Here is a 144,179-nt window from a genome sequence, read left to right on the forward strand (position 1 = left end):
CAACCCAAATAACAGAACACATACATTTTTTCAATCTCCTCCTGAAACGTCGGAATGCAAGCATACCCAAACAGACAGTTCGCGTTTGTACAAAATTAAATATTTCACTCCATTTTTATAGAAGTAATTAAAAAAATTGATGCGTTGTGTTTTTTGGCTGACCCTGTAAATATAAAAAATAGCAAAACTTATTTACTTTAAAATGATTCCGACAGACGTAAAAACGACATGAAACAATTTCATGTTAGGGCTACAGGCCGGGACAAAATTTTCATATAAAGACAATAGAACGGCTTCATTACGGTCACTGATCCGTGTCGAGGTTGGGATTAGTTAGCAACTTATTTGTGCGTGGTATTGGTGGCGGAGAAACCCGTAAACGACCAGCAACTACGTGAACAACCCTACGACGGCAAGCAGTCCAGAAATCCTCTTCGAATATGCGAAATCACGCAGGGTAATCAGTAGGGTTGGATTAACCGAGAGTTATTTTGCTATCTGATATTCGCATATTATTGTGACGGTTAACCGGATAATAGAGCAGTATAAATAATGCATATGCGCATTAGTGATTTCTATATATTTCGTTGATTGGCGACTGACATCTCCCAGAGCATATAATACCAACTTTTATTCACACTACTTTGCCTATATGTCAGCCATCCGGGGAATGCTGGAGTGAACTTCATTATTACATGCCGCTTTTTTTTGTTATGTCACGTAATTCAAAATAAATATATATATATGTAAAATATACTTATACTGTATAATAAATACTTTTCGACGATTTGTGAAGATGTCGCTGCGATCATGACACTCGCTAATAATACCGACTACTTTTTTCAGTTAATAATAATTTTTCTATTCCGCAAAATATTCAATTTGTGGCCGATTCGAGCATTTTAAAATGTCTTTCCATAATAACTGTGTTCAACGTATCTCGCAATTGCGTCGACTTACGTTTAAATAAAATCACTTCTATTCTAGATAAGAAAATACGTGGTAAGCTGCACGAATAAATCCAGTTTTAATTCTTATTTTTGCAATCTTGCGAATTTATCAAATTTGAGCTATCATTGCAATTCCAATGAGTATAATTTATTTAGTACAATAAATGCAGATATTAATATATCAACATAATCGAGAGAAATGTCGGATGCTGTCTCGTCGGAAAATAACACCGAAAATTGTTTTATTTCACCCGGAACTGAAATCGCAGTAGTATGTTATCTATCATCGTAAATATCTATCGTTAAAAGAGTAAATCGGAAACACACATTTTTGACTGGAAATAAGGCAATAAATGCTAACAAAAATACCACGACTCTTTATGAGCAGGTGATAGATAAAAACAAAACGATATTCTAGGCACTGTTGAATCGCCAAAATTTCGTAAGATTCGTATTCATTGAATTTGCAACAAGGGTAACTTTTTCACGGAATGTAACTTCTTGTCAAATTAAAATTGGCCTAATGCCGATGTTAATACCCCAAATATTCACGCGACGCGGAAGGAAACAATCGGAGATGCTGACAAAATTAGCCTGTAAAATTCGACCGCCTTTATTAGTGACTTTTTCGGAAATTTTAAAAAGAAGTGGTGTTATTACATTTGTTGTTTACATGGAACTTTCCCCAAATATTTAGTGTGCAGGATGGTCTATACCAGTGGTTCTCAACCTTTTATGACTCGTGGCCCCCTTTCAGCACTCATGGCTCCCACTTTAATATTCCAGAGGTATTAATAGGGTTATTTTCATTGATAGATTCCAAATCCCATTATGTTAAAACAATTTGCACAAAAAAAGCGATAACACCCTGCGAAATAACCTTGTTGAGCAGCAAACTAGGATAAACTGTGAGATTTCTTTTAAAGTGAAATATAAATTCAGATTTCAGCCCATCCTTGTGGCCCCCTCCAACTCCTCTGTGGCCCCCTTAGGGGGCCGAGGACCCCCGGTTGAGAACCGCTGGTCTATACTCTATAATGTTTCAGCGAAGTTCAATTTGACAGACTGTATCGTGTCATGTTTTTCATTTACTCACCTAGGGTGATAAGTAGAGTTGGTCAAAAACTGGTGCAGCATTGCTTTGGCTCTGTTAATTTAGTTTAAAGGGTATTCGAATTGGATTTTTTAAGTTGTGGCCTAATTAGTACAAACGTGATTATATTTACAATGACATCTTAAAAAGATGAATTTTTCAAATTAGAAGAAATTTCTGACTAGTTCGTTTTTGGACACGTTTAGTGGCCATAACGATCGTTTCAATATTATGTTGTTGTTGTTCTTTGACACGTTTTTAAAAAATCGCTTTTCTCTTCGAATACTGGACCAATTGCTTTGAAATTTTCAGTGGTTAAAGATTAATTTCTTCGCTAGAAGGCTATGACTTTTATTTATTTCAAAATTTTGCGTGAATTCTATGAAATTTGATATTTCGTCTAAAATTTTGCTGTATTATTTTCTATCCATGGGAACACGGATTTTAGTCAGTGTCATGACTGGCTGTAGGTTTTGATTCTGCAAAATTCTTGCAACTGGAAATTCAGAACTTTTTTGAGGGTACCGGTAGCGTCAAAGGTACCGGTAAAGACTGATTCGCTCTGGTCTAACGTGTCCATATATTTGTGCGTAGCTCTCTTGTTTTCAATATCATCATTTTTTTTGTCATCAAAAATTCACAGACCTCGGCCCAATGTATTACATTTTTTCTGGTTACTTCTCACCGAAATAAAATGTTTAAAATGCATGATTTTGTGTGTTCATGATTTCATTTATATGTATGCTATAACAATATATATGTACAAAGTTCGTCGTACAATAAATCACAAAATCATACAGAACACAATTTTGCAGTTGCAATTCATGGTTCCATCATCTTTGAACACACTAATTTATTTGTTTATTTGAATTCTTAAACTGCACCCAGAACGCATCCCTGTATCTGTATGTTTTTACACCTACGGAACTTTACACATCTTTACCTCACGCGTACACATTGCGTCCAGAAACAGTTGCACCTATGTACGTTTAAACCAAGGCTGCCCAACCCGCTGGAGTGTTTTTTGCGGCCCGCCCTATAAAGTTTGTAATTAGACTTTTTAAATTTTACTATACAGAGGTATCTGTCGTGTCCCTTATTATATTGGAGGCAAATAGACACGTTGTTCGTATGAATGGAATAGTCTTTAATCTTAGCAGCAAAACAGTACCATCACATCAACAACCTACTCGAATCCCATTATTACGCGTCTGCGTCTAGTTACTCTAGTAGACCCAGACATTATTATTACGTCACAATACTAACATACACAACAGTATCTTTCGTGATTTTGGTGTAATTATTCTTCTATCTACGTTCAAATGCCGGTTTTTATTATTACGTATGTGTCGAGTCTTGCCATAAACGTCATTTTTTTTATTTCTCGCAAAACTGTGCACTCTGTTCGACGAACTATAAAGATATTGTGCGATCATTGGGGACAAAGGCTGAGCGAAAATATAGGAATGAACTTGGAGCCTAAGTTTGCAAATTAATTTCATTTTGATTGCTTTCTTTCGTGTCGGCTTTGATCGTCTTTATCGCCAACGTAAAATAAAAAGTCAACAATATCTTGGGTACCGGACCATGGACTCGTTGTCTTTTTATGTTTGTACTTTTGTTCATGTTATGTTCGCGTTAAATAAGATTTTGGAAATGTCGTCACTGCGTATTCGTCAATAATTCTTATGAAATTGACGTAATGGCATTGCTACTAACTAGTCACAAATCAGTCTAATTAGTCACAAATCAGCAGCATCGACTATTCGTTCAGAAATCTTCGTTATGTTACTTCATTAAACACTTGTATTTGTGTTTCAAATTTTACGAAACGGCCCCCTAAAACTTGATATTGACGCGACATTGACGCACATTATGCTCATTTAAACATTAAAGCAGTATCGTAGCTACTGAACATGAATGAATAAAAACACTATAACGCAAATATAACACTCAATTTTGACGTGATGTGTGTGTTTCTTGCGTGGTCGCCAAAAAAACGCAAGTGTGTTGTGTAATGATTGATTCTTTGTTTCGGTCGCCCGTGAGTATTATGTCCACGCCTCGTTTACCAGATATTCGAATAGTAAACTGCTATTCTAATAATTTGCCAGCCCTACCCAGTAACCAGAGAACAATCGGCGCGGCGGTGTGGCTCAACGGGCTAAGCGTTAGGAATACGCTCGCCACCGCACCTCTAATTACTCTGCGTGGGTTCGCAGGTTCGAATCCCATGCAGGGATGGTTATGTGCGAGAGGATTGCTGGACTCCTCACCGTCGTTGGGTGGTTCACGTAACCGCTGGTCGGTTACGGCTTCCTCCACCACCAAGTCCATGCTTCCGAAAACAAACAATATAACTAATCCCATAGCCGAATTGGAATGGTAACCGGGCGAGAGGCCGTGGCACGCCATATGGATAAGCCGTCTTATCGGCTTTCCTCTACCCCGGGATAAATATGTAAATCCTATCCTATCCTAATTATTAATTTGATTGATTTCATGTCAATAAACTCGCCTTTTATGTATTATGTAATTACCTACACCAAAATCAGCACTTATCTGGTATTAATGTTTGGTACAAACGTTTGCGGCCCGCGACCGATTTCGGCACGTGAAAGTGGCCCGCGAGACGAAAAAGGTTGGGCAGGCCTGGTTTAAACCTATGTATATTTTCTCCCATTCCCTGCGACTTGAAACAGTTAATATGACGTCCCGTTCTCTGGTTCCGTTTTATTATAGATTTTTTACATTATGGCAGAAATTAAACTAATTGTTCTAGGCTAGAAACAGAATAAAAACACAAGAAAAAGTACGCAGAGTTATTATTAATATATCAAATATGATTTAATATTGAAGAACAAGAATATCAATCAATATTGAAACTATAAGATTGAACAATGAGCATATATACAATAAGTGGAAACTTGCAAAGATTTGCTCATTATGGCATTGTTCCCTGCATTTTTACGTCGTCCAGCTAAATGGTTCGTTGCATATTAAGAAAACGCGTTGCTCGCTGCCAAAATCCCTTGCTTCAGCCGAGTCGGGTGCGAAATTGGCCGTATTAACTTGACTTGAGGTCTTTAATTCTTCAATACATATTTGATTTTGTGTTTCGAAGTATGGTACGCTGAAACCATACAACTATGAGCATATGCTTATTGGGAATGCATATCTATTAGACAGAAAACGTATCTACAGAACAGAATATGAACCAGTCGCCGAGAGGAGTGCGGTTATTTATGTATTTATTAATTGATATAACATGGGATTTACATATTTATCCAAGGGGAGAGGAAAGCCGAAAAGAAGGCCTAAATATATGGCGAACCACGGCCTCTCTCAATCATAGGTCTGTCCTCCATATGAATCACATGGCTCTGCGAGTTATTCGTTCACCTATTAAAAATACTGATTTCAACTATAAATTACTCTGGGATATCTTGCCATTGAAAACAAAAGCCAGAAATTGGAAGAAAAGCAGGGAATGAAATGTGTGTATTATGTAATGGAAAACCTGAGTTTGTTTCACATATTTTCATGTATTGTAAATTTACAAAAAATATTTATGAAGATTTTGTTTTAGATATATTAAAATTGATTAGAATACATTTTGTTATCAATATGATTCTTGCATATTATTTAATTTTAACGACCCTTTATATAGTCGTATAGATACTGTTGATTTGGATGCAATTATACTTTTGTAATCAATAGTGAGAAATATTTCATGACTGCTATTAACTATGTGAGCTATTTTTCTGCAATGCAAAAATTTCCTTCGTCTGCTATTTACTATGTGAATTAATTTTTCTGTAATGTAAAGTATTTCCATAACTGCTTTTACTATGTGGGCTGTTTTTTCGGTACTCTCGTAGTATGTGTACCAGGTTAGGTTACGATTCTCCTTATTTTTGTTCTATTAAAAGTTCGGGAATTGTCTGTGTTTCACAAGTGAATATCCCCCTACCGATAGAATTTAGTCCATTTACACAACTTGATATGAAGTAGGCGAACAAAATTAGTTACCTTCATATTGGTACACATACTTCTGGAGCACCATTTTTTTTGTAATGTAAAATATTTAATATGTGATCTAATTTTTCTGTAATGCAAAATATTTTCTACAGCTTCTGTATTTTTTATATGTCACTTTTCATTTCATCGATAATACACATTGTTCATTCTTTGTGGAGTTTTTGGTAAATTTACAGATGGAATAAGACCGACATTCAGCTTTTTCTGTTTCACAACTGTAATACAAAAAGGTACTCTTGAAGTATGTAAACCCAGTTGGTAGACACCGGAACCATGTGTACCAGGTTAGGGTCTACTACATACAAACATTCCCAAACTTTTCAAGCCCTTTTTTAGAATTTGTGAAGTCTTGCGCCCCACCTCAAAAATAATTAGCTAACAATAATAAGCTACAAATAACAGTAAAGCGTAAGTATGTTTTATTGGAAAAACATGTGGAAAATACATGGATGGAACGAAATAAATGACAAGTTTTGATATGCAAATATTTACAAGTTTTGATATGTATAATATTAGCCAAGTCCATAAGTCAGTATTTTAAACTAATAGAGAGAGAGAGTTTATTTCGTACGTCACACCATGAACATATATAAATTATAATAATAAAAAAAAACAGATGCTCAGGTGTTCGACTGGGAGACAAAGTTACAACATTTCGGGTCATTTAACAGGTTCGGTGTTAAATTCTTCAATACCTCTCATATACCGTATTCACCATATACATTATTCACAAGAATTTTTGATTTTGAAAGTACTAAATAATCATGTTTTGTCCTAAGATCATCATTTATTCAGCTGATAAGTTGACATGTATTACATATCAACTGCATAAAAATGGGTTAGCGAGGATACCTATTATTTGGAAAATTTGTCTACTAAAAATGAATGTAATAGGACATGGATTTTTTATAAGCAAAGATGGGGATAATTCTATTATTATAGCACTTTAATTATAAACATTTGATAATAGTAATGAAATCATGAGTAGATTTCTTTATACACTATAATTTGAACACATCAAATTATAATAATTGATTATGACTGGCAAGTGATTTGGATGATAGTAACACACAATAATACATAATCAGGATTTGACCCTTCTCCAGCAGATATATATATATATATATATGAAATAAAGTGCTCATGTACATATCTATATTCGGCTACAGAGCACGTAACATAGAATGAATTTTAAGGCGAAATATTGATAATATACTGAAATAGCAATGATACCCAATAGATTATTTTTAAATAAGTATTACCGGTACTAAAAAATAAATAAAGTGCTCATATACATATCGATATTTGGATACAGAGCAAGTATCACAGAATAAAATTTAAGGCAAAAAACTGATAAAATACCAGATGATACTTTTAAATGAAGTATTACTAAAAAATAAATAATGTGGTCATGTACATAGATATTTGGATACAGAGAAAGTGTCATAGAATGGAATTTAGGGCGAAATATGGATGCAGGTATGATAAACAATTTTATAAAAAGTGTTACTAAAAAATAAAATAATAGATTATGGAGTTCCAGCAAGTGTGCTCATAACAAATAAAAAGATAGCAATTCATTTACCACAGTGAATTAAATTCATTACACATTACTACTTGCTATAACACAGCGGGCACATGATACTCATCGTGTTTTAAACTTTTTTAAAGGTTTTGCTCGCTCTCCAGAACTCTCCATTTTTTATTTGTTTGTATTGTCAGATTGTGGACTTTTCAAAATAAACTATCTCTATCTATATCAATGAATACAATATCCCAGGTCCCCACTTGACTGGTTCATATTCTGTTCTGTAGATAAGTTTTCTGCCTAATAGATGTTATGTATTCCCAATAAGCATTACAGTATGCTCATTCGTTCACTCAATGAGTGATTTTAATTACGGTAAACATAAAATAATATATATAATATAAATAAGTTCATATTCCATTTTGCATCCATGATCCAGTATTTATTTTGTTCAATTCCAGTAGTAATCCATACCATAATTAGGTTATTTTAATAAATGCATTGATATAAAACAATAAAAATAAAATTAGTAAATATAAAATACATATCATAAACATATAATTTTCTTTTTAAAATAATGCTTTACATACATAAATTTTTCAATTCCCTCTCAAATGGGTTGTTTTATTTTCGAATATAATAGAATTTCTCATGGTCAAAATTTTATATCTCACTATTGATTACAAAAGTATAATTGCATCCAAATCAACAGTATCTATATGACTATATAAAGGATTGTTAAAATTAAATAATATGCAAGAATCATATTGATAACAAAATGTATTCTAATCAATTTTAATATATCTAAAACAAAATTTTCATAAATATTTTTTGTAAATTTACAATACATGAAAATATGTGAAACAAACTCAGGTTCTCCATTACATAATACACACATTTCATTTCCTGTTATTCTTCCAATTTCTGGCTTTTGTTTTCAATGACAAGATATCCCAGAGTAATTTATAGTTAAAATCAGTATTTTTATTAAGTAAACGAATAGCTCGCAGAGCCATGTGATTAATATGGAGCACAGAGCTATGATTGAGAGAAGCCGTGGTTCGCCATATATTTAGGCCTTCTTTTCGGCTTTCTTCTTCCCTTGGATAAATATGTAAATCCCATGTTATATTAATTAATAAATACATGAATAACCGCACTCCTCTCGGCGACTGGTTCCTATTCTGTTCTGTAGATACGTTTTCTGTCTAATAGATATGCATTCCCAATAAGCATATGCTCATAGTTGTATGGTTTCAGCGTACCATACTTCGAAACCCAAAACCAAATATTTATTGAAGAATTAAAGACCTCAATACGGCCAATTTCGCACCCGACTCGGCTGAAGCAAGGGATTTTGGCAGCGAGCAATGCGTTTTCTTAATATGCAACGAACCATTTAGCTGGACGACGTAAAAAATGCAGGGAACAATGCCATAATGAGCAAATCTTTGCAAGTTTCCACTCATTGTATATATGCTCATTGGATTGAAGCACTACTTTGAATTTGTAAAAGAATTTCTACCAAGTATATTTTTTATCAATATTATGACGCGACAAAGATCACGCGTGGTTTTACGCATCGCGTTAATCGTATTCTTACGTATTGCGTCACAGCTGCGGGCGAGGCTCGACGTGCGAGATTTGGGATTGTCGTATTTTGAATACCCGGTATACTATTATGCGAGCATGTAAGTTGATACTGTAATAAGACAGCAAGCTCTTGTTTCTATTTTTATATTGCTGACATTTGTTTTTGTCTTTAAGGGGATAGAGTAGTCGTCTCACAATGGTAGACTAGTATAGATCGCTCAATTATTTTACTACCGTACTGTACTATGATTTACGAGTCCCAAAATCTGAAAATACAGAAATAATAATTTTTATCCCAAGTTTTAGATACTCTGCAGTCAGACAGTCTTCACTAACTGACTGAAAGTCTGAATGTTGAGATGACACATTAGATTAACTAAAGTCTGGTAATTATATGTTTTTAACTATTTTACGGTATTTGCATGTGTCTGTGTGTGGTGAATGTGTTTAAAACTATGAAATCATAGTCTAATACTGTAATACAAAAAATTGGGGCAATGTAGGGGTCTCGTGTAGTTTCGTACCTAACATACTTCTAGTCTAGTGGGCGTAGCATGACAATTTTTTCATGTGGTAATCCTAACCCCCACCTGACGACACCATCCAAAACTACGACGTCACAGTGACATAATAAAGCCCTTCAAACTATACGAACTGCCATCCAAGACGCACAGACGAGCGCCCAAAATTGAACAGCTATTTCTCTCGTTTTTTATTATCCATTACGTCACTGTGGCGTCGTAATGACGTAATTTTTGAATGATGTAGTCAGGTTGGGGTTAGGATTGATACGTGAAAAAATTGTCATTCCACGCCCACTAGAAGTATGTTAGGTAAGAAACTACATGAGACCCCTTACAAACTATACGTACTGCCATCCAAGACGCGCAAACAAGCACCCGAAATTGAACAGTTATTTCTCGTCGCAACAATTCCAATAGGAGAGAGACTGATAATGTCAGTCAGTTCTTTATCGTCGGCGCCAATGCCATTTCGGGCAATTTTTGGCAAGCTCTATGATGTGATTGTGATGTCGTAGTGACGTGATTTTTGGATGGCATAGTCAGATGGGGATTAGGATTGACATAGCAAAAAATTGCTGAACGGACAGATTTTGATATTGTCAGTACGACACACTATACAGACGAACAACATTGTCTCGTTTCAGAGAAACCCATTTTACTGATGATCAGACACCCCTCCTTTGTGAGACGTCTGGACATTGTTGTTTTGATATTTCGTTCTACAATAAACATTAAATCCATCTGTCTCGATTTTTACATTTCTGCATTTACCTATTGCAGTATTGTATATAACTGTACAGCTTTCCTGCCCAATTCAGTAATAACGATTACAGAAGTAGGCTATGGTTATTTTGGTCCTAAATAATGTTCAGACAATCAAAGAATTACCTGGTTAAGCTAAATATTTTTCCAGATTATTCTCTTTTTGCCTTCACTTTTCTCACAAATTTTCCTGACTGATCTTATCTATCTCAGCATTTAAAAGATTCTTCTTTATTTCCCAGAGGTGTGTTTTTGACAAACAATTTGCACATTTGTTCGCCTACTTCATAGTGAAATCCAGCTCATCGATTAATTGAGAAAGTTATGGTTTCTAATCTTTATGCAGAATTTCCAGAAGTAATAATAATATATTGTTTTACAGATTTAAATATACTTCAACCTTTGAATATTTTATAAATAGAGTAAAACTAATATATTGTAACCATGTTGAGGTGGTTGAGGAGCGAACAGAAGGAGAGAGAACCTGAGGTCTTTCAGGCAAGTATTTACTGTAGATGGAATAATGGAATTTGATATTTATCGAGTTGATCATGAAATTAATGTTTTTTATACAGTGTATATCTTTATAAGGTCTTTTGCTCAGAATAAGGCTCCATAGAAGTGGTCACTGATATCTCACGATATGCGAGGAGGTATTTGAACCGGAGATGTGTAATCTGTGATGACAACACAGTTATGTCTAATGCTTTATTAACGCCATGACAATGTGCCGCCCCTAATAATATTTTGTTCCTGAATATAACAAATTGTTTCTTAATAATGTTTTGTTAAATGTTTAGTAGGCCTATATTATTTTCAATAATAAACTTTACAATATTCCATATTTTTATACAGGATATTGCTGTTGGTCTCAAAAAACTCTACAAGACACGATTACGGCAATTGGAAGAGGCGTATAAATTTCATGATTTTCATTCGCCTGCACTTGACGATGCTGATTTTGAATCAAAGCCTATGGTTTTACTGATTGGTCAATATTCAACTGGAAAAACAACATTTATTAAATATCTTTTGGATCAAGAATTTCCAGGAATGAGAATTGGCCCAGAGCCAACTACTGATTGTTTTATAACAATCATGAAAGGAGATGATTCCAAAGATGGCGGAGTTAATGAAGGAGTTATACCAGGTTTGTGTCATACTTGATTTTCTTGGAATACTTATAAGAAAATTAACTTAAAGCAAAGTCACATGCACTCGCTCATAATATAGGGTTTGACTCCCAAATAAATGAAACCTATTAATTTGAGTAGCAATTTTGTGGGTTTCATTTATTCTTGGGACACCCTGTATATGACATTGATATCTGATAAAGCGACCATTAAAGTTTCAAGATCTTCTGAGACTATAATTCATTATAGTGTGGAATTGTGATTTATCTGAGGCTTCATGGTTCGTATCAATCCACTCGAGAAAATAGCTGCCCCATGAGGTGGTGAATTCCACATTATTTTCCACTTATTTTCAAATATGATGTCATTGCATAGTTTTAGGTTTACATATCTTAAGTAATATCTCAAGTTCTTAACTTCAAAAATGTCATTGTTGAGACTATCCTCTGTCAAACTCTGGAATTTGCAATTTTCTTCATTTTCAGGCAATGCTCTTGTAGTGGATAAAACTAAGCCATTTCGAGCATTAACAGCATTTGGAAACGCTTTTTTATCACGATTGCAATGCTCTCAGTTGGATAATGAAGTTTTAAGCAGTATCACAATTATTGATACACCTGGAATATTATCAGGAGAAAAGCAGCGAGTCAATCGTGGATATGAATTTGATAAGGTAATTCCTATTTGATCTATTTTATATATCTTATTCATAGCAATTTGTTCGAATAAACTTGCACATATATTGGGAGGTTTGAATCTGAATAATTAAGTAATATTCGTAATGACAATGAATAACCATAAGAATTTTTTACGTTGTTCTGAAGACTTTTTCAGTAGTTGCTAATCTTTGCTATATAATGATTGATAAATTCACCATTTAGATAAGTATGTCAATGTAGTTTTAGGATACCTTGGTTTTATAATTCTTCTTCCGAAGAACTTTAATTATAAAAAGAGCATTTGTATGGTAATTATAAACAATAATAAATGAAATAGACTATTTCCTAATCAAAGTTCTGTAACCAATGCAGTAACATTCTTATAGGTATCCTGCAATGTTATTCAATTTAAAAGTGAAAAAAGTACAAGAGAAATGGAATTGTTGTCCCCTATTTCTAATATTTTTTTAGTAGAATGTGAAAAATTAAGAGTGATCTATTGTATTTCCTGTGTACATTTCAAATGGTTGAGAATTCATGTCGAACAAACTTGTTTAGATTTCCTTTATGTGTTGATGATTTATGGGCTTCTGCTAAATTGCTGTTGTTGGGAAGATTCACTTTTCTGTGTAACTAATAGGTCAAGCAATTTCAAATTTAATTGAGCACAGATTTTTAGGAGCCATTAAAAGGATCTTATATTTTTTCTTATGGGGCTGGATATTCCACCCAAAATGTTGCTATTGTCTTTTAAATCAGGGGAACACTTTTTTATACAATATGTGAACACTTTTATGTGGCCCATAATCCTTGTGTTCTTATATTTGAGCATCACTGTCTTGTTTTCAATAGTATTGTCATAATTTTACAGGTCCTTGGTTGGTTTGCTGAAAGAGTTGATCGCATTATTCTACTCTTTGATGCTCATAAATTGGATATATCAGATGAATTTCATCAAGCGATCAATGCTGTGAAATCCTATGACTCGAAGATTCGTGTCGTTCTGAATAAATCTGATCAAGTCAACACACAGCAATTGATGAGAGTGTATGGTGCCTTGATGTGGTCCCTTGGAAAGGTATTGTACCAAAATTTATCTTTTACAATTATACAAACATTGGTCATATGGCCGCAGTAAAAGCAAACTAGTTTATTTCACATTTCATGAATGTACCTGGGTTATTATGGACTATCTGTTAGTTTCAAAGATGTGCTTGTTTATGTTTTGATTTCAGGTAGTGCCTTATGTTCATACATTTGAAGATTTCAAATGTGTGATTTTATCGTGACCTCAAAATGTGGTCAGAAGCTAATTTACTTCTACTGCGAGGGTATGCAATACTAGAAATACTTTCTTATCTTGTGAGGTCCGTCAATTCTCATACTTAGTTGGTAAACAAACTTTGGTATCTTTATCTATTTAAGACATATGACCTCGTGACCATTTGTGTTTTCTGTAGAGTGTTAAAAGTCATAATTGATGGCTCCATACTGTTTTGTGTCTGTTTGTATGAACTGTGATTTCTTACACATTTGTGTGTGGGTATGAATCACATTCTGAGAAGTGTGAGACTCATTTTCTTCATTGTGTAATATGCAATATGATTTATTCTCTTTTGTGTGAACTGGCGAACTGGATTATCACGCCCTGTTTTTGCAACTACTGTTAATTAAATAAAGACGTGTGTAGGTTATGAGACATTTTATACACCATATTAGGAGAACAGTGGTCTCATAGTCAGTAGTGGTATTGTAACACATGGTGGTGTCATTATATTTTTACTATTCTCCACCCAATTTTGAATGTTTATACAGGACCTAACATTTTTCTTCTATACATTAGATTTTATAATCGAAATTCAGTACACCCGTAGTATGTGCACCAAGATGGTGGACACCGGAACGTAGCATGTGTACCGGGTTAGGGTTAGGCCATACTTTCAGGGACAAATACTACGGGAGTCATTCGGCTAGTCCCCAAACTCGTAATAGAACTAAAATAAGGAAAATTGGAATAGAATTATGGCGTAACCCTAACCTGGCACACATACTACGTTCCGGTGTCCGCCATCTTGGTGCACATACTACGGGAGCGCCCAAAATTCAAAAAAGCAGTTTGTAACCATTTTATGGTTATGGTCAATAATTTTATGTAGCAGTCACCTTGAGTAGTTTTATAAAGCCATATTGTGATATATAATAATAAAAATCAAACAAGAATATCATTATCCTTGACTAATAAACCTAATATGCCTTATTGCCACCCATATTATTATATACTGCAAACTAACAATTGTAACTTATATCATCATATACTAAATTGTTGTATCATTAGGTTATAACAACACCTGAAGTTGTCAGAGTATACATTGGATCATTTTGGGACGAACCTCTCAATCATGCGGAAAACAGAGCGTTATTTGAAAAAGAAAAATATGATTTGTTCGAAGATATCCAGAGTTTACCAAGGAATGCTGCACTCAGAAAATTAAATGACCTGATTAAGAGAGCCAGATTAGCAAAGGTAAGGATTGTTTTTTTTTTCATAACGATTTGGTCGTGATCTATCTGTTTTTTTAAGTATTTCAAAATATATACAGTAGATAAGAAGGATGCCTTTGGAATACTATTGATGGGGATGGAATATTAATCTACACTTATACCAGTATAGGGAATCAGCAGTATTTTCGCTTCTTTTGTTGTTTATTGTGAGTAGTACAGGGGTACCCCCCAAAACAAGAACCCTATATTTATTTACGCCTAACTTCTGTTTGTGCATGATTGTATCCAAAAGTTTCAGTTATCTAGAACAGTAGTTATCAACCGCCGTCACCGGTCCGTGGCAACCTTGCTGCCGGTCCGCCAAATATATTCCAATATCAATATATTATAAGCAAATTGCAAAATGAAAAGTATTGACGGCATGTCCATTAATTTTGTGTGTTTTTTTACTCTTATTGATTCGTAGTATTCGTCTAACAACCAAACTTAGTGAAAGGTGTTTTGCCCATTTAAGCCCTGAACGGCTGAATGTTCGTTAAGTCCATGACCTCATAACGACGGCTAACGTCGTAACGGAGGAGTTTGATAGCACATAGTACGGTACCTGATTCAGAAGTTTGCACGTTCTGTAATTTAACAATAGGTCTATAATTTAGCGAGGTTTGATAGTAAAATGAAGGCAAACAAACAACAAAGTATTATCCAGTTCTTTCAAAAGAAACCCAGCGGTGAAAACCTAGTTAGTGGTGTTGACAAGACAGAGGAAGAGACTGCTACTTCATCTTTCCAACATGCCCCGAAACGACCGTGCAGCAATGTTTATATGGTTCACGCAGAAACAAGCAAAAAACGAAAGGGGGACCTTTGACCCCCGGGAAATTCTTCCTATACTTTACCATTGCAAAATTTTCGGGGCTATTTTAAGAGTGCTTTTGCGAGTTGGCGCCCGTAAAATGGGGTGTGTTTCAAACCATCAATATGATTCATCGCATACAAGTACAACAATCTGATTTTTAAAAGTAACGGTAAAGAATTTTAACCTAGTCTATCACAGCTATTTCTACACTAATTTTTTATTACTGCAATTAAATTAAAATTCCTGGGAAGACAGAGTGATCATTGAATTATCTGATTTATATTTAAGTTTCCGAAACACAACTGAAAACTAACGAATAGAGTTGAAAAACGCGAAAATGAGGTAATGTTTATAACCACGCTTGAAAATCTGTCTGAGTGAGAAAAGTGTCTGAGTGGATGCAAGGAGGGAGCATTGTTACGTCACTTTTTGCATCTTGCTGATTGGCCAATGTCACGAAGTAAACGATGCTCGGGGAAAGGTCCATATTAGGCAGTATGATGGAAAGTATTTGAAGCTAGGTTTCACTATTGCTCCCAGCAGTGAAAAAGTACCGCTTTCCACGTGTCTAGTCTGCGCCAAAATTCTTTCAAAGGGCGCAATAAAACCCACAAAGCTAACGAAATCGTGTGGAATTCAATGCTTTACTTCGCTTTGCAGAAACTTCATTAGAAACGTGTTTAACGCGTATGATATCAAAAAGACAGCAGCAAATTTCTCATTAAATTGGATTGTCCGGTCCGCGAACTGAAAAACTTATCTAGAACATAATTATTGCACAAAAGTTATATTCTTCCTAAAATATGTTCCATATGACCCAGGTTCTGTTTTTGGGAGGTCATCGTCACCCTCAATCTATCTAAATCTTTGGTTCTCAAACTTTCTAAGCCCCCTCTCCTATTTAGAATTTGTCAAGTCTCGTGCCCCACCTCAAAAATAACTAGCTAACAAATAATGAAATAACAGATAGTAAGGCGGAAGTATGTTTTATTCAAAAAACATCTTGAAAATACGTTAATGAAACGTAAATAATGAAATAAGTTTTGTAAGTATTCAAAATATGGCGTGCAAGATTAAATCTAACAAAGGTTCTTATTTTTAGTTAGCTTTAGCCCCCCCCCCCAAATTGACTAGAACCCCCCCCCCCCCCCCCCCCCCTTGTGGGGCGTCCCACGTTTTGAGAACCACTGATCTCAAGTGTTGTTTTCAACGTTTTAATTCTACATGACAGGTGAATGCATACATTATCAGCCATCTTCATGATCAGATGCCAAGTGTATTTGGAAAGGAAAAAGCGAAAGCAAAACTAATCAGCGATCTTGATAAAATATTCCAGATTATCTCGGACAAGTACAAGATTCCTCTTGGTATGATACATTTGGTTTTAAATTGTAAATGAGTTATGTAATTCTGAAAAAATGCATTTGTTCATACTGTACAATTTACGGAATGCTGATCAAAAGTTTTAGTATTTTCGAAATTTTCGATTAGTTTTTAATAAAAGTGGTAATGCTAAATGAAACGTTAATTTTTTTCTCCTAAATTTAACTTGGTTATCTTATCTTTATTAATATAAAAGGTATCTTTTCATACTGATGATAATAACATTTTTGAATCAAACAAGACATAATTAAATAAAATTTTTGTTGTACCGTATATGTTTCAGTTAATAATTCAGTATTACCATATGCACGACATGATAATGTGCGCATATAATTGCAATCGATAATTTCTGTATAGGTATTAGGTTAACATTTCCTGCAGAGTCAATGGAATTACACTGCATAAAACTAATTCCTAAAACTAAAAATCGATACAGAACACTCATCCAATCTGGTCGATACATATTCAAAATTCTATAAATAATATTCTACCATAGTAGACGATACATATGCTTGATCGTGTACATCTATTGACAATGTCGTACAACCCATTAATATTTTTAACAGTATGACGTTTTGGTAGTAGTGGGCTAGTGGAAAACTCATTTCCTAATTATTAGATTAAATTAGCTTTAAATATTGCTAAAGCTTTTCTACATTTAGCTCAGATGATATTTTTAATATTTAAAAGCACTACGTGTCTCGCATATATGGAGGTCTCATGTTTGAATAAAAATCCATATCATACAAATTTCTTTTTCTGCTTTTTCTATGCCCTGTCTATCACTCTATTACTTTTTCTATCTCTTTTCAGAACATGGTAATGATTATTCACTTTATTCTTTTGATCTACAAAGGTATCTTTGCATGATGGTGTACGTTTTGATGCGTGTTGTTATTGTCTCCATTTTGTTCCATTTCAATAATAGTCCCAATGTAGTTTATATAAAATATGCTGTGTTTATATTATTATCCTATTGGGCGCTCCCGTAGTATGTGAACCAAGATGGCGGACACCTGAACATAGTACCTATTCAAATGAATTAAAAAGTAACTCGCTAAACATTAAAAACAGTTGTATGCACATACCTACTGGAATTTGAATTTATGTGCAGTTTAAGAAATAAAGAAGTTGATGCAGAAATTGTATGAACGATATTATGATATTGTCGCAGTAAAACCAAATTAGCTTTGTCACATTCCAAGGTTTTGAGAAATTTGTTTGTAATTTTCTGATCTGTACAGCTAAGTCTAAAAATGGACATAAGGCACTATTCAAAATCAAAAACAGCTTTAAAACCCATGCCGAAAGCTCTTATCCATAATGGCAGAAGATCAAAAATGTTCATTTATGAAAATTGTGAATGTGACATAAGTTACTTTAGCTTTACTTCGGTGATATGTTGTTATCTTAGCCTCCTTCATAATTTATATCTGAACCTGCACGTGATTTCTTTAGTACATTATAGACTTTGCGTCTTGAGGTATCAGCGAAAAATCCTGTATCCCAAGATTTCCCCATTTTATCGAGCTAACTAAACTCAGTTATATTGTTGGTAAATTTAACCTATTAATGTTGTTACATATTGTTTATAAATGAAATGCTAAGATTCTCATATACCTTCTTCAAACTTGTTTAACTTTGATTTGAAATTGAAAAAAAATATGTTACTTTTTTATAAGAAAGATCTACTTTTTAGGTTTGATATTACCATCTTACTGCAAGCATTGTTAGTTTACAAATGGAATGTTGTATGTTATGTGTAGTGATATTTAATCATGATATCATTTTATCATAATATTAAAGCCAGTCGGTGAATGATTTCTTTTTTAAATATTAACATAGTGGATCCATCTAAAGGAATAGCTAGAGACAGTAAGTAATGATGTGTGTTTGTGATATGAATGGCATGGGCTTTGTGATGTCATAAGACGGATTCTTGTACATTTGTTCAAATGTTGGTTCATTATTTTTGAGGTATCTGGAATATAAAAATTGGTTCATCTGTGTATCAACATGATAAATCAAGCAGTGACTGGATTTGCAACTTCTATCTGTACAGTCTGACATTCTTTATTCAATACAGTCGAACTGAAGTTAATTTAGATTAGCTAACTGATTCAAATGAATGATTTTATTCATATAATTTATTCAATATTAAACACAGGTGCAAAAATAAAGTAATTCTCAGTAAATGTCCCTAATATTAAAAGTATATGTAAATATATTTAGAATTGGAATATGCCTGGGATTTTTTCTCTCAATATATTTAAATGTGGTCCAATGTTGTCTGTGCAACTTTAAAATTAAATTCAACAAAGCAATTAGTTTTCCTTGTTGCTGTTTAGATCTATTTACTTTATAGCACTTGAATGTGATTGACTCGCGTCACACAACTATTCTGTGACAGTTTATTTACCAGTGAGAACAAATTAAATTGAAATCAAAATAAAACTAGATTGTTTTGTCAAATAAAATTTTTACTGCTCCAGGGTTCTATTTATATTTGGGAGAAAATATCCTAAAAATTTCAAATATGTGGAGTCTAACAAAATATTATCGAAAAGTAATGTGTTGTTAATTACCGTAGATTCACTTATTTCTGTACATCAGTTGGACCTCTTCGTGTGGGTGTCATGAATTTTTTGAACTGGATAGATCTCTGTCATTTCTAAAACATATTATTCAGATATTTAGATTAAACATGCATTACATGTGTTTGCAGTTCACGTGTCATAACTTAAACAGTTTGTTTGTTTTCACATGTGTAAAAACGCAATGACTGTATAAATGTGTAATCTGGAATGGTCAAAACTGAATACATTCTGAATTCAATAGGAAGTATATGTTTTAAATTGAGTCTTGTTCAATGTAGAAGTTCATACTTCATAGTAAATTCATAAATTCATAGAAATTATATATTGTTCTATTTAATAATGTTAATCTCTTTTACAGTGTAGGACATCTAACTTTATATTTTGTCTAACAAAATGTTCTCAAAATATTTAAAATTTCCCTGAAATTAAAAATTCAATATATCGCGTATACTCAATTTTGAATATTTTGAATTTTCAACTTGTTTTGGCATCCACTTGCATGAGCAGCGCCTTTAAATTAGAGAGATAGCAACTTTGTTTGTTGTCGTCATACTTTCATGTTTCTCATAGTATACTACAGAACTATCCACAAACACCCTCTGTCATCTCATGCAATTCTTTTATCTGGAAAATTAGGGGAATATTTCAATGCTTTCATTGTCAGAAGTGATTCACTTTCCTGTGCTTAAGAAATATTAGCGTAGTCTACTTACTTATGTAATGTGTAGCATGCTTGTTGTTACACGATGTGAAAACTTTTTATCAGCTCTTAGATGATTTTTCAACAATCATTGTGATTTCCCTATTTATCAAGTACAATGTGTATAAGTAACACTGCTATATGACTTCTTTTTCTGTCTTATCTTTTCTTCTAATAATTTCTTTCTGCATTTTATATAAAAAAGTTGCTTAAAGTAAATAAAATAAACAACCAAACATCTTGAACTAATTTGTAAAATAAAAACTTGTTAGTGGAAATTCATTGAAAATAAACTATAACATGTGTCTATTCCATTTGTGTATCATTTTTCAACTTTTTTTCAGGTGACTTCCCAAATGTTAATGAAATGAGGGAAAATTTGAAGAAAGCTGATTTTTCAAAGTTCAAGTCTTTGAATGAATCAATGATCAGGAGGGTAAGATTCGATTTTTACTAATTTTTTGATATGACGTATTTATAAGCGCTTCGCTTCACAAGGAACCACTTCACAAGGAACCACTGATAGATAGGGGCAAAATAATCTTTACAATTTGTTTGTTTAAACGCTTATCAATATTCGATCTTATGGAATAGTTCAATTGTTATACAAAATATTGCATAACATTACACAGAGGTAAATATTGAATTGAGGGGAATTATTACATATTTGGACACGGATCAGCTTGCCTTGTTATTCGTTATTGGTTTTGCAAACCATGAAAGCTGTATTTAAAGATTTTATTTTTAAAATATGATATTGAAGATTATTATCTTAATATGACGATATTTCAATTTCAACGTATATGAATCCATGCACAGACGTAATAACACAACCTTTTGTATTAGGAGGTTTAATATCCAATAAGGCTATTTATATTTCATTTGTGGTGCCTATTACACCAGTTGGACACGCATGATAAAAGTCATGGAATCTAAATACCATAAGTTGACTATTATCTAATCTACTTCACTATACTACAGTAATTTATAGCCAAGTGATCCTTCTCTTATAATGGTTAGAATTGTGGTTGCTTTACAATGTAAAATATCCATTGGGAACACTGACCAGCTGTCACCAGCAGAGATAGCAAGTAGCTGTTAAAAATTTATTTATATTTGAATGCATTTGAAATGCTCACGGAAAAGTACATATGGTCACTCATCATGTACATATGGTATTCGTCAAAATTTTCCAACTCAAGGATGTAGGCTACATAACAAATTTTATTATTGAGCATTAATATTTCACATTGGAATTTTTCTATTTCTATATTAGTGCTAACGCATGTCAAAAGAGAAAAATTTAGAACATGAAGTACATTTTAACAAGTGGTTTCTACCAGGTTTTGCACAATTGAAACTCACTCATATTGTTTGCTCCTTGCCATTCGTTCATGTTTTACTCTAAAATATTTTACACAAAAAATGGCACTATAATATTTTTTAGTTAGAGAAATGATTAGCATGATTCATAGCTGATACAAGTGAGGTTTAAATATACAGTAATACATAATGGAGGCAACTAAACAATATGATGATCAGTGTGATAAGTTTTGTTATGTGGATAATTTCTTAATTTTAAGATCAATATAAAAATATTCGATAATATAATAAAATAGCCGGCACTGAATGTAATCAATAAAGTTCCATGTGTCACGTTTTTTTTTCATTTTCCTCGTTTTGTTTGTTATATGTGTTATGGTCATGTTATAGGTAATTATACTATATTCATAATTTAAGTCGTAATGTGTTGATTTTATCTTTTTTCGTCATGTCTGAAATATGGACAGTGTGTGGGTTTAATTTGTATAACTAACTAATATTGTCGTCTTATTATTGACAATTTATTTTTTCAAGGTTGACGATATGCTTGCAAAAGATATTGCTGAGTTAATGAAGTTGATACAAAAAGAAGAAGCAATGGCAAATCAGAAAGTCAAACAAGATGGACCTCAAGTCAAAGGTTTGTGTTATCTTGAGTTAAAGTTCTTGCCAAGGTTCAAGTATATGAACTAGATGCCAGACTGAATACTTATCCTTAAACGCAATACTATATGTTATGCTAATGAGACTCTTGCTTTGTAAAAAACTATTCAAACTTTTCTGTTTTATTCTTATATACGAATTGGGTAATTGGTATTATATGGTAAGTATATGTGCATTCTAATTATGGGATTGTAGTGGCCCTTGCATTGTGAGAAAATGCTTTTCAAACTTATACATTTTCTGGTGGTTTCATTTACAAGCGAACCTTGTTAAATAATATAGTCTTGCTACTTGCTAGTTTACTATAAAATATCCATTATGCAATGCACATTGGCCTGTGATTATGAACAACAATGGCAACATATGCTGTTGTTATAATTAGCATTTAACACTCATTGTTACTAATATATTGATCCTCAAGTTTTTAAGCTTATCTAATCAATTGCTCAATGGATTTGTACACATTCATTCTTACTGGAGGTTTTATAATAATGACTATGATGGGATTTTTGTTCTTGTTTTTTGTTTTTCTGGGGGTAACATTCACTACATATATGCTATCTAGCCATGGACAAGTATGTCTGTGTTTAACTGTGAAAATGCTTGCAAAACTTATTCAAGAATATGGCTGTTATATTTTATTTAATAGGCTTTCCATGAGCAGTTTATCATCCATATATGCCAGGGATGGCGAGCCACTGACCCGCGGGTCACAAAGTGACCCACCGAATTTTATTCGTGACCTGCCAAGGCATGAATAAAATGACAAAAACGCTAAGACATCGGTGATAAAAATTGATAAAACCGGCCTTAAATTAATTTAACAATAACTAAACTATTATATTGTACCGCCACTTGGGCAGTCAGGGTTGTGATCGTTTATATTCAAATTGTTAATTTCCGGTATGGTAATTTTCAAAACTCCTAATCTTGGACGCATGTCTGCACCACTGTGTGCCCTTATTCAGCTTTTGGCTCTGACATCGTTTATGACATAACAATGCAATTGATGTTCATTTCTCGCAACGTCTTGTCTCTTTCAGAAGTGGATCTGCAGACTGTTTTAGGGGTTATACGAGACCTAGATGCTACTTTGCATTTTAATAGTTTCTCGCCTACAATGCCGTTGGGGATACAAAATCTTTCAGACTTGAAAAAAAAACCTAGAAATCTGGAATACCAATGGGGCAGTGCAAAGTTCTTTTAATATGGTCTAAGCTGATAGAGAAATATAACACTGTAATTCCCTCCAAAGTCTTTGGAACCGTAAAATAATTTGTCGCATCATCCTAAACGTAATTCATATACATGTTTTCGTACTCTTCCATAAAAACCGAGTGCCATGAAAAGTCCCTGATACAAGTGCTGTATAAGTAAAGACCTAAACTACACCAACACAAACAGAACCGTTGTATCATGATTTGTTTCAGAAGTTTCTTATAGCTACAAGCATTGATTAAATATCTGTGACCCACTCTCTTCTGTTCCGCGATAAAAATATAATTTTCGACCCATTCAGTGAAAAAGGTTCGCCATCCCTGATATATGCATATATTTTTTTAATTGAGTATGCCAAATTTTCTATTGTTCTTTTTTTAATGTTATTATAAGTGCAATCGTCAGTTAAACCAAAATCGTTTTTTGAAATGAAACAAAAAATATTGAAAATTATCACTAGTTCAGAATTTTCATATTAGCTATCGTTAGACTGCTAGGCATGGTTGAATTTCTTGTATATTTTGTCTCAACGATTTGTTTAAACATATCATTGTGACACTCAATTTCATTTATTAAATTTCACAATCACAACGCTATGGTTGCATGGCAAAAAAACTATTACACTGTTAGATTGTGATTTGGTCGTGACTCATTCTTTTTGATATGTCATAATTTTTCTTGAAATCAAAGAATTTTATATTCATGATTAAAGTATGCTATATTGCAAGTTTAATACACTTATCCATGAACCATTCAAATGAATCAAATTATACTTTGCTGTTTTTGGATTGCAATTTTTACAAAGCTATGACAAAAAATTAGACAAACGTCATTTGTTTACTTTACACCACTCACATGAAATAGTCATCCATGCTATTCATTATTAATTGTGACCAAATAATGGGTTTTCTCCCACATATCATTAGTGATGAACCAGTTTCGAAATTTCAGTTTTAACAATATACCACTGATACGAGCAATTATTGACTGAATGACTCTTTCTTCAGTCTAATTTGTAATTTTTGAATCACGGAATATTTGAATTAAGAATAATTATAAATTCTTACATTTTATCGCTTTTAGATGTAAAATATTGCTGCAATAATCACAAACAACTATTAAAGATCATCTGAATTTGAATATAAAATTTTTATTTTTTTTGACTGATTTTGACTGATTCCTTATACCATATTTCTCAGCTAAAAATTGTATTGTCACTCAGATTGTATCAATGCATGTTCAGGTTATCAAAAAATAAAGATTAAGCATCGAAATCATTCTCTTATATTTTCAAATTTGGCATTTCTTGCGAATGTAAAATTATCGAAAATAAAAAATATTGCAATGCTTCATTCTATAATTTATCCACTATTATATATGGATTATATGTTATATATATAGGGACATCTTTAATAAGTATATATCTCCATTCTTTTAGAAATAAAAAATTTTAACAACATGCTATCTATTAGGTAAGTAATAAAAATATTTTTTTTATATTCTAGGTGGAGCATTTGCAACTTCCAAAGATAATCCATTCAGTGAGAAGTGGGGTGTTGGCGTTAACGCTGGTATTGATGAAGGAACAGAAGGCTGGATTGTTGAACAAGACAAACCTAGATATGATGAAATATTCCATGGTTTAAAACCAATCAACGGAAAAGTGAAAGGAAGTGCTGCAAAACCGGTTTGTGTTTCATTATTTTTCTCTTGAAAAAGGTCTATTGCTGGGATGCAGAAGCGTAGCCAGGATATTTCAAGAGGGGATTCTAAAATTTCTAATTGCCAAGCTAAACTGTAACAGCTAGCGAACTGGAGCGTCTAAAAGTGTTTCAATTTCTTTCAAGCAATGAAATAATTCCTATGTATCATACCGGAAAATGCTTTTTTCACATTTCAAAAGGTGTCCCGCCCCAACAAATGATAACACGATAACAAAATTATGTGCTAAAAAGTGTTTTGAATTTTTGAGAAACATCATAAAAGGGCATTTTCGTATATGTTTCAGGTCATGGAGAAATCCAAACTCAATAATACCATACTAAGCAAAATTTGGAAGTTGGCAGATCACGATAAAGATGGTGCATTAACTGATGAAGAATTTGCTTTGAGTATGCATCTCATACAACTGAAAGTTGATGGGCACGATCTTCCTGACAAATTACCAGAACATTTAATTCCGCCTAGTCAAAGAAGTAAGTCCCAATAAGCCTTCGTGTGAGGTTTCCTTATACAATTTTTGCTGAAATTATCAGTTGTATTCTCTGACAGAATATAATTCCATTTATCAATATTTTGAAATTTGTAATTCAATTTATCATGGTGTTTCATCTTGCATGAATAATGTAAGCGGGGTTCGTGAAATTTGAACATTTTGAGGTAGTGTTGATGGTTCTTGCTCTGGTGATTCCCCAACACTGTGATATAATTCGCGTTTTGTTATTACATTATCGGTGAAACAACAATTTCGAATTCCTGGGACATCAATATTTTAAATTACCTATATATGCCAAATAGGATTGAAATTTTTATACTTTTATTGTTGACTTGAACAATGTTCATTTCATGCATGCTTTTTATCATATTAAATATGGCACCGACTCAAAATGCTTTCACATACATTTTCGAAGTTTTAAACATTTTTGATCACTTCCTACTGTGTGTCACAGTTTTCAAATCTCTATCACTTCATAGGAAAAACTTAATATTGTGATTGGGCAGTAATGAAATAATATTGGGCTTGTTAATTCTTTAGTCTTTGTTAATCCTGTCATAGTATCACTTTTAAAGATTCTGATAAATGCAATATACAGTTTTGGTATCTTTCAAATTTGGCTCGATTTTGATCGTCTATTCTGTTTTGTTTGATTAATAATTTGATCTATTGAAAAACGATGGCCATGATTTACCTTCGAGCTTTTTGATCGGAATCCTTCAAACACCTTGGTGAATGCTAAGCCATCAGACTTGCACTAAGAATGCTTCACACTAATGTGTTTTGAATCACTTCTTTCTAATTGTTTGCTGTTAACATTTTTGCATGGTTTGATTCAGCAACAAATCCATTTTGATCAACTTGTATGAAGAATATGTGATGCTTGCGAACTCTTGAGACAACAGGTACAACGAACATGAAGTCTTGAATATGTTATTGTAGCATAGTTTCTTGCTCAGTAATAGTTTCAAGAAAAAAACAAACAGCTGTGCTGTCTGTTTTTATGGAAGAATAAAGAAATGTATCTATGTTCAGTACTCAGAAAAAAATGTATGGTGATTGGTGAAAATGTATTACAATCTGAATCACTCATAAAATTGCCTTTCATTGCATGCTTCTTTGATGACAATATCGTTCTATATTGAATATTTTGCTATGCCAATCCCTTGGGAGTGTATTGGGCTGATGGTGTTTTGAAACCACATTGTTCCGCTTTTTCTGGGTTTGTCATGATCTTGCTCAGTAATAGTTTCAAGAAAAAAAAAAACAGCTGTGCTGTCTGTTTATATGGAAGAATAAAGAAATGTGACTATGTTCAGTACTGAGAAAAAAAAAGTATGGTGATTGGTGAAAATATATTACAATCTAAATCACTCGTAAAATCGCTTGCCTTTCATTGCACGCTTCTTTGATGACAATATCATTCTATATTGAATATTTTGCTATGCCAATCCTTTGGGAGTGTATTGGGCTGATGACGACTTGAAACCACATTGTTCCGCTTTTTCTTATCGATCCAATAGCAGTCTAACTAGTGGTGATATCTCAGAACTAACAAAATTGATAATTATTCACCCATTCTCTCTATTGATGTTATTATGTTGATTTATAACAATTGTTATTCTGACATCAACGAAAGCAGTGTTCTCCCAAACTTTTTCGTCATGACCCATTTTTTTTTTTGCTCTTCATGAACTAAAATAAAAATGAAGTAGATTTTAATGCAGAAAAATTAAAAATATAAAATAAACTGAGAATACTATTATTGTGCTTGCATATTTTCGAACAGAAGACCGAAATTAGTAGTGTCAAAAAAGATTAATTCGACTCCCAGCGTGCTTTTTCACAACCCATGGGAGATCGAGACCCCCAGTTTGGAGAGTACTAGGCATGTGTGTTGGTATGTTTCCTGATTGCTTTTATACATGCTTTTAGCACTGGCTCATTTTGAATGCACATATTGATATTCACACCTATTGCCAATGCTATCTACTTTCAATCTTATATTAATGATAATATTGGCATTGCAGAACCGAATGGAGAAATATAATTTCAATCAGATCATTAAATTTCATTATCTCTCGTTACGACATCATTGTTCAAATTTTGGATCACCTTGTTATCAGAAGAAACTACACAAAATACAACCATATGGACCTTCAATAATGGCTTGTTACTGGGATGAAAATATGTTCATAGCTGAGAGCTGACGCTTTTATAAAGCCTGAATATTTGGCAAACTTAAATTTTCTTTGGATTTTTTGATGAATGTACTTTTTTGTGCTTCATGCAGATTTATTTGGTTTAAATAGTGTATAAAATAGCAGTGTAATTTGTCTTCACTTAAGACAAAAGCCATCTTCCATATTTCAATCCAATGATGGCAACTGTCCAAGCAAATGCACGTGAACATGTTCTTATTTTTTTATTGAGAATGTTGATCCGGTAGACAAAAATGTAATTATTTTATTTCTTTCTCCATTTTTTTCATTAACTTCAAGTCTAATATCTCTAAATGTATATTATACCTTTATTTTAGCATTTACTTATTATATACTATATTACTGTCGTACTGTTCATAACCAAGTTTGGTGTCTTAACATTAAAATTAAATCGATTCTATCCTATGATCTGTTTATAATATTCAATGACTTTCAGCTTTTATCAAGAACTAAAAAAAATTCAAACTTTGGTGCTGCTTTGTATCTAATTTTCCGATCTCCCATTGGCATATTTTGTATGAAAGCAGTTTTTAAAAAACTTTACAACTCAAAATCTCTTGTCTTGCTTTATTAAAATGATTTTCAGACATTTAAATACTTTCTTCAAAAGTCCGAATCTTTTTCATTCATACTTTTCATGCAGTATATTTTTCTTTTGAGGGGATGATACTGAAACAGTTGTATGAAACAAATTAGTAGCAAAACTGTCACTCTAAACGGTGTCATAAAAATAGAATTAACTAGATTTAAATTGCTAAAAATAACTTTGTAGATAGAGCATGATTTTATCAAATATTTTTATTTTCCCGTTTTTATTGTATACTGCTCAAAAAATGAAACAATTAGTTGTTTATTTTTTGGTAATTTTCTTCCATGACGGCATTAATCTGGGAGATTGAAGATTTGGAAAATCAAAGAAAAACATTCTCGAACAAATTAATATTATTGTATTTGTTCAAGTTTCACCTAATATAAATTCTGAATCATTAACTGGAGTTCATCATATTCAACGATTATATCATCAGTCAAAAAGAATGTTTTTATTCTGAAGATTTTGCTTGTGATATTTTTGGGCAGCTTTCAGCCCATTTTTGGATGATACTACCTTGGTAGGAAGTCAATCATTTGTCATGCATTTTTTAAATTATTTATCGCTCTAATTGCAATTTATTCCACCAGGAACGATTCAAGTTTAATAAAAATATTCTGGATTTACTTTCTCTTGACAGTCCGCGGAAGTCAAAAGACTGCAAATTTTTTCACAACCACATATTTTTATGTGCTGTTCACTTTTGTTTGCCACCTGTCATATTTAAGTTATATGCATGGTGTATAATTAACTCGTGTCTTTTAAAATGTCTCCAGCTCAAGTTGAATTGTCAAATGAATGGTGAACCAGGAATGCCTTTTGTACTTGTTGCTGCTTAAAATGTTTCGTGACTGCTGATGCATGTTATGCTTAGTAAAATAAAGCCGTCCCACGTTTCTGACTCGAATTTTGTGTTTGGGGTATTGTAGTTTGGAAAGGATGCTACTCTGTAAAGTTTTCATCTTTAATTAAATTTGATATTTTAAAAGTCTGCTAGCTTACCCAAGCTAGTGGCCTCAAATCCGTTATAAAACTAGGTATGCAAGCCATTAATTCAATTCGTTTATTACTCCAGACCGCTGTGGTCCATATAAAAACAACACAACAAATAAACATAAGCAAACAAAAATAACGCAATAAATACATAAAATACCTGATATGACAATCAGATTCACAGTAAGTCTCAAAAAAGAGTTATAATATAGCAATTCAAGAGACCAAAAGTGAGGTATAGAATCTAAGGTAGCCCGTGACAATCTGTAAAATGTTTTGTCTAATGAGAATATTTTATCAATGTACAGTGCAAAAATCAATATCAAAAAATGAGAAAATTTGAAATAATATTTATGTACAATTCTAAAAACAGTCGGCTGTAATAGAACTGCCGCTGAAAGTTTGTGGTCGTTAACCCACGGAAAGCCAGAAAAAGATGTGGCATCAAATTCTGCCTGATAATAGATCCGCCTTTCGTCATATTTATATAGTTTTATCATTTGAAATGTCATTAAATTTTGTTTACTTGCATATTATTGATAAAAAATGAATTTTCAAATCGGTGTTTCGGTATGGAAAATAGATTTCGATGGAATTCGCTGTAACAAGCAGATACGTTGCCATGGTTACTAGCTCGCGTTGTTTAGCAGTTGTGGTTTTTGTCTCCGCCAGTGCTTTTTGGAAAGGTGATGGCTTTGTTTCTAAAAGCGTAAAACCTGTTCCTGTAGTTATTATATACGTTTCGTTTTTATACTCGTTTGAGAAACGGTTACCGGAACTGATAATCAACATGGTCGTTAAAGACAGAAGATCCAATGTTAAAAAAGATTCTTTGCAACCTTCAGCAGCACCCACGATTCCCAATGATACAAAGGTTTTAAGAAGAATAATTGCAGAAGATCCTGATTGGTCATTAGCAACAGTACCTCTTTTGAAAGATTTAGTGATAAACCATATTGTTGACAATTTTGAAAGTAAGGACTTGTCTAACTGTTTAAATACACTGTTCTGCTGATTGGTAAAAAGCATGTCATATCGTGAGACCACTGTCACACTGCTGGCTCAGATAAGTTTGGGCTATATATCAGATTATTATTTACATGGAAAATAATGTACTCTAATAAAAATAACCTCCATTTAATGTAATTCCTATTAAACATATTCAAAACTGAATTAAAATGATAATAACAACAGCTTTAGCGTATTTATGTATGTTACATTTTTCCAGAAAATCCAATACTGAAAGAACTTCATCCAAAAGATAAAAACAAAGTTCTTGATAAAATTGCACCAAAAATAGATATCATTGTAACAGCTCACTTGGTTGAAGATGAATCCTATTGGAAAAGATGTTGTAAAGCTAAGTAAGTTGCGCCAAAAAAGTTTAAATAATAGATAAATAGAACTCATACCCGTATCAGGTTAGACAAATATTTGAAAATTCCAAGTATTTCGTTTCTCTGGATCTTTTACATGTGAAGTTAGTGTCTTGTTATAACCTGCTCAGCGATTGACAGACCACACTAAATCCTGTGCGGATAGTGATAATGAAGTGAGAGAGTATTGCACACATCCCACCATCATAAGGTGGTTTTACATCCGGTGGCCAGTTACACCTTCCTTCCCCAGTGAAACAACTATCAGGTTAACTATTCCCATACTTGGCATGAAATGGTAATTGGTTGAGAGTCCAATGCCATGCAATTAGGTGCCATTAACTTTCCCCAAGATAGATATGAGAATCCTCTCCTGATTTGATCAAAGTTCAAACATAATTTTGTAGATACCACATATGTGACGTCACCAATTATGGTGGAAGCTGGAAAAGGATGTTTTTTGAAAGATATATGCAAGATGTTGTGGAAAATTTTGTACCAGAGAAAACTAGCGATGATGTAGTTACAAACGCCATTCCCCTATGCTCGAAATATGTCAAAAGATTAGACATCAAACAACTTCTTCCTCCTGTAAAAGAACCAACGAAACCCGGAGTTCAAGAGGAAGAAGCATCAGATATGGGAAGTGATGCAGGAACGGAAAGTCCTGAAATGGACCACTTTGAATTTGGAGAACTTCTGGAGAAACTTCCGAATTTGGAAGAATTCAAAGTAACTTATGGCGTGCGAGATTGTGGAATGAACTTTGAATGGAATCTTTTTCAATTCACACAACGAGATTGTCTTCTAGTTGCAAAAGCACTGCGATCCTGCACATGGTTGAAAAAAATATGTGTTCATAAAAGCAAGGTAGATGACGCAAAAGTGCGAGTTTTAGTTAGCAATCTTCTCGATCATCCTTGCCTCACTAATCTGGATCTTTCACATAATTGCATCGGTGATAAGGGTGCAAGAGGAATCGCAAAACTTATTAACAACAGGTGAATTGCTAATTTGTATATTATCGAGCTTACTTTAATTAGAGTAATATCATTGAAAATTGTTTTAAATATGTTGCAGATGCCCAAACCTCACTTCAATTACCCTTTGTGATAACATCATAAGACAAGAAGGAGCAAAAGCAATTGCATATTCCATCACAAAAAATTCAAAATTGAAGGCTCTCAACCTGAGATTGAACAGGTTAGTGTCAATCACACACTTGCACATAATTTTTTTTTTTTTAATTTCTTATATGGACATATTGCGTGGTACCATCATACACATATTGTTTCCATTGCCACGGTTACGATTATACCTAACCAGATTTAGGTTAAAAAATCAATTCTAAAAGTATTCATTTCATGCATTATAATTGCCATCAAATAGGTTTTGTTTGTCCGCCACTCATTGGATATAGTAAATTCTTCAATAGTTTCTAATCTCCAATTTGAGACACATAATAACAATTTGAGAATGCAAATGTTTTGTTCATCTGTTTGATGAAGAGTAACTAATTTTTTTACAAATTTAGGCTCATTCAGTGTCAATTTAATAATATATATCGGTTATTCCGTTTTGGAAATCCCAGGTTCAATTCATAATGAAAAACCATTCACATTAACAGAATGGGTGATGTTGGTGGTCAGGCCATTGCAAAAGCACTTTTGAACAACAACACATTAGAAGATATCAACTTATCATGTAACGACTTGACTGAACCATCAGCTGCTGTTTTCTCTCAAGTTCTCATATCTAACACTGCATTAACAACAATAAGTCTTTCAGGAAACAGAATTGGGCCAGTAAGTTGAAGTTGTAATGAAACTTATTCCAGCAGATGGGGATTTACTCTAATTGATGTGAGTCTCAACCATTCCACATTCTCTCTGCCAGGCAAAGCTAACATTTTTGACTTTGCCACCAATTACACACATCAGCTTTGCTAAATTTAAAATGGCAGAGATTTTATCGATGCCATATATTGTTTTGGCCCTCACAAATGTAACTTGGACAATTACTGATTAAAAAACAACAACCCTGGTCAAAATATATTTAGAACTGACTTCGTAACAAAATTGAAATTTTAAGGGGACTTTATGGACACCATGTATATTCTAAAATTGAGTCATGTTTAACAGAATCTATCGGTCAGGAATGCAGTTAAGATATTAGGTTTATATTGGCTCAAAATGATGATTTTGCCAAATAAAACAATTTAAATGAATATTCAATTCATTTTGGACATCATTGTCCCTATGTTTCTGAAATATCTTGATGCACGTTTGCTTGTCAAATTATAGGATGGTGGCAAGCAACTTCAAGAAGGCATGGAAGAGAACAGCACAATCACAGAGTTGGATTTGCGATTGACAGAATCTGGTCAGGAAAGTGAGTATTGTATCCAACAAGTTCTCAAAGAGAACCAAGAAAAAGCAAGATTAAAGGAATTAGAGAGAATTCCTTCAGCATCTACAGTCGCCACATAAAGAAACTAGTTTTGTGTTTATTTTATTGTGTTTACATCTGTCTAATATTATTGTACAATTGAATAAATTTTTAACCTGTTATGGTTTGTTAACAATTCACTGTAAGATTAAGGTAGATTTTTTTGCAAGTTCAAATTTTATTTTGCATGTTCAACTGCTAAAATTAGAAGAATTAAAACATAAATGAAATCATGGAACATAGTATCATGCTCAATAACAAACACAGCTACTGGCTTTAGTTTGACAATTCATTCAAACCTGATTTTCTCGCCCTGTTTTATCCTTGCTTGCATTGATCCATTATAAAAATCTTGAGCTGCTAATGGCTTACCATAAACTAATTTTGTTATTCCCACAAATGTATCCTTACATCTTACATAAATTGTTTTGGATTTCTTGTCAAAATGAACATCTCCCGGTATAGTTTTTTCAACCAAGCCTTGAGGAATTTCTTCCATGTCTAGTCTTGTCATTTTTTGTAATTTAACCCCTTTTTCTTGGTAATTCGTCCGTAATACAAAGTCTTTGTTAAATCCAAATGCCTTATACTTCCTATAAATTTCTTCTGCAGTTTGTGCCTCCCACGAAATATTGGAATGTCCAGTAGTTATTTTAGGTGCATATGAGATCTCGCCAGTTTGCTCTTTGGCATTTTCCAAATACAATTCAATATTTCCAAGACATTTGAGTAAGCATTTTGATGCAATATCTTCCAGAGCAATTCCAAGATCTTCTGAAGTCCACTCTTGTTTCACTTTTATTACTTCACTCTGTGCTAATATGCGCCCATGGTCAAATTTGCCAGACTTAATCTCCATGACAGTGATTCCAGCATTTCTATCACCATTCATTATAGTGTGTGCTAATGGTGAAGCACCTCTCCATTTTGGTAATATACTTCCATGTACATTTATCATTCCAAATTTGTAAGACTTGATGACTTTCTTAGGTAATAATTTCCCGAATGATACAACTACACCAATATCGTACTTGCAGTCTCTCGGAAACTCTGGATATGTAAATATAGGGATTTTTTCTTTGTCCGCAAATATTTTAACAGGTAATTTGCTCTGCTTCTCAGGTAAGCAGACAACCCCTAGTTTATCCACAGCTTTACCAGATTCAGCTGACAGTTTTGAGTTATTGTGAAGTGATTTTAGACATGCCTTAGAAAACACATCACTGCCAAAAAACAGCACTGATAATCTTCTGTATCTAATGGGAAATAAATTATGCCATTGTACATTGCTATGATTAAGAATTACTCTTGTTGTCTTTCTCAGCATCTTCTATTTCCCGCTTTTCCATTAGATAAGATGTCAGTTTCTGTTGTTCTTCTAATTCAAGTCTATTTTGTTCTCGTCTTTTTATTCCCTCTTCTTGTCGCAGTTTGTCTTCCAACAAACCTTCTTGCAGTCTCTGAAGTACAATGAAGGATTTATGGAAGGGCTGAATGTGAACTAATTTTTCCAAACGCCAAACCCGCATAATGTTGCTTGGAATTGACAGTGAACCATTTGACCAGGCTTTTTAAAACTCTGTCATTAGGAGTAATGGATAGGCCATCTGGGCAACACAAGGCAAAACAAGTGAACTCTCTCTCTCGATTAGAATATACTCCGCGAACAAAAGATTGGTGCTACTAGTACTAGCACCACAGGGAATGAAGCCTTTTTAAAAAGATTCATTGGATTAACATGTTTGGGATAACTCTTACCAGATAATTTGATAACTTTATCATGCTATTTCATAATCTACCAAAATTAAAAAATTCTGTAAAATAAATAAGTAGTGATACACAGCAGCACAGCTATTTTAACATTGGGACAGGATCAGTTACGTATTAATATATCCGACGAGTGACAGAGTCAAAATTGTACCAAAGTTAACCAGCCCTTATTACATTGATTTCTCTTTCTTATTTCATCACCTCATCGGGGTTCCCAACACTTTTTACACCGCAGAATGAATCTTAGTTTTAACGGACCCCCCTCCTATGTCGTATCAATTTATGTGCCAAACCATCGAGGAAGGATAAGGTTTCACAAACTAACGTTCAATACTGGCAGCAATTCGATAAGATCATGATCTATTTGTATATGCTCCAGAGTTCAGAGAAATAACTCTTTCAAATCATTTTATATTGATGTAGAATATTCAATATTTGGGGATGAATTATTATTAAATATCTTTATCATAAACTGGAAATATTATCCTAAATAGGGAGTATCATACTATCGATTTTATTTTAATAAATCTGAATGTAATAAAATAATTCTAAAATAAATGCCAACAGGCAGGGTGGAAAATTTGGAAAATGTCAGTTAAAACAAGGAGACATAAAAGTCCTACATAGGTAATCCAATCTTGTGACAGGGAATATAAGTGGAAAAATGGACGAAATTCTCTTGATCAAGTTTTAGGCTGGGGAGAATCGTAATAATAGATAAATATAAGTGAAAAAGCATGATGGCTTTATTTTTGTTCAAGTACACAATGTTTCAAACAAAATAGACTGAGGTTATTTTCTCATTTGTGTGAGTATGGGTGAATGTGTACAAGCCTTGTATAAAGCACTTGTTAAAAACCTTTTTCTAGGTTTTGACTATTTTCCGATCTTTCCGTCGCCCTTGTCTGTTCTTGTTTTTCGTGTTCTGTATTTTAGACCAGAGTTCGAAATAAAATTGTATCGCATTGTACGACAAAACAGTGAAATAAATGGCTGCAGAATACACGGGCGTGATAGCAAAATAAGAAACACACAAACAGGTAAAGGGATAAACAAAATACAAACCTCTTTGTTTCTTTTTTGGTCGTAGTGAACGTATCCAATAACTGATGAAGTGAAGGTGATAGAAGCGGCAAGAGTTGATTTGGCAGCGAACGACATGACGATTTACGGCATGATCCGTAGCAGTCAGTGATAATCAGTAAATGAAACGATGCGTAAAGGTATAGGAAAAAAAGAAAAAGGCTCACACGTTTAAGTTTGTCTTTTCAGTATGTATTTTGTCCCGATCAAGCGCGAATTCTTTTGTTGTTGTTCAAACGGAAAATATATTTCCTTTACAGCGATCATCGACGTCTTGCCGTTGCAGGACCAATCTTAGCAGCTATATATACCGTATATACGGTACTTAAGCTTACAATAAAATAACCCCGGTTTAGCCGGGACAGTACCGATTTTGACCATCTGTCCCGTCCGGTAAATTTTAATGTCCGGTCATTCAGAATTGCAGTGATAAATATATATTTTTAATAAGAATACAATTTTTTTTAACGGAGGCTGGCCACTGACTGATTCTAATTGTATATGCCATTATCGTGACTGTTGCTGCCAATCCCTTGACCCCCCCCTTCCTTATCATCATCCTGCTTCAATCCAACTATCAGTGCAGCAGTGGTTAGGATCCGCTAGCATTACAGTTACAGCCTTTCTTATCCTTGTTCGGAGTGAAAACGAAAATATTTTGCGGGCCATTTTCCGGACAGGACTTCTTGGAGATACTCCCAGACCTCTCCATGAAATTGGAAACCAAGCAGAGCAATTTCTTTACTGGCAACCAAAATCGTATCAAAGTAATATAAACGCATTCATTGACATGTTGCCGAAGTTCTATCTAAATGAGTATTGATCGGCCCTGAAAGACACAGACGCAAGTACTAGTTCAAAGTAGAATGTTTCCTGGAAAATGTATCCTGTCTACTCTAGCTAAAATTAAGAAATTATACACTGTTCAGGCTAACTGCTAACCAACACACGGAATATAAGAACAAATCCCAAAGTTTTTGTTTATTACAAAGAGAAATAAAAAATGGTTTGACAAGTCGTCCCTAAGCAGCAGCGCACAAAATACAATCCATTAACCTGTGTTTAGCTCTGGTGAGTCTAATTTCAAAATAATCTTTATTTATATACGCGAATTTGAGAACATGAACAAGAAGGAATTGATTTGGAAGATGAAATGTTGCAAATAATTCAGTATTTTAAATTGTGTGGATGAGTGCACAATACAGAAACAAACCAAATAAATCGCACCGTTTCACTACGAGATACCAATAGTCAGGTGTGATGAATGACCAGTTTTAAATAACATAGTATTTCACAAATCACAACATTGTGACAAAATTAAATAAGTACGGGGCACAATATTCGATTCTGCACACTGTACCCCACCGTCCAACTAAGATCCCATCCCGTCCAACTCCCATCTTTCAACTCAAGCAAAATCGTACAGATATTTTCTCATAAAATAAATTCTCCCAACATATGGGTTTAAATCGATGCCAAGCACTGCATAAATGTTGTGATGCTGTGGCAAGTACCCAGTGATGAAATATCCAACATGAATTCTGCTGCAGTCAATAAAACATTTTGCTGGCGAGATTTAAAGTCACAAACAAACATAAATGAATAAGTCTGTAGAAGCAGGGGAATTGGAATAAGATATTCAATCAGTAAGAATTTTTTCACCAATCAATTCAGAAAAATCATAAAACTTTCCTTGGTTTCTTAATTTTAGGAATGTTGCAGCCCTATAAACACAAGTAGAAAAGCATCAGCGATAAAGTTATTTCAAATTATGAAATTTCCATCAAAACCTCCATATGTATAATGATGCATATAGAGATGTACCAACATTAGTTGACAACCATCTGAAAATACTTATAACTTATAATTAGATTGGTGCTCCCAAACCAGTATTTGCAAATTAGTATATAATTGGTCTTTACAAAACATCTAATGAATAATCATGTTAATATAAACTTTCCAAAGCAAGCTGAATATAACAATTCGTTATTTCGATAACAAACCTAAAAACGCAATCCAAAATAATTTGAATTTAAAGGATGATTTCAGTCAGTCGGATTTTATTCTGCAATGTAGTTGTATCCTGTAATTTTACCCTTCAAGCCAATACAAACATCGTTGATATAGCAAATACTGCTATATTGGTACATCTCTAAGACGAAACCGAATATTGGAATAATTGTAACATAATATTCTAGCAGTGGTGTTTATTATAAAAATAGCAAGGTGGCACACTTATCATGATCATAATTATATTTTCCAGAATTGTAGCTAGGAATGGAGTTTTAGCAAGGTGGAACTTCACGATCTATTTTTCGTATGACAGTTTGAATTTGCAAATAAATTGTGTGATTATTACTGATTTCATGTCATTTTCTCCATAATGAGACAGCTACCTTCCTATATTATCATGAAATGCGATTAATAAATCATTGGTAACGTAAAGTAATATGAAGCCAAATTTGAGACAGTAAAACCAAAGTACTTATGTCACATTTTTCAGGAGACTTTTAGTTATCTCCTCTCATTATGGACCGATTTTTGGGTTCCAAAGTTGAACCTGTTTTGGTTTTGAATTTGGGTATTGCCGTATGTATATTTTTGGTTTTGACTATACAGATTCGAAAATAACAAAAATGTGATTTTCTCAAAACCTTAAATGAGACATAATTTGGTTCTACTGCATGAAATTCGCATCTCCGTGAACAGAATGTTACCGACAATCAGCAAGCTTAATTTGTTCATTTTCATATGGTTCAACCAAAGACTTCTCATACATAGTTCTGGCTGCTTTTTAACAATGTCACTCAGCAATTCTCTCTAAACGGCAGTTTTAGATAAATTTGGGAGAGTGTCGCCCATCGCAATTTGGTCTATATATGTATGATTTGTTAAATTTTACTATTTTGTCAAGCCTTCCTTTTTGGCCTCTGTTTCATATATGAGCAGTCTCCACATCTTTACTACAAAAACTTCAGCTTCATCATCAAGCACCATGGAAACATCTTCGTAAATTCGTTCAGGAGGACTTTTTGACATAATCTTGCTGCATATGAATTCAACCAACGTGGGTTCTTCTTCGCCAATATATTCCACAATTTTTTTAGTTATCCAAGGCTGAATTCTTTTATCCATCAAGTTGGCATCAACTTGTGACCAATCGAGATTAAAATCAAAAAGGTCTTCTTTTTTCGTAGGTATTTTATCTATCAATGCACGTACCAACTTACGCTTGTCTTCCGATGTACGCACTGGATGAACTGCATTTTTCTCCTCATGGGTATACTCAAGCGGAACCAGTTTTCTTTTTCTGGGAACTTCCTCTTCATCATCATCTTGATTGAAAACGTCAGATACTTTGAGTTTTTTGCGTTGATTTCCTCCTGGAAGCTGCATGACTGGCTCGGTTTTAGGAATGTTTTGAGCAATAGGGTAGGCTGTCGGTGACAAGCTTTGCTCATCATATTCCATTTTTATCTCTCCAGAATTTTCTGGGGTATCATTACCATTGTGTGAAATCGCTTCGAAAGTATTGAATGTGCCTTTCTTAAATGAAGTAGCAGGTTCATCCACAACAGGAACAAGATTAGCAGAGACAAGTCGAGGTCCGTTTGAGGATTTTTCTTCAGATTCAGCCTCGCTTTCACTAGAGTTAGATCCGGATTTTTCGTCCCTTTCTGACTCCGAGTCCGAACCAGATGATGAAGAAGAACTCGACGAAGTTCGCTTTTTCACAGAAGATTCTCTCTTCACAGGTGGTGGAGTGTCAGGTTTCAGTAATGGCTGCCATACATTTTCAGTTTCCTTCAAAGCTTTCGCGATTGCCGCTTCTGGGTCTGGATGGTTTTCCTCGACTAATTTTTGTCTGAGAGCATCAATCTCTTCTTGCTCCTTTTTGCGGTCTTTGTTGTCAGCATCATTTTCTCGTTCCCATTCCCTTCTACGTTTCATCATTGCACCACCAGTATAATATTTGGGATCCATTTTCAAGTCATCGTAGTCTGCAAGGAATTCTTGCAAACGTTTTGCCTCTCTCAACATTTCCTTACGAAGTATTAAATCTCGTTCATCTCTTTTCTCATATTCTCGCTTACGTCGGCGTTCGCGAACTTCCCACACTCTTAAACGTTCTTGATAAGCTTGTTCCTTTTCTCGAATTTTACGTTCAAGTCTCCTTCTTTCATAACTTTCATCATCTTCATCGTCATCATCCCGTCTCCTGGGTGACCTTGATCGACTTCTGCGAATACGAGAACTAGATCTGTGATTTGACCTGCTTCGTGACCTTCTTCTTGGTGGTGTACGTGGCCGACTTGATCTCACTGGTGTTCTGCTCCTACGAATCCTTGTAACTGGTGATCTACTGTGGCGAGTTCGAGATGGTTCCCTTCTCCTTTGTGGAGTTCGACTGCGATCCTTTTTTCTAGATCGTTCTCTCTCATCTCGTTCTTTTTCACGATGCCGACTCCGTTCTCTGTCCCGATCGTCATCTCGTTTCTCTTTTTCCTTTTCTAATCTCTTTCTTTTTTCGTCATCCTTCTTTTTTTCCTCTTCTTTTTGTTTTTGTGCTGCACGAAATGATCTTATTTCTTTACTTATGAAGTCTTTTTCACTATCTTCAAGGTCGAGATCCTTCAAATTTTCTTCCACATTATGCGACTCCCGCACCATGGGTTCCTCCATTCTTTGTACAGGGGCAGCGGGTGTAGGTTCTGGTTCATTATGTGTCGTGACAGACGTGTTAAGTTCAGCAGCATATTCTTTCATTAGTAAGTCCAAACCTGCTTTTGATTCGTCTACATTGGGAGGTGGAGCCTCGGATCCATCTTCTGGAGTTTTAATTCCATTATTTTCTTTCCATTTATTGATAATCTCTTGTGTTTTTGCATCTACTTTAACAAGGAGTTTTTTATCACCAAGTTTAAAGTCATGAAGAAGATAAATGGCACGAAGAGCTGATTCTACATCTTTATATTCACAAAATCCAAATGCTTGTAATTTTCCAGATGCTCCTTGAACCCTTTTCCAAGCATATACTGTTCCACATTTCATGAGTATTTGTCGAACCAGCGTGTCTGATGCTCTTTCCGTGATATTACTAACGAAGACAGTGACAGCAGGATTAGTTGTTCCAGAAGGGATAGCTGCAGCATTTGCCCCTGCTGCCGCCTCAACTTTAGCATTCATTCGGGCAGCTGCTTGCTGTTGCACTGCTACAGAGTTTGAAATAATAGCATGTGTTGCGCTGAAAGTTCTAACAATTTGTGGTCTTGGTGGTGCAGCTATCGTATGGATTGATGGGTTAACAACAGGTCTCATGACAACTCCAACGCTGTTTGCAGGTAAAACGGTAACATGGCGAACTGGTGCTACTTGCACCATCATAGGAGGCTGTCGAACAGGTTGAACTACTGAGGTAGCAAAAATTGACCCTGGAACCCCTGGTCGGAACGACATTCTCATTTGTTGTTGGTTCTAGATTGTCTATTGATAGAATGCATAAATAATTGTATACCTGCAAAATGAATAAAATAAAGTTTGGAAATAAGAATTTATGAATGACTACAAATTACATGCAATGAATCAATGCTCAGCGAAATCACGGTCGTGCAACTGTTTATCGCATTGGGCCAAAGCATACAATTATGGCAACGTTGAGGGCCAGACTATCGAACAACTCCTTAGCTTTTAGCAACTTGAAGCTGACTTTGCAACTGTTCATCTGTAAGCTGATACCTAAATTTCATTTTGCGCGACCACTATTTTCAAATTTAATGCTCATAGCGGTATGCACCTTAAAACATGTTGAAATGCCCATAGTGCCGTCACAAATAGAAAAAAGGATTAAAAATTCGCAGGATATGAGGTTCCACAAGTCATACAGAGGCCTGCGTATCTTGCACGTCTCTGCTTCAAATCATGCATAGTGACACTGATCATATATTGGGTTTTTATATTTTGAGCATGGAATCTTTACTATATTATCACATTGTAGAAGTACACTATATCTTATGTTAAACCTTAAGACTTTTTACTGTAGTAGCCTTGTTTAATTTTTTCGCCTTGCATGTTGATTGGTCATATTGACAAAATAATATTTAAATTTTTAACTATTTATGCAAAACATATATAAAAGATTATTAGCTAAAATATCATGGCCTTAAAATGAATTTTATCAAAGCATAATTATATATTTTCATAATAATTTGTAACCTAAAGATTCAACGAAACTCAACATACAAGTTAAAATTGAGACATAAAAAGTTATTCCACTTTCTCATTCTGATATTGTAAATTTTGAAAAATGATAACCCAAATAAACATTTTTGTTTAATTTAGAAATGGATAAGAGAGGAACATGATTATTGCCAGCATTACAAGAAGTACTATACAGAGTAGGGTAATGTGAGGAAACTATCCTGGCTAATTTCAATCCATTGCACCAGGGATATCTAATATGATTGAAATAAAATAAAGATTAGAAAGAAGGTTGTAATAATTTTCTTATTTATGAAATATGGCTATCACATTGCATGATATGTCTGAAAACCAATGTTAACATCAACTCTCTCATAACCGGAGCTATAGAAAATAAAAAAAGCATTTAACTAATTTTAGAATTTCATCATAGATCTGTGGATTGTGTTCTTTTTTATGAATTGAATCAAATGAGATGTGAATGATAGAAAAATCTTGTTGCCATATCTATTAATATGTCTGGAATTGACCAAACACAGACTATATTATGATTACAACTAGGGATGCCACTTTTGGATTTACGAATCAGATCGATTCGAATCGCATCTTTTCCGAATCGATTCAAATCAGATTTATACGATTCAGAAAAAGAGAGCAATTTACCAAAAAAAAAATTGAATTGAACGGAAATGAATGTTTCGTGATTGACTTTTTCACTGATCTGCTGTTATTAGTTTCAAATTCAGCACAACACACTCTTTTACGTACCACTCGAGATGGTGTGTGGCACAATTTCCCCCATACTACAGGTTTAGTTTTCCACTGAATGGCCTAAGTTTTTATTATGCGCAAATTTGAATGGATCGCATACCTGAAAATCCATGACAATTTTTATGAAAATTCTCCACAGGCACACCTGCACTGTGACTAAGTTATGGTATGCCAGATATGATTGGATAAAGAATCAGCTCATGACGTCTAGATAATATTTAATTTTGATTAAAATTTAATTTAAACTTCGTTCTGAGTGAAATATTTTGCGTACATTTGAAGAGAACTTTTACTGAATGAGTTCATTGGCTGGCTATGTTAATTACCAATCATGTTTCTCATCCAAAAAAATATATGTTTATTTGCGTTTGTCAGGCTTCCAATCGCGTGGCGGTAAACGAAATGAGAGGAACATAATATACATTTCTTTTTCCAGCTGTTACATTAAAAGAAATGTAGTATTTTCGTTTAATTTTGTTAGCGCGATACAAGCTGGAATAAAACATTTCAGATTATTTCTAGCAAATGTCATAGCACGTGCCAGATTTCATACCAGACCAAGCATACTGTGCGAATGTCATCTTACTTTAGTTCCAGCGACCATATTTGGTCAAGATACAGCATTGACCAATTATCGCTCGTCAGCACCGCGTCCATTATGCACATTTGAACTTTCTGAATCACGAAATCCAGAAGTGGCAACCCTAATTACAACATGTCATTGAATCACTTTTCTCTTGCATAAATGTTGAAAAAGATTATTCAGAGATGGAAAAACTAAATAGCCCACAGAAATTTACAATTTCAAAAGAACCAACAATAGAATGTCATATTCAATGAAGAAATTTGAATTGTATACAGTGCTTTTTGTTGTGCAGAAAAGTGAACATAAGGTTGTCTTCATTTGTTTATTACAGCCATGACAATTCAAAAAATGTGTTCTCAGTCACAATATAAAATGTCAACTGTCAGACTGTGCGGAATCACATTTGTATGACTGAAATATTATAAATTGTTCCTGAATCCTGAAATTTACTACATTGAATATAACCAATTTATATTCACTTAAATATGTAATTCATTTTTTACATTCTCGTTACTAACATCATAGACACATACGGTCTGACGGTACAAAATATTCCTGTACCACGCTAAACCCGAAACTTGTCGACAATAACTGAATAAACGAAGAGCCAGAGACACCCCACGACACAACTCATTGAATACCCTACAGATCCTCTTTAAAGTAAAATAACACATATGAGAACAAAATACTCACTTTTGCTCTATAATTTCATAAGACATAACACAAAATATGGAATCGCTACCCTAAACACTCTGGAAAACCGCCAAGATAATGGGACTGCACGACAGCTAATCGGAACGCCTCCACATTCAACAGTTCAGAGTCTGGTAGAGGGATATAAAACGCGTCACACGCAGGCCCAGTGTAAAGTTATTTTTACGTCACGGCATTAACAAAATTACACAGAGACAGTGTGCTTTAATCCATGGAAGCAAGCAAATAAAAATGTTATTACGAAAAATGTATAATTGATTATAAATTGTATAAATTTCGTTTTACACGCGTCGAAGCTGACCTTCTTAATATTTTGTATCACTAGATAGCGCCAAACATGGTGTTGGTATTTTATCAGTAATATTATTTCTATAATAAAAAAAATACAAAGGGTCAGTGCTCAGCCTCAGGGTGACTAACCGCAGTACCGATAGGTAGCCTATGCGACTTACATCGAAATCAGTCTGATCATTCGAAATTTCAAAATGCCACCGCGCCTCGCCGATAAGACGTCGAAATCGGCACCTGCTTAGAGCACAGAATTTGCTCTGCGGGAATGACGGAACAAGTTACGGAGGTCAAGCACGATGGAATCGAAGTGCACTCCTTTGATTTAAATGAAACAGCAAAATTATCGCGGGACCATAATATACAGAGGAAATTTAAAAAGGATAGCGTTTGAGCCATAGTCCCTAGTATTCAACTACGTTTGAGCCATATGAAGCTTCTGGAATTGATTGGACGATTTTTTGCGGAGAAACTGATTTCCCTCAAACAACAGAATCACTCCAACAACAAGACTAACAGAAACAAGAGAGCTATGCTCAAATATATGGACACGTAGAGTCACATAATTTTGATGACGTCATAGCGAAAAAAAAAGTAATAGCCTTCTGGAGAAAATTTTTATCTTTAACCACTGAAAATTTCAAAACAATTGGTCCAGTATTCGAAGAGAAAAGCGACTTTTTAAAAACGTGTCAAAGAACAAGAACAACATAATATTGAAACGATAGTTATGTCCACTACGTGTCCAATTAATAAAGCAATCCATATAGCCTACCTATTTCGTTCCAATAATGGTAAATGAATATTTTCAACTATATTTGATCAAGTTATTCTAAATTCTGGATAGAACAAACCAGGTCGCGGCCGATCGGAGTTTTCCACGTTATTTTTATATAATTTGTATAAGTGATGGAAAGATATGGTTGAAATATTTAAAGCTAAACACATGAAAGTGATCCAAGCGCAGTTGTTTTCAAGACAGAAGAATTTTCCATCCATTCAAGCGTCTCGATTCCCATTCTGGAATGAGAAATTTTATTCTGCAAAGAATTCACCACCAAACCAGTTTCATATTTCGTACAGAGTCTTCTTACTTCGCTCCTATATGGAAACCTACAAACTACCGCAACAGCTCCACCGAAAAGACCAGCTTCAGTATTCGAGGTGGCAAAGGTTAGTATTAAACGAAGATAAACAGTTTTGAATAGTGCTTATTTGTCTTCATTAGAGTTTGGCAATGCTTTACGGCGAGTGCCTCAGTCAAAATTCCCTAATCTCGACCGCCTTTTTCATTAAAACATGATTTATGCAGAGTGCAGGTAATTTGTGAGAGCATGTAACTACCAGAAGGGGCATAAATAGGCTTAGCATCCATTTTTACCCTAAAAATCTTTCCCCAAAAATCGCAACAACCAGAAAAGAGAAAACATTTGTTTAATTCTGCAAGTTTTTATTGCAGGAACTAATTTATACAAAATTCCAGGTTGATCTCGACATAATATGCCAATTATTTCTTTGAAGTACAGCAAAAAATCAAAGTGTGATACAATTTGAAACTACTTTTTGTCATATGAACATTCTTACCAAGTTAATAGGTTTTAATAAAAATGTCCACCCTCCCAACCCCCCCCTCTTAATGAATGACGTCAAATTTTCAAAAACAAATGTCTCTCCGAAAAAAGAAATTTCAATGAAGCCAAAAACAGTCAGACATGAAGCAGCAAAACGGTTTGGACACAGGTCTGAAAACTATTTACAGACAATCAACTTGAATGATTCGACGAAGCCCAACTGAGCAAGAATAGTTATCAATTGTGCTCAAAGAACACAATTTATGTCGGTCTTAATCAGAGAAATTTATACAAAGCACAACAAACTACATTTATACAGCGAATCATCTAACATTATGTATCCATGTTCTCCTCTTCTAACAATGCATCTTCCTCTTCTTTAGTCAACTCTCTTTCCCCAGAATCTTCAGCAGTTTCCATAACATCCTCTTCTTCTTCTTTACTCGGTTGTTTCGAGTCTTCTTCCGCTGGTGTCTGGTCTTTGTCTGTTTCTGTTTGATCGCCACCGCTTGTTCGATTTTCAGATGCTTCGTCTGAAATTGACAATTCGGCCAAGTTCTGCTGTGTGTCCGTGTCTAGAATCACATTATGGGTTTGGTCAAACAGGGGAAACCAAAAATTTGATGATGTTTATTGCCCCAGGCTTGAAGTCAAAATATTCCCATTTATTTTCCCAGTATTACTATATAACAGTTGGAAGGATATACGATACAAAACAATAACTATTCAGACCAGCTGAAATTTCTAAAACAAACAAGTTCCTTGCAACCTAAACATAAAAATGATATTACTAATTACCTTCTTCATCTGTCAAAGAACGTTTCGGACTTTCTGCAACACTGTCATTGCCATTATGCTCGAACCTACGTTTCCTTGCATTATTGGCATCTGCCGGTCGTTCTTTTTCGACTTCAGCATCCTGTTTAACATCTAGAAAAATTAAAAAAAACTTTAGAAAAAGCAGAGACGATCAGTATTCAAAATATTTCACGATTCAATATTCAATGAAGCACCTGTTGATTGATTCTTGTTGCCATACTTGTTCTGATGATTAGAATGATTGTCCATTTTAAATGAAGGTGAGAGCTTCTCCATTCCCAGAATCTGAATTAAGCAAAACAAATCAAAATATTTCAGAGATTGGGGGGAAGCGATAACAGATTACTCACAGGAAGTAAGACAATATTTATAATTTTACTTTCCACAACTCTTATTTCTACTTAATACTCAAAATAACCAGGCAATATCGCTCAAGAGCTAGTTTTAAATGAATCTAATTCAAAAATCAACCTACAAAATGAATCTCTCTGAAAGCAATCTGTCTCAAATATTTCTGAGAAACAGTCGTAATTTCTTCTCTGTGTTGCACAGTAAGACAATCGAGAACATCACGCTGAAGAGATGCTTTTTCACATGGATCTGCTACTCCTGGCATACCTGATCAAAAGAATTGTGTTTGTGACCAACAAAAAGTTCTTTGCCAAACAACCAAGCAAGAAGAAAAATTATTACTCCACACCAGTGATTTTTACTAAGTACCATTTAAGATTCATGTGATATGTAAAATGATTGCTTTGTAATTTGTTTTGTTGCTATACAAGTACAACTGCATATTCGTGGATCGAAAATTTTCGGGTTGTTTAAAAAAAGTTGGGAACGACTGCTCTATTCGACAAACATATCTTTGAAAATATAGGAACACAAAACACTTACCTGGTAACAATAAACCACCAGCAAGTACTTCAAAAAATCTCCTACAAGCGTCACCAGGACTCATTTGCTCTTCAGAACTACTGAGACAACTGTATATCAGGACCTCCAATGGCTGTGAGATTAGAATAATAGTCAATTGTAAATTAGTAGAACAGGAAAAATAAAATACATCATTCAGAAGGGTTAAGTATTCATAAATCTGTCAAAATCGAAATCAATGCATCATTCATAACATTCGTTTGTTTCGTGGAGATTTACTCAAAGCAATTTCACACAAATTTGTTCCAACAGTTATGTCAATGAGAAATTTGTACTCAACAAGAATACACTCTCCAGTAAGCAATGGATATAAAATATAATTAATAATTACATAAGTAGTGAAAAATTTGAACATCTCATTTCATCAGCGTTTTAGTCTCATTGTTCAAAACAGTATCTCCAGAAAAGATCGCAATATTTTACAATATAGAATTGAAGTTAAAACAACTAGATTTTAATTTTTTAAAATAGGATTCTGGTATGAAAAATGTATTTAAACACTTCTATGAATTGGTGTATATATGCTTATTTAAAATGCCCATTACCGAGTTAGTCAGGGAAGTCAACACCGCAAGAGAAGGATGTCAAAGAGTCAGTTGCTGTAGATAAACTGTGATATATCAACATCTATTGGTTGTGAAACCTACCCATTCAGCGATGTGACTCCACATTTCATCTCTTCTTTGCAAATCCCTCAGAATTCTTGTTAAGATGACGCAGGACTGAATGGAGCATGCTTTTGCCTGAAATGTAGACCCACATTGTAAAATTTGCCATATCAGTAACCCAGACTCGGCAAAGTCTAGGAGCGAAAAGACGCTGGCATGTCTTTAACAGCAGACAAAATTTTAGAACAAGCTCGCATCCATGTGCTACAATGAGCAGGACAAAGCGCGAGGTTGTCTTTACGTCAAATTGAGAGCTGATACCATGTGCAAAATTTACAAAAGATATAAATTTTTGTACTTCACAACTTAAAATCGGAACCCCGTAAACAAAAAAGAAGCAACATTCAATTATTTTACTACAAACAAACAATCAGTTTATAAAATCTCAAGATAAATCCATCTAATCTGTTTACAGAGCTGGCCAATAATAAGTTGAAAAGTCGTATTTTTGAAATGAAAATTTCACAAACACAAGGAACTTATTTTAAAATACAACTAATCGATAATAATTATGGACACGGTATCAGGTCCTACAAACAGGGCCATAAAAAGTTACCAGCTATCTATGAAGTCGGGGCAAAAAATGCCCGGTGAAAAATTCATATGAACCTGAAACCACTGAGTGTGACGAAGACAGGCGAGGGCTTCCAACATTTTAGCCTTGGGCAGCATTCCCTCAGGATCTGGCTCTGTTTTGGGTTGAAATTGAAACCCAGACGAATAAAAAACAAGACCACAAATATTAGTTCAGTTACTAAGCATAAGTATGTAACAGATTTTAGTCAAGATGATCACTAATCTTCATTGAAGCTGCAAAAAGATCAGAAAAAATGAATTCAGAGCCTACGGTATCAGTAAGTAATTTATCGAACAAAAGGTCTTGCAACCGTTCACCCACAAAATAATAAGTTGCGTAAATTAACTTTTTAATTTCTATACTGTGTAATTCATAAGTTCACTTCAATATATCCAAGTTTGATTCTGAAATTATATTGTGATAGCAATAACATCACTACACTTTGTAGTAATAGTCTGGTAGCAACAACTCGGTAGTATTGAGCTTCGATTATCTTTATAAATTTGAACGCTGCTAACAAATGACCAATTTCACGAAATTAAGCATTCTAGCAGGTTTAACATTAAAATCATACCTTCTGCAGTCGTGGTTTCTTTTTCTTCTTTATTATCATTTTCCTCATCATCTTTTTTGCTTTCTTTTTTCGTTTCTGCTTCCTTTTTAGCAGGTTTTCGAAGAGCCATAGCAGTGAGAGTGACCATAACCTAATAGAGAAAAATTTTCAACTTGATCATCTTACCATTGTTACCAATCTATCTCGCATTACTTTAGATTAATAAACCCCTGAGACTTTCAACCAATGTGGGCCCCACTGTTCTGCAAAAATGTCCAGTTTTGCTCTTTTAATTTTTCACCACATTCATTAATATTCAACAAATGAATGCAAAATAATAAATGATTGCCTTACATTGGAAGAATTAAACAACTCAGTCAATTTCACACAGTCAACTAACACATTTATCGTGGAGCTTTTGAAAGCCTTGGACCATCATACCCAAAGAACCGTTCTGCGGCCCAGTTTGAGAAACCTGCTAGAGCTGTTTTAGAATTACACTTATAATAAATAGTTTGTATGGATTTTCGTCCAAATGAAGATCACGAGCACTTACTCAGGAGTGAAGGTATATCGAAGCAATCTATCATAGATTGATTCACAACAGATTTCACTAAAATCTGACATCTGTAATTAACCGAACATAATCTGTATGTTTAATAGAAATTACCTCAACAGGTGTATCTTCCACACTTTTGATTAAAAATCCGGCTTCTTCCTCCATTTTTATAACGTTTAATTTGAAATCTTCATCAACAGTGAATAATTTTTCTAAGAAGACAAAAAAAAACTGATGCTACGACACTTTATTAATCAACACAAACTATTATAAAATCAATCGTACCATCAATGTGTTCCATGATCCTGTCCAACAATTTAATAGTCGGTATTTCTCCGCAGAGAAGAGCTAGTTCAACATGATCATCTTTGGTGATGAGAAGTCCTTTAGCCAAAGGTCCAATCCTGTTGACTCCACAGAGAACTCTCGGACGAGTGTCAACCTGCTTGGGCGTCTTCTTTGGTCTTTTGAGTCTGAATAGTTTATTGAAAATAAATATGAATGTTGGGTTTTTATATTCAACATTGTTTTAGCTACACTATGAACAAAGGTTTGTAAAAAGCAGCCATTGACTGATACGTAAGAACGATTTTTCCAGCTCACGTTTGTATAAGCAATTAATTGCACTCTAGATGAGGAGATGAGCGAGAGGTTCAAACTCAGGATCTTTGAACCATGGGGTTCTATCATACACAAGTCCAGCGCATAAAGTTACAGAATAATCTATCCCAACTGTGGGACATGTGCTGAAAATGCATGACCAATCCATGACATGTTCGCAATGCCATATTCATACTAATTTCTATTATCGCCTATTTTGTCAATCTACTACAACAGTTAGTCATTTAGAAAATCATTATACAACTGTGTAGCAAACTGTAGATAGGACATTACTGAGTCCCTTAGTACTGCTCAGACTTATTGGATTTTTTTTTTAAAAAGTACCTATCCTTATAATTAGCACTGACTGGCCCGTGGTGCAAAAAATAAAAAAACAAAATTGAATACATTTTAATTTTTGCTCTTTTTTCTTCTTTCTTTTCTTCTCCTTCCTTCTTTTCCTCTTCATCTTTCTTCTCGCTCTCATCTTTTTTCTCTTCTTTATTTTCCACACTAGTTTCTCCCTCTGTTTCTTTCTTTTCCTCGATCGCTTCTTGAGATTCTTTCTTTTCTTCCTCTCCCTCCTTCTTTGTTTCATCTTTTTCCATTTTTTCTGGTTCTTCTTTTTTAGCTGAAATAAACCAGTCATCATGATTAACATAAAATCGAGACTTCAAGACCTTAATTTTACAACCCTAATTTTACAAGCACTCAATCAGAAGTAAAATAGACTCATCTTTAAGCAAAGTTAAGGGTACTCAGTCAGAAGTAAAGTAGACTGATATCTGAGGAAAGTTACAGGTACTCACTCAGTCAGAAGTAAATAGATTCACCTCTGAGCCAAAGTTACAGGTACTCACTCAGAAGTAAACGACACTCATCTCTGAGCATAAAGTTATGCGCACTCACTTAGATGTAAACGATATTCATCTCTGAGCAAAGTTACAGGCACTCACTCTGAAGTAAAGCAGACTCATATCTGAGCAAAGAAATGCCCTACATCTTTTTATATGCATTTTGGAAATATGATGATCTTTGTTAGATCATTGCAATCACGAATTTCATATTTGAATAAGTCATCCGGAAAAATCATATTTTCGAATTGATCAATTAATTAATTATGGTATATTCAATATTTCAAATCCTTGGTTAAAAGAAGGAATTTAAAAAATATTTTTCTTCCAAAAAGAATTTATTTAGGTCAAACAGTGCAATCATAACACCTTCATTCGATTCCTGAAAACTGTAAAAACATAGGATAAAAACATCAATTTAACAACAATATTAAAATTGTCTTACGTTCTTCCTTAGGATGATCTTCGTTGACGAATTTATCTGACAAAAGTTTGAGAGCTTGTTCGACAGTGTTGACAATTCTGTGAAGATTTTTCAATTCTCCCTCTTGTGGATAAATCTCTGCATGTTTCGTCATCATGTGACGATCGTCGGATGTGATAACAGGACGAGTCTAAAATTGATGAAGTATTAGATGGAAAGCGACTCCAAAAAAGATAAAGAAATATAAAATTGAAGTTTACCGTTCAAACTATTGACAGAAAAATTGTGACTTGTGTACTCGTTCGAAGCCAATTATTTGTAATACATAAACTTGAAATTGAAATAAAATTTCGCTTGAAAAGACAAATTTGAGCCGTGGCAGTCAAGATACAGTAAGTTATGAAAACATGAAAAATAAGTAACTTATAATAATCAGTGACAGTCAACTGTTGTGACAAGTTTTCCAGACCTAGGTCAGTGAGTGAATAGTTCCGTGAAAAAGATATAACCAAACCTGTTGAACACGCTCCCATTCTCCAGGCATAGCTTCCATAGGTTGCATGATGGGACGAGGGACTCCGGAACCTCCTCGTTTTCTTTCAGCTTCTTGTTGGTTTCTTATCATTTGACTGATGAACATATCTTCTGGGTGAGCCCTGATTAAACCGAATTTGTTCCATTTTTTAGGATGAAAAATTTAGTGAATACCAGACACGAAAAAGGATATTCAAAAATGATCGCCTTACTTTAAAATGAAAAACACATTTAATTTGGTATGTTGCTTTGGTTTTTTATCCCACACCTAAAACATGTTCGGATCAAATCTACATTTCGTAAACAAGTAAGTGCATGCAAAGTGAACTATATGCTGACAAAGTTTATTCGGTTTGACACCAGGATAGGGTTAGGCCATAATTTCATTTCAATTTTCCTTATTTTAGTTCTATTAAAAAGTTCGGGGATGAACCAAGTGACTTGCGTAGTATTTGTATCTGAAATTAGGGCCTAACCCTGACTTGGTACACATCTACGTTCCGGTGTCCGCCTTCTTAGTTCGCATACTAAAGGAGTACCGAAATTTTTACCTGAAATGCTAATTTTATTGGACAAAAGTAGCAGCAGGCCATCGTATCATTACTTGTACAACCTCTTTTGTATCCATAATCTCTATTTTGGCAAAATGCGCCAGCAGGGTAAAATATTTGTTTCAAAACTTACTTTGTTACTAGACAATATTTCAACATACCAGTCATTTCCTCTGCTCATATCCATCATTCTTTCTTCGATATCTCTTCTACGCCAGAAATCATTTTGTCTGTTTCTCATGAAAGGTGGAGGCATGCCCGGTCTCATATGCATGTGTGGTGGTCCCATGTGATGTGGTGGCCCCATCATGGGTGGCCCATCCCACATTGGTGGCCCTAAAAGATTGAACAGATAATATAACTGATGTGCAGTTGATCACACATAAGCTGAGCAAGTGAAGAAAAATGATAGAATTTTTGTCCTTTGGAAAATAGTAGGTATCGGTGCATTTGGTGGCAGTCATTCTACAGTGCCGTGTTAAGGATGAAAGGCACAAATAAGCGTCAAACAAAAGATATAAGTCACAATTTATGCAAAAATGGAAGAGCTGTAAGCCACGGGTTGCTAAAGATTATATTATGAGTTCTAAATACCGGTTCACAGAAGAACTGGTATGATTAAGGTTGACGATGTCGATGAAACATCAGAGCAAAAAAGTTATGAAAATATTTTTGACACAGACAAAAATCTTACTAAAATCCATCATTCCTGGATGAGGCATTCTCATCAGATGTGGAGGAGGAGGTCCCATTGGTCCATCCCACGAAGGTCCTACTGGTAATGCCATGAGAGGACGAATTTCTCCACCACCGCCACCCCCTCCTAAGAGTGGTCTTGGAGCCTGAGAAAGAATGGTTGAATTTGTAAATTTACAGAATAATTATGAAAATGCTGTTATAAATTTTTGTTCTAAATTATATTCACTCCATCTTTAGGAAAAAAGAATTCAGGACACAAACACATGCGCACATCCCACTTTACCCAGGGTGGGACAAATTGGGGAGGCCATACCAAATTGGAAAAGATTAACAGTGACAGCTTGAACGAAGCCGTGTTAGGAGAGAAGGCATTTAAATATGTCACATAAAAAACTAATGAAACTCGACTCGAGCATTTTTTTTTTAATTATATAAATAACTTGGTACTTACCGGTCCCCAGTTTCCACGCTTATTTCTACGATCTCTGTCACGACCTGAAAATATTTTCAATAAAACATTTGTTCAGTTCGGATTGACTAACAAGAATATATATGTGATAAACAAAAATATTTTGCTGCTTGAATATTTTCGATTGAGGTTTTAGTGCAACCGTCACAAAAATAGTCGAATTAGACATTAATACGCATAGAAACAAAAATGTAACATTCTTAGATATTTATTTTCTAGTTATAATAGTTATTAGCATGTAGAAAAGAGATAAAAAGGACCCAATAACATTTTTTGGAATGAGATTATATTTTTGTTGATTAGAAAATCGTTTTAATGATAACTATCTTTTTTAAATTCTAACACGGGGTGGTGCAAGGTTGTCGGCTTTGTGGGCCACAAATTTATTTTTTCATTGTTCGTGGGCCACAATAGTGCCAAGAATAGGTAAACAGTGCAATACAAAACAAACAATTTTATTGTGCAATCACATAGTTATCGGGCATAGGCATCCCAGGCTAATAGAATTCTCATTTAATTTTTGTTTTTCTATGATGCCTATATTGTTAGCATATATTCCCGACCAAAAAGAGATTTTTCTGATTAATTTGATTACGAAACAACACGAAATGCGATTTATTGATTACTCTCCAAATGTGACGCGAGCCACAGATAATGAAGCAGCAGGCCACATGTGGCCCGCGGCCCTGGGTTTGGACCACCCTGTTCTAACATATATTACTTAATTCTATCATTATGACATAAAAATGCTAAAATTCTTTCTAGTTTACGATAATTGAGTTAATAAGTAACATACCGCCTTTTCTATTTCTATTAGTCATGTTGTTGTCTTTCTTAGGTACGAAAATTTCCTCATCAGGAATATCATCAACGGCTTCTTCTTTTACGTCTCCTATATCACCCTCCTTGTCATCAGGTACTTTCTGAAAGGCAAGTATGTTGCAATATTCGCACTACAGTGTCATTCTTTAAAATTATAACATTCGGAGTAACTTGATACACCATCTGGTACAGCGTGACCCAAAAGATCAGAATCCGGGTCATTTACGAGAGTCAATATTATTTCTGTGCAAAGCGTAATTGGAGGATTTATGGGTTCTATTTTCTGGGTTCTTTTTTCTTTTAGAGAATTTACAGTTTCTTTCAGCAAAAATTGAAATCTCGAAGTGAAATTATATTTTACGCTACATTTCACACAATAGTGACTTTTCAGCTTAGCTCAAGCTTTATAGCTGACATGAGCAAACTACGACGTGCGGGCCAAATCCGGCCCGTTGGGTAATTCAATCTGGCCCACCTGATGCCGCCCAAGCAAAAACCAATTTTGATGTTTCAGCTAAAAAATAGCTCAAGAAATTTGTTGAGATTGCCATTAAATTTGGTTTTGGCAAGACGCTTATTGTTATTTTTGTTTATTATGTATTACATATGTAATATTATTGTTCGCCACTTTTTCTTTTGTAAAACTGTAAATATTGTTCATAAAACTTTTCAAGTCACACTTACATAACCCGCCAGTCAAAGTGGGCAAAATTTTTGGCCCCTGGTCCAGAAACTTTGCCCACCCCTGCTTTATATTAAAAGAGATTGAAAATATTGCAAACTTATAATTTTAGATTGACAACCAAAACATTTATACACATGGCTAACATAACATTTATTTTTGCTTTGATAATTGATAAAACAATTTACTATATTTTTGTTGGGAAGCTCAGAATTGTTGATTTCTCCCATTCTAACAAGATAGTCTGCAAATTTCCAGGCTGCTGTCGTCTGCGCTTCTTTTTTGTTTGCCGCTTTTCCAACACCGACAAAATTGTACTTATCAACTCGAAGCTGTTGAAGAAAACAAAATTCACAATATGATATATATTCAAATTTAAGAATCAAACCATAAAATATACTAATCTAAATTAATATCGGGACTTATATTCAAGCTTAAATAGAGGAATTTTATAATTTAAAGTATTAGAAAATTATGAATCTCAAAAAATATTTTAATGGTTAGGCGACTAACAATTTTGATAGCTAGCTTCCAAGTCCGATTCCAATCAGTCCTCTTTCGACTTAAAGTATAGAAGTCGAGGCCTTGCTTCGCATAAATTTGTGTAACAAAAAAACTACAGCAAGGAAACTTACATCACATCTGAATGAGATATTTGGTCTTTCACCAATCTGTCTGATGTCATAAGTCGGCCTCAGTTTCCGAGCACCAAGCCATGCATACAAGAATGTCTTGATTTCTGAATGCTTTTCCTGTAACAGATAAAATAATATTCAAAAAAATTTATATTTTGTTTCTGAAAAAGTAGATATCATTACCAATCAACAACACTTTGCATTGAATTGGAAAAAAAACGGTAACAAAACTGACAAAATCACGAATCATTTTCTGAACACATCTTGAAAGATATTTTAGGATCAAACTGGCCCTATTCTGAATTTTTCCACTTTTCATGTCGTCAACCTGAATGGAGCTTTGTTTTAGCCACCACAAATATGTAAGTAGCTAATAATTTTCTACTTGTATTTTTGCAATGACTGAAATTTTCCATTTTGGTCCTTGCCAAACCAATTTGCTACACTTGGTGGTAGGATAAATTTAAACCAGGCATCTGTAACTTGCTTGCATTATGCCTAAATCACACCATGTAAAACGAAGAAATGTTTCCAAATGAAATAATCACTAGTAATTTAAATACAGATGAATGCATTTGTTCATAGGGATTTAGTATACCTTGTCGATTACTTCTCCGAACTCTTTCTTGACTTCTTTCACGTCTTTGTCCATTTTATTAATCATTGACGTTCCACTCTTCTTGTTTGCTGGGCTCCATAGTTCTCTGTTTGATCCTGAGGAACCTGATATAGGCAATATTTGAAACTTTCGGAACTTTTTTTATACGACCTATTAGAACTGCAATTTTTGGCAGTGTAATCATTGTGATATGGTGTACAATTCTGAATATGGACATTTTGGCATGTTTCATATATTATCAATTAAATTACTCAAAATCATACATGTACACTTATGAATAATCAAACATGGTCAAGAGACTTTACTTATTATATTAGTCACCTCTTGCATTCCTTGAGTTATTACTATAAATTCCTCTGGGTTGCGGTGTTTGTTGTTGTTGTTGCTGATTTCCAAATCTTCCTCCCCCACCGCCAATATTTCCCCCTCCTCTTCCCCAACTAAAAGCAAAAAAAATTGTATATAAGGTGTCAGTATTAGTATCTTGCAAGAAAACTTAAAAAAAAAATGCTGAATATATGACTGTATCGTGCAATGAAAAAAAAATAGAATACTAGAATTGAATACAGACATTTGTACATGAAGCAAGAGGCCTAGTAATAAACTTTCATTGTCCATTACCTTGCCAAAAAGTGTAATAATTTGTGCAGGCTATGCCAAAGTAGAAAACATAACTCACCGCTGTTCTCGTTGCTCCCCAAAGTTTCTCTAAGAACAAAAAGGAATAAAAATATTACAAATTTAATAAAAGAACAATGCTCAAATATATGAGAATGAAGCACAAATAACTGATGGTCACTGCAATATAATGAAATGAAACAAACTGTACCGAATGTCTTATTAAGTTGTTCCCTGCATCATTAAAAAATCAGCATAATTTAGCGTGAAATATTGTGACCCACAAGACAAAAATGCTGACGAAAATATATCAGTAGCCTTCCATCTGGAATTTATAACAAAAATGTGAAATCAAATGATCCACTAGTCGTAATCGCTAAAAAAATCTACCATATTTCACGAACCCCAAAGCACCAGGTTATAAGACGCATCGTCAATAAATTGCTGGAATTAGTTTTTTTTCTATACTCCATGTACACAAGGCAGACCATGCTATTATAAAACTCAACTGGTATGTTATGTTTTGAGTGTCAACAAAAAGCTTCACCTAAATTTGCTCTCCATTTTTTTAATTGTTTGTATTGCTAAATTATTGCGTGTGACTTGCGCAACTGTAGGGGCCCTGTATATATCTCCCTAATATATCGCAAGTGAATTGTGCAACTGCAAAGGCTCTCGTTATAAGAATGAAAGTTTGCTGAGAAGCATGTGATCAGTCCAATTGTTGATCTGTGATGGACTACAAAAGGCAACTGTCTATGAAAAACTTTTCATTAGTGTTCTTTCCTATGCAACCCAATTAAGGCAAAGAAATTTCTTCTCTTTTTGCATCATGTACTCATTTTAGCTTGATATCCTTTCATTCGTAGGAGATTTTAAGTTGTATTGAGAAATATTATCAAACGGATTGCGGTATGTTAACAAAATATCCAAAGGGTGTGGAACTTGAGAAAAAATGCAAAACTACTGCATTAGGTGAGCTGGCTTATAAGGCGTACAATCGATTATTGAGAGAGAACGTGCGCCAAATGATCCGTATGTGTATCCAGTGTGCATTATTTCATAAACATACCTGTTGTTGCCAGTTATCCTGCCTTGGTGGACCATCATATCCATCCTGAGAATGCCACGCTCTCGGAAACGGTGGAATATCTGGTCCATCTCGAGGACCTTGATTGTTACCACCATAACTTTGGTTTCCACCCCCTCCTCCCATTGGGCTGCGTTGGGTCAACAGGGGTCTAACTGGGCCCCCTCTCTGCCCACCTTGCATGTTGTTATTCATCCCAACATTACCTGAAGATATTAATTATTATGATTATTCACAAGTATATGATATCTATTCTTAGAAATTAAAATTTTGTAATAAGAAAAATCGTCATTTAAATACTTTGCACATTGTTGAATTAGCTAATATTTGCTGTTTTCATTTGTTTTAAATCTCCTTAAAAAATTATAGAATAAGTAGAATAAAAGACTATTTTTTTCAGAAAAAAGTTAGCATATAATTATGAATTATGATACATACAAAAATTACAATTTATACCAAATACAAGGATGATACAGTGAAATATTCATATATGAAGATTTCTCTGTATTTACAGAACACTTCAGAATCGTGTGCAAGGGAACAAAAGCTTATTTTTATGGTCTATTTAAAACGAGAATATGCATAGTAATCATGCACAGAAGAGTCCAGAAGTCTTTGATACAATTATTACAGTAGTTTACCATTTGCATTATTAGGGCTTTGTCCATATCCTCTATTATAATTTCCTTGATTGTTGCCTTGATTGTAATTACCACTGTATGTTTGTTGGTTTCCTTGGTTTCCACCAGCCTGGTAACCAGTTGATTGGTTTTTGTATCCTTGGTTTGCATTGTAACCTCCTTGACTGGGACTTGAATATGATGCTTGCTGTAAAGAAAGAGACAAAAAAATGCGTTAAATAAGAATTCCAAAGTAACTTTAAATGAAAGCTACCTAGTCCTATAAGAATTTTATAAACACAACACGTTTGACAGGTCTATGTTATATGAAAAAATAGCCCAAATGGCATTCGGCAAATTATAATAGTGTGTCGCTAGTAAATATGCTCATTTACGTTTGAGTGAGTGCATGTCTCCCTATCTCAAGCAAATAGTCCCAGAAAAAAAGAAAAAATCGTATTGCCAGTTGAGTGAAACAAGCAAGTAAGAGCTATAACATTAAAAAAAATGTGAGAAATTTTATATTAATTTTGCCACATGTCTTTCCTCAAAGGGAAAAATTCAGTGAAATTTCAAATCAATTACATACAAGAAAATGATGCTATTACTAAAAATTGAACAGTTTATCAATCAAACTACAATTTATAACAAACTCAAAAGTGAAAGTGAAATTGAGCATACATTATACTTTCGTTGTAAAATAGACAAAATTTTGAACATTTGAAATTGAAATAAACTGCAAAACAGAACAAATACTTTTGAATAAGTACGAAGTAGTACGGTGTACAGGTAAGCAATCTGTCACAGTAGACTAACGGTACCGCAGTCCTCACGACTCCGCCTGTCCATCAGATAGCAAAAGGTGACGCTGCTACAAGGCATGAAATTTTCAATTTTGAGGACATCATTGGCCATTGCACAAAAAAAAAAAATAATCCCATAGATTTTTCATAATAAAAGAAGAAAAGAAATACGAACAACAAGAAAAGCATAATAACAAAACGATCACATCCAATAAATAGAATTCTACAATATAAAGCTAGTTTAAATTGAATAAATTGGGCCATTATTAACATACCTGATTATTTCCGTAACCTTGGGCTTGCTGGGTTCCATATCCTTGTTGTTGAGTAGAACTGCCATAACCTTGGCTAGGACTACTAGTGCCATATCCAGCCTGTGTCGTGTTTCCGGCTGGTGATTTATAAGCTTGATTGGCAGTGTAGCCCTGAGTCGATCCATACTGTGTGTCAGTCTGATTAGGAAAATGTATTAAAAGTTATAGAATGGGATTTACAAATTTATCTCGAGGAGAAGAAAGTTAATGAGATGGCATAATCATATGGCGAACCATGACCTTTCATCAGATTACCAGTCTATGTCGGGTATGGGATTAGGTAGTCAGTCGTTCCTTTCAGATGCATGGACTTGATGATGGAGGCCCAAAGCGTTCCAGCAATTACGTGATCAACACTACGATGGCGAGGAGTCCAGCAATCCCAGTGAATATAATTATCCGCATGGGAGTCGAATAAGGATAATCAGAAGTGCGGTGGTGAGTGTATTCCTAACGCTCAGCAGTGCTCGCACGATGCGCAACACCGCCGGTTAAGGATTATAATTTTTTTTCAAAATTCCAGTCAGATGCCTTGTATTAAGCATAGACTTGATTGATACGTTTACGGTCCATACATAGTGGAAACCGATTAGGTTTTCATGAAATATCATCACCAGGTCTAGTTTTACATCTTATACAATACAACACAAATCTTCAATTGGTTCAACATATACAATGACAGAATAATATCTATGAACTGCGTTGTATTGTCTTTCTCATAATTGGGCAATTTTGAAGTTAATGATCTATTTGTTTTACTTTCGTTCAGTTTCATAAATTAAAGTTTTCAATATTAAAACTTCGGGAGATAAGATATGAGATAAGGGGGAAAAAGAAAATGTCTTTTAGTTGGAGTCTTTAATCATCTTCAAGCGGTAAACACTCGAAATTGTGTTGCGTTCACCCCAACAAAAACAACAATTTAGCGAATCAATCCATACGTATATTTTGCGTCCAATAACAAAAAAAATACCGAATATTTCATTGGACTTCTGTAAACTAGTCCAGCTGGTTTTTGTTGTTGATTGGTCAGAGAAGATGTTTGTTGACTTGCTATGCCTGGTTGTTGTTGTTGCTGTTGTTGTTGTTGATAAACACCCCAACCTGTTTTTGCAGTGTCAGTCTAAACAAAAAAACAATACATAAATATAGAAAACATCGAGTAAAATTGTCATCAAAATTTGGAAACTTTGGAATCCTAGTTTTTTTTTAAAACTCCTAATATTTATTACTTCTATTATTCATTACATAGTAAACTACGACGAAAAAAACTTTGAATTCTCAAACATATTTATTAGGTGAATTAAAATTATTTCGAATTATTGAAAAAAAAAAACTGATTTACGTCAAATGTCACTACAATAATAATTCCTGTATAAGGTTATCGCTAATGAAATAAAATAACATACCCTGGTAGCAATTGCTGAAGGAGACTGACGTTGGTTGTATGCCCCCCAACCAGTAGACTGCTGCTGAGTGTCAGTTTTAGCTAAATTAAGAGAAAAATGTTGAATTCTCATTCCAATTTTAGTATCGTTCAGTTAACACAACATTAAATGCACTAACTACTACACAAAGTGCAAACACAAATCAACATAACCAATTGATGGCATCTAACAATCCTTATAAGGAGAAAGGCAGAAACCCGAGCTTGAAATTCAATTTGGAAACATATAATTTGTTAGAACTTGATCATTTTAAAATCATTGGCATAGCTCAACTCTGCTCCATGATAAAAATGATTGATCCAAGTAAAAGTGTGTAAATTTCAAAGATGCGTATAGTATATGCCTTCAATGTATTTATGTCTATTATATATAAATAGCATAAGCATCTATCAAATTACTAAATCAATTTATAAAATTAAAACATTTTTTTACGTTTAGCGGCAAGAGCTTGAGGAGTTTTGAATAGTCCTTGTTGTTGCTGCTGTTGTTGTTGTTGTTGATTAGTTGATCCTGGGAATATTTATTAAAATGCCAGAATTAAGAACACAGCAGAAATCAATGCTACAAATATGATTGGAACAACAGTTTTTGTAAATTGTCTTTTCAATTAAAAGGAATGATCGATCAAACTAAAACAGCAAAGCTATGAATTTTTTTTTCTTTCTATACAGTTGATTCATACAAAACATAATTTACCTGCTGTATTTCCCACATATTGCTGGTAAGCTGAAATTTGCTGTTGGTATTGTTGAATGTACTGAATATAAATAAATCAATAAACATTAATTTTGCACATATCTTTTACACTTAGGTGCAAACTCATAACATTGTATCTCCATAATTACATTCATGATCAGTCAGTGGCCATGCTTATTAGAAAATAGTAAGAATATAGGAATACAGTAGTCTTCAATAAATTTAAAAAAAAAAATTAAAAAAATTTGATTTTTTTTTTCAGAAAACTGGAATGTCCAATGAAATGAACGTATAAAACTATCAAGTCAATAAATTATGGCCACTATTAATTCTGAAATTATATTAAATTAAAAAAGGGAAAAATACATTGAGTATAAAATTGTATTTTCATAGCAGAAAGTTTACACAACCATTTTTCTAAAGTACCTGTCCATATTGTTGCTGACTTGCTGTTTGTGACGATGTTACGGCTTGCTGCTGCTGCTGTTGTTGTTGTTGTGCAGGAGCTGCAGCCGTACCACTTGATGCATTGGGACTACTATACCAAGATTGCTGTGAAAATTTGTCAAAACACTTGTTCATAGATAGTTTTGAATTAGGCTCAGTCACAGTAGAAATACAAAATAGACTGAATGGAAATCCCTTTCTAATAGCATCCTCTACGCACAAGCCCACCAAATAATTCAAAATTTTTCAGATACAGTAAATATGTTTATGTTATTGAGTAATGCGCATATTGCACCAAATTAATAGATAATAAACTATATATTCTATTGCTTATAATAAATAAACCTTGCAAACCTTGGTTACCTGGAAAGCCTGCAAAGCTGCATTAGTGGCAGTTGAAGCACTATAACCAGAAGTTGCATCAGTTCCATAATTGTAACCGTAACCCCCAAAGTTATAAGTACTTTGAGCTGTCGTTGTAGTAGCAGCAGCAGTGGAGCCATATCTGAAATTATTAAAAATTGATTCAAGCAATAAATGGATTCATTTTACCCAGGTTATCGAACAAATTCTTTACTATAAAAAGTGTGGCCTTTTCATAAAGCATTAATGTGAACAAGATATAAGACCCATATATCTTACCCCTGGCCAAGATCAGGAATGTCTACAATATAACGAATATTAAAATGCATATAGAGATATTGGCGCTCCCAAAGTATGTGCACTAAGATGGCGCACAGCCTGAACCCTAACCTGATACACATACTATAGTAAATTCTTGATTTCAATAATAATTCAAGATTATTTTCTTCAGAAATTTGTCATTTAACATCTCATGGTCAGATATAAAAGAGACTTCTTAATATAACTTCTAGTAATGTAAAAAATAGAAAATACCCCAACTGTTATATGTATGTCCATAAACAGAAACAAATAAAGGACAAGAACCAATTTGGAATATATTCAATATTTCATGCTTGAAATATTACTTCACAATGCATTCAGAATAGTAATTTATTCAATTATGGCTATCCATAGTAATCAGGTACATTTTAATTTTACTGGACTACGTAAAAAACATAGGACATCAACTAACGAATCACTCTATCATGTCAGTATGGGAAGGTGTAAGAGTCTGCACCTGATTAAGACTAAATAGTAAAAAAAAAGTCATCTTCCAAATTTTTATATTTTTGACAAAACAATTTTCTTTGAAATCTCACCCAGCATATGAGCTCACACTTGAAGCTGTTGTAGAAGCAGTCGTTGCGGATCCTGATGTTCCATATCCTGAAGCAGCTTGTTGACCATAATGTCCATATCCAGATGTTGCTGGCGTTTGAGTGCTGTAAGATGATGGTTGCGCAGCAGCATATTGACTATAAAATAGCAAGATAAAAAAACGATAAAGTGTTGAAGTTGCACATATTTAAATTGAGGACCATAGTTTGAGGTTCCATTTTAGAATGTATCAAATCTTTTAGTATTCGTACGACATTATGAAAAAATAATTTTGCCATTTGTGAATTGTGTGTTCCACACATCAGTATTTATAGTTTGTATTAGTGATATTTATATCTCCGCAACAATCTTTCATTGTTCTAGAATTTGAACAAATATAAATTAATATGAACTAATTTAATAAAAATGACAAATTTAATTATTATGCTAAATCAGTAAATGCTGATTTTATTGCAAAGATAAAATAAATTTTCAGGATTTCAATCAATCATATTTATTTTAAATTAAAACATTCTTTTTATTATCAGTAGTATACATAGGCTAGGCTGCGTATTTTGTTTCACCTAATATAAATTGGTCAGAAATTCCTATTCCGTATATGTATGTGATGTGAGTGAATTCGCGCGTAAGAAATTCAGAAAACACACACTACATCACTACGGGCACATAGTCGCACGTGACCTGGTGTCATTCAATAGAATATTAAAAATTATTTTAACTACGTCGTATTCTTATTTTACAACTACATAAATAAATAACAAACTTACCCATAGGAGGTCCCATATGCAGCGGCATAATTGTACGACATGGCGACTGATATAGCCCAATGAAACGAAGAGCCGAATCCACTCTTCGCTGAAAAAGCTGATCCAACCCGCGGAAAAAGGACGACAAGCTCGGCGCGGGGCAAGCGGCTCAAACGGAAACGCGTTGCTTAGCCTGGATAGGTGCGTGAGAACTGTTTTATGTGTTTTAAAATGCTGGAACTAATTTACTTTATGAAAAAAAATATTCAAATTGTTAACGACTAAATTTTAATCTTGTAAGTTTAAAATAGAGCAGTTTATCAATGAAAAATACATATTTATCATGACGTCATAAATTTTGGAAAAATGGGAAAGACGCATGCGGCGCAATGGAGCAACAGAAATTTGTTTGATTCGACGTAAATCTTACGCACATGCTCAATCAAGCGTGCGTAACGTAGGACGTGTCGCAGCGCATTTTTAGGATTTCAAGAATTTGCCGAGCGTGTTAGTTAACCGATATGTCTACTGGAAAAAATAAATCACTTCTATTTTTGCAATATCACATATATATATACATATATATTATGCTTACTCAGAGCAAATTTGAAGTTTTTCCAATAACACCATTTCAATTCTAATTTCTATTCTCGTAAATTACAGAATTGGCATTAATTATCAAATATAGTAAAATATCGATACTGTGATATGAATTATGCAGAGCTACAAAACAAGTTCAAAAATGAAGAATTCAGGAATTGTGATCATACTCAGTTATACAAAGAACTGCTCAATGAATTAATTGTTGTTGATCAATCCAAAGAAGAAGACCAATTGATTTTGTTGGATATTCTCAGAATTTTGCGTAACAGCTGCATTGAATGCCAGCAAAATCAGAATATTGTTATGAAGATGAATATGCCTGAAACTGTATCAAAAATGGTATACAATCTCAATCAAAATGATAAATATATTGATAAACTTTATACTTGTGCTTTTCAATTTTTTGGAAATTTTGTAGCTGGAAATTTAGAGACACAAAAGTATTTCTGGAATATTGTATTTCCTGACTTTTTCATCAAATTTTTGTGTGAGAATCAAGAAAGAGAAAATTGTACTGAAATTTGTATTATGATTTTGTATAACTGTCTTTTGAAGAACAAAATTCATCAGGATGATTTATTTTCAAACCCAGAAGGAGAGAGGATTGTTTTAGCCATCTGTAATATGGTATCTCAAACTGAATTATGCAGTTGGGTTTATTTGTGTGTCACGAACATTTTCTTCAATCACCCAATGTTTTTGCCTCTGTTATTTTCAAAATCATCTGACAAAATTCAACTCATCGTTCTACAACTTTACTGTGATTCAAGAGAGGAAGAAAACGATGCAAATATTACTGACTCTAACAGATCTAATATCATGGTGCTCTCTGAACAATTTCTGATAATGTATGAAGTTTTGTGTGAGGGACATTCCTCAAGTAACATTGAATTTTCAGCTGTATTACTTGATACACTATGTTGGGTTACAGCTATATCTGGATCTTGGAATGATGAGATTGATGCTTCAAAGCTAATACATTCACTTATTGACCTATTAAAAGGTTTAAATTTAGTTGATAAAAATGGCAAATCTAATATTACTGATATGCCAGCTACCAAACGTAGCGGTTTAATTCAAATTTGCGATCACGCTATGCCTTTTAAACGAAGTTTAGTTAGATTGTTGGGAAATTTATGTTATCGAAACTCCAAACTTCAGGATGATATTCGAGAATTAGGTGGAATTCAATTGATTCTTGAATGCTGTAATATTGATGATAACAACCCTTTTATGCAACAGTGGGCATTATTTGCGATTCGTAACCTTTGTGAAAATAATGCCGCAAATCAGACAGAAATTGGAAAACTTGAAAAATTAGGTATGGCAGACAGTCCTGTCTTGAGAGATATGGGTATTGCTGCTGTGCAAGATAAGGATGGAAACTTACGCTTGGAACAACAAAAGTGAATTCATTTTTCTGTAACACGCTGACGAATAATGAACGCCATTTAAATTTGAGCACAGGTGGAAATTGAAAAAAAAAATAGTTTTTGAGGATTTTCCATATGGGAATTCTCCACTGACAATAAACGGATGAAATGAATTTTTTACTTAGTTTTCCTTTTTTGGATACGGTATATCTTTGCATTAGCCCATTTGTTTGCCTTTCATTATTCTCAGATTATTTTGCACACTGTGTTCAAATTGATTAAATGATCTTGAAATTCTTTTAACAGAATATCAATCATCTCACGAATAATCATGTAAATAAATATCTGGATAATATCCAAAACTGCTATCTGTACAATACAAAAAACAACATGTCGAATGAATCCGTGCAACAGCTTTTTTCTAAATTTCCTGTAACTGAATTACGGGCCCTTGCAAAAAAGACACGTCATGAAATTGAAACGAAAAAGGAAGATTTGAGACAAATGGTTGGCGAAAGATATCGAGATCTTATAGAAGCTGCAGATACAATTGCAGAAATGAAAAAATGTGCTGTGAATGTGAAGGAATCGGTCTGTAGCGTACAGAAATATAACGCGACGGAACTTAAAGTGGATAAATTAGCATATTCGAAGCCGAAGGAAAATGTTTTCTCGGTGGGCAGGTGGGTTTTGATATGTTAAGCTCTTTTATTCCAGGATGGGTATGGTATTATTATTTCAAAAACTTTCTTTTTTCAATTTTTTTTTGGCATTGTACTTGGCTTCATTTTGTGTTCAATATCTTATCATTAGTTCAGCATCATATGAAATTTTGTAGTTATTTTTTGAGCAACCATTGAACTTTTTCATAATTATTATGTGTCAATTATCAGTTTTGTTTGCATCTCTTAGTTATCTGGAGCTATCTGCTCAAGTCAAGTTATTGATGGAAGTGTCGGAAACAATATGGTCTCGAATTGAAGGTGGAAATATGATTGAAGCAACCCATCTTTATATGCAGGTACACTATATAATACATTCGTTTTTTTTTTTTCAGTCCATTCCTATGACCATATCATCCCGATAAAAAGCTAGGGTTCTAAGATTTGTATATCTAATTTTTTTTTTCAAATTATTTAATATAAAAAGTGTTCTTAGAGAAATGTTATAACGAATTGTTAACATTCAATAAAGCAGAATTTGTTTACTTTAACACATCCTGGGTCAAGTTTTTTTGTACGATAACTGATGATGATTGCTATTTTTTTAACTTGAAGTTATCAGCTGGTAAACTATCATTTTATGATTCCAATTTATGTTTTTCATACCTGCTATAATTTAAAGTTGATGAATTTTGCTTTAGAGTCGACAAGTGTTAAAGAACCTTAGTCTAGATGGTTCAACGACATACTGCCCTATATTACAATGGTTTCCTGTGTTGGGACAACAAGCACAAGCTCTCGATAACTTGCGATCTACGATTCTTACAGAGTGTAGAAGACTTTTAAAAGACAATGCCCTTCACTCTAAGTCTATATCAGAAGCTTTATGTTCTATTATATTGTTAGAAGAATCGGACATTACAAAAGCTTTCAATGAGTTTATGGATGCCAGGTTTTGTGCAATAAATGAAAAATTTTTGTCAAGTGAAGAAGTTGGAACAGCAAAATTATGTAAAGTAGTTACTCTGCTTGCTGCAACATTAAAGCAAGCACATGTTCTTTTCGTAGCACAGGTACAAAATTCACAATCCGCTGAAGAAGGTACTATCAAAAGGAAATCAAAAATATCTATCTCCACTGGTTATGATATCGGTTTAGTTCAACATGCCCTCAAAGAATCATATAAATCTTTCTCTGAAAAATGTACAGACTATGAAAAATCCGGGTCCACATGTGAAGAGAAGTACTGGAGCAAACATCTCCCTGATTCAGTGGCAAGATTGAAATCATTACACATTAGTGAAACAAACTCTGCACTCACACCGGACTTTGTTCAATCAACTTGTTCTCAATGGCTTGAAAAATGTGAGAATTCAATCAAAAATGGAATTCTTGAACTTCTTTCCTATGTCAATACTTTTAAAGCGCTTGCTGTGATGAGGCAATCAATTTGGAATACTATCATTGAAATAAGCGATGTGAAACCAAAAATCTCAAATGAAACTGATGCCTGGAAAGTAGGAATTCTTGATTCTGGGGATTCGAAGCCTACAGAATGGGAAGCTTCGTGTATTTCCACGTTAGGTCGACGCCTTTCTTTATGGGATGAAATATTAAAAAGTCTTTTCTTGGATAAAGTCAAATCTTTGTCACAAAATTCATTTTTTAATTTACTCGAAACCGGTAAACAAAAACTTAATGAAGCACTAGAAAATTTAAAAACAATATCACTAAACTCAGAAACAACAAACGAATTTATATGGCACGAATTGTCCAGCGATATTCTTCCTGACACTGCCTGGAAACAAGTTTCATTACGAAGAGGCAAAGAAGTCAAAGGGAGACTTGCATTGAAAGCATTAACTGTCACTCCACCTTTACATAATTTATGCCAACAACTTGACTCCAGTATGAGGCAGGTTATAGGTGACCTTAGTTCCTACATACCCAACGTTAATATGGAAAATCAACCTGACAGAAATCTAGCATCTGAGAAAAAATCTTCACCAGTTGTCAGCAAGGAGGAAAAAGAAAAAATATGTTCAGATTTTCAACAAGCTTGTGTGGGTTGTCTACGCGGTATGCTAACAGCTTTACATGAACGAAAATCATCTCTTACAGAAAGGTTGTCGTCAGAAATTAGTTCTGTAGATGAAATTTTATTCCTTGCTATGTTTTGTCGAAACTTTTGTGTTTTATGTGATGAATTCCAGACCGGTTGTTCTCTCGGATTAGAATTGAGGGAAGAGAGTACATTGAAACGACAATTGAGCTCTAGCATGAGTCAAAGCACTCTTGCACAATCTGTACAACCAACGATTTCACCTGCATGGGAAGAAATATGCAGCAATATGTCTAAAGAAAGTGACACATTTTTGCAATTATGGTCAGATGCCACAGTATCCAAAGCAATCACAAAATTCAAGTCTTCTGTATTAAATCTAAAACTAGCAATAAATTTTTTCGACACAATGCCTACATGGGACAATGTCACAATTGAAGAGGAAAGTGAAACTGGTTCTAAAGTGAAGTCGGAGATCAAATTGCCTATGGCTGTTTCTTGGCCTGTTCAAGAATTATTATATGATGTTTGTGAAAATATAAGCAGAGTCGGAGGACACTCAATGAGTAGAACAACTTTGCAAAACGTTGCACAGTCTCTGTTATTCGGTGTTTTACATTCTTATGTGGAATTGAAAAAAGTAGTCTTGGAATCTGTTAAAATAGCTGCCAGCAACAGTACAAGTCTATCAGGAAGTCTCCCTTTTACAGTAACGCAATCATGGGCTTTGCAAAGGCTGTATGATCTTCGTACACTCCATGGTTTATTACACATGTCGCAGGTTCGAAAAACAACGAAAGATGATTCGAAAGAACATCTTTACGATGTTCCTAAGGATTCTTATCATGATCTTGTAGACTGGTTGGAAAGTTATATTGATCCCTTTGATCTTGATGTGTTTTCACCGCATTTGATAAAAAATATCCAAAGGAGTATTCAATGTTCTTCTGTTATGCTTGGTTTTATCTCAGCTTCTGATAAATCTGACACCGTTCAATCATCTCATTCGGCAACAAAATCTGGAGGAAATTCACACAATATATTACCACTTACTCCTGACTGTGGAAGGTTAGTAGCATGTATTTTTATTTCAAATTCAGTTGAATGGCTTGAATCCCTAGCGCCAATGGCCAAGTTCTCACAGGATCTTGAACCTAAATTAAACGTTGAGGATATGGGTTCAAATCTCATGATTACTATCTCGCCTAATGTTAAAAAATTGGGCAGGGAATGTCGAGCTGGATTCTAGACTACAACAATAATATTTCTTTGTTATTATCACCTTGATAATATCCATTACAGTTTGCACAAACAATAATTTTGCAGAATTGTTGATTATTTCTGATTGTAATTTTGAATGAATTATGCATTAATATCGCTGACAATATATCTTAAATTATAAATATTTCATTCTCTCAGGTTCTCTTATTTGCCAATCAGCAGTAGAATGAGCAAGTCTGACACCGTAGCATTGCCGGCATCAATAAAGAATCATCTTCCATTGTCAACAGCTTTGAAGCAATTAACTGAGGTTGATAAAAAGATGGAAGGAGGTCGAAAACAATCACTGTATTCAAAATTGGGGGCACTTAGTTCATCTTGGCTTTCAATGGCAACTGCAGACAACTGAGTAATATTTTTAATGTCATCTTTTTTTCAGTCTACAGAATGCTACGCATGATTTGTTTCTTTTCGCTGAAGTTTTTTTCATAAAATATAATTATCTCATTTAATTTCAGATTTTATTGAAAATCAAAGATAATTATATTTTAGCACAAAATATGTCGCATTTTCTATTGTAAAATACTAAAAAACGACATTATGGAAACAAAAGTGGTGGAAATATACAGTATAGTTTCAAATTGCAATGCCTACTTTCATATATGTGCTGAAACTACCCAGCCAAAATATTCATCATACCTCTCCTACAATTTCTTGAGTCTATCATTGTCGACAGTATCCACCCCACCCACTGTAAACAAAAAACTGGGGACTAAGAGAAATCATGATGCATCTGGAACAAATAACGACCCTTTCCATATGCGACATCGACTTAATTATCCATGAGCTATTTTTGGTATATTCGAATTGCAACTGTATTGGTAATAAAAAATCAATATTTAGAGTTTTCCATAAGCTTTTCTGCTTGCCAAACAGATGAATAATAATTGCCCCCAGTTCATGGTAGTAGCCACTTTCTTGCTGTGTGCCCCACTGGCTTGTTACGGTGCTATCATTAGCTGCTAATGCTTGGCTAAGTGATTCTAGTTTTCATGCAATATTCAAAGATATACACTTGTTGATACATATTATATTCCCAAACACGCTATTTTAGGTGATTCTAGCAAAATAAAGTAATTTATCGTATAATGCGGGAGTTATGTATGTGTATGAGGTTTTATAAAGATTTGACCGAAGTCAATCTTGGATGCCGTGGTGTACGAGGTAACTGATCAAGTTACTTTGTTGCATTTGTTATATTTGTGATTGTTTCCACTGATAGATCTGGCTTGATCAGTGATAGGCGCTCGGTGATGATCGTGAGTTGCACCCACGCTCGATGACGACAACAGGAGATTGCTGGGCTCTATTATCCATTCAAGTATACGTTGGTCGGTCACATCTTCTGCCATTGATAGGAAACAGTTACCGTACCTAGTCGCCTGTACTGATAACCGAATGGTAGTCCGCGGTTTGCTGTATGAGAAAGTCGCCTATCCCCAAGATAAATGTGCAAACGCTGGTTCCGATTCGCATGGATAGAAGAGAACGGGCTGAACGCTCGCTAACTTGGTCATATTTGGTATTGAATGAATCGTGATATGTTCTGAGAATGTCATCTGCCATATCTATTTCCAAACCACGCTGAAAAACCGGGAGTGTTCATCATTAAAATTTGTTTGGCTGTACAGCGATGATAATATGGGTACTGTGGATTTCAATACTTTTAGCGCTTTGGGCTAAAACCCCGATTTTTTATAAATATGATTGTTTCCGCGCAAACTTTTTATGCGAAAAAGAAGTGTAATGACGTAACAAGCTTACTTTTTCACGTATATATTACTTGGTTTAGTGTATTTAACTATCTGTTGCTTGGAATAATTCAATTCGATTGTGCAACGTTTCGACAATACACTGTGTGTTAACTGGCCTCTGAGCGAGTCGGGTTGAAGATATTCCACCAAGTACTGTATACTTAGGACACTAACCCTTCCAGGAATGGCATTTGAATACTTATTTCTTCATGCAAGCTACAAACTTTCCCTTTACCAACTGATCAAAGCATACACAAATAACTGAATAAAATAAAATTTATTATCGTGCTCTCATTTTTTGCATCCAAATTTTTAATCAGTTTTCTGATATTGCGTATTGAAGAAATGCAGGGATAAAAAATTTGATAAAACCGTAATGGAAGACTTGGATTCCCCGGAAATAAGACCTAGCCTGAATTTTAAAAATGATTTCACTATAAGCCCTCCCCTCAAAATAATACCTAGTCGATAGCGCGATATTTTTTACCTAGTCGATAGCAAGAAATCTACCCTACACGTTATAAATGATTGGTCATTTTTGAATAGACTACGTTTAGCATTTTTTCTTCCAAATAAAAACGTGTTATTTATAAGTAAATGGATACCGGTTTTCATATTTTGTATATTTAAATAAAAATCTCGTTTTCACCTACTTTGTAATTTTGTTTTTGATGAAGGAAAACAAAAGATATCTCCCCAAAATAAACCCCAGTGTTATTTTTCGAAAGAAGATTGAAATAAGACCCTGTCTTATTTTCGGGGAAACTCGGTAACTATAATACAGAACAATACAAACCAATGTTGTTTGATTTTCTGTGACTTTCAGTTTCGTCTTGTTTTAGGCATATATATATATATATATATATATGTTTGCCATGGATACAATGCAATGAATGTAAGTGATATTTTATTTCGACTGATGGTCGTATAAACGTTGAAATAAATGTTGCTTTATCCTTTACGCCTCCGCGACGACATTCACCAACCATTATGCTATGATTCCGTAAATTTTTCTTTTAGCAGACGCCAATCAGGTCACTAGCTATTCTCCCACTTTTTCTAAGTCCAGCACGGAATTGATCTTTGAAGGTGATTTTGTTTTCTTTCCGGATATGTTCTTCCTCTGTCATACGCGATTTTATTCGGAAAGATGCAACAATCAAAAACCCGTTATTTATGACTTTAAATGTGTATTCATTGCTCTTCAGTTCACATATCTACAAAAATAAAATGCATAAGCCTGAAAATAATTGCTCGGATCTCCTGAAATATGCGCACCAAGATGGCGTACAACCTGAACTCAGGTGGTGTACCAGATGAGGGTTCAGGGTATGCGACATCTTGGTGCGCATACTTCAGTGCCATTAATTTTGATGTTATTTGTTTCCGTTTATCAACATTATGTGTGCTTGTTATGATAAAGCCTGTTTTATTCTGTTTGGGAGAATATGAAATTTAGCACAACCTAGCACTTCCGCCAAATTTTGTTGAATGCCTATATATACATTTTATTCTAGGTATCCAAAGTACAGTTTCGAGACTTCCTGGTTGAAGAAAGTGCTTCATAGCGCAGAATCTTATACCGATTTCAAAATGAACAGCATACTTGTGATAACCGATCGTGTCCAAATTTTGTTAGTTTTTCGTCAAACCAAGGCGCCATTCTACTAGAGATAAAAAACGGTTCCCATCCTGTAGCAAATTCTGCTTCGTATGCAACTCCAAATTGGTGAACAAGTCCGGATGTCGAGGCCCATTTTTCATAATTTGTTTGTACTTGGCATTGTGGACATGTTTCCTGGAATCGAATCAAAATTAACATGGAGCAATAAATTGACATTCAAAATTGTTAGCCTACTTGTATATCAAGGCGTTGGGTGTCTGTGTATATAGAAATGTACTATAATACCTTAATATTTCCATGAAAAAGGGGGAATTATTGGACACGAAATGAACCTATGTGTCCTTTTGCTATTATGTTGTTGTTATGAAAATCGTTTTTCTCTTCAACTACGGAAACAATTGCTTTGAAATTTCAGTGGTTAAAGCCTATCGTCGTCCCCAAAAAGCAAAAATATCTGTAGGCTCTGAGGAATTCGTTTTTCACTTCTGATTTTTGTGATGACGTCATCAAAATTAAAAAATGCGCATCTTGTCGTGGTTTCATGATCACATTTTAGTGATCTGGTGGTCAGAATACCGGTACTGTAAAAGATTTGATGCTATCCGTTTTTGCTTTCGTGTCCATATATTTGAGCATTGTGCTGTTTACATTAAAATTGAGATAATTTTGCTAAAATTACAAAAAATAAACGTAACTATGACTTCAAAGATTCGGCCAGTTACACGGATGGAAATTTTATATGGGCATCATAAACTAGAAGTAATATAAGAATATTCTCGTTCCTTCAATACCTGTAGTAATGGTCTTGCGTCAGATTTTCTCATCGCAGCAATGATACTTTGCTTCGTGCCACCGATTTCAGAATCTTTCTTAACTTCGAATGCAGGTACAACAAATACAGTCTTGTTCACTGATGTATATTCCTGATTGTTCTTAACTGTGTGTGGTTTTGGATGAAGATGATTCTCTTTTGCAAATTCCAAAAAATCCTTTCTTAGATTTTCACTTGGAATCATTTCTATATCAACGGTCAAAACAAAATTTGTCAGCACACCACTTAGAGCAACATTTCTCATAAGATTATGAGGATATCCCAATCCACCGGGCGAGTGCTGACTCTCCAACAGAGATTTCTTGAGAACCATTCGTCGCATAATGTCTTTGCATGAAAGATATACAAAATCACCTGCACTGGACATATTTGCTCTTGTAGATTCGTGTTTTGGATAAACCAGGTGAAAATTTGCCAACTTGCGTAAAACAGGCCAGCACAGCCGAAGTCCATCGATGGCGTCATCAGCAAAAGCAGAATCCGTACCGGGAGCAAATATAGCAATAGACATTGGTCCCGCCCATGTTTCGGTTAGGCCAATGATATGATGAAGTCGATCAACCGTACAATGCGTCACCAGTGTCACATCCTCTGGCTCAATACTGTCCAAGTTAAATCCTTCAGATTTATAGAAGCGATGTATAAGATATTTTCCCGTTGAATCTTTATTATATCCTCTCAAAACACGATAAGGCTTGTTTGTCTTTTCGTTAGGCATGAATCTCTGTATATCCAGATTTTCAAAGTATAATAACGTGAGCTGTATTACACAGAATCCAGCAAACAGCAAGCACGCCACTCTTCGTATTCTCATAGATTATATCGATGTGCTAGCCACCATTTGTAGCACCAATGATTTTGTATCAGGCCACACACGGACATTAATCAACAAATTTATGATTCGAAAAGCCTTGTCAACAGAAAATAGGTCTCACGTAACGTTAACTACTGTAAAGTTAGAAAACAAACATTTTTTACTCTCATGTCACTTTTCCTGTGGCATCTATTTCTACATGGTTTTCATTTTTGTTCTATATATATATATATATATATTGTTGATTTTTGTATCACAGTTCTCGACGTATTTTAAAATGCCGAGAAACGACAGTTGTCATTAAACCAAGCATACTATTCTGCTTCTAACTGCTTTCCTAGACTAGAAATTAACACGGAAGCAGACCTCGTCTTGATTATAAAACGCCACAGTCGACACTTTTCAGTAACGTCATCACCCGGTAAGTCGTTATGGCAGTTGATTCCACAAATTATAGCCTGGGGCTGTAATGATGGGATATATATGGCTTGATACGTTCACGGGGCCATTCACATGTATGAAGATTTTCTTGAATACCTGAGTCACGTAGAAGCAATATAGTGGTGTGAGATTGAATAATATATAGACTACTGCTTACAATTTGATAGCTGGGGTTAAAGCGCCAAGTTATCATTTAGTTAAGTGGCCTACGCTGCATATTATGGCACTGAAGATCGCTATTTGTCGGCACATATACTTATTGTCCTGGCCTTGTCGTCGATTAGGATATTGCGTTCGAGGTCCCGTCCGTCATTTCATTCTTCGGCCAAGATTTTCAATCAAATCTTCGCCATAAATACTTTATATTGGTACCATTACTTGTGAATTTCACCTCGGCCTATAGTTAACAACCAAGTTCTACTACCCCCACGTATACTTAAAATTTTACCTCGCACTGAGTTGCTATAATCCAACTGAAAGCATCGACATTAAACTGAAGCCGAGAAAGGGCATGTCGGCTGTTTATATATCAGGTTATTATATCAAGTAGAACGAAGCCTAAACCCTATTAGCCTAAGTGCCGTGACTAGTTACACCTTTCATCCTTATTTTTTACTATCCCTGAGTAAATGAAGCGTTGTACAAATTAACCCAATTCATGAAAATATACCAAAACAGATAAAAATAATAATAACAACAATGAAAACGGTATACCGGCCAATTCGAAAAGATAGTCAGAATTCAATTCTAGTTAGTAATTAACTCATGCTGAGCAGGCTATACATCCAATTTGCGACGATTGGTGTCCGAAATAATTAGCATGATTTAGGGCGAGTGCGATTGTGGGCTGCAGTTCGCAAAGTGAACTCATCTGTGATTGAGTTACGAGTTGAATCATCTGTCTTCGACACAAGTTGATTCGATTCTGATTTGCAAATACAATTGCGTTTCACCTTGTTTGTAGTATGTGGTATAAAGCCATTTGGTCGCTTTATAGCTACATATTTTGTATTGTAACTTATACGAGAATCTTGACTCTTCAAACACAGTATGTCTTTTGCGTTTAAGCTTTTTTCAGTGGCGCCCAATGGAGAAATCGATATACCATTTGCGCCCGAACTCCTTCGTGTGTGAAGGCCATTGGTACTTGAGGTAGTTGCAGTTTTGTAAATATTGCACTTTCCCGGTGATAATTTTAAATCGGGACCGTTATGGCAGTTATTGCCACAATTATTTTCTGAGCCTGGATTTGCTTTTTTGGTCCATGTCATATCGTCGTCAGCCATTATATGTGTACCTGAGGATTGCTGACTGGAAGGCGAAGGTAAAACTCGTAATGCTTGTGAAGCTGGCGGTCGGGTTACGTATGGTAATAACATCGGCAGTCCCATCCGTAAAATATCAGCAGCCACGAGGTTATTACTGTGAATATCTTTCATAGGTTGAAAACCATTTTTAGTGGTGGGTTGTGTGGTTAGAATATCCTTCGTTGCCACAGTCATTGGGGTTTGCAGAGGTAAAGGCAACGTAGGGATACATGGCTGAAGGATAGCTGAATCATTTGACGCGAAAGTCGGGGGGTGTGAAAAAGACTTTCTAAGGAGATCATGGTTGCGTGTTATAAGGTTTGTAATACCATTTCCTGGCAACACTTTTTGGGATGTATTCTGATGATTCTCAGAGCCAGCGTTGGGTTTACAGTTCTCATATTTTAAAATTCGGCGTCGTTCTTCAACGTTTGGAGTTGGATTTGTGGTGTTGTCACTTTGCTTTACCGCTTTCTCGAATAGTTTATTGTTGCTGTTACGCAAAGTTTTGTAAGAAATATTATTAGAATGAGTAAGCCTCTCCGGTGGTTGAAACCCATTTCTATTCATCAATGATGAGTCGTTGACGACAACTTTGTCTCGCCCAGTGGTAGCCAAAACATTCGCCAGATTTGGTTTTGTTGTGATCAGATTTCCCACGCCGTTCTCCAAAGAATATGCACTAAGTGTTATTCCATTTCTCAGGTTATCGCCTGTGTTATTCAGCATATCTTTCAGAAGATCCGTTTTCCAAGGTGCATATCCGACATCTGCGTTTGGTGCTGACAAATGCGGCATGGAATGCGCGTGTAGTAAATGTCCGTTAGTATAAGGTATACAAATTGACTTGTGTTGAGTATAAATTCCATTTGATGGAAATTGTGCACGATATAATTCGGCCATCCCAGTTCTTTCAAAGAAGGGATGCGACGTCGAAGGTTGATGGGAATGGAACGGATTTGTCAATGATGGTGCCGAGTCTGAAAATTTTGATATAGAATAAAACAGCAATCAATTTTGAAAACCTATAGTTCTTAATTAGTTTAAAACATCATCCTCGCTTAATTAGTCACTTGGCTGGAATCGGAACCGGGCTTCAAATTACTTAGGAAGATAAATCGAACGCAAATTAATTAAGAGGTGTTACATGTGCAGTTTTGGTGAGAATACCGCAAATCATTCTATTCAATATGTCGAAAAAAAGCGACCCACTGGAACAAATCAAACACCTGGTTAGAACGAATATACGATCGATAAATCTCCCGTCGATATAAAATACACAAAATTCACGCGATATAAATATGTTACATTTACCTGGCACCGGGTTCGAGTGAGGTCGTACTTGAAACAATCGACCTAATTCTTGAGGATCATCCATCCTCATACTCATCAATGTATCGGCAAGACTGGAGCTGACTGTGCGGACTTCGGTCAACTAAGAAAGATTGAACAGAATACATCGGAAATTCAAAAAATAAATTGAGCCGTAATTAGTAATTACGTGATCAAGTTTATCCTTTAACGATTTTTAGCAGCATAAACTGGTAATTTTTTGCTTTTATTTACACCGTAAGGCAATATAGGCGTATCGTCCTCTTGTCTATAGACTAATACCCAAAGCTGATACAAAAACAGATGTAATTAAAATGACATTTACAAACGCTTTATTATGAAAGATGATAAATGAGCCAAAACAACAGAACACGAAATGAAACGATAAATGGCATTGGAAGCCTAAACAAATTAATTTATAAATAGTTCTTTGCCAGTAAAAGTACTGATAATGTAAATAGTACAAATACGACAAAAACAAATTAACTAAAATGTATTTCAGGGCAATAACTTACTTTGATAAGCAAACTGGAACAATATTGAGGGTCATGAGGCCACACTTCATTGAGATGGTGCTCAAAAGCTCGAATAACAATATCTTGCGCGTGATCAAGTTTAGTTCTTTCAGTAATGTTGGGTCGATCTGGATCAGGTTAAAAATATAGGTTTTAAATATATTCAATTTTATCATTGTCATGTTTTTAATACTAAACTAATTTTAGATTATGTTGTTGTATTTAGTAGCCGGAGCATTTGCGGGTTTTCTGAGTGGTCGAGAGTTTTATCTCACTTTTGGCTGTATTTGCCTTTTAACCCTTTGATAACATTCGCGACCCTTGACCTCAGAGACATTCTCCCAGTCTCCCTATACTTAACTAATACAAAATTACATTTATTCCTATTTTGTAGAGTTGGTGCTTACAAAATGGTGTTTAAAACCATTAATATTATGGAGTATATTGATACACGTGCCGCTTACAGGTACTGCTAGATAATTTTACCTGGTCTATCGAAGCGTTTTCGGGACTGATATTTTATTATCATAACTAAGTTAAGTTCCTCGGAAGACAATGAAAATTAATTCACGCACAAATTATAGTTGTTACGTCATTGTCGACTTATTGTTAATTGGTGAATGTTACGGAAATAACAAGAAAAGCGATACTCTCCGAAACACCACATAGGACAAGCTAATATCATCCTTTTGAAAATGATCGGTACAATTCATAATACAATTGGAAAATATTCGATGAAACGTAGTATGATGTACGCGACAAGGCATACTTTGTAATATACCTGATGTGAATAATATCACGCTTTGCAGTAAAGCTATTTCTACCGGTGTGAGATCAAGCCCTTCCACGTGTTCTGCTATCGTAAACAGTGAATCGCTGAAGGGTTCAAGTCTTGTTTTGCTTAGCTGCTCCTTTGTGACGTCAACAGTCGGGAATAATGTAACTTGCTTGGTCAATTTTCGATAACTTGTGACACAGCGGAGTGTAATGACTTCCATACAACAGACTTTCAAAATGAGGACTTGATCTTCGGATGAAATCTAATGAAAAAAGTTGTAAAATATGCTATGATAAACCAGCTAAATGTTTGAATTCTTGAGGAATTAATCATAAATCGTACATCTACAGTAAAAGTATCTAGTTTTCCTTTCATTCCGCGTATTCATAAATATGTGGATGCTATTGGGAGATAGCTTATATCTTTGATAATTTACTGAAGCGTTAGTTATATGTCGTCTCTTTGAGATTTATTTGAATCATCAGTCAAACCAGGTTTTAAAATCCCAAATAGTCTCTGTACTCACGTGATTGACAAATAGAGGAATTTTTTTTGCAAAATCGACAACATTTGTTATAGCAGCAGTGAGAGCGGTTGAAAATCGATCAGATACTGACATACCGTTATGAATGCAAAGTGTTGTCTTCTGAAAAAAATACATTTAAAATTGATAGCGCAATCTCAAAGTGAATAGACAATAAAATTGCCAAAGCTGTTGAAACAATAGACCACATTGGAAAAATGCAACTACAATTTTTTTCCTAGTTTTATGACGCACTCACCCTGCACCTCACATAAAATTACAACATTTGCGCAAAATAATGGGGAATTGTATTGATAACACCTTTACAATCACAAATCTGGCGTTGTTTGGCTCAATTAGGTATATTTACTTGTTGAGAATCGTTCGCTCGAAAATAAGCTTGAGTGATATCATGAATAAGTCTTCTTTCTTCATCGGTCGGTCGTTCGATTCTCCATCCACACTGCGCCATCATTTGACTAATCTCTTTATGTCGTCGAAGTTCACGATTCTGTTCAATTAATCTTCGCTTTGCAACTCGCTTGTCTTCATCAAGCACAACTAAATGTAGGAAAAAAGAAAATATGTGAAGCATAAAGAATAAAAATAAACATCATATAGTATGGTCAAGACAGACCGGCCTAAATCTTAAGATTTTAGCCGGAAAAATGGACATTAGTTGTATTATTTAACATTGTGCCAGTGTGTAATTTGCAGCGTTGATGCAATAATAACATTGCATATATTCTTCCTTTCATTCTATGTGATAGGATAGGATTTCCACATTTACTCCGTGGAGAGAGAAGCCGATACGACGTCTCAAGCAAATGGCGAACCACGGCCTCTCGTCCGGTTACCAGTCCATGTGGGGTATGGGATTCGTTAGCCAGTTATTTGTATAAGATGAATTGAATTGGAACAAGTTGAGATTCACATTTAATATAGTCGTGACCAGTCAGATACTACCAGGTTAGGTACCGTAGATCAAGAAAGCAATATGCTCTTAGCCATATGAAACATCTTCTCAGTGGGGCTACAAATCTCTTTCATTTACGAAGTAATTGAATCATTACTTACGATCTTTTGCCATGCCGACTCTGATGCATTTATTGTATCTACATAGTTGACATTGATTTCTTGTTACTTTATTTATTTCACATTGAGATGAATGTTTGCATTGATACGTTCCTTCTAAACTTTTCTGGACAGTTCGACGAAAAAATCCCTGAAAAACAGAAACCGCTTTCATATGCAATATTTTTCTTCTAAATATAATTTCAAATTTTCATTGGGCATACGTTTTTACTTTCAAAAAAGAAGTAAGGATGTTTGACAAAAATTGTGTACTTAGCGAAATTTTTTTAATATTTTTTGTGTCGATATCCATTTCTTTCAACCAAATCGAACTTAAATATAAATGACTTTTATAAAAGTCATTAAAGGGCAGTAGTTAAAAATAGATATTCTTTTTTTAACAAAGTTTTAACGTTACCTTGCATCCTTCGCATGTGATACATTTATAATGATAACCAGTGGCCTTGTCGCCACAAACAACGCATTTTTCATCTCCTTCCAGGTAGCTTGGTATATATCCTGAAATTGTTAAATATTGCAATCAATTGTATTTAATTTTATTACACAATTTAAATAAAAATCGTAGGTTCGCGATAATGTCGAAAACTTAAATATTTAAGTTATTTTTTCAATTTATGATTTGAAATAATTTTTTTCAAATGGCCTTTGAGTTAGATATAGTTAGTAATCATTGCTGAGAAAAACAATAATTCCCATTCACGAACGCTAAATAACTGTAGTAGAAGTATCCTATGAGTAATATCAGTAGAATTCGAATAATACACTCAGCACGGGCCAAACAAGTATGCTAATCATCGTAGTTTTGTCGAGTACCAATCCTACGTATAAATCGGTGACTCACATTCCAGTAAACATGACTTCTTTGGTGTTTTGAAACTATTACGTTGTATGAATCATGAAGTTCGCAAATATTTTGATCAAATTTCACATAAATACCTTTCATAGATTTCTTTTCTTTTTGCAGTTGCTCGTTTGATCTTCGTTTTAAAATTGCTTGAACGATTGCTTGTCTTGTACTCGGAGTAGCCATGTTGTACGTAAGCCATGAAACTGCGCAACATCCGGGGTCGCAGCCTGACGGACCAGCCCAGGCGCGGATTGTATAGTGCGAACGGGCGATTCCTCATTAATCCAAGCTGCGCCCCCGGGATCCGGGTCTCGATCCTAATATCTGGGTCACTTACCGAGGTGATGAATGGAAGAAGTGTGAGTGCGATATTGACTCTTCCTATCGTTCTATCTCTTTTTATTAATGAATTTTTTATTTTCCGCATTCACACATATAAAAAAAAATCAGAAATTTAAAGGCGTTTTTCAGTTAGTGGTTTGAATTATATAACTGAGAGAGTATTTATTTCCACTGTATAGACTGATTCTTAGTTCACTGATTTGGGAGAACAAGAGCAGCAAATTTTTTTTGCAAAGAACGCAATTAACTTTTTTATGAAGTTCCATTAGAACCGAATATTTATTTAAACTACCAGGTATGTTTGAACGCGAAACTTTTGTAGGAAAAATTAATAAGTACTTATTTATGATTAAAAAAAATCAATTCAACAGGTTACTTTTTGTTTACGGGGATTTAGGCGGAACATAATATCTTCTATTGCGACGAAAGATTGCGTAAAATTCATAGGAGGTAATATCAAAGTTAAATTCAATATACAAAGTGGAATTTTTGTTTTCTTAAAAATGTAAATTCCAGTCATTTGGAAAAGAAAACTGAAATATCATCTAAACGTTTCAAATTATATTAAAATCTACCGCCATTGCATAACTTGTTCTAACTTTCAAAACTTGTTAAAACCTTACAGCTGTCTAATTAAAAGAGTGTTGTAAAGTGCGCGTACGCGTATCCTTATGATACCTCCTCTTCAGACGAGACAAAGAAATACGTACGGATACTGAGACCAAAAGCAAACAACAACCGAAGTCCGCGGACTCGACTGACCCAGTGGTACGTTTGGGTCGAACTCAAAAGACCCCTCATTCCATCGGCACAAGTGTCTGTAGCACAGTGTTCCACCTTGTTATCATTTTGTTGGCGCAAGATTTTGTTATTATTGTCTTTGAAATTATTGGTTTGTGGAGTATTTTTTGGTTTTAGAATTCTTTTACTTATATAGAAGAAATTAATCCAAAGTACAATGATAAATTCCACACAGAAAAACATCTTTGCGGCACATTTTCATTAAATATAATTGAAATGTTTATACAAAATGCTTTTTAACTCGTTTAAAATGATTATTCATTGAGTCAGCATAGTTTCATGTCAAGTCCGGGATTTCGAAGTCCTGATCAGAAGCTTGACAACGAAAAATATAATACTTTCGATCAAATATTTTTCCTTCTTCGAACTATGAACTATGGTTGCGTTTTCGAACTGTAAATAGAAGGAGAATGATATGTGAAACAATTTTAACTCTTCAATTACAGGCATGAAATTTTAATTTTTATCGAGTCTGAAACTCAATCAAAAATCAAAATTTCCTCGTGACAAAATAATTTGATGGTATTATATTGCATGGGCCCACAATTACCTGTTACAATTTTCAATTTACTTCAAAGGGAACACTGCTGAGAAACAGATAAAATGTTTTAATTGCTGAATATATAATACTTTATATAATAGAAACGGACAAGAGACTCGTGGTTACTTATCGGGTCGGAGTGTCTATTACATTCGCAACAACCAATTGACCCCATTTTCAGAGTGTTTAAACAAACCGTTTCTTTTATGTTTTATGCTGACAAGTTGGACAAGTAGTAACAGCATATTCAAATTCGTTCTTCTTTTATTACGTATCAATTCTTTTTGATAGCATCATTACACAATCCCTCACTTAATTTATCTAACATTATTTTATTTTCTCTGCAATCCCCTCGCAAAAGAAATACATTCTCGAATAAGATATCTCTCGATTACTCTCTGCGTCAACAAAATCATGCGTCAACAAAATCAAGGTCAACAATGTAAAAGTCCTTTATAAAAGCATATCAGTTTGTTTAATTCTCAACCTATAAACAAAATTAGTGTAATCGCTATCGACGTTATTGGTAAAGAGTGGCGAAGAATCATTCTGGCTCAGACTCGAAGATCCTATGAAAATCTGTGCCGTTACAAATCCGCCATTTTGTTTGCGTGACATTTATCGTCGGACGAATGGACTTTCGCCCGGTTACCAACCCATGCCGGCTATCCGGGTTATTGTTACTGACCATCATTACGGTAACCAGGCAGCTTGAAGGATATATCTATCCTTTCTCGCGTTCTAACTGCATCAAACGGTGGCATCAACATCTTTATGGGTCCATGCATCTGAAACAAACAACTGATTTTGTAATCCCATACCACAGCATGGACTGGGGACCGAGTGAGATACCGGGGTTCGCCATATGATTAGGCCATCTTATTGATTTTCTTCTCGCCCGGGATAAATATGTGAATCATATACTTTCTTGTGAAATAGATTGCTGGTGCTTAGGAATTGCATACGATGACTACTGAGTGTTCATGAGAACTAATCATTCATAACACTCGAATTAAACCTAACCGAATCTTTGTACTTCACTTGTCATCCCCTCTACTTTTGCACATTTGGGTGATATTAATAATTGAAAATTGTGATAAAATATTCATAAAAATATGACTGTTTTAGCATTGGTACCGGCACACGTGAACAATTGTAGATGTTTGATTGTCATTTATCCAAGTGGTGTATTTGATGACAAGTTACAATTAACGCTACACGCATAACCAAAATATACATTCAATAAAAATAAACATATATCTTCTGAAACATGCAATATTACTTGCCCTACATAGATAATTTTAAAAACATCTATAGGTGTGTCAATTACCCAATGGGAACATAGATTAATAAATAACCCAAAGATTTCAGCGGCAGGCACGACCAGACTGAATCTTCGTTTTCAATAGGTAGACGACATTCCAAAGTATAAGAAATGAGGTCAGACCGTTATAGATCTATTTTCAAACAAGAGGTACTACAGAAGCTTTCGTAAAGTTTATCGAATTTTAAGGTAAATTTTATACCGCTGGGTTTCATTAGTGAAGGCACCTGACGAGATGTATAAGAGGCATAATACTATGCTATTTGTATAACATTGAGTATTGGTTCGGTTCAGTGGTGTATTTTTTCATACCGAGCCCGGTTCTGTTCTGGTGGTCAGTAATGTATTAGATCACAGTGTCGTTTAATATAATATTAATACATGTCCTCTGAACTCTATCACAATCCTGCTATTAGTTGTCGAAGCATGGATCAAAATTAACTGCTGACTTATTTTCTGTCTTTTTAAATTTATATATATTTGAATTGTCGCAACTAATTCTGACGGTGTGATTACGGTGCAAAAAATTGTCAGGGGTGTCGATGACCTTTAACGGTCTTGCGAACTGATTTACACAAAATAATGAGTGAATTGCATAATATATATACTTCAATAAAAAAAAAATTCAATATTGTATTATATTGCTTATGAAGATAAAATATCTCTCTCGCTCTCAGTGAAAAAAATTGTCGTTGCGGCACAAGTTAGCATTAACCGTTGATCACCAGCAAAACTATTGTTCTCCGTTCTTATGAAAAAATTCAGGGAGTGATCTCTAGGTAATAGTCTAACTTTTTAAAAATCGCGAAATGCACAACACGTCATCTTATATATATAAATAAACTGCACATTTTACATGGCTAGACGATGTCGAAAAACAACAGATATATACATCTCGTTAGATATTGAAGGTAATGACTGACCCTATAAAACAGCTTTTATTTGGTCCATATGCATTCGGGTCGTGTATGTTTGAATATGTAACTATGTTCACAAATTCTTTATTTGTATTTGTCTTTGAAAATTTGATTCCTAAATTAATCTTACGCAATCCTTCATTTATTCAAGCAGTTTTTCGTAATACTAAACGAACATAATCGCAAACATTTGATATCCAAGTTTCAGAAGTAGAAATCAGTTCTTCAGTTTTGTTTAGTTTGAATTTTACAACAAGTTCGACCAGAATGAAGTGTACATAAAACTTTTTCTATATTTTGTACGTCGTCCTCTAACTCATTGTTCCGAGGAATTCGAACCGTTTCAATACGACATCTGGAATCACGAAGTTTGTAAGACAAAATTCATCTACAACACATACCTGTCTACATAACATTGAAACAGTAGTAGCTCATTGTAATGCAGTGATATTTAGGATAGGATTCAAATATTTATTCCGGGGGGAGGTAGACCGATAAGACGGCTTAATCCTATACCGAACCACGTGTGATAATAGTTTACTTACACCATTATCTTTCCAGTTGCATGGACTTTGATTATGAAGGAATATATAAGTTACCACGGCAACCACCCTGCGAAGATCTACGCCCAAAGTTTCAAGAGCATAGTTCACATACGTGGAATTCGAACCTGTGAACCCACGATGGAAAATTTTCTGCGCGCACCAATCTCATCAAATTTCTGAAACTGATTATTGCGAGACGAGATTGTGTCATATCTGATTAAAAACGACACCGTCTTTTAAAGATCAATAGTAATTCGTAGACGTTTTTGCTGACTGGAAATTGCTTTCAGGTTATCCTATGATATTCACCTCTGAAGAACTCCTGTCAAGTTGACCACCATATACACAGAATTTTATAAAATTCATTTTTATTGATAAATTGCCTAAACTTGAAGATTCGAGCAGTGCAAATAACGAAAAAGGCAACACCTAATTAACTTTAAAATCTATCACCTAAAATGAGTATTATTATATTGATCAAAGCAGAAAGCATATATACAAGACGATTCCATGGAAATAATTTTGCACCGAGTTCAAATTAGGAGATATTCTTATCTATATTCGTCATCAATAAGAAAACATCAAAAAAATCCATCACATTCATTTTTGAAACATTTCTCGCACATTTGTACTCTTTTTTACAAATATTTAAAATTACCCAAAAAACACATTTTGATTACGGTAGTTGTAAAAAATTAATTGCACTCAATGAAAGAAAAAAATCCATCAATTTCAAAAAGTTTTTTTTTTTAAAAGAAAATTTCCCTTTGAACTCCGAAGATTTTACAAGGAAGTAAGATTCAACTCATTATCTTTTGATTTCTCTCCTTTCTCAACTCCATTATTGGTGAACACAACGTCATCTGCCAATTTCTTTGCCATGGATGCTGGTGTTCGTAATAATTTGAATATGAATAGACCTGATAAATGAAAGTATAGAAAATGAAAAGTATAATTTACCAAAAAAAAATAACGCTATAGGTATGTGAGAGTTCCTACTTCCGTTGTATTCTACTCAATGTTGTATTCCTACTTGGAATTCTAATATAGATAGCTGTTTTACTGATAGCGTGTACATGAATCTTTTCATGTCTATTCGTCAATTGCTATCTACTGATATCTCTACCAAGATTATGATTTATCACAATTTTGATATGTTTTCAGAAATTAAAATTGCATATATATGAGTTCTTATGATAGGCAAGCATGAAATAAGGGCTTTCAAAATCGATTAAACAATAACTGTTACTATAATGGAGTAGTAAGACAAATTTGCCTTACCTGAAACGACTGTAGTCAAGAAAAATGCAATTGTTAGACCAAACATTGCATTCAAAGCAGCTTCTGCATCCTGAGTCGTCATGTACGTACCAAGGAAAAATGGAGGAGCGATTTCTGCAAATAATTTTAATCATAATGTTGATCTTGAATAAACTTTTATTAACCTTGCAAACTGCCTGAACGGCTATTACCGATACACAGGGGATTGCAATTTGTGAAAAATTGTCAATTGTTTTAGTCAGCATCATCTCTTATTCAAGTAACATTTTTTATGTCAGCATTTATTCTCGCTAAATCACAAATTCCCCTCGACATATGTTCTGTGCCACGAGGACACATAATTACTTTATTGTTCTCAAAACAACCATGGCACTTGTGAGAAACGAGTTATTACATAATCATGTGTGACAAGATGCTAAGATAAACAAAGAAGTGAATACGTGACTAGGATTCTCTTGATTGAAAAGCGGCCCTATAAAATACTAAAAAACAGAAAACACCATTTAAGTTTTATTATAGGACGATCTGTGACAGATTAAAGATGATTTTTGACATTGCAAATCGCAAAAACATTTTGTGTTCTACATTTACCGACTGGGCCTGACCGACTATGATATATGTATAATTGTGAAGTATATTAAATTCATTTTTTGAAATAAATTTTTCTCTGTGGGATATTATCGCTGACTCAAGGTTTTTTTCCTACGGTGATATCCCAAAATAATGAGTGACAGCATTTGGATGGAGCGGAATAAATGTTGCAGCAACAGCTCAGATATGTTTTTTAATTTAAAAAAAAATACGAATCAAAGCAACATATAATCTTATAATGTTTATGTCCACGGATTGCGTTGGTATTTTGGAGCAGAGATCCTATTTATATTGCCGCAATCGCAGATTAGATTGTTCACTATTAAATTAATGAAGCAACACATTTCGTTTCTGGAGATTTCGAGATGATGAATATTTATGTTTGATATATACACTTTATATGTATATTTATTGCGCCTAATTAAATTGTACTTTCCGGGATTTTATCGCAGATCTTGGGATTTTTATAATGACGATAACGAATTCGCAAGAGCCCAACCATATGTATCAAAACTTAATATAATCAGGCAGTTTATCTCACGTTATCATGTATACAGTTATGTCGAGCACAATTAGATTAAAATTGAAAGACAGTTTGAATTCCCGTAGTTGTCATGGATTGAATATTACGCTACAAGAAAATTTCATTATGGGATATTTTAACGAATGCGCAAACACCTCGACCGCTCAGAAGCCGTTGCAAGGTAATTTGAGATACCGAGTTTACTGCCCGTCTTATCGGAAGGTTGTATGCAAAAACCCATTTTTTCAGGCTTAAAAAACGGGCCTCGTCTTATTTGCTGGGTAGACTTATTCGCCGGAAAATACGGTATCCACAATCACTGTTAAAACTCATTATACACAGAATGAAATACATGGATAAAAATTGAAATGAGAACAAATTATCAGTATCTATACCTTCAGGATTTCCCGGTTCCTCCGTTACAGGGGGTTCTGTCTCTGGTGGATCTGTTTCTGGTTCCTCTGTCTCAGGTGGTGTTTCAGTTTCTGGTGGTTCTGTGACTGTTTGAAAAGTTTGTATAGTTGATTTACACAAAGTCAATACCAAGTCTCACTTTGTTACTTTTTACTAACATGTCATGTTAAAAGTAAAAAAATAGGATAGGATTTCAATATTTTCTTCCGAAGGGAGGGAAGAGGCGGTATGACGGCTTGATCATATGACGAACCACGTCAGGTCAAAAGTCCATTTTGGGTATGGGATTAGTTAGCCAGACTTTTGTTTCAGAAGGTGCAACCAACCAGTGGTTACCTAAACCACCCCACGCTAGTGGGAAGCCCAGAAATCATCTTGCCCAAAATTATTGCCCAGAGGATTTAAATCTGTTAAAACATATGATAGCGAGCATATATTGCAATGACTAGCGTATTCATAACACATGACATAATGCTCCAGCAGCTGAGCTGCCTAATTGTTGAGAAATTGTAAGAGAGTCTTGCATTTTTTTTGAGGGCAGTAAAAGTGAGGATAATGTTTCCTAATTTAGTAACACTTAATTTTATGACAATTTGTTATATACATTTTTTGAAACAATGGATATTAACTTTTCATATTATTGTCTTACATCCCAATTGGAAAGTTAGGCTGAAAAGTTTGTACCGGTATTTATATTTGCATTGGAAAGAAACATCAATATTTCTAAAATCTTCCAAACATCTATACTTTACTGTAGTTAATGTACAATAATCAAATCTTACAACCTGGTGGTTCTGTTGGTTCATCTGTAATTTCAGGAGTGGTTGTTGGTTGTTCAGTAACTGGTTCTGTATCATCATTTCTACACATTTCCAATCCCTCAGCGGGGAATTCATTTCTAGTGAATAATTCTTTTAAGCACGAAGCTGATGCTTTAGGTATTCTTGGTCTGTTGGGGTCAGTAAAATTGACCCAGTGAATTCCAAACCTCTCTTCGTAACCCATCGCCCATTCAAAGTTGTCCATCAAAGACCAAGCTGTGTATCCAATCACATTTACTCCATCGTCAATAATGGCTAGAAGCATAAAATCAGAGATGTCAATTTGCTATCATATTCAATCATTAATACACAGCAAGCAAGTTTGATTTGTTCAATACTAGACTGTTTAAAACTAGATTTTAAAACTAAACACCATAATAGGATATTTTGTACAATTTTGATAAAATAGATTTATCATATGACAAACCACAGTCTCTGCTTTCAAAAGAATTCCATGTCCGGTATACACAGCTAATTTGCCAGTTAATTGCAGCAGATGAATGGAATATGCTTGGAGAAGAAGCTCCAACTGGCAAGAGATTACATGAACCACAATGCAACAGTGAGAAGTCCCATAATCCTTTGCCAAGCTACTCAAACTATGAAGGACGATCATGAGTACAATACCCACCGGATTCCCAACATTTGCATATAGAGCCATGCACTACATTTTTTTATTCACCCCAGTTCAGCCCCAGTTACAAATCTATGTAGATCATACTGTTGAGTCATACTTAGCCTTAATTTGAAACTTAAGCTTCACATGTTTATAATAATGTTTGAAACATTTTCTCAAATCATCGTTACTGATGAAGAAGGTACACATTGATATCAATACATCACTTCCATACACAGATACGAAATTTGTGGAAAATATTTTATCACATAATTTACCTTTCAATACTTCATTGATATATCGTGTGTAAAACTCTTTTCTCCACCAATCATTCAGATCTTCTGAAGATCCTGCTTCTGATAAACCATTTTCTGTGATCAAAATTCGAACATCGCCATAATTTTTCTTGATCCAGTTAAGAAGTCGTCGGAGACCCCACGGTACCTGAAATATTTTTGCTATGTTTATATTCCAGTTCAGTAATATTTGGTCGATAATAAGAAGATTACAAATTTTACTTTAGGATCATAGTTTCTAGAATAATTTGAATTGTTCAATAATGTACCAATTTTGTAATAATGTTTCTTTACTTGCTATTACCATGTTTATCAATCTAATTCAATGCGGTGTGGCACATTGTGCTAAACGTTAGAAATAGACTCCCAATCGCACCTCTGGTTACCTGCGTCCGATTGCAGGTTCGAACCCCATGGGAGATAATTATGTACGAGAGTATTGCTGAACTCCTCGCCACTGTAGGGCGTTCATCTAACTGCTGGCCGGATGCATCTTCCTACACCATCAAGTCCATGCATCTGAAACAAATAACTGACTAACAACTATACTGCTAGACCCGACAAGGACTGGTAACTATACGAGAGACTGTGTTTCGTCATATGATTAAGCTGTCTTAGGGGGTTTCCTGTCCCCTGGGATAAATATGTAAATCCATTTAAAAAAATAATATACATGCAAAATCGATTCTGACATAGCAAATATCGCAAATTGGAGGCAGACTTTAAATGTAACCTCTTTAAATAACCTGTGCACATTTTAACTAACAGGAATGTTCCAGACATGCTACCATCTATAATTACATAATATACTGGCAATTTTATGTCTAACGATATGTTTTTATGATAAATCTCAAATAGGCAACATACCTCCTTAAGCCATTCAGATTGTGCTTGTGGCCAAGTTATATCAGAACTTGTAGAGACTTCCTTATCAGAATCATAGCTAGTCACTGCTAAATCTTGGATAAAATTGTTGAATGACAAAGTTGATGTATAATGATTTAGTCCAAAGAAATCGGATGTTCCAGCGATCCTAGTTTTCTGTTCCTCTGTAAATTCAGGCAACCTTGATGACGCTAGGCCTTGTGCAGCACTCCTAGCAGCAATGAGAGTCTGAAGAAGAAAATAATGCTCAAATACCAAAAATTCCCTTTGTTCATCAAATTCGTTCACCTAATAAGACTCTTGAATCACATAGTATAACTAACCATTCTATTTGATTCGAGAGCCTTGCTACACACTAACACAAATGTATTTCTGTAACATTTCGTCTCTGTGCAGCAAAATTCTTGAATCAAATAGAATAGTCATCTCTATTCTTGCTACAGCATCTTTGCATGACACGTGTACGGATCGATCCCCTTGCAGGAAGGAACAGAGCACAGAAAAGGTAGGTAATCTTGTGTAACCTGAACTGATGATGTACCTGAACTTTGTCATCAATTTTGCTGTAAATCAGTGGTTCCTAAACTTTCTACCCTGGCGGACCGGTAAAATTAAATTGAATGTACTTGCGGACCGGCAAAAAATTGAAATGACCGGAACAGAAAAGAATAACATATATTTGCGTAAAATAATGCAATGTAGGGCACTCAATATGCTCCTAGACAAAAAAGGCACACCCAAAAACATGTCACCCGAAAAAAAAATATCAAATAATGTGACGGCCAAAAATTGAAATGAGTGAAACATAAAATAATACCATATATTTGCGTAATGAAATGCAGTGCTGGACACTCAATATGACGGCGGAAGAGAAATTGCGTAATAAACCAACGCAACCTCGTCTTCGTTAAAGCGATTGAGACAGCATAAAAACAACCAAATACGAAATTTCTCGCGGACCGGCAAAAAAGCTGCGCGAACCGGCCCCCGTTTGCGAACTGGTGGTTGGGAACCACTGATGTAAATAACCATACCGGCTTTATACAATATAGCTTCGATTCCTGATCAATTCAGTTGCAATCTTGTAACTTCTACTTCACACAGGTAGCTTGCCTTCCTTTTTTTGAATAGCAATCTTATAACATTCATTTTTCTAGCACAATAAGTTAACCAATGAGGATCATTTAAAACTGTTTGAAACGAATCATAAATCACTCAAAAGTTAGTGACTTGAAACCACTGGAAAATTAATTTGTTCTCATTAATCTATTACCTTCATAACTTCAGGATAATCTCCATTAACATATACAGGATGAGCAAACCACCCCAAAAAGAATTGTAACGTTCTCTCAGCTGCATCTCGATCTAACCAACTCTCTGTGTTTCTTGCTTCTGAGTAATCACAGTTGAGGGTGATTCCAACTTCACCATTTTGGGTTGCAACAAACGTATCATGATACAATCTGATATAGAAGCAGAAGAAATAGAATTCATTGTGGGTAAACTACAATATGAAGAAAAAGCAATAAGTTCATGCATGCTCCTTTGTTTTCACAAAAAATAGAAAGTTGAAATTTTGGTACGATGAATATGAGTAAGACACACAAGGCTGAACTTATCTAAAACCATCAAACCATATCAAATGTAGAAAAAAATAGAAAAATGGGTGACAAACTTTCCCTAAGATTTTCATGAAGATTGAAAAACTTAAAACAGGCAACCAGTAAAAAGTAAGGAGGTACCATCTATAAAAGTATTGAAATACTGTACACATCACATCATCTGACTCGTCTCTTAAAGTAAATGTTGAAATTTTTCTACAACAGTTAAAAAAAAACTTTGGCTGGGTGGTAAATTGAAATTGAACATTTCTTGCATTGGCTTTGTCTACATACCTATAAGCTTCAGCATGTGATAATATAACATTGTGCGCAGCAAGATATTCATCTAAACCTGGATTGTCAGCTTTGTTTGGTGAATGACCAGCCACACCATATCCAAGATCTGTAAATTTAGAGTAATATTAAAAATGTTGGTATATTCATTATTAAATATACTTTTGTGATACTTTAACAAGAGACTCGGCTCGTCTCATTACTGCTAACAAAATGAAAATATTTCATATAAGAAAAATTTATCCAAAAAAGATTGATTATCTCGTTTTCACATACTACAAAAATAATAATTTGAACAATTGAATTAAGTGACTGAACTCGATAAAATTCAAAAATTATGTTTTAAACTAGTAAAACTATCAAATTTACTCACATGTGAAAACCCAAGGTTCATTAAAAGTAATCCATAGTTTTACTTTATCACCAAGTTCACGATAGCAAACTCGAGCATACTCCTTAAACCATCCAATTATTTCTTCTCCCAACCAGCCACCATATTCTTCCTACATTATAAAGAAAATCTTGCAAAAACCCCGCTCTGCGATGTGGCACATCGTGCTAAGCGTTAGGAATACGCTCCCCACCACACCTCTAATTAATGTGCATAGGTTTGCATCCTGTCGGGAATAATTATGTACGAGAGGATTGCTGGACTCCTCTCCACCAAAGGGGTTGTTCCAGTAACCGCCGATCGGTTACAGCTTCGTCCACCATCAAGTTTATGCCTCTGAAACAAATAACTGGCTAGCTAATCTCACACTGAACACATAGAATGGTAACCGAACGAGAGAGCGTTGTTCGCCATATGATTAGGCCTTCTTATCCATTTCCTCTACCCTGGGATAAATATGTAAATCCCATCCTAACCAAATAAATTGAAAAATGACCCGTATTAGATGGATATGATTGAAAAGTCATTGTGGTATAAATCTGGTTTGACTGACATTTTAGGAGCATTCTCCATAGATGTGCTAACCTAATAATATTACCTTAGATATGTTTAGGTTATTTTAAACATGATAATCATCCATACATATCCCACCTCTAGTTGCAATGGTAGATCCCAATGATAAAGTGTAACCATTGGCTCTATACCAGCAGCCAACAATGCATTAGTAAAATTTTTATAATACTGAAGACCTTCCCAGTTTATGTCAGCATCCGATTCATACTTTCCAGTTGGAAGTATCCTAGGCCAAGACAAACTGAACCTGTAATATAGAAGAAATATTATAAAAGATATTTTTAACAACACTATATAATGACGTTTCTAAATCCCTGCAATCGTTTGATCGTTTGTCACGCGATGAAGGATTTTAAGTCAACTTTATCAACAACATGCTAAAAAAATTGTTTTCATTACAAGCTTGTCGCTGTCAAGCTTTAAAAACGAACAGATCTAGTCAAATGTTTTGAGCGAGGAACAATTCTACAATCTATATTTCATTTTGCCCTCAACCTCTTCATCATCATAAAGATGTTGTCTACCCTGTAGTGCTATAAATTTTGTTCCCAACAGTAGCAGTAAAGTCAGGCCATCCATTTTATTCTTAATTTTGATTAATACTTAGCAAGTCAGTAATTGTTACTACTCATTCGTTTTTGTCTGTGAATTTATCATCGGTCGGTCGATCGCATTGTCGAAAATAAGTTGACTATCACAGACACAGAAATATATAAAATTTGTATAAAACAGATAGAGCAGAAAGATGTAGTCAATTTTATACAAGAAAATTCACACAAATTAATGTTCGTTCAACATTACAGAATAAATGATATGTACATTGTACAGAAGTAAATGGTAAATGGCATACAAACATGCCTGTAATGAGTGACTCCAATATCTTTCAAGATTGCAACATCCTCATCAATTTTATTATAACTGTCGCATGCAACATCTCCAGTGTCTCCACTGGCTACAAGACCTGGTGTATGTGAAGTTCTATCCCAAATACTGAGACCTTTACCATCTTGTCGCCAAGCACCTTCAATCTATCCATCAAAAACATGTAAAACATGAAGTATTTGCAAGAAAATTCAACATGTGTTAAATTGTAAATCAAGAAAAGACAGTGGCAATGCAAATTAAATGTAATGTTACTTATTTATTTTACTGTCTCATAATTTGGTAAAAAATTTCTTTATTGAGAATTTTAGAAGCATTTGGAATAAAAATATTGTTATTTGAAGATTGACATTGAAAATATAATTTATCATGTGCTACAGATATTTCTCACCTGATAAGATGAGGTTGCTGTCGCCCATATAAAATTGTCTGGAAATTTGCCTACAATAGGAGTATCTCTATCCAATGCAGGGAAGCCATTATTTTGTATTATTTCCCTGCAAAAGTGATTGAACATACAGTGACACCGCAGTAATCGAACGACTCAATACAATTCGGTGGTCGATGAAAAAACTCTAGTCAAATAAACTGCATTACTTGAGCGAAAATTCAACAAGATAGAGATGCTCAAATATACAAACAAGAAGGCCACAACTAATGACAAAATAAGTTTCAGTAGTCGAACACTAACTTTGAACAAACTATGTCCGACTACTAAGGTATCACTGTATATCAAATGATTCTGGAAAGAGCGTGTAGAAATTCATATTTATCTCAGAAATTCAATAAACATATGTCAATGCATTATAAAATTTCACTGCTAATTACAACATAGCATAAAATTCAATGTTATGAATGAGTGTGAAAAGGTTCCGCTACTTACTAACTTGACTGATTTATATTTTAATCAAGTAACAATGAAATAAATATACTTGTAAAAAGTCGCAGATCGTTTTGGAGTTCTAGGTCTGGAAGGATCGTTGAAATCAACATTGAATAAACCAAATTTTGGACCATATCCACTTGCCCATTCGAAGTTATCCATCAAAGACCAGGCTGTATAACCCCGCAAGTCCACACCGTCTATTAGTGCAGCTGTAAATAAGAAGGTATATATTTGACATCAATAGCATTTTAATTTTTAATAAAAATGAAATTGAAATGCATAACCCTACATATCCTAGTCCCTCAAGTGGATGCTCATACAGGGCCTTGTTCAAAGTGATATAGTGAATAAGCGTCGTATTCATCATGTCTATAATCATTGGAGTTTTTACTCCAGCAGGCAGGTAAATGATTTTAGCAAATTCTCAAGCTGAAATAATATTATTTAAAACAAATATTTATCATAATTATTTACTAAGGCTACTTCAATCAAACTTAGCAATGAATCAATTTTTAGACTTACATCAAATACCAAACGCATTGGACAATTCAACAAAAAAAAAATAATTGATTACCTTTTAATGCTTCATTAATGTAAGCTTTGTAAAACATAATTCTAATTTGATCATCAGTTGTTGCCACGTCCATTCCAACACCATTCTCAGTGATATATATAGGAGGATGATTATATTCACGATCAATCCAGTTTAACAATCTTCTCATTCCCCATGGAACAATTTGCAGCCAATCAGGAACAGCTTGTATGGCACCCGGTACTGGTTCCTTTCAAGCAAAAACACGGAGTTGCATTTTAAACTGACTATCTTAGTAAAGCTGGATTCCTTCTGGAGTTAAAATTTTTTAAAAGAATAAATTGCGTGCTAATTTTAATAGCATTTTAAGGTACTCTCGTAGTATGTGTACCAGGTTATGGATAGACCATAATTTAATTCCGTTTTTCCTTATTTCAGTTTCATTACGAGTCCGGGGACTGTCCTTGTTAGCCAAGTGAGTATACCCCCTGCCCATAGGCTTCAGTCCCTTTACACAACTTGATGTAAAGAAGGCGAACAAAATTCGTTACCTCCATATTGGTACACACACATACTTCTGGAGCGCCCATTTTAAACTTTAAATTTGTGTCAAGTAATTGTCAATAGACGTGCGAATAGATATATCAAAGCTATTTTTGAAAGAAAAGAATAAAAATACATGGAAACATTGCCGCTTGATTTGCTAAATAGTAAAGATAAACAAGCTATTTTCACAAATTTCTTTTTAAATGATTGGATTACAAAAATCATTTAGACATATGTATGGCATGTCAGAAGCATTATTTTTAGATGGATTACAAAGGTAATTTCAGTGTACATTGGAACCGATATAAACTTACAATTAGGGTATGGAAAAGATTAAATATTGACATTCCATAAAATAGGTGCCCATGGGCGCACTAAAGACTGAGCAACTTTTTGGAAATCCCTGGTATAACATAATGTGGAAAAATTGCATTACAATTAAAAAGGCCTATTAATATTTCTAAACTATTCAACATACTTCATGACAGTCTCTGTCATCTGAATATGAGTAAGCTTCTGATCCAGTTTTTCCTTCTATTTTAAGTGGTTTCAAGTCATAATTAATGATTCTGGTTGTATATCCATTGATTGCAAAGAAATCATAGGTCCCAACTATCATTGCTTTCTCCTCTTCAGTAAAGGCAGGAAGTCGAGATTGAGGCAAATCTTTTTTTAAATATAATCATTAATATACTTTTTGTTTGAGCTAATCATATTGTCAGTCTAAAACTTCATCTTGGAGTCGAGGAGGTGAAAATTTTTAAATGGGGTCCGAAACCCGGTCGAAAAAAAAATTTTGGCTTCAAATTTATACTTTTATACAAGACTGTTTGGTACACTTAGTGCTGTTTGGATTTGTAGAACATTTTACTCCAATACACAACTAGGGGTTTTCAAATTTACCTCTCAGGAATTAAGAATATCTACTCCAGCTTGAAGCATAGAAATTTGTAAAAATGTTTTGCTGATTGTGTTAACCTGAACCACCTGAAATTTATCTTACAGCGTGATCACACTCTTTCAGCATGATCTTGTCTAAAGCAAACTCGTATAAAAACATCGGCACTGCCCAGTTCATTTCCTGCACAACATACCAATTGGTGTAAATGATTCGCAGTACTAGAACTCAAGACATGAACAAAAATTACTACTAAATTTAAACCAAGGGAAATACAAATTCCCTCACGACATTGTACAAAAAATACAAAATTATTGTTTTTGTTTCATCCAAATGTCTAACAATTAAAAAGCATACTTGCTAGTTCACTCTTGTTTCCAACTTGCCACTTCAATGAATCAGGATAGTCTCCATTTTTGAATATGGGATGCGCAAACCAACCAAGAATAGACTGTAAAAAGTATAAACATTCCAGTATACCTGAATATCCAACCTTTTTATTGCAATTGTTTGTTATTGATAAATTAGGATCTTTATATTATTTTGGAAAGAAGAGAAAATCAATAATATGTCATAGGTATGGCAACTAATGCCTCTTGTGTATCTTACACATATTAATTTAGCGTATCGCTGATTATATTTAAATTTGCAGATGGCAATATTTGCAGACAGTTCTACAATTTTTATGCTGTTTCCTATTTTATGTTTGTATCAGGTGTATTTCCAGTTTGATGAAAAAATAAACAACTGACTGACTGATTTGTAGCCTGTACAAACCTGTACAAATCGATCGGCTGCTGCAACATCATCTGGGTTGGATGGATCCTTAGGTTCAGCCCATTCTGTACTCATAGTCATTCCTAACTTTCCGTTCTGTGATGTTCTGTACTTCTCATCATATGTGTGAAATGCACGAGCATGGGCTTTGATGAGATTATGTGCTGTTTTGTATGGCATCTCACCAGGTGCAGTGCTATCTCCAGGAGCAAATACACCTATTCCATATCTGGCAGTGAATGAAATTATTGCAAAATGTAAGCAAGATACGTTTTCAAAATAGTAAGAAAATGTTCTTCATAGAAAATAAAAAATGTTTTTCGTTCTTTGAATACCCGGCTATAGAAGATTTTACAATAATGACATTAAACCTACAAAACATGAGGATGTTTTTCTGTTTTGCCAGACTCAAGTCAGTTTAGTCACAGTCACCACTGAATTTAAACTCGCGAGTAATCAGTGGTGCGATGGTGAGTTTCTATTGCTTCTAAAATACATTGCAGAACACAATACAATATGCGTCCATGTTATATTTAAAAACAATTAACAATTAAACAGTTAACAATTAAAAACTCCAATTTTAGATGACAATGAATGCGATTAGACAGATAGCACTTTTTAAATATTGCTTCAAAAAATGTAGATTATATTTAATTCAAATACTTCTTCAGGAATAAATTAAAACAAGCTTACCCGAGCCAACAGATGACATATGGTTCATTAAATGTTATCCAGAATTTAACTCTATCTCCAAATGTTTTGAAACAAAAATCAGCATAATCATTGAAGTATTCTATTATAGTTTCGTTTCTCAGTCCACCAATGTCTTCTAATGCCTGTGCATGTCGAGAATCATATTGGTTTTTTTTTCAAAAATAATTAATCTTTTTCAACAAGCTTAATAATGAATGTCACAGATTGGAAAAAATGTAAAATCAATTTTTCATCTCTCTCGAGTTTTGACCTGGCATTTCCCGTTCTAACAACATCTTGTATCTGTGATAATCATTTTACCCAGACTGTAATAAAATGGTAGGATAAGACAAATAATTCGAATTTTATTTTTTAAGCATAGAGGCTCAACTTTATCAATGTCTTGTTGGTAATAGAAATAGTATGCTTTAATTTGAATGAATATATAAAATATAATAAACCTCACATGAAATTCACTGTAACAAATCCATCACTAGTTTATTTTATGAACATGAATTCCGCCATGATCAGTGAATTTTCAGTATTCAAAATACATTCTACACATTAGAGATTTTTTAGTGATAAATGTAAAATATTTAATAAGAATACAAAATAAAATTATTGAATAAAATTTGCTAATGAAAAACAAAACACGAAAATTTTGAGTATAATCCAAGCTGTGTCGAGATATGTCCAAATGTTTTAATAGTTGATCTACTTGTGTATGTTCCTATTATTTTCTTTATCCAAACAAAATAAAAATTTTGTATTTTGTTGAATTTTTATTTCATTTTTTTTTTTGAAATATATAGTTTTGACCTGAGGAAGATCCCAATGGTAGAGTGTCACAACCGGTTCAACTCCAGCTTCAAGCAGACCATCAATAAGTTTATTATAATAATCGACACCAGGTTGGTTCACACCAGCATTTCCCACTCCACCATCAGGGAAAATACGAGACCATGATAATGAGAATCTATACTGATTTACTCCCAATAATTTGACCATGTTAATGTCTTCTTCAACCTGTTGTAAAGTTTAATTTAAATAAACCACAAAAAAATTAATTTATAAAAGTTGAATTGTGCTGCCTTCGGTGTCTATCATATTCAGTGTATATTTAAGGTCTTCTAGAATGGCTTCAAAATAATTTTTAAATTTTATCATATTTCACAATGAAATTTTTAAAAAATCACTATTTGGGAACAATTAACAAGTCGAGAGAATCACATAAGGTATGCCAATATCCAAACCAGCAAATTAAAGTAAACTGTCTTTGAATTTTAGGAAATCATAAATATATTAAATAAAAAAAAATTTATTCTCAATCCTGTTTTTCGCAAACCTCACCAAAAAAGTAAATATTAGAATCATATCTTATTCCATTATATAGGATGTATTAGTTTCATATAAATACTACTTTGAAGAAATAACTAAAAACATACTTTATGGTAACTATCACAGGCAATATCTCCAGTTTCATTATTTGCAGTGTTATTGATTTCGTGTGAAAAAGTATCCCAGATGTTTGTTCCTTTGCCATCTGAATTCCATCCTCCTTCAATCTAAAGTAAAATGAATTCCAGGCAATAGTGAATATTTCAAATGACAAAAGTTTTTGAAGTAGAAATTCCGTAAGTTTCCATAAAAAGAAACATAATAAATAAAAAACATATGTAATACCGGTAAACTTAATATATTGAGGTCTGAGTTACCAGAGTATTTGTGTACAAGCAAGCAAGTTTTGTTATCTACTTGTGGTTTAAAAATTGTATGCGTTTAGAGTTATACCAAGAATATCTTAACAAGTTGAGCAAAACAATCATTTTTTCCATCCACTTTTGGGTCAGAGTATGAAAGGACAAGACATACCGGTAATATAAATTATCGGTATAATAAATACAGAAGTTACAAAATATAGATGTAATTGAATTTTTCTCAGGACCTTTTTCAATTTGACAAAGCTTGTTTGTGTTTTATTCATAAGTCGATTTTGCATGTAAAATTCTGAGAAATGCCACAATCATTGTCTTCACATTTTCCAAAGATAAATTTCACCATTGATTATCATCTTACCTGATAAGCTGATGTAGATGTGCTCCATTTGAAACCTTCTGGAAAAACACCATAATGAAATTCATCTCTTTCCCTACGTGATTGTCCACTGAAGTCCTGGTGTATACAAGTGAATTTTAAACTAATTTTTTGTATGACAAAAACATTATCTATTAGATTTAACTTGCTTGAGACAACATTTCATTCTTTAAATAGATTATATTTGACTGAACACATTTTTACATGAATATTCGTAACTAAAAAAAATGTGTTGATAGGTACTTTAGTGTCTCATTAATCATGTATTCAGAGGTAGTCATCTAACCAATAACTCCGCCCGTTTTTAATATACAAATGGAATTACACTGTTACATTTTGGTATCATGATGTTATTTTCGTAGTGTGACAATAGCCGACCCCTTGTATGCTAGTTAGTGTGAGTTATGCAACTTAAGTACAAATTTCAAAGAAGATTCAGCATATTCTATCACCTTCCACACTGACACACTTGCTTCAGAGGGGACAGTTGAAGCAGTGATTGGATCTTTTATGGCTCTACTTTTTCTTGATGTTGTTGAATCCGTAGGTTCCTGCCATATAACTTCTGTTGGTTGCAAACCATAATCTCCAGTAGAAGTCTCGATAGGAAATCCATTGTTATCTATTATCGTTCTGTAGCTCGTAATATATGACTTTGCTGTTTTTGTAAAATCAGCTGAGTCAAAGTCTATATGAAACAATCCAAATCTGAAGAAAAGTAAATTATTGTTACCTATTAAAAAAGTTCTATTCAAACAAAGTTTTCTGAATTTTCAGTAAATGTTAAATGAATACTCAAAAAGTGTAGCATTAGACCACTGATACCCAAAGACATGAAAATATCGTATTTTACACACCATAAGGCGCACTTCAAATCCTTTTTTTACTCAAAATTCGTTTGTGCCCCTCGAAAACCATTGCACTCATTGTATGAATCATATAGCAGTACTTCATGCCTCATTGTCTACCCTCAAAACCATTACCGGTAATATTGTTTTATAGACAAACCGCTTTACGGTTTCTTTGAAGAAAATACAATTATCATGGCAATTATTGATTTTTCGTTTAATAAGCTTTTTACGATAACCCATTATTTATATGATTATTCCTATGGAAGAGATTTTAGTAAATAGTGGTTAACAGAAGCACTAAAATAATTCAAGTCAGCACTACCAAGGAAACGAATAATTCTAGATTTTTTTAGTAAAAACTTAAAGGTTAAAACCTTTAAAGGTTAAAACAAAAAGCCTGCATCAATGTCCATAAAATAAAACAACTCATGTCACATTTTGTCAATATTAGTTTAATTTGGCAAAAAGATTGAGTATATTAATTTAGGTATATTTTGTAATAAGACAATAGTTCAATTTACTATAAATATATTAAAAATGCAAAAATCAATGTTAATACAATGTCTGTTAAAGAAGAGATTTATCAAAGATGAAATATTTGAATTATGCACGATCCAGCTCTAAAATAAATTTTAAAATGAGGCAAGATCAATGCCCAATTCCAAATACACAACTAATCTGGAACTTAGTAGAACATTAGTATTCTTTCCACAATATTTCACCTTGCAGTATATTTCAGATCCCATTCATAACCATCAAACAAAGATCGAGTGAAATATCCTTTGACACTGACACCATCTTGTACATAAGCTAAAGGAAAATTTAGAAATATTAGCGTGATGATTATAGTGAAGAGTAATATAAATGAAACCAGATTACAATTTTTCATGTGGTGCGCCATGCAATCTCTGCAAAGAGTTACCGTATTTCTCCGCGTATAATACGCACTTTGATGGTCAAATTTAGTCTCACAAATATGGGGGTGCGCATTATACATTGGTCTAGAAAATATCAAAAAATATTAATTCTCATTTTATGCTTTAACTGGCTAATAATTGTCACATTTATTAATCTTAAGTTCTTAATTTTATGTGGCAAAGTCTGTTAGAATCAGATCATGCTTGATTTGGTAGAAGCATACCCAGTTCAACAACAATTTAGTGTTCATGAAGGCGCAGAAAAAATGGTGAAATAAAAGTGATGAAAACACGCTGTGCATCCGTTAACTGCTGTCATGTCTGTTGTGTTTTACTCCTTTCGGCGAGTCGTCAAAACTTTACCATAATAAATCACCATATGAGTGACCTACATCTTCTCTCTAAAGTGCGGTGGGTGGCGTCTGAAAACACGTTCCGATATCGGGCCTTGTCAGCTTTTAAAGGAGAGGGACAAATAACTTTACAAGATACTTTAATGTCAAATAACATCACATCATGATTGGCAGGTGTTTCACAGGCAAATACATAAAACATACTACCAGATATAAATAGTTAACAAAAGTAAAGCATACAGAATGCCTGAAACGTCCGGAAAAACACCTAAAAGGCAAGAGAGGATGGAATTTTGATATGCGTATTATGCATGGAGTTTAAAAAATTCTTGTTAAAAATATACTAAAACCTGGGAGCATATTATACACGGAAAAATACGATAATTAAAATGGATCTACCGATTTGGAAAGAACAAAAATTATTTTGATATATCTCAGTCAACTTTTCCCTTGTTGATTAAATTAAATGGTGTTATTAAATTAAATTAAACGATGGCCTGGCAGTCCAATGATTGGACTGTAACTTGTGATCAGTATAGTATGGTATAGCATGTTTGAATAGGATTTATGTATTTACCCCGAAGAGAGGAATGCCGATAAGATAGTTTAATCATATGGTGAAACATGGCCTCGGGTTTCAGATGCACATATTTGATGGGGGAAGAAGCCATAACTGACTAGCAGTTACGTGAACCATCCTACGGCAGCAAGAGCTGCAGCAATTCTCTTGCACATACCGTAAATATCTCTAACAGGATTCAAAACCCACGCACAGTAATCAGAGGTGTGGTGTCGAGCGTATTTCTAATGCTTAGCTCGCTTGAAGACAGGACATGTAATGGAAAATGTACTATTACTCGTGCATTCTATTATCATATTATTATGAGTTATTATTATGCAATATTATGTATGGACTGTATATGAAATTGTGCAAAATGGCTCTAGTAACAAAGAAGATGGGTGACCTAACCGCTATTGTGTAGATACACCAATCAAACACAACAAGCATAACATACCTTTCAAAGCCTCATTAATGTAGTTTGATCTGTAATCTTGCAGCTCAGTTCCTGTTACATCAGAATTTGCTTCATCTGGAAGTCCATTACTTGTTACAATAATATCCATGTTGTTATATCGATTTTTCAACCAAGACAAAGCCTTTCTCATTCCATTAGGACTCACTCTTATTTCGGGAGATGCTGTATTTATGGCAGTGGCAGACTGTCTTTGTGCAGATTGTGAATCAATCTGGATAGAATAAGATTTTATATTTATGCCCAACCTTACAAGAAGCCCATAGCTGAGAGCAACATTACATATTTAAATTGAAATTTTGGTATGTACCGTTAATTGAAATCTTACAAAAATAAATTCCGATATGTATCTGGTGAATAATATTTTATTGCTGTCAGAAGATAAGAAAGAATTTTTTTACTTTTCATTGTAATATCATGTTATTTATCAGAAAAATTTAAAGCAAATATAAAAATACATACAAGCCATGTAGTATGATGTTCCATTGCAATGAAGTCAATAGCCAAGTTATCCCTTTCTGATGCTGTAAACACAGGCAAGTCACTTCCATGTTTATCTTTAAGATATTGCGGATAATCTCTATTTATTAACGGATCTAGGAACCAAGCAGCACTTTCCAACATCGCGTTTTCACTTGCATCAATATCTTGCTGAATATTGGGATTGCTTGGACCCTTCCAGTCCACAAGCACAGACATACTCATCGGGGTACCGGAAAAAGGCCTGAAATGTAATATTTCTTTGTTTCATTTGCAAGTTGTGTGTACAAGACAATAGAAGAGAGCCGGCAAAGTCTTGTGGTTATGCTATAAAAAGTAACAAATAATTAAGTGTCTTGTACAAAGCTGTGATGTAAGTACCGGTAATCAATTTAAAAAATAGCCTAATATTGGCATATGTTGGAGGTATTAGCCAAAAAATGCAAGTCTACAAATTTTGTGTGCCGCTGTCAGGTTGATCATTTTAACTTGTCCATTTTTATATCTTAAATGACAACTGAAAATATAAACTAATTCTCGTCTAAATGAAATACTGCAAATAAATATGTGTGCTGGTGTAGAAGCAAATAACACAAAAATGTATTTTACACATTGGGTCATTCAGTTAGTCACTCAGAAGTTTGTCAAAAATTATAGGGGGAGGAAAGTTTAGAAAACCAAGGCTGATTATCAAGTTTAAGTAGCAATCGTGCAACAGTATATCATTATATTAGATAATTTGTGATATACGCTTCATGATACATGACAAAAGTTAAAAAACTGTATCAAATATATAATTTTTTTTTTCTATAACAAAATTCTATGCTAATTCACTAGCATATACTTTTACACATATTTGTTCAACCAATTAACTAATACTCGGTTAACTCTGACTGCATATAAGTGTATTTTGAACATCTCAGAAGCCTTTCTGATTTGTATGATTGATTGAAGCGCGGCGGTGTGGCTCAACGGGTTGAGCGTTAGGAATACGCTCGCCACCACACCTCTAATTACTCTGCGTGAGTTCGCAGGTTCAAATCCCATGCAGGGATGGTTATGTGCAAGAGGATTGCTGGACTCCTCGCCGTCATTGGGTGGTTCACGTAACCGCTGGTCGGTTACGGCTTCCTCCACCACCAAGTCCATGCTTCCGAAAACAAACAATATAACTAATCCCATACCCGACTTGGAATGGTAACCGGACGAGAGGCCGTGGTTCGCCATATGGATAAGCCATCTTATTGGCTTTCCTCTCTTCCAGGATAAATATGTAAATCCTATCCTATCCTAACTATAACATCTTCCTCAATATTTTTAATTTGTTATGCTGTTTTAAAATTGTACTCACGAAGCTTTGAGTATTTTGTGAGCCTCAGCATGAGCTCTTAACATGTTATGAGCAGCTTGTAAACCAAGTCGTTCATCACCCAATCCAGGAGGCCAGATGTCACCATTGTAACCCTTGATAATCTGGAACAAAAATATTTTATTTGTATACCTACTCATACACTCCGGTTATCGAAAAATTTACCAAAAAAAAAAGGAAATCGACAATTGAAACTATTTGACTAAATATAAAAGCTTTGGGATGTACAAAATGACAGTTTAAATAGAAGAAGATGAACAGTCTTAAATATTAAATCTTGCAAGCAATGTATTTTAAAAACATGTAGGTGACACTTACCTCTTCATAAGGATTAGCAAAGGTAATCCAATGTGACACATAATCTCCAAGACCAGTAATACATTTTGAAGTATAATCAGCAAATTCTGCAATCATGCGCTCATCAGACCATCCATTGTACGTAGATGATAAATTTTGTAACATGTCATGGTCATATAATATGGCGACTACTGAAGTACCATTATTGTTGAGTTCAGCAAACAAATCTTGATAATGGCCAATTGCTAATGGGTTAGATTGTATTCTGAAAATATGAAACATATGAGAAATAGCTGAAGACTATTAATTATTCTAATGGGATAGGATTTTCATATTCATACCCATAAAGAGTGAAGATGATAAGATGGCATAATCATATGACAAACCACTGCCTATCGTCCAGTTACCAGTCCATGTCGGGTATGGGCTTATTTAGCCAATTATTTGATTTAGATGCATAGACTACAAGTTGACGAAGGCTGAAGCGGTTACGTGAACCACCCTGTCCAGCAATACTCTAACAAAAAAATATCCCCAACTAGATTTGAACCTGAGAACCCCCGCAGGGTAATCAGAGGTACAGTAGAAAGCATATTCATAAGGCATGTCCCACACTGTCGAGCCCATATGACTGTATTAAAATATACCGAAAAAATACATTATGTAAATTTCTCCATTCAAATAAATAGAAATTTAGAAGTGACTGGCTTGGAACGAAATATATAGTTTAAAAAGGAAATTGATGCTATAATGATGCTAAAACTATGGTTCTATACTCAGTATTCTGTGACCTTTATACCCAATATATTATTATTACTATTTCTACAATCTTGACCTTATAGGAAAACTGTAGTCACAATAGCCAAGATACGCTGTCATCACCACTATGGCAAATATAGCCATATTAGTGACACCCAAGTGGAAAAGATGTGGATTGTATTGAACCACCAATAGGATTTCCCGTAGGGGTGAGATAATAATATTAAATAAATTGTCCAGCAAATCATATGGGATATTAGTAATCGACCAAATCCTACTTCAGTACAATGTTAGCAGCTATATATACAGTAATCTCCTAGAAATTTTAAAAGTTACATATTTCAGTATACCAACCTAGGCCATGATATTGAAACTTTGTAGTGAGAAACTCCGGTTTTATAAACATATTCGGAATATTCTGTAGGACTGAGAGCATATACTCCTGATGCATTTCCATAATCTGTTACCCAGTTGTCCCACATACTTTCTTCTTTTTCATCTGCATTTGGGAAACCTTCAATCTGAGAAAAAGAAAAATAGAAAGACTTTAATGTTATTCTCTTTTACTATTAAGATTAAGACATTGAAAGCCAAGTAGTAAAAGAATGAATCTTCAGTGTTGGCATGCTTATGACATAAGATATACACTTGCACTGGTTGTTATCATAGATATACTTGAGGATTTTATTAATGTACTAGATATTAGACTTTTGTGCACATAGTTTTGTTTACTCAGTATACATACATACATATAAATAATTTCATGAAAAAATATGGCAACTAAAGATTTTCGCAGAGCAATTTTTTGTGGTAAAAAAGGTATAGAACATAAACTATTGGTTTCATTCTATGAGAATGGAGAGCTGATTTGAAGGTTTAATCTTATGAAAATCACTTCCTCTCAAAGGACAAGATAATCTGTTCAATGTTCCAGATACAAAGACAAGGATGGCCAGGGTAGTTGCACAAAAACACTTATTGACTGCATGAACTCTATTCTACTCTCTTTATCAAGCATCAAAAATTTCAAATATGAAGAGAGTATCAATAAAAAATTTTGACTATATGAACTATTCCACTCTACTTCTCAAACACGAGAAAATTCAAATACAAGAAGAGTATCAACAATAAAATACCGTCCATGTTTACAACACTGAGTACACAATAAATTTCACTTTATCAATAAACTGATAATCGGTATTGTTCATAGGCAAATGATAACGAAGGTTTGTAGCAATTACTCACTGAGAAGGCAGAGTCAGAAACACCCCATGCAAAATCTTCTGGGAATGTTCCGTACTGCCAGGAATCTGTGAAAGGAAGACGGAAACCATTTTGCCGAATAATTTCACTGTAGGACTTAGAAGATGTTTTTGCAGTTCTTGGTCTGAAGAAAAAACATAGCATCGACAAATGGCATATGTAAAGTTCATAGACCACAATCATCACCAATCATGGATATAGTGACGTTGAAAATATTACCATATTCGAAAGTTAAAACTAAAGATTCTAATGAAACTAAATAATAATTAGCAGATAGCGGCTCTTAAGAAAGCTCCATACTACTAGTTTTTAGCAGAGTTCGAGAGTTAAAACTAGTCAATAGAGGGGAATTTTTAATGTATTGATAATTGAAATGACAATTTTTTTTGCAAAATTTGTCATTCATTAGTGAAATCATAATTGTTGTCAAACTCCACAGGGCAAACTGCGGCAGATATAACTTTGATAGAGAATATATTGTAGAATAGATTTAATTCAAACTATTTGAACAAACTAGACTTTAATTTGTGCCGAAAGACTATTTTATTGTCGGACAAAAATCTAGAAAATATTTTCATTGGATATGAACACTCCTACATCTAAAGTCATATTTTGATTCCATATTATTATGATATTATTACTTGTAAATGTTGCTGAAACGAATGTGATAAAGTCCTGATCGTTGTGTGAAACCTTTTTCCCATTCAAATGAATCCATCAAAGGGGTGAAAAATCCAACAACATTAACCAAGTCTTCATATTTGGCTATACAAAATATTTCAATAAATTATTTATATAAAAATAAACGAATCTTGCAATACAACCAATGCCAACCAACCAATATTCATCATTCAAAGGCATGATGTACTTGTCAATAATCATATCAACAAATTAAACCATTTAAAATAAATTTAAAGCATCTGGTATAAGCTTCTTCAAATGTTGAAAGCTCGAATTTGTGGAGATATACGCTGAAAGTTCTTGATTTCACTGCCCTCAAAACATATTCAAAAAGCAATTAAAATATTAATCCTGTTAGCTAGCAATAAACAAACCTAGTAAGATCTGGTAACTGATAATTGGCTAAGATATTGGGGTTTGCAATATATTCAAAACATCAAATACATATAGTAATATTGAATTTATGGTGCATCATTTTCTGGTTTAAAATTAATAAATTAAACTTTTAAAGAACTGTACCTTTGAGAACTTCACTAATATGAGTTTGATAATATTCAGCCCTTTCATAATCATCAATTTCTTGAATGCTATCCGATGTTTGGAATCCTGAATCATCTATAAATACTGGCAAATTTTGAGAGTATTTGGTTGATACAAGATATAATATTCTCCTTATAGACCAGGAAACACGATATTCAGAAGCTGCACTTGGGAAATCATTCATCCAACTTGGATCTTGAGTGAATCTGGCATCCTAAACATAGCAGACAAAATATTCGTTAAATAATTTGAGTATTTATGAAACCATAATGTCACTCAAGACCATAAAACAAGTGTTTCAAAAGACCTAACAATCATTGTTAATTTAATGCGACTTTTAACAGTATATTCACTTAAAATTAAGGTTTTTAAAATATGAGTAATGGCTTAAAATCCCTTAGCAACCAAGAACTTCCAAATAAATAGAAGTAATAGCCTTCTAGCAACAACAACAATATTTGTTTAACCCCTGGAACTTTTGAAGTCAGTAGACAGTTTAGTATTCAAAAAAAAAGTGATTTTTCATAACAACATTCAGCTTAATAAGTTCCATTTTATTAACAGTTTAACATGATGACTGACCTGATGTTTTAAAACACCCACAGCTCCAGGTGGTGCAAAATCAGAAACGAGATAAGCAGTTCCAGGGATGAGGAGAAAGAAATCAGCAGTTCCTGAAGTTATGAACACAATCATATTTTAAAACTTCAGTTAGAGCTTCAGAAACATAAATTGTACAAGCTTTATTCATACAAGGTAACTTCTATGCACTAGAAGTTTTAATTTTACAATGTGTTGAGGTACTTATGAAATTTTAAAATCCAAATAACGCTTTGTTTCAGAAACACAGCTCTGAAACCAAAGAAATTGTATTATACTGCAATATATATTCAGTCAAAATAGTTTCAATAAAATATAACACAGTACTTGAAGAAGATTATTAAATTACCTTGCACATTACTGGTTAAATTTGGCAAATTTCCAGGGCTGACTGTATCCATCTGTTGCTTCATGATTGTTGGATAATCCCCATCAACAAATATTGGGTTGGCAAACCAACCAAGTCTAAAATCTGAAACTCTCATGGCAGCATCAATATCCATAGGTGAACTAGAACTGGAATCAACCGGTTCAAACCAGTCTGTTGATAATGCAATTGAAACCTAGAATGATAAATTATTTGTAAGAATTCAGATTCAGATTTTGCATATAATGAAAGTTGAGCTTATTTTAAATTTGGTATTTTAGAAATTGGTATTTTTACATTTAAATGTAAACTACTGTAAATGTGTTTATGTATCAGACCATCTGATATTCCGTCAGTAATAAATCCTAAATCAACATATCAGTACATTACTCTACTTCCAGGTGAAAGTGTTTATTATTATGTTTACACAAAATGCTTTGCAAATACAATTACAAACTAAAGATAAAGTACTCAAAATAAATGCAATCAGTATAAATAAATTCAGCTATAGGTAAGATGTCAATTAAAATTGCATCATGTATTCATTACAATCAAATGTTGCGCAATTGTTTCTTAGGCCAGTAATGTCTAAACATATTACTTACTCGGCCTCCTTGCAATGTCTTGTATGTTGAGTTATAAGTATTATAAGCAGCTGCATGAGCTAGCAGTAGATTCTTTCCAACAGCGTATGGATCACTATCAGGAGCATCGGATTTTCCTATAAATTAATTCACAATCACTTCAAGTACTATTAAAGTACAGAAATTATGTTTTTCGTGTAATTATTGAGTAGGTATGTACAACTTGTGATACCTGGTGCATGCTCTCCAGATCCATAACCTTTCCAAGCCACTGAGTAAGGATCATGAATCGTAATCCATGTTTTGATTCTATCACCAAATTGATTGAAGCAGTAGTCAGCATATGAGTTAAACCAGGTAACAAGGTTGTCATTTAACCATCCTATAATAAAGGTATGATTAAAAAAGCTTCTCTTTGATTTTTTGCATAAGTTTTCTCAAAAAAGGGGGTATTTACATAAAAGTAAACTGATTACTATTACATAATAGATAGATAAAAAAAAAATATATTTATCAATGTTTATTAACCTGACAAATTTGTTGATCAATCAATCAATCAATTTTATTTTGGTCGCTCCGGTATAAAACAAAACAATACTAAACATAGAAAAAAATTGCAGAGGACCTGGAAAATGAGCATAACTTAAGAAAGAGTAACGTGCCCTTCCATCCAAAACAGTTGAAGCACACAACAAAATAAACACACACAATACAAAATCGGACAATAACTTTGAAAATCAAAACACGGATCAAAAGACGAACAGGGCAACTTTTTTACAAACTACAAAGATTTTGTGGCAGTGGTTGTCACATTATTGATATTAATTAATTGTGTGATATTAGGTGATATTAAATAAATGTAATGTTACAACATAACATGATGTAGACTGGGAGTTACACAGCCTTCAATTTTTATTGATATTCATACAGTTTTAAAATACTTTTGGATCAAAAAATACTTTTGGCAGGGGTTTTTTGTACAATATTCTTGCGTATTTCATACGAGCGGTAAATCAGTTATGATTTCTAGATACTATGAATTTTCTTTTTCACTATGTTCATTGTAACAAAACTTCAATAATCGCAAACTAAATTTCAACTAATCAAGTTGGAAAAGAAAAGGTGAAAAAGTTTTTAAATTATATTTGGATAAATATGACAATTTTATTTTTGTTTTTCCCAAGAAATATCATATCCCAAATTATTTGAGCTATGCCATTCACCTCCTTGATCTTCTAAAGACTGTGGTAAATCATAATGATAGATGGTAGCTACTGGATGTATTCCATTTTTCAGCAATCCATCAATGAGCCTATTGTAATAATCCAGACCATCAGCATTCACTCCATTCTCAGATACTTCTCCAGTTGGGAACAAACGAGACCATGAGATAGAGAATTTGTGATGTGATACTCCAACACCCTTCAACAACTATTGGTAAAAAAAAGAAGAAGATTGCAAGCCAATGTCAGAACCCAGTATGAACCATGTTTTTTTTCATTTTCAGTTTGAACAATCAACTGATTCTCTGATGCAAAAATCTATTTTAGAGAGCTGCATATTTTAGAGAAATCGCTAACAATACAATTTCATTTAAAGACCTGTATATCGGGATCCACTTTGTAATATGAGTCACATGCTATATCACCAGTTTTCAGAGATGAATAATCATCCAGGATACTGTATGGAATGTATGTACTGTTCATTTCCTCGCTGATTGGGATAGAGGAAGTACTTGCATGTGTAAAATTGTCCCAGATGTTTTTACCTGAGAAAATAAAAGTTTAGTGACTTAACATAGATTGCGAAAGTTATCTAAAAGTGATAGAACCTATACCAAATGAACAAGTAATAAAACCTTTGCAAGTAATAAAACCTTTGCATATCAGTGTAAAAAGTAAAAAGCATGTCATGGAGTCATTACTTGAAAAATTTCATATTATATTTTAGCTACCGGTATTTCAATTTTAAGTTGAAATATTATTCAAGCACCATTCTCTGAAGTGCATTATTTAATTGTTCTTAGCATTTTGCTTAACTATTAAATCATACAAAGTCAAAAATTATCACTAGAATATTTTAAAATTAATGATTAATAAATAATTCTTCGATTGGATAGCATATGGAACCTATTTTTCAATCTTTCATTCAATGAAATAATACATATAAAATCGTATTACCTTTCCCTTCCAAGTTCCAAGCACCTTCAACTCCATATGCTGATGAACTTGCTCCCCAAATAAAACCATTTTGAAATCGATCATAGTAAAATGTCTCTTGATCAATATCACTCCTAGCAAAAAAATATTCACATGAAAGGATATTTTACAATGAACAATAGTTCAATCTATCACCGCATTATATATATCCCATAAAACTGTAATTTCTTACTAATCTATTCCTGAATTAAAAATGAAAAAATGAATCTAATATTCACTGAGAGTACAAGATTCGGCTCTCCAGAAGTGTGTGTATCAATATGTAAGTAATTTTGTTTGCCTGCTGTACATCAATTTGTACAAAGGGACTGAAATCTGTGGGCAGGAGGTATATTCACACTTGGCCAACACAGACAGTCCCCGAACTCGTAATAGAACTGAAAAAAAGAAAAACCGAAATAAAATTATGACCTAACCCAAACCTGGTACACACACTACGGGAGTACCCAAGATTCAATACCAGCAGTATTGTTTCTCACTCACTTTCCCCAGAAATAAGTCCATGGTTCAGTTGCATCTCTTTCAAATCCATTGAATTCAACTAAACTTTTGTAATATTCTGCAGAAGCTTTTGGAGTTCGTGGCCTAGCTGGATCAGAGAAGTTGACATAATATAATCCGAAACGTTCTGTATAACCCATTGCCCACTCAAAGTTATCCATAAGAGACCAAGCTGTATATCCTTTTACTTTCACATCATCAATTGTAGCAGCTGCAATAATTTCAAAGACAGAAAATAAGTAAAATAAATTTATAAACAACTGCAGTTTACAGGTTTCATATTTTACGAGCCATAAGGGGCAATGTCAATAAATTGATTAGATTGGGTTTTTATTCATGCACAGGGCAAAACGGGCAATAAATGCAACAGATTTTAAAGCAATATGCGTACTGGTTTCGAGTGTGAGCAAAAAAATATGAAGCACTGTCTGATCCATACATTAGGCGCACTGGTGTAAGAGGCACACAATCGAACTCGAAAAAAAAAAGATTAGGAGGTGCACCTTATGGTTTGTAAAATACAATAATAACAATTTTTAAAACTTGACTTGCAGAGTTTGACCTGCTAAACTAGGCTCGATTGGATATCAAAGTATAATTTGGAATTACTTATACATTAAAATATCACTGCTTATGTACCTTTGAAAACTTCATTAATGTAATTCTTGTAATAAGTTATTCGAAATTCATCATTCAACTCGAATCGATCCTTTTCTGATATTCCATTTTCAGTGACATAAATATCAGGATCTCCATATGTTCTCTGCAAAAGTATTTATAGCATTTGAGGAGGATATTAAATGCAATTTTCATAACTTTGAAAGCCAGAAAAGGCGGAAGTATGCAAGCTTAAAAAGAAAGGAAGAAAAGCTATATAAAAAAATAAGAGGTTTCAGTCATAGTAACCAGGATCATGCAAATACAGCACTAGCTTAGTTATTTACCACCCTTGTTGAGTTGTAACCAGTGGTGGGGTTGAGCCGGTTCGCACCGGTTTTATAGAACCGTCTCACAGAATTTTAAGAGATCAGCGAATCGGTTAGCATTACTGGTTACTGTCAATGTTCTGTTTTTAACAGAACCGGCTGAAAAATATGACTGTTGTCAAGGAATCGGCTGATAAAACATTTGAATTCCACCACTGGTTGTAACCCATCCATATATATATATATATATATATATAAATTAATAATATTTGACATTGGGATATCGTTCAAAACATGATGAACTGTCCAATTGACCCGCCCTATTGTTTTTACTTTGGTAATGATTACACTTAAAGTTTTGTTTGCTTTCTTGATTCTATAATCAGGTTTTATCAAATATTTCATTGTCTGTTACGCTAAAGCTATATAAAATACAATACAACCCTGTATTTAGTCACCACATAAGATTAATCCATTTATTGTACTCAAAATATAGCGCTGGCATTTATAAAATTCTAATTTTGAACAAATTCCTAAAATCTAATCAAAAAATATAATCACCATTGTTTTTAGCATAGCTTTAACATTTCATAATTTATAACATTAGCAAATGATTGATTCACTTACTTTTATCCAATTCAATAGCTTCCTTATGCCCCATGGTACCTGAACTAACCAATCCGATCCAGATCCAGGCCATTCAGCACATCCATCACCACTTGCTTCCTGGAGGGAATAAACATAAAAATGCTTTTAATCAAGTATAATCTCAATACATAAATAGGGAGGGTCAAGTAATTGACTCAGCTGGGTTGGACTTGAGTCTCCATCTATCGAAGACCTAAAGTGATTTGAGTCTTGAAATGAATTGAAATCATACTCAACTAACCAGCAGTCAAACTAGGCTCAATGATTAACTTGACTTTACACTTTAATTGACTGATGACTCTCGAACTTCTACTAACACCTCATATTATTTATCATGCAATCATTCTTTGACTTTACATATTTATCCTGAATAGAATTTGGACATTTATTTGAGAGGAGAGCCGAAAAGACAACTTAATCATATGGCGAACTACAGCCTCTCGTCTAGTTACTAGTCCATGTCATGTATGAGATTAGTTAGCCAGTTATTTGTTTCAGATGCATGAACTTGACGGTGGAGAAAGCTGTAACTGACCAGCGGTCACATTAACCACTCAACGGCGGCGAGGAGTCCATCAATCCTCTCGCACATAATTATCATCAACAAGATTCAAACCTACATTCAAGCACAACACTGTTATTTATATATATCGAAAACTTTTATGTTATTTCTACATAAGATATCTTCAAATAAAATTCTAATTTTAAACAATAAATTTACTTGATCTGAATCATATGATGGACCCTTTTCTGGATAATATGAATTCGGAAAAATGAGATTGCTTGTGTAATGATTCAATCCGAAGAAATCAGAAGTTCCTTTTATCATTTGTTTTTCTTCCTCTGTGAATTCTAACAACCTGGGTTCTGTAATGTTGTAGTATTCATTTCTTTTTGCAACCTGTAAATATGACAAACTCACGTTATTTTGGCAAGTGGGATTATTCAATAATGCATTGGCTAACTTTGTTGGTAACAGATTAAAAAATATAATTCCAAGGCTTTTCGATTTAGCAGGCCATCATTGATGGCATGGGGCCTTGTCTACAGCAAACAAGTAAACAGATGATAAAATTAGTTTGGCTACTTTTCATAATACAAAATCAATGATTGGTTATTTTCATAGGACTTGGCCAGGAACTGAAGTATAAAAATAAAAAATTACAGATTACAACTTTTAAAAATGAGTTCTTTCATGTACAAAAAAATGTATAAACATGTAGTATAGTAGTATTCTATTATTGTGACTCTGCAATAAAAATATTTAAAATTAAAAGCATGAAATATGAAAAAACATCTTCATGTAGTTGGTCGATTTATAACAATGTTTAAAAAATTAATTCTGATAATTTTTATTCAACAACAATTTTGATGTCACCTCTACTCACCCCAGAAATAGAACAATAATTCAACTAACTAACTATAATAATATAATAATTTGAGTTTTTTTCTAAATGTCACCTTCCAGAAAACCCCTAAAATATGGTTCCCAACTAACATAAATGTATCCACAATAGGTATATGAAAAGCTTACATTCTCTCTCATCACTTCAGGATAATCTCCAGTAAGAAATATTGGATGAGCCCACCAACCAGTACTGAATGCCAAACTTCTTTCCTGATATAAAAATTAAAAAAATGAAATGAAAAAAAAAACTCCAAAGCATCTACGATAGTTAATAATTATAAATTGTAAATGTTCAAAAAAGCTGGATAAAAAGTAATTTATGCTATTAGATAAAGTGTTTTTCGGGAATTCATATGATACAACCAACATATCTTCCTGTACATTTTTTTTTTAAAGGACTTGACTTAGGTCAAAATTCACCAAATAAATTCAATATACATACTGTAATTCTTTTATAAAAATTAGACTTTTTTGAATTAATAAAAAGACTGATATTAATCGCAAACTAGAAATCTAAAATAAGAAAATTATCACTGCTACAGTAAATAAACACTTAACAATTAACTTTTACATTAATTACTATACAGCATTTTTTTCCGAAAATTCAAAGTTAGAGATTATTTTATTTCTTACCGCAGCAGCAATGTACTCTGGATCAGTAGCTATTCTTGGTTCAACCCAGTTTGAGTTTAATGTAATTCCACATTGACCGCCCTGATCAGCTCTGTATGTGTCATCATACTTATGCCAAGCTTTTGCATGGGCCTTCAGTATACTGTGACTTGCATAATATTGTCCCTTAGCTTCGTCATAATGTCCAGGTGCAAATGAGGCAACTCCATATCCTGAATATTAACATACCAGGAATTGCTATTAAATTTCACGGATTCCATTATGGGAAAAAATTAACCATTACAATTTGAAATTAGGAGTTTAATTGTTCCCATTTTTGTTTGGTGGTTATCTTCCTGGGATACCGTTGAGAACAGACTTTATATATCATTTATTACAAGACAAGAGAATAGCGGAATATATTCTTATGTAGGATGATTATATGTAAATAAATGCCAGGCTTCTCATAGTCAAACAATGATGCATTTGGTCGATATAGCTCCCTTGCATTGTCTATTAGATGATTATTTGTTTTCTGAGAACTCGTTTCAGATAATAAATAAAAAGCTGATTTTGACGTATGATTGAGATGATGATTTCCTAAGAAAATATTCTTAGATTTTTATGTAATTCTTATTAGTAACAATACTAACCCAAATATGCAACAATGAAAGGTTCATTAAAAGTAATCCAGAATTTGACTCTGTCTCCAAATGATTTATAACACAGATCTGCATATGCTTCAAAAGCATCATCAATTGCACCAGTTTGATCCAACCATCCATCATATTTGTCTTGTAAATCCTGTAGAATAGATCATGATCACAAAAGCCTAGCCAGCCCAAAATTTGGAGGGCTGCCAATTTTTTTTTGTATAATGACATAATACTCACTCATGACTTTTGCTCAGAACAAAGCCAGATAAAAGTAGCCACTGATATATAACAATATCTTAAAAAATTGCTCTTACAGGGGTACTTCACTGTCTAAGTTATTCAAAGCATATAAGCCTGCATTTTCAATTGTTTTATTTGATGAAAGGATTACTGATAGCAAGCCAGACGTCTCGTTTTCAGTAAATTGTTCAAAAATAGAGCAAAATGGTGTTGGTAAAGGTGTATGAATTAATGTCCTACTGCAAATGTCGCAAAATGGCATTTAAAAAGAAATGTTTAAAAAATGGGGGGTGGGGGGGTCATGGCCCTTCAGGCTCGCGGCTTCATGCTTGGAATAAATTTGATGAATTATGAAAAGATGCTTTGATCAATCAGTTACAGTTGAAACAAATTTGGAATTTAAGTATATACTATTCATATTTATCTTGGGAGAGTGAAAAATGTAAATAAAACGCATTGAATAAATGATGAGAGTATTTTGTTTGACTGCCAAATCAGGTGATTTACAAAAATAGCTAGCTAGATAACAGTTAATTATGGATACATAAATGTGGTTGCTACAGCACACATCAGTGTTGCATATCAGATGAGAAAACAACTTTGCAATGATGAGGAGTTCTCACATATTATTTATCCATCACATGAATAAAGCCCTTGAACCTTGCTTAGAAAAATTAGCAGCACTACAGTTGAGTGTTAAAATTTAAATAGAGAAAAAAAAATTTCAAACTTTAAAATCACAATCTTTATTATTTCAGATAAATGATGAATTACAAAGAAAATTTTTTTACAATCATAAGTACATGATTCAAGAGTCTTGCTGCACACTAACACAAACATATTTCTGTAACATTATATACTTGTGCTATTGTGCAGGAATACTCTTGAATTACTTAGGATAGTCATCTTTACTCTTGCTACAGCATCCCTACATTGTATGCATACGAATCCACTAGCACGAAAGCATAGAAAAATGATAAGTAAATAGTCATGCAGAAACCCAATCGATGGCAAATGCGTTGACAATTTTGAAAAAAAATTGAGAATATTGTTTGTCAAGGCATCGATTAGGCAGCTGTAAAGGATATAAAGTTTCTCACTCAATTTTCTGTTGATTTAAATCATGCCAATTTGAAAATTTAGTGAGCAACCTAGATCTACAGCAAGGATCGCATCATAAGGCCCCCGGGCCGGATCCGGCTCGCGAAGTAAAATAATCCGGCCCGCGACGCTTCACTGAATTGTAGCGACAAAATGGCAATTTTGACAATGAATGAATTTTATAAACTACGCCTAATGAGTAGTTTACATTCTTTACGTAACAAGTTTACTGTGAGGCACGTGTAGACTAAATTATATTATAACCTAACAAGTAAGTGAGCAGCTAGCTACTTGTTTAACAAGTCTGCATTTTAATTATGATTAGACAAATGGCAACGCAACTAACTGAGGACAGTGGTTCAATGGCCCAAACAGTTCAAATGGAGTTCCTTGGGATGCAATGCAATTTGAGATGAAATCCAAATTTGACAAACCATGCGAAAAAATTTGCATCAATGTTGCATCAAGTACATTTGCATGCGAACCATTATTTTCAAAAATGAAATGAACATGCTACAAAGAACAAGAAGAGAGCTCGGATTAATGATGCCCATTTAGAAAATGTTCTAATCTTGGCTTCATCCATTGTGTCACCTGATGTCGAAAAGCTATCAAGCATGATGCACAACAACAAGTTCCACATTAAATGTCATTTGTAATTTTTTTTTCAATAGAACGACTGATTTGAGTTCACGAATTGTCGCATTTTCACCTCTCAAAAAATTTGTGTAACCCGCCAAAGCCTTACAACCCTTAATTTTGGCCTGCGAGCGACAAAAGTTGCCGACTCCTGATCTACAGCATACATGAATAAATCAGGATTTCTTAATGCCTTTTTTTAGAAAATATGAATAATTCATTCCCATATAGTTTTCAAAAACACATAGCCTACTTGCCTGAGGTAGGTCCCAATGATAAAGTGTCACCATAGGAGTGATGTCGTTAGCGAGCAGTTCATCAATCACTTTATTATAATAATCAATTCCAGCTTGACTCCAACCACTTCCATTAGGTGCCAATTCTCCTGTAGGAATTACCCTTGGCCATGATATTGAGAAACGATAGTAACCAACTGACATGTCTTTCAACATTTGTACATCAGTCTGCAAGCAAGTAAAATTATAAAGAATTTATAGGTTTTTTCTCAATGGAATTTTAAAAAACACGAAGTGTAAATGATGGAATGATAAGTGTAATGCTTAGTGCAGTGGTTCTCAACCTTTTTTTCTTTGTGGCCCAATTTCGTAGTAAAAAAATTTTGTGGCTCTTTAACATTCTCATGGAAGGGAAAAACTACAAGAAAATCAAGAAATTATTTCACAAAAATAGGCACTTTCGTTTTGATAACTAAAATCAGAATTACAGCATCATCATCCATTGCTACTAAAATCAACTAATTTATCAATGACTTTATCAATTTTCATTTGTTTGTTGTCTACCTGAAAAATTTTCTGTGGTCCAGCAGTGGTCCATGTCCTACTGCTTGAGAACCAGTGGCTTAGGGAGATGCACCAAATGTCAAATTTTTATGATATTTGGACATCAATGTAAAACATACTAATTCACTAAGATTTCACTTGATTCAGTTATTTAACATTCAAGTAAATGAACCTCATATTTATTATAGCTGTCACAAGCCACATCTCCAGTGTCATTGTTGGCCACATGGCCTCCTTCCTGAGCAAAAGTATCCCAAATGCTCGATCCTTTATCACTTGCATTCCATCCTCCTTCTATTTGATAAGCAGATGTTGCTGATGACCACGCAAAATCTACAAAAAAAATATTGTATAAAAATAGCTCACTATGCAATTCAAGAGTCCTGCAGCACACTAACAGAAATGTATTTCTGTAAGGTTTTGTCTTACCAAAAACAGAAATACATCTGTGTTAGTGTGCGGCAGGACTATCGAATTGCATAGTATGGTCATGTTTATTCCTGCTACAGAATCCTTGTATCATACACATACAGATTCGCTAGCGGAAAGGCATTAAAAAAGATTAGGAGTTAGTCTTGCGTAGCCTAAACTGATGGCATGAATAGCTTATTGCTTAATTTATTTGTTAAATAGAATTGTTATGTGACTGTGCCTCATTGTAAATTAAATGGTTAGTAATATCAGATTTCATTGCACCATACACTCGGATGGTGTTGGTCTCTGCACCTTCAAACGCAGTGCTTGGACGATGCTCATCCTTTTTTCGTTTCTCATCAATTTCACACTAGATGGCGTGAATATGATGATAAATATAAATACAATGCTTAATAGGGAAATACAGTAACTGGGTTGAACTTTTTTGTTATTGTGCACTGTTATATTAGGTTAATTTGACACGTAGTGGATAAAACGATCATATTGTTGTTATGTTGTTCTTTGACACATTTTGAAGAAATCGCTTTTCTTTTTGATTACTGGACCAATTGCTTTGAAATTTTCAGTGGTTAAAGATGGTATATCTCTCCAGATTGCTATTACTTTTATTTTTTGCTATGACGTCACCAAAATTATGTGGCGCCACGTGTCCATATATTTGAGCATATCTCTCTTGTTTTAGTTACTAAACAATTTCTGAATTTTGGCATATGTTAATATACAGTTATTTGATGAGTATAGAATAGGAGAAAAGGTATTTACATTTTTTACTTCGTGGGAGCGAAAAGTTGATAGGACGGCTTAATCATATGGCAAACAAGAGCCTCTAATCCGATTACCAGTCCATGCTGGGTATGTGATTAGTTAGCCAGTTATTTGTTTCAGAGACTCGGACTTGATGGTGGAGGAAGCCAAAACCAGTTAGAGTTGTTAGCAAACTGTACCTTCAGGGAATTTTCCATAAACCATTCTATCTCTTTCATTATCTGGTTGGCATTGATGCTTTGGTTCATGAATTCCATTTTCTCGAATCAGAGATGCATAAAAGTGTGCAGAACTCTTAGCTGTTCTTTCATATGTATCAAAATTTACTCTGTAGAGACCGAATCTTTCTGTGTAACCTATTAAAATATTGTGATATTTTAATCATTTGAAAGCAGACATAGAATAAAATCTCAAATAGTGAATAACGCAAAACTTACTAACAAATAAAAATGAAAACATTTTCATGACAAGATTGACACTCAGTGAAAAGTGATTCAGCTGCAACAAAAGCACCACAAAGCTTTAGTAGTAGGCTATCATAATGCAGGCTACATCAGTACAAGAGCGTTTGTTGCAATATACGGTACAGCAGAAGAATAGACATTTCCAAAATGCTGATATAAGCTTGCTTCATTGGAAAATCACTCAATAGATCACTCATTATTTATTTTTCAGGACTTGGGATTTACATATTTATCCCAGGGAGAGGAAAGGTGATTAGTCATTTTATTCATATAGTATACCACGACATCGAGATATCCTGCAACATATTTTATATCAATTAGAATAGCACTTTAATTTTTTTTTATCAACTGCCAGATAGATTTGGACAACAAAATATTTACTGTTTTTCAAGCATCACAGCTTTTTGTATCTGATATCGAAATGTTGTACAAACTGTGGTTTAAAAATCAAAAATATATTAACCAGATAAGTATTCAAAACCATCCATCAAGGAATCTGCAAAATATCCTCGAACATCAACATTATCAAGATGTATTGCTTTTAATACTTCGTCAATATAGGCTCTGTGATATTCCACCCTCTCTCTGTCATCCAGTCCAACATCACGTTCCCTATGTATACAAAAAGCAAGCATTTAAATCTTACAAAAAAGTAAAGCATAGTTAGGTATAAAATTAAATATTCCATCTATAGACAATTTGAAAGTCTTCATATTTAGATCAAAGGATGGTCAATCACCATTTGAATGGCCTGCTCAGTAGAGGACATATTGTGCTGCCACTTTTAACAGCAGATTTGAATTTAAGGAGAGCTACGCAAGAAGTGTACTGCCAATCAAACTTTTTTATCGATGGGATCAAAGGTCAACACACTTCTACATGTTGTATTTCTGAGGGTAACCATCAGATACACAAAGAGCATTTTATTGGTATTTTATTACTCAAAATATAGTCAAGTTTGTTTGAAGACAGTTAATAATTACACATGATGTTCCATTCATTAAACCTATTTGAACCTTTGTCAGCAAGTGTAGTGTAGGCCGTAGGGATATCATCACATTCTTGTTTCAACAAACTAACATTAAAAACTAGGTTTTGAAATACTGAAAACCTACACAACATAGTGTCCAATTCTTTCATCATTGCAGTCTGAAATTTCTTTAACTTTTATTGGTTCAGAAAGTCCATTTGCAGTGATATAAATCGGCAGGTCTCCATATTGAGCTACAAACAGATACAATTGTAAAAAATGCATTTTAAAAAGAAATAAAACGAGATAGCGAAATTGTTCATTTCTTTGTCCAATACAACCAATAAAATACTGGAAACACGCTTGTCAGAAAACCCTTGTAAGTTCAAGATATTGACAAGATATTAACATTAATTTTTTGCATTGGAAAACATCATGAAAAATAGTTCTCATTTATGCAGCTACAGGTTTGTATTATTCTGTTCTATAAGGTGCTGTCCCACTTCAGAAACATTATTTTCAATAAGATATATTTGGAAAAGTTTGTTTGCACTAAATATAAAATTTTCTCTTATTTCTCACCTTTCATCCATTTTAATATTTCTCTCAAACCCCATGGAACAACATATTGATCTTCGACCCCAACTTGCCATCCCCAATCGTATGATCTAAATATGTCCATGTATGGTTCGAAATTGGCTCTTGCTGAAATATAAATCACCAACATGGTAATATACGGTAAATAGCTGTTTTTCTTCTGTATAGTTGACTTCTGATTTTGCCTGTATCGGAATATATAAAGCAACTCACTTGTGGCATCTTTTTCTTTGTATTCATTCGGATTTTTGCTTCCATGTCCTGGGCTTTGCTCAATGGCCCATTTGACCCACTCATCATATTCACTGTCACCCGGTAGTGGGAACGGAAATGTCTCGTTGGCACACGACAAATCTGGTATTTCTGGTAGAGGTGGTAATTCAGGTATAGCAGTTGGAATATCTCTGCATTCATCAGCTGACAGAATTGGAGCTGTCTTGTTTCCATAAATATCTCCTTGGCTGATATAGTTGGTTGTATAATGGTTTAGTGCCAAAAAGTCAACAGTTCCTATGAAATAGCAAAATGAAATAATGTGTATAAATGTAAGATTGTGCATTCTGTCTTGAATAAAATTCTGTGCGTTTTACACTTTCCTTATGGAGATATTTAGATTTATAGTCAGTCCGTCAGTAGTGTTATTTTTCACATGCTGAAAGTACCCATTGTACATACAGAATTAAGAAAAATTGAAAAAGTGCATTAGTGTGAGAGAAGATGCGATAAACAGTGATGGTTATCGAGCAGCCTCACCTATGCGAAAGTGATTAATACTACCTAGGAAAAAAGTCAAACATAGAATGCTAATAAAAGCCGAACTTTAAAATATGTTTAAGTGACCCGATATCCCAGTGTAGCTCCAATGGAAGTTCCAATGGAAGAAAACAACTCAAGAATGGTTATTAAGATTCCTGTTTAGACTAGTATATGCAGATAAGATGTGGTCTATCAGAAATATAACCAGCAATCGCTAACTCGCAATGCCAATATAATTAGGCCAACAGGATCCACACCAGGCAATTACACCCAAATAAAATTCATGAATATTCAGTATGCAGTATTGAGTAGGTATGATTTTTGCACAGAATGGAAAAATGTTAATATTCGGAAATATAATGGCATTCATCATTTCAGATATGTCATATTCACTTTAAAAAAAAAAGTAGTTTCAACTGAAATATAAACACTTATTCAAGAGTGTGTAAAATTCGCTTTGTCTCTATAAGTATTGTACTAATTCCTTAAAACATCTCAAATTACATATCATATGCAGACTATTATACCTTTGATGAATTCTTTTTCTTCTTCTGTAAATTGTGGAAAGAAACTTTCAGGAGTATTGTCTTGCATTCGCTTCTCATAAATTTTCTTCTTCATTATGAGTGGATAATCACCATAGATGAGAGGATGCATAAACCAACCCATTTCCCACTGAAATAAAAAGTAAATTGAAAATATTAACAATAATTATTGACTTAAACATTATCAGTGTCTTTTCATTTTTATAAATAAATGTATTAGTAAACTAAGGAGTTGATTTAATTGAACCAAACGTAATTAAGCCTTGCCACTGCCGCAATCATGAACTCCAGGAAGTTCTGGTTGTCAATAAATAATAAATAAATAAATGTGATGCTATATGGCCAAAAGCATGCCTTGGTAACATGGTTAAAGCCTTAGAGGAGCTGTTCAGACAATTGACACATTTTTATATCCCAGAGCAGTGTTTCCCAGCATGTGAGTCGCCTGAAAATCTTCTTGTGTTTTTTTTTCAAACAAAAACAAAAGTTATTTATTCCTGAAACTTCTTTATTATTTAAGTGAGGCATGTCACACCCTTACATCGCAAACACACACATTTTCTTTCTCATTTATGCAATCTTAAGGTAATTTCTGTTTAATGTTATGTAAAAATGTTTTTTTCTTGTATTAGTAATTTATTTTGTCATCATAAAAACACTACATTGCGTATAGTATTTGAAAATAATTTTGGGTAGCGAGATTTTAAAGAGAAATTTTTTTTTTAATTTGAGTTCCTTAATGAACAGGTTGGGGAACCCCTGCCCCAGACAATGAACTTAACGCCTTTATTTAGAGCCCTGGAAAAAATCTCTGTGAATTCATTATTTAACAATTACACTAATCAATTTGTTTGCTAATTTTATAGAATGATTTTCCTACCATATTAATTCAGACTTTGAAAAAATTCGATCAAATTATTGATGTTAACAAAAAACAAAATAACTATCCAAATGATATTTACGAAAGTACCAAATAATACCAATTTCAAAAATATTTATTCTGCAAAAGACAGTTTGTTTGGGCTTTGATAATAATAACATAAACTTGTTTTCTCATCATGTTTTGTTTTTTCAACTTTTATAAACACAAAATTTTATAGTTCTTTATGATTTTTATGGAGAATAACATTCAAAGAATCAACTTTTAGTTTGATATATTAATGATTTGACAAGCTATGTAAAAAATCAGGAACAAAATGATAAAGCAACAAAAAGTTTGGCTTGGAAACATAAAAATGGGAGTAATTTGTCTCGGATCTGAGCCTCGGATCTAAAATACCCTCGAATCTGAAATAAATTCGAAACTTTTATTGTTTCCACTCTTTGTTATGGTGGAATAAACATGGTTGGTGTCTCCAAGCATTTCCAATGATTACATAAGTTGCTTCAATATTTACATTGTTGAACATTATGTTAGAGTTTTCACATAGAGCTGTTTGCTGACATGTCAGTTTGTTTTTTAAGTGACCGGACTACATCCTTAACACAGTTCTGTTAATCATATAACAGTGATGATACAATGGAATAAACTATTTACAGTATGTTGAAATGATGCACAAGGCGACACCATCAGCAAATATTGATAACTAATATAACGAAGATGTTACCACAATGACACAGCACGAATTTCGTAACAGTTCAAGTGAATATAAAGCGATATTGCTTAGTTTATTGTCTTTAAAGGTATTATGGTGTGTAATCTGTGGGTGTGTATAAGCTTGTACAGTAGTTAAACACTAAAATAAAGTCATTGTCTTCCCATTATTTTATGATCAATGCATATTTGATTTGACCGTTAACAATGTCATGACTTAAACTGTTCCTATCATTTTTTTTTCTTACGAAATATTCAAAAGGTTGTGTGAACTATGCAAACTAGAATAGCATGTGTATCAGCCTGAGTTCAAATTAAACTTTGAAAAATGAAATACTGACTTAAGCCATCAAACATATGAATTCATGGATAAAAATTTAATTGCAGGTTCTTCCCAGTATTTATAATTTAAAGCCACTTCGGTTTCTGAAAATGTTCAGATTATCATGGATTCCGCTTTATAGATTGTCACCAAATCCTCAGCAAATGAATGCTTATTTCATCACAGAGCATTGGCATAAACCAGTTAAAATGTCATGTTTTGTGGCCTAATTTGACCTCCACTCCTTTCACTTGCCCCAACTACTCTGTGATAGATTTCTGGGTAAACGTAAACTAGGCATATGAAGTGAAATCTATGCTATTGCCAGGGTTAGGATGAATACAATACCATAATCAGACAGTTAACACAGGTGTATTGTATGCATACAATTGGGGAAAAGATGTAACAAAAGTAAACCAAATGAATATTTGAAAATGTTTAACCTGCATAAATCTGTCTGCTGCATCTACATCATTCTGATTATTTCTGTCAAAGGGTTCTCCCCACATTGATTCCATCGATATTGAAATCTGAATGAAATATCGCAGTTAAAATGACGAACAAGCAATATATTTCAATATGTTAGCTCAATTCATGTTGGCTTCATGAAATGCAGGAAGAAGGATTAGTCAAGATAAAATAAGGTATGCATTTGAAACCAAAAATAAATTATATAGATTTTGCTGTCAAATTGTTAACATAATTGGATAATTTAAACTGCAATGGCATGTGTGTTAATGCAATAGCATAAATTTAGCCTAATTTTTTTATTTGGATGGAACAGGATTTTATTATTTATCTGGGGAAAAGAAAACGGTGAAAAAACCAAGTAAGTAAACCAGTAAACCAAGTACTCTCAATTGGCTACCAGTCCATGTCAGGTATGGGTATGTCAATTACCTATTGGTTTCATATTCATGAACTCGATTGTTGAGGAAGCCACAAACGACCTGCGGTTACATGAGCCACCATGCGATGGCGAGGAATCTAGCAAAGATCTTGCCCATATTTTCCCACCACAAGAATCAAAACAGTGAATCTGCGCAGGGCAATTGGGTGTATAATGGCAACCGCACTTCAAACAAATAAAACCCTCCATTCACTGTCGATGCAACAAATAAGTTTTACAAAAAAAAAACCGGTGAAGTATCAAACGATGTTACCTGTCCTCTCTGAGTTGCACGAAATTCTTCATCATATACGTGATAAGCTTTAGCATGTGCAAGAATCATGTAGTGTGCTGCTTCGTATGACAAGTTCTGAAACAGGTATTAGACTTAACTTATAATAATATGCCATGTAAAATATGCATGATGAAGTTTTTTACAGATCATCGTTTTTCTATGTCTTTTTGTCAGGTTTTTGCAACTTTCCTGAATTTACGTCCTGTGTGTTACTTTTGTTCATTATCCTTTTTTGTACCATAGCAGAGTTTAAAGAAAATAATCCCAATTGTGAAAAAAAACAATGATAAAAATCATTAGAGTTACAATGATCTGGGGTGGAAACTCTTCTGTATCATATCCTTTTCTTGCTTCTGTCTGTGGTGAACTAAGTGTGATCCACATTTTTACTCTGTCTCCAAAACTGAATAGAATAGTTAGAATATTAATTTGGCAATGATTTTGAATAGAGCACATTTACCTAACGCCATAAACTAATTTTAATTTCTATGGTCTTAGTGAAACTAGCAACTTAAAAAAAATCATTGTCAAATTCCATCATTATTACTGGTACAAAAATTTTAGTGATTTTGCGCGGTTTTCAGTTATGCGCATGACAAAAGTAGCCAGCATTCCAGAAAAAACTTATAAAACAATTGTTTTCAAATATTGATACTTATAAAATTAAAACTACAATTTGATATCGAAAGTACTAAAAAATTTCAGTCATCACAAAACCGATACAACATCAACTAGTCATCAAAACTGCAACAAATAATATCTGACAATCGTCACTCAGATAGGATAAAATTTTTTATTGGGGACATAAAATTCATACTTTTGAAAGCACACTCTTGCGTATTGAGGGAATAACTTGTGTACATTAGTATCTATCCATCCGATGTCACTGATACGCTGAAAAAAATAGTTGCATTGTTGAAAAATAATCAAACAAACACTATATATGTTTTATTTACACACATTTAGACGGAAAAAAATTATTCATTGTTTTTTTTTTCATTTTGAACAAATACAATTTTTTTATTTTGAAATTTTTCCTTCCTAATTGACTGTCATGTACGGTAATTATAGGTGAATAAAGACATTTTTGAATATTAATTGGGTGGTACTTTGACTAAAAAAAATACACTGATGAACTTATCTACACAAACGTAAAAATTGTTTGCATTGTTCAAAATTGTTTTATTTCTGTTCATTTTTTATTTTTTTTTAAAATATAAACCGGTATATATACGGTAATTTAAATATATATATATTGATTATTCGACTGAATATTCAATTAGCATACTGTTGGCTGGTCCCAATGATGTAGAGATACAACTGGCGTAATTCCTAAAGCAATCAAGCCGTCAATCAGCTTGTTGTAATAATCTATTCCAGCTTGATTTACACCAGATGAACCTCCTTCTGGCAAAATCCGAGACCATGAGATGGAGAAATGATAGTGAGACACCTGAAAGATTAAAAGAATACAATGTTAGTTTGAAATTTAAAATCATCCTAAATAACCCTGATATTGAATTTCAATGGAAAAAAGTCAGCAAAATTATTTAATGTAGCCACTGAGTTTCAACTCAACTATCAAAATTACTCAATGTGCTGAAAGATGCAAAAAAGTAGAACTCACTAACTGTTTTTAAATGAATAAATAATTTATCATTTACAGGTGTTATGGGGCTTGTGAGGTTGACTATTATTTATGGAGTGCCAGGATAAATTTATAAAAAATACACCTGCAGATTAATTTGAGCAAACGAATAAATTAAAATGACTCTATTTAACGATTCAAATGTATTTGCTGCTTTGTATTTAAAAATATTTAGTATTTAAGGTAAGGAATAGCTCTCACTGAGCCCTGGGGCTTCGTCTGGAGCACTTTGAGAACCTATGATCTATGTTATTAAATACGTAATCTATTAACTTACCCGCAATTCTTTTAGAATTTCCAAATCTCTTTCAATGTTATTGTAACTATTTGCTGCATCGTTCCCATTTGATCCATCTACTATAGGTGGATTAATTATTCTGTCAGTGAATTCATCCCAAATACTTTCCCCCTTTCCATCCGCATCATGTCCTCCCTCAATCTTAAAAATTATTTAAAATTAGAATTATAGTCATTTTCTATTTAGAAGCCCAACAGATAAACAAACAGCCAATCTACTCGTTCTATAGTTAGAAAATAACTTGAAAATGAATTCTGAGATAAAATTTGATTTTATGTCATTATGAGAAAAGATTATATGATGGTTTAACAGAGAAAAATAATCACTCAACCCACCTGGCAATGCATAAAGTATAGTTTAGGATTTACATATTTTTCTCGGGAGAGAGGAAAACCGATAAGATAGCTCAATCATTTTGCGAGCCACCACCTCTGGTCCGGTAACCAGTCCATGTCAGGTAGTGGACTAATTTAGCCAGTTATTGGTTTCAGATAACAATGTATGCAATAATAATGTTAAGAAGAAAAAGCTCACCATCTCAACCAGAATGAATGCTCAATTGGAGAAATATAATAGTTCCTTACATAACAGTGGATTCTCATGCAGAGCATTGTTCAAGGAGAAAGACTTGTGTAAATTTGAAAAAAAAGTATTCAATGTTTGGTGTGATGTGAGAAATATCCAAATTCTGGTTCAAACACATTGACGTATTATAAAAAGTCATTCTAGAATTGAAGATTCTTAGTTCTATTCATAATTTTGTATCTTCTAATTCTAATCAGCACAATGTATTTGACGTTAATCACAAAAATAAAAAGTATAATTACAGAATATGCATTTGTTGTTACTCCCCAAGCGAAACTTTTTGGAAACTCTCCGTAAAAAACTTTTTCTCTGTCTGGCTCTGTGAGACTATTTGTTGTTGTTACTTCTCTGTACCTGAAATAAATGGAATGAAAAATATTGTTGAACACTAGAGTTGTAAATTGTTAATACCAGTAAATTACAGTAAAAGTGAAGTTAAAGAAGGTTCTACATTAGTATTTTGACACTCATATGATAATGAAAGCACAAACTCAGCGGTTTGACGCATCGTGCTAAGCGTTGAGAATACACTTGTCACCCAGACTCTAATTACCCTGCGTGGGTCCACAGGTTGGAATCCAGTGAAGGATAATTTTGTGCGAGAGCATTGCTGGACTCCTCACCCCCGTATGTGGTTTCACATACCCACTGGTTGCTTACGGCCCCCTAGCATCAAGTTCATGCACATGGAAACAAATGAATGGCTGAATATTCCCATAACCAACATGGACTAGTAAAGGGGTGAGAGGCTGTGGTTCGCCATATGATTAAGCCATCTTATCGGCTTTCCTCCCCGGAATAAATATCTAAATCCTTCCCCCATCCTACTGAAGCATAGTAATCATCAGATACCTGGTTTTTAAATGAATAAACTTCATTGACATTTTTAACTTTATTGTAACCATAATGCCATTCCTACCAATCAACGGATCTTTTTTTGTAGCGTTGTCTATTAGGATCCTCAAAATCAACATAGAAAACCCCAAACTTTGGGCCAAATCCTTGAGCCCATTCAAAGTTGTCTATTAATGTCCAAGCTAGATAACCAAACAGATCAACTCCATCAATGTGTATTGCTGAAAAGTAATTGAAAATTTTTATAAAGTATTGCAAGCTTTAAATTCACATTCTCGGGCTTCAGTAAGTCTAATTGGCCCAAGTCTACAATCGCACAAAATTTTGCATAAACAAAAAAGTTCCAGTACTCCGAATTGCGTTACTCATTGATGTAATAAGTAGCATTGAAGCCGTTTTATAATATGAAATTATTTACCAAAAACCAAAATATCTAGCCCTAAATCAGTTGGTGGATTGAACAGAAGCTTTATTTAAATACAAATTCAGCACTCACAATTAAAACTAGGATTATTTTTAGTTATTGCATTATGACTCTCTGAATAACATGACAGTATAACAATATTGTAGTTACCCAACATTGTTGAAATCGTTGTTGCTTAAACTTTAAAAATAATTTGGATACATTTTGAAATAACAAAAAATGAAAGTAAGTGATAAAAGCTAAAGATTTATTCTATTTACCTTTCAACAATTCACTAAAATGAGTCTTGAAATAATTAATTCGATTAAAATCATCATAAACTAGGTTTGTATCCACACCATTTTCTGTGATCATGATAGGCAATGAAGTATATTCATTTTTGATGTAAGTTAGAAGTCGACGAATACCCCAAGGAACTGCTCGAAGCCATCCAGCACCTAAAATATTTTTTTTTTAAGAAGTGAAGCAAAATTTATATCAATGTCAAAAATAAACAGTCCACATTTTTAGAAATGAATGTTTTGTTATACCTACCTGGTTCTGTTATAAAGCATTGAATTTAAAATAAATTTCTACATTTTTCCACACAATTGCAGCAAGTTGTTATCTAAGCAGAACATATCCAAATCAAACTACATTGACACAACGTAAATTTTTTAAAGGAATCTGTACAATTATGGGACATATTCTATACCAACTTGTATTTCACAATCTGTATTTTATAAATTGTATTTTATCATCAAGCATTACAAGTTACCTGTTACACAATATTTACACTATCCTACCTATCATGACTTTAAAACCTGATTCATTAAATCATCAAAAAGAGTAAATACTGCAATTAAATTTACAATGTGTCTGACAGAATTTACCTGGTGACTGAACCCATCTAGGATCGCACATTTGTCGGTTATTACGATCTGCGATTGCTGCGACGAACCAATCTGGTGGGTAGATATCATGAATGTATCTTGATGTATACATTTGCATCGAAAAATAATCAGATGTGCCTTTTACATAGGCTTTTTCTTCTTCTGTGAATTCTGGCAACCTTGATCCCAAGTGAACATAGCAAGGTTGATTCTGAGTTTTATTTCTGACAAGATCTGAACAAAAATAAGAGGGCAAATAATTATTTGTAAAATAAAATATAAAAAGATCAGCATCAGCATTTCTTGTAAAACGAAAATTAGAATATGAACTGCCAATATCATGTCAAATTGCCTTATGGGAACAAGTGGTGAAGTTTGGATAGAGATAGGAATGAAAACTCTAAATTGAGGTTTTGTAATAGAAATTGAATTTTCTCCACATTTTATTATCTTTCAACGAAGTACAAAATTAGGTGTACGTAAATTCAGTTTGAAGTCTTGCATATAGAGAATAAACAGGCTGGCCTATACATGAATATGGTAAATGATTTTATGATGGTGTTATGTAATAATTTACACCCAGAATTGGCATAGAGCCTAAGCAAGTGGAAGGCCCTTGCTGGTCGCATAGGTAGCAATAGTACAAGCACTATACCATAAGCCTAATAGTTGTAACAAGTAGTTGAGAAGAATTTAAACACATATCTACACATGAAAAATCCAAGATAAAAGTAATATCTTTGGTAATTTAGTTTCAAAAAGACAGATAAATAAATTTGTTCATCATAATACCAAACCTTTCATGATGTCTGGATAGTCGCCGTTGACGTACACAGGGTGGGCAAACCACCCCATTTTAAACTGCATGTATCTTTCTGCTGCTGCAACGTCTGTTGGGTCTTGTGGATCTTCAGGTTCTGCCCATTCCACGTTAATTGTAATTGATACTGTGCCATTCTGAGTAGCTTTATACACATCCTGATATCTGAATATATTTGGTAATAAAAACTTTTTCATAAAGCATAATTGCGCAGAAAAAGAAAAACTAGATTCGTAGATTTTGATTTTGATACCTTAGGTACACAAAAGGGTCTCACAACCTGTACAAAATATACATCCAAAAAATAAAAAATTCCACAAACGCAGCAATTCTTGATAGCTTTGTGTTAGATGTTTGTTTTTTAGGTTTGATATTCCACCGGTGGCATGTACAATATGGTGGATATAAAATAGAATCACATTTTTGTATGAACGATAAATTCAATTCAATCATTCAACAATAAAACAAATAATGACGCATTGGAGATAAAAGGCATCTAAATCGCTCATTCAAATCAAATAAATTATTTGTGCTATTTTCTATAAAAACGGATCGACAATATTAACTTGTCTGTATTAATGCCTCCTTATTTTTGTGTCCATTCAGCTGAAATCAGATTATGAATATCAAATAAACTTTATAATATAGTGTTGTTACCACAGGAGTTCAACGATTTTTATACATAAAATTGCGTTACAGTTTGTCCCAAATATTAACAACATGAAATTTATTATCGGGTGCATCTCTGGAAACAACTGCGCCGGGAATGGAAGTGATGGTACAACGTTCTGAACATTTTTGAAAGGCTTGTGATTTTAATTGGGAACGAAATTTTGTGGTCGGGACAAAACGAAAGAGGGCAAAAATAATATTTAGCTATATGTCATTCATTTATGTTTGCATATAATATTTTCATCATTTATCACAATGTTATACATCATCTATAAGAGAAATGTATTATAACACAATGTTATATTCAATACAGCTAGTGCTTCGTGCTTTAATGTGAATTGTGTATTGTGAATAATATTTGTACACTCAATGCTAAATGATCTAGTCAATCTGTTTCATTTTATCATTCACACTATATATTAAATTGTTCATCCATTTTCCTGCTGCACTTTTCAATGCATACGGTATATATATTACAATTAATTACTTGTTTACAACAAAAATGTAGCTGTAAATAAAACGGAAAAACTCATTGTTAGTTTAATTTCAATTTGATTTATGATAGAAACCAATATTTAAACAATGGATGATTTCTCGAAAAACTTTAGGTAATGTTTTGAAAACCGCAAGGTTTACAAGATATTGCTAAAACGTTTAAGATCGGGTAGCGATCCCCTCGTAAACAAGAGAGCAAGGCTCAAATATATGGACACGTTAATCAGAGAGAAGCAGTCCTTACCTTTGCCGCTATCGGTACCCACGGCGCTGTACGCGATTCTCCACTAAGAAAGCAAGAACTTTGTTACATACCACCGAGTACGGACGTTCGATGAGCACGTGATCAAAAACAAGATCAAAAACCTCCGTGCCCAATAATAAAAAAATGAAAGTAATAGCCTTCTGGCAAAAAAATCAATCTTTAACCACTGAAAATTTCAATTGGCTCAGTAGTCAAAGAGAAAAGCGACTTTTTCATAACGTGTCGAAAAACAAGAACAACAACAAAAACAACATAATATTGAAACGATCCATAGGTCCACTAAGACTAACGTGTTCAATAACCATTTTCAATTTGTTGAGTCATAATATCCATGTCGGGGCAAATCCGAAAAGTTAACACTGCAGTTTATGTAATCCACATTGTGAGAGTAAGCGTCACATTTTTTGTTTACCCGATACGCGCCTATGGCTGAGTGAATATTTTTTGTGTAAAACTTCGATATAGATACTCAAATACAGGATGTCTTACCTGTGATACGCAGTTGCGTGAGCCAAAAGCATGTAATGCCCGCAGTCGTAAGCGCCCTTTGCCATTCTAAACATCCCCGGGGCACTGACACCAAGGCCGTGTCCTAGCCAGCAATATGTCAGTGGCTCATTGAATGTATACCAGTGCTTCACACGATCGCCAAAATATTTGAAACATATATCTGCATAGTAGGCATAATGTTCTACGATATTTCTGCTACCAAACCCCTCAAATTCGTCTTGAAGGACTTGTGGCGTATCCCAGTGAAACAGGGTAACAAGCGGTTGAACACCAGCTGCTAAGAGTTTGTTTATGGTATCGTTATAGAATTTAATCCCAGCCATGTTCGGTTCTGTGCCGTTACGTCCATCAGGAACAATACGAGTCCAAGCTATAGAAAATCTATAATAACCAAGACCAAGCTGTACGGCTGCATCGACGTCTTGATCCATCTGATGGTAGGAGTCGCATGCAATATCTCCAGTCATGTTCCGCATCCACCTAGAAACATGAACAACAACATTGTACATAACAGTTATTCAATGACTTGATCAATGCATGTTTCTGTATTATTGAGGCGTTTGACCAAATAGACTAGAGAGAGGAATTTGTTTTTTCGTCAATCAAAATAAAATAACAGTTATTATATCGTAATAATAATAGTAATAAGTAATAAATTAGTTTAATATGGACAGGAGGGAATGATACGACCAAACGGTCATCAAAGTCAACTCCAGCGACTGTGACTTCGAAGAATGCATATGTTATTTTTCTTAACATAATAAATCAACCTAACATCAATTCAATCCACGTTCAATACAATACGGAGATATTTGCACCCTACTCTTTTTTAACCGCCAACAATTTTCTTATCTGTTTTTCTGATCTGATGTCTAAGTAAAGTTGGAAGTAATAATTTATCCTAACTCATATCAACATGATTTAAAATAAACACGATCAAAGAAACAGTAAATTAGTGGCGGTACAAGAACAAGATAGTACCGTAATTTTTAATGCAATACAAATGTAACGTCCGTCAATCAGTTTTCGTATAAGCAGAAACCGAACAATCGCGTTGCAAATATAAAAGAGCTTCGATGGGCGCAAAAAATAAATATTTTCCCCATCGTGGGTCGGATCGGTAGCATCTGCCTCAACCGGCGGTAGGAAGATACCCAGTTAGCACTAATTTCAACCAACTACAGAAGAAATGTTTCTCACCAACAGGGTGAATTATGCGTGTAATGATCCCATACGCTTTCGCCTTTACCGTCCTCGTTCCACGCTCCCTCAGTTTGATATGCAGCGGTAGCTGCTCCCCACATAAAATTTTCGGGAAATTGTCCATAATACATTCTATCACGTTCTAAAGCCGGTTGTTCGGACCATTTTTTCCAAATTTCTTTTCCCGCACCTTCTCCTGTTATGTTTTAGTGAATGAAGCAATAATATTAATAAAAAAGGGGAGCGAGAGGTAGAGAATTGAGCATTTCATAGTACAGGTTTTCCGCACTGTTGCAAATTAACAAAAATAATTAAGATGTTGGCTATATAATATCGTGAGTTCCGCTAGATTTGTCCTGGTTTGAAAGCAACTGCCGATGGTTGGCAACCAAATAAAGTTATTTCATTCCAAAAATACAAATTTTACGAGCCTGTTTTGAGTATCTGGCACATTGGTACGAGTGGTAGTTAATATGTATATGGCTATTTTGTCTGGGTTCTGGGCGTGAGTTTGTATTTCCCCATATGAAGGCGAATTAAGTCATGCACCCTTACTAGTAAAATGCGGTTTGTCTCCTTGAATTCAGCACAAAGTCGTGCGAAATAAAATTGGACTCACATACGTTGCCAAACATACAGTATAGATTAAATGACATGAACAAATTTTTTGGTTCTTATTTATAGTTTAAAATTGGCCAAGCCACATGGAAAGGACATACAAAAACTTTCATTTCCACTAGGTAACGCGACGAATACTCCAAAATGTGTACTCTTATTTGTTTCATAATCATGTTACTCAAGTTCAAATTTGAATGCAATTGTTTCTAACAAAATTTCAAAAAACATCATAATAAAGCTTTAATAATATATCGGTTTACAACCAGAAAACCCATACCTTCATGTCCGATTGTTCCATGCAATATATATCCCAGTAATATAACCAACAGAAAATGAGTATTCCGAGCACATCCTGGGCCTACGTACGAAGCCATGCTTAGCGCAACTAAATATATCGTATTGAAATAAAGTACAAAAGAATTGAATTGTTATTTTCAAGCGTATTATTACTGAAAATGCAAGATTTGGCTATACCATGCATTTTCAGTAATAATACGCTTTTTCGTTGACAGCGAAGTGCCAAGGAAAATTGCCTCGAATAAATAAAAAAAAACTGCCCTGATACTGAGAACCTCTTTATAATCTTTTTTATCATAGATTCCTTGAAATGCATAAAATAATATGTACAGTCTCAGCTCACTACATTGTTTTTTTCCATAAAACAAGGAGGTGAACACGCCATGAACAGATTATGCAATCTAAAAAGACTGCCGAATCATTTCACGTGCATATCCCTGCGACCACGTTTACGAGACTATTGTTTCCCGGATTATCGCACCCGCGTATTCTGCTCAGTTTGCACTTTTGACGAACATATTTGCTGATCACCTACAGAGAAAAGGCAAATTTATTTGTTTGGAAGCCACGGTAATAAAAAAAAAAGAGAACGACCATTGTATGCCACCGTTCGAGAAACACAATTGAAATATGCAGAAGAAACGGTGGCCAATTCAACAGAATATTGGAATATGAATACACACATCAACTCAAAAACGCTATTCTCAATGTTCATTCCATTTAGTCAGCGAATATTTACATAATTGTAAAAATCACTGTATGGACTTATAGGCAAAACGGAAAATGGAAATAGTAGAAGTGTATTTAATTTAGCATGCACATCAGAGTCCAGCAGTGCTTAAAACCTGGCGAGGGTGTTTTTCTCAAATCTCACACTTTTACATTAGCGGCTGGGTTCTGCAGAAGATCCTAAATCAGAATCGTTCAAGGCTGATATATCCTTGCAATTAAGCTGGCAAGACTCCAAGGTCAAGTGAATGATCTCGTGAAAACATATGCAACATAAATTGCTCAATACAACGTAATGTTTGCAATGCTCGCAAATTGTTTCATTTTATGATACAGTAACCTGAGAGAATGGCGAATTATGATTACATTTTCAATTGCGCTGGACGCCGTATGTTTGTTCAAAGTTATCGCATATAATTTCAGGTGGTCCGACGGATGTCTGTGTTTATTCGCATTCTAAATATTAAAAAATGAGTGATTTCTCGATCGTATTTCATTTTCGAGTGCCTCCGAATCTCATACGTTGGGAAATCCTAAGACTCCATCGTCCGGGTAAAGAACTTCAACTCATTTTCGGATTTAATTCCGCAACGGACAATTGAGTTTGTTTCAAAATATTCCGATAGCCATAAAATATTCTCCCTTTTAATGCGATTATACATGCTATGCTATTATATTCATGCTATGATGTAGCATACTGAAACTGTGTTATTCTGCTTATCTAACTGCCTAACGCATTATTATACTGTGCTATACATTAGCTATACTTTGAGCTGGGAGAAAAGCGAAAATGATGGGTATACAGAGCAGAATATACTTAAATTATGACTGCCATTAATTCATAATAAGTTTTTTCAGTAAAGTTTTGGAAACGTGCCATCGAATTGGCATCTAATTGCACAGTTTGATCGTCAGTTGCTGAAATTGTGTAGCATAAAGTTTGCTGAATTCGCGCAGTTCAAACTCGCAGCATCTCCTAAGGGCATATTGGTAGACTGCATAAATGAAAACGAGTTAGTGATTTGGTATGAATGATGACAATACAAAAACCATGTATTGCCATAATATTACATAAAGTTTTGTTACGTGATCCATTTCAAACATATGAGCATGACATTTTAACTTAACAATATTGAACTCTTGCCAAGAAACAATACCTTGCCTCTTTAGCTTTCATATTACCGAAAAACTAGTTAAAATTTCTCATGTTTGTGAAAGTGCTTTATTATCAGATGAAAAGATTAATGTTTGATGAAATTCAAGCAATTATTATTTTGCACAGATAAGAGATTTTATCTCTGCCTAGTAAACAGAAATTCTCCAACATGCCAACTTTGTTATTCACAATAAACACACGGGCGATCGCTAAAATAGGTACCACCAATGATGATTCATACATTTATTTCATATTAACTCCATAATTTAGTACAGTGTTTGTTTTATTGGACACGTAGTGGACCTATAGACGTTTTGTTATTACGTTCTTGTGGTTCTTGTTCTTCATTATAGAATTTTATCGTTATGGAAAAATCGTCTTTCTCTATGATTACCGGACCAATTGCTTTGAAATTTTCAATGGTTAAAGATTGTATTTTCCGCTGGAATGTTTTTACTTATATTTATTTCAAATATTTCTGTGGACTTGATAGGATTTGATGGCATTTCACCATAATCTTAATACTGATAAAAAAGTCAGTTGGTAAATATTCAAATGGCATTTCACCGTAACTTGAATACCTTTTTAAACGCGTTACACGGCTGTGGTTGACGGTTACAACAGTTTAGACCGCTAAATAGCATTACAGGTTGGATATACTGTCAGATTTAGGCTAAAAATGCCCCTGCCATACGCCAGCCCCTCCCACATGGCGCGACTCGAAAACAAAACTAATTGTGGTAAACATAACTAATATATGATTGAATATTTTACCTATTGAATTTATTATAAATGTTTTATAGTATAATATTCTGAATGCTGTGTATACGACATCATATGTATAATATTTAACAACGCTGTTTCGCCCAGTGTCACGCTTAGGGTTACCAACTATGAAAAGTTTCAATAAAGGACATAGATTACCGTCATCATTTATTTTGTAACTTGCAAGAAAGAACAATATAGAACAATGAAATAAAAATTATATACAAGCTAAAAAGATATATAAAATGTTCATTTACTCTTCATTTAACATCAAGCTCTAATTTTGAAGTTGCATAAGTTTATAATTCTTAAAGTTATATTTGTTCTGACTCTTTGCTGACTTCAGCAATTGTGAGTCACGTTTTATTTTTTCCGAAAATTCACGACACTTGTCTTTCTAGTTAAAGTACATTCGAAGCTCACTTTTCATCAGTTGTATGGAGCATCTGTTCCTTTCACTGCGCCATTTAGAATTTAGATGACATTTCACTAGAAATGCTTTCACAATAAGCTAAGGCTCCGGGAATGGAGAGCACAAATGAAAATATTTTGAAACATTAACACACTTAAGATTGTGATTTACTGCTTGTTGTTTTACATTCTGTGAACAGTTTAGTGCTTTGAAATGTGCCAAAAAATTCTTGAATGAGTGCAACTTCATCAAATAGGTCATCCATATTCAAATTAAGTTTATCTTTTAGCTTCAAATGCTCTACAATTTTTACAAGTGTCTGATATTTTGGAGAAAGATTATCCAAAAAAGATAATTTTGATAATTTTCCAAATGTTGAATTTTCATCAAAGTCAAATCTTTTTTCTAAAAACGTTATTGCAGAGTCGAAAAATGTTGGTGAACATCATACCCAAAATATTCTTTATCAGATGGAGATTTTAATCTATTTTTTAATTTAGTAAGAATAATGAAAACATATGCTGTTGAAGTTTCATTTTTTCCAGTTGTTAACAGCTAATTTAAATATCTCCATTACATGTTGTGAGAATATTAAATACATTTCAATAAGCTGAGGAACTTCTGTTGACTCATTCTCAATCATAAGAAGTTTAAGTAATTGTTTGGAATATTTCTCATTATGATTTAATATTAGACTTACTGCCTCAAAGGTGACGCTGCTCGACAACCTTCTCTGGTTTATCGCGTCTCCCTTCACACTGAAATGTAATTTTTCATTTTTTTCAATTTTGTTCGTCAAT

General features: G+C 33.9%; 10 protein-coding genes across 15 annotated transcripts; 4 read left to right on the forward strand and 6 right to left on the reverse strand.

The window, feature by feature from the left end:
* The first annotated feature begins 10,869 nt into the window (after positions 1-10,869).
* Positions 10,870-29,452, forward strand: LOC120331626 (EH domain-containing protein 3-like). 2 transcript variants are annotated; one of them, XM_078114016.1, is made up of 12 exons: positions 10,870-10,989; positions 11,347-11,641; positions 12,110-12,297; positions 13,155-13,361; positions 14,619-14,807; positions 16,873-17,008; positions 20,666-20,757; positions 22,179-22,284; positions 25,031-25,212; positions 25,534-25,720; positions 26,580-26,645; positions 27,771-29,452. In XM_078114016.1, the coding sequence occupies exons 1-11, from the start codon at positions 10,936-10,938 to the stop codon at positions 26,594-26,596; spliced, it is 1,653 nt and encodes a 550-aa protein (XP_077970142.1). In that variant the 5' UTR covers positions 10,870-10,935; the 3' UTR covers positions 26,597-26,645; positions 27,771-29,452. The 2 variants fall into 2 exon arrangements, with proteins under 2 accessions (XP_077970142.1, XP_039254667.1); XM_039398733.2 differs by lacking the exon at positions 26,580-26,645.
* A 577-nt stretch (positions 29,453-30,029) lies between these two features.
* On the forward strand, positions 30,030-33,488 carry LOC120331627 (dynein regulatory complex subunit 5-like). Its single transcript, XM_039398735.2, has 6 exons — positions 30,030-30,518; positions 30,773-30,908; positions 31,328-31,921; positions 32,001-32,123; positions 32,548-32,725; positions 33,224-33,488. Exons 1-6 carry the CDS (start codon positions 30,134-30,136, stop codon positions 33,407-33,409), a joined length of 1,602 nt encoding a protein of 533 aa, XP_039254669.2. The 5' UTR covers positions 30,030-30,133; the 3' UTR covers positions 33,410-33,488.
* Positions 33,489-33,526: 38 nt separating this feature from the next.
* Positions 33,527-36,528, reverse strand: LOC120331628 (methionyl-tRNA formyltransferase, mitochondrial-like). The gene is made up of 2 exons (XM_039398736.2): positions 36,204-36,528; positions 33,527-34,828 (listed from the first exon to the last, which is right to left on the reverse strand). The coding sequence occupies exon 2, from the start codon at positions 34,693-34,695 to the stop codon at positions 33,658-33,660; it is 1,038 nt and encodes a 345-aa protein (XP_039254670.2). The 5' UTR covers positions 34,696-34,828; positions 36,204-36,528; the 3' UTR covers positions 33,527-33,657.
* Positions 36,529-37,177: 649 nt separating this feature from the next.
* On the reverse strand, positions 37,178-41,736 carry LOC120330806 (RNA-binding protein 25-like). The gene has a single exon (XM_039397746.2). It carries the CDS (start codon positions 41,682-41,684, stop codon positions 39,123-39,125), a length of 2,562 nt encoding a protein of 853 aa, XP_039253680.2. The 5' UTR covers positions 41,685-41,736; the 3' UTR covers positions 37,178-39,122.
* A 4,467-nt stretch (positions 41,737-46,203) lies between these two features.
* LOC120331858 (uncharacterized) lies at positions 46,204-65,552 on the reverse strand. Of its 5 annotated transcripts, none has more exons than XM_078113584.1 (33): positions 65,393-65,552; positions 64,607-64,762; positions 63,738-63,888; positions 63,363-63,488; positions 62,937-62,997; positions 62,673-62,750; positions 62,202-62,281; positions 61,766-61,915; positions 60,754-60,930; positions 59,697-59,883; positions 59,038-59,261; positions 58,027-58,055; positions 57,669-57,787; positions 57,327-57,442; positions 56,729-56,845; positions 56,282-56,425; positions 55,386-55,512; positions 54,572-54,615; positions 54,116-54,263; positions 53,583-53,757; positions 52,851-52,992; positions 52,358-52,526; positions 51,467-51,689; positions 50,744-50,931; positions 50,570-50,670; positions 49,921-50,050; positions 49,379-49,458; positions 48,749-48,844; positions 48,063-48,174; positions 47,644-47,786; positions 47,363-47,453; positions 47,148-47,279; positions 46,204-46,924 (listed from the first exon to the last, which is right to left on the reverse strand). In XM_078113584.1, the coding sequence occupies exons 1-33, from the start codon at positions 65,431-65,433 to the stop codon at positions 46,683-46,685; spliced, it is 4,299 nt and encodes a 1,432-aa protein (XP_077969710.1). In that variant the 5' UTR covers positions 65,434-65,552; the 3' UTR covers positions 46,204-46,682. The 5 variants fall into 5 exon arrangements, with proteins under 5 accessions (XP_077969710.1, XP_077969711.1, XP_077969708.1 ...); XM_078113585.1 differs by having other exon boundaries at positions 46,204-46,882; positions 57,327-57,451; XM_078113582.1 differs by having other exon boundaries at positions 57,327-57,451.
* Positions 65,553-66,038: 486 nt separating this feature from the next.
* On the forward strand, positions 66,039-67,384 carry LOC120331861 (ataxin-10-like). Its single transcript, XM_039399025.2, has one exon. The coding sequence runs from the start codon at positions 66,080-66,082 to the stop codon at positions 67,382-67,384; it is 1,305 nt and encodes a 434-aa protein (XP_039254959.2). The 5' UTR covers positions 66,039-66,079.
* Positions 67,385-67,621: 237 nt separating this feature from the next.
* On the forward strand, positions 67,622-72,441 carry LOC120331859 (conserved oligomeric Golgi complex subunit 1-like). The gene is made up of 4 exons (XM_039399024.2): positions 67,622-68,030; positions 68,260-68,368; positions 68,711-71,139; positions 71,491-72,441. The coding sequence occupies exons 1-4, from the start codon at positions 67,738-67,740 to the stop codon at positions 71,699-71,701; spliced, it is 3,042 nt and encodes a 1,013-aa protein (XP_039254958.2). The 5' UTR covers positions 67,622-67,737; the 3' UTR covers positions 71,702-72,441.
* Positions 72,442-73,368: 927 nt separating this feature from the next.
* LOC120330844 (beta-1,4-glucuronyltransferase 1-like) lies at positions 73,369-76,502 on the reverse strand. The gene is made up of 3 exons (XM_039397802.2): positions 75,522-76,502; positions 74,713-74,904; positions 73,369-74,323 (listed from the first exon to the last, which is right to left on the reverse strand). The coding sequence occupies exons 1-3, from the start codon at positions 76,374-76,376 to the stop codon at positions 74,123-74,125; spliced, it is 1,248 nt and encodes a 415-aa protein (XP_039253736.2). The 5' UTR covers positions 76,377-76,502; the 3' UTR covers positions 73,369-74,122.
* A 952-nt stretch (positions 76,503-77,454) lies between these two features.
* Positions 77,455-83,618, reverse strand: LOC120330843 (uncharacterized). The gene is made up of 9 exons (XM_039397801.2): positions 83,304-83,618; positions 82,765-82,865; positions 82,350-82,497; positions 81,643-81,833; positions 81,276-81,395; positions 80,753-81,011; positions 79,972-80,099; positions 79,439-79,559; positions 77,455-79,104 (listed from the first exon to the last, which is right to left on the reverse strand). Exons 1-9 carry the CDS (start codon positions 83,395-83,397, stop codon positions 77,633-77,635), a joined length of 2,634 nt encoding a protein of 877 aa, XP_039253735.2. The 5' UTR covers positions 83,398-83,618; the 3' UTR covers positions 77,455-77,632.
* Positions 83,619-88,032: 4,414 nt separating this feature from the next.
* LOC120331019 (uncharacterized) lies at positions 88,033-141,035 on the reverse strand. The gene is made up of 67 exons (XM_078113415.1): positions 140,298-141,035; positions 139,400-139,598; positions 138,179-138,679; positions 136,235-136,422; positions 135,438-135,671; positions 134,826-135,002; positions 134,206-134,362; positions 133,529-133,640; positions 132,681-132,842; positions 132,044-132,208; positions 131,573-131,649; positions 131,062-131,158; positions 130,735-130,830; positions 130,015-130,101; positions 127,638-127,785; positions 126,568-126,864; positions 126,340-126,462; positions 125,903-126,011; positions 125,251-125,399; positions 124,503-124,679; positions 123,296-123,456; positions 122,581-122,787; positions 120,341-120,491; positions 119,709-119,920; positions 119,202-119,285; positions 118,389-118,568; positions 117,647-117,745; positions 116,733-116,856; positions 116,076-116,304; positions 115,554-115,666; positions 114,975-115,141; positions 114,597-114,804; positions 113,606-113,755; positions 113,395-113,510; positions 112,772-112,985; positions 112,405-112,496; positions 111,802-112,036; positions 111,243-111,366; positions 110,584-110,725; positions 109,693-109,859; positions 108,601-108,844; positions 108,265-108,386; positions 106,896-107,157; positions 106,416-106,647; positions 104,852-104,939; positions 103,731-103,986; positions 103,261-103,356; positions 102,630-102,749; positions 102,004-102,210; positions 101,185-101,327; positions 100,492-100,720; positions 100,072-100,165; positions 99,295-99,482; positions 98,313-98,520; positions 97,785-97,947; positions 97,244-97,349; positions 96,829-96,998; positions 96,049-96,217; positions 95,380-95,509; positions 95,007-95,115; positions 94,385-94,574; positions 93,094-93,339; positions 92,209-92,374; positions 91,279-91,569; positions 90,475-90,579; positions 88,966-89,079; positions 88,033-88,604 (listed from the first exon to the last, which is right to left on the reverse strand). The coding sequence occupies exons 1-67, from the start codon at positions 140,392-140,394 to the stop codon at positions 88,468-88,470; spliced, it is 11,112 nt and encodes a 3,703-aa protein (XP_077969541.1). The 5' UTR covers positions 140,395-141,035; the 3' UTR covers positions 88,033-88,467.
* Positions 141,036-144,179: the final 3,144 nt, after the last annotated feature.

The sequence above is a fragment of the Styela clava genome, chromosome 6 (assembly GCF_964204865.1).
Source record: "Styela clava chromosome 6, kaStyClav1.hap1.2, whole genome shotgun sequence".
Classification (NCBI taxonomy): domain Eukaryota; kingdom Metazoa; phylum Chordata; class Ascidiacea; order Stolidobranchia; family Styelidae; genus Styela; species Styela clava.

Excerpts from the sequence above, each read along its gene's own strand:
- LOC120330844 (XM_039397802.2), bottom strand. The coding sequence starts at position 76,376 with ATGAGAATACGAAGAGTGGCGTGCTTGCTGTTTGCTGGATTCTGTGTA. Across the intron at positions 74,905-75,521 it reads ACGCAAGACCATTACTACAG|GAAACATGTCCACAATGCCA; the intron begins GTATTGAAGGAA and ends ATTCGATTCCAG. Across the intron at positions 74,324-74,712 it reads GACACGATCGGTTATCACAA|ATATGTGAACTGAAGAGCAA; the intron begins GTATGCTGTTCA and ends TTATTTTTGTAG.
- LOC120330843 (XM_039397801.2), bottom strand. The coding sequence starts at position 83,397 with ATGGCTACTCCGAGTACAAGACAAGCAATCGTTCAAGCAATTTTAAAA. Across the intron at positions 81,834-82,349 it reads AGTCGGCATGGCAAAAGATC|TTGTGCTTGATGAAGACAAG; the intron begins GTAAGTAATGAT and ends TCCTACATTTAG. Across the intron at positions 81,396-81,642 it reads GAGCGAACGATTCTCAACAA|AAGACAACACTTTGCATTCA; the intron begins GTAAATATACCT and ends TATTTTTTTCAG.
- LOC120331861 (XM_039399025.2), top strand. The coding sequence starts at position 66,080 with ATGAATTATGCAGAGCTACAAAACAAGTTCAAAAATGAAGAATTCAGG.
- LOC120331859 (XM_039399024.2), top strand. The coding sequence starts at position 67,738 with ATGTCGAATGAATCCGTGCAACAGCTTTTTTCTAAATTTCCTGTAACT. Across the intron at positions 68,369-68,710 it reads CAACCCATCTTTATATGCAG|AGTCGACAAGTGTTAAAGAA; the intron begins GTACACTATATA and ends ATTTTGCTTTAG. Across the intron at positions 71,140-71,490 it reads CTTACTCCTGACTGTGGAAG|GTTCTCTTATTTGCCAATCA; the intron begins GTTAGTAGCATG and ends TCATTCTCTCAG.
- LOC120331626 (XM_039398733.2), top strand. The coding sequence starts at position 10,936 with ATGTTGAGGTGGTTGAGGAGCGAACAGAAGGAGAGAGAACCTGAGGTC. Across the intron at positions 14,808-16,872 it reads AGAGAGCCAGATTAGCAAAG|GTGAATGCATACATTATCAG; the intron begins GTAAGGATTGTT and ends TCTACATGACAG. Across the intron at positions 25,213-25,533 it reads AAGGAAGTGCTGCAAAACCG|GTCATGGAGAAATCCAAACT; the intron begins GTTTGTGTTTCA and ends TATATGTTTCAG.
- LOC120330806 (XM_039397746.2), bottom strand. The coding sequence starts at position 41,684 with ATGAGAATGTCGTTCCGACCAGGGGTTCCAGGGTCAATTTTTGCTACC.
- LOC120331628 (XM_039398736.2), bottom strand. The coding sequence starts at position 34,695 with ATGCTGAGAAAGACAACAAGAGTAATTCTTAATCATAGCAATGTACAA.
- LOC120331019 (XM_078113415.1), bottom strand. The coding sequence starts at position 140,394 with ATGGCTTCGTACGTAGGCCCAGGATGTGCTCGGAATACTCATTTTCTG. Across the intron at positions 111,367-111,801 it reads TATTAGTGAAGTTCTCAAAG|CCAAATATGAAGACTTGGTT; the intron begins GTACAGTTCTTT and ends TATTTTGTATAG. Across the intron at positions 97,948-98,312 it reads CATTAATGAAGCATTAAAAG|CTGCACTAATAGACGGTGTG; the intron begins GTAATCAATTAT and ends TCTTATTTACAG.
- LOC120331858 (XM_078113582.1), bottom strand. The coding sequence starts at position 65,433 with ATGTCGTACAATTATGCCGCTGCATATGGGACCTCCTATGG. Across the intron at positions 61,916-62,201 it reads CTTCAGCAATTGCTACCAGG|ACTGACACTGCAAAAACAGG; the intron begins GTATGTTATTTT and ends TTTTTTGTTTAG. Across the intron at positions 57,452-57,668 it reads TAACTCAAGGAATGCAAGAG|GTTCCTCAGGATCAAACAGA; the intron begins GTGACTAATATA and ends TGCCTATATCAG.
- LOC120331627 (XM_039398735.2), top strand. The coding sequence starts at position 30,134 with ATGGAATTCGCTGTAACAAGCAGATACGTTGCCATGGTTACTAGCTCG. Across the intron at positions 31,922-32,000 it reads GCAAAACTTATTAACAACAG|ATGCCCAAACCTCACTTCAA; the intron begins GTGAATTGCTAA and ends AATATGTTGCAG. Across the intron at positions 32,124-32,547 it reads CTCAACCTGAGATTGAACAG|AATGGGTGATGTTGGTGGTC; the intron begins GTTAGTGTCAAT and ends TCACATTAACAG.